The following is a 144,179-nucleotide window of genomic DNA, read 5'->3' as shown; positions in this document are numbered from 1 at the left end:
GTGATCAGAAGGAGAACACATGCGCATGCGCGCGCGCGTACACACACACACACACAGCCTAGACTGCTTAAATAAAGAGGGGAGTTGAACCAGGGCAATAAGAACAAGTCATCAAAAAAGAACAACTAAATAGCCCCACTAGATCAAAGGCCCATCTTGCCCAGCATTCTGTCTCCAACAGTGGGCAGCTGGATAACCTTGGCAAACGTACAAACTGGGCATGAAGGCCGTAACCTTGGCAAACGTACAAGCTGGGCATGAAGGCCGTACATCGATTTATCCTCTCAGTATAGACCTTGCTTGCATTTTTACTTGCATAGTAATTCTATAAACCTTCAGCTGAGCATTATTTATCTATTTTAACATTTATATCCCGCTCTTCCTCCAAGGAGCCCAAAGCCGTGTACATGGTTATGTTTATCCTCACAACAGCTCTGTGAGGTAGGTTTGGCTGAGAGAGAAGTGACTGGCCCAGAGTCACCCAGTGAGTTTCATGGCTGAATGGGGATTTGAATTTGGGACTCCCTAGTCCTAGTCCAATACTCTAACCACTGCAGCAGGCTGGCTCTCATAGCCTAATACATAAACCCGGATAGGCCTTTTAAAAATGTAAGAAACACCTTAAGAGCTCAGTCCAGCTCTCTGATAAAACTGGCATGCTGCCTCCAACAGTGTACAGTGCCTGGTGGTACAGAAACAGCATGGATAGAGTTAAGATCTCCGGGACCTGATGCAACAGGGAGGGAGGCAGACAAGTCAAGATGTTTAAGGGAAGCCCTTTGAGGTAGCCTAGAAAAAGGGATAAGCCCAAAGCCCTACACTGGACCCCGATCTCTTATGCGGAGGCAGCCCTTTCATGAGGCAAAGTGAGGCTACTGCCTCAGGCAGCAGTTTACTGAGGTCGCGAACTACCCCCTGCTCCTGTCATTGAAGTGCCTCTTTGGGACTGATACTTGCAAGCTTCACAAGGAGTGCCTCTCCTCATATTCTTGGCCCAGGAGGAGAGAAGAGGCGGCTGCTGGCAACCTCCCCTCCTCCCCACCCACTGCACCACTTTCAAAGCCTGCAGGGGTCAGTATTTAGTGCCTGCCGGAGTCGTGGGGGCAAGGCAGCATCGAGGGCCTACTCTGAGGCACCACAATAGCTCGGGCCACCCCTGATTTCATTGCCCAAAGGGAATACTCCACCCACCGCTGCAACATTATCTAGTGCAGCCGTCCCCCAGGAAGAACTCAGCCTCTGATGTGCCACTGCAATAAACACACTGATTAAATGACAACAGGCTTCTGTGGGGCCCCAGGCGTATCTCCTGCCAGTCAGCCTCTGAGGCGTGCAGGTAATTCTGTTGACCACACGATCCAATCAGACACAATGCAATGGAAGCGCCTCCCCTTCCGGAGGAAGTCACCTGCTGCGTGTCTGTGTGTGTCACTGTCCGCTTCCAGTCAGGGGAGATGTTCTCGGGTCCAGGGTATTTAAGAGAGCACCACCCTTTGTCATGAACTCTCCCGCCTATTAAGATCATCTGATCTGAGGAGGTCTGGTTATGGCTACCACCAACTCATTTGGTGGCTACCCGAGACCAGGCCTTCTCTATGGCTACCCCAGGGCTCTGGAATGCACTCCCTGTTAAAATCAGAGTTGCTCCATCTCTGGCTGTTTTAAAAAAGATCCGTACGATGCACCTGCTTTCTCAGGCTTTTAATTAATTTTAATTGATTTCATTTTATCCTTTTTAAATATTTGTTGTTTTTCTAACTTATGTACACTGCCTATGGATGCACGTCAGGTGGTATAGAAATATAATAGATACTTCAAGTGTCTAGGCAGACGCTTTTATTTACTTATTTGTATGCCTAGTTTTAATTTCAGAAAAATAATTCAGTTATCTGGAGTTCGGAAACATTATCTTAGGAGCCGCTTCACAGGTCCATGTACTGTACATCACTCAGTGCCACTTTAATCTGATGGCAGACCTAATGGCGCAGCGGGGAAGCAACTTGCCTAGGGAGCAAGAGGTTGCCAGTTCGAATCCCCGCTAGTATGTTTCCCAGACTATAGGAAACACCTATATTGGGCAGCAGCAATATAGGAAGATGCTGAAAGGCATCATCTCATACTGTGCGGGAGGTGGCAATGGTAATCCCCTCCTGTATTCTACCAAAGACAACCACATGACCCTGTAGTCGCCAGGAGTCGACACCGACACGATGGCACAACTTTACAAAATATCCCGCTGAATCCTCAAACTGCCTGCATTGAAAAAGATCGTGCATGAAGCTATATGAACATTCTGTCTTGACCTGTAGTGGCTCTTTTGACCATGCAAGGGTGGCAGCAAGGACATAACAATGCAGGAGAGAACCTTGTAGGACAGAGTGTCTTTCCTCTGGCTGATTCTTCGGATGCAAATGTGTGGCGACTCCTTACCCAGCAAACAACGTTGTGTAACCTGGAATTCAGCAGCTCTATATGGGTGATGGCTCTGGAGGGATCAGGGAATTCTTTCCTCAGGTTTGGACATGCTCCTTAGTTGTTTGACACCGTTAAAGAGCATGAGGCATGCATAGCAAATATAGATGTGCACGGAGCTCTACAGCTTTTCCTCTCTCCATCCAAGAAGGAAATCCTGTCCACTGAATGCCTGTTGAAGTTTGGCTGGGTAGAGAGCAAGCTGAGAGCTTTCAGAGAGTGGAGTTCTGGGTAATGGGAAAGATGAGCAACATGGGGGAAAGGTTGACCTCTCATAGTGCAAGGCAGGCTTTTGGAGGATGTGTGGGGGTTCTAAATTATTGCAGCTACCTGGTCTGCCATCCACCCATTCATCCATTTGCAGCCTTCGTATCTTTAGTCTCACCTGGTGAGGAGGGATGCAGAAAAAAGTAGGGGTTTGGGAAGGGAGATCCCTCTGGTAAGTTCTTTGTGTTTGATGACCTAGGAGAAACAAACCCACCATTTTGCTGAAGCCTCCCTGTAGCTGTCTCCAGTCAGTGACAGCACCAGAAAAATAAATTGAGGGGTGGGGCAAAGTGCATTTCTGGGTGAGCAAGCTGTGTCCCACATCTTCGATTTCCGAAACCAAATCTCACTTGTTCACTCATTCAAACCTCTCTCCCATCACCCCACAGACAAATGGCTCACCCAGCCAGTATATTCTGAGGGCACCCACACAAGATCCTCACCATCTGCATAGGAGGGATGCAGCGGATGAATGACAAAGTTACGGTAATGCTGAGGGCCACTCTTCCATTTTGCTTAGCAATCCACTGCCACATGTGAGAGAAGGTTTAAAAGGGTTCCACATGAAAATTCCACTACTGCACCTTTGAGGCCACTGTCCCACAAAGCTGTGGGCACACACCTGGGAGTATCATGCACACACCTGGCTTCTTTTAGATGACTGGCTTCTTTAAAGTCTCCACTGGAAACACTCACACAGCCAAGGAGGCAAGCTGCTTTGCATGGAAAAAACAGCTTGCCTCATCAGCATGTGACAGAAGAAACTTCAAAGAACATAGGAAGCTGCCATATCCTGAGTCAGACCACTGGTCTATCTAGCGCAGTATTGTCTTCACAGACTGGCAGCGGCTTCTCCAAGGTTGCAGGCAGGAATCCCTCTCAGCCCTATCTTGGAGATGCTGCCAGGGACGGAACTTGGAACCTTCTGCTCTTCCCAGAGCGGCTCCATCCCCTTAGGGGAAGATCTTATAGTGCTCACACTTCTAGTCTCCCATTCATATGCAACCAGGGTGGACCCTGCTTAGCTAAGGGAACAAGTCATGCTTGCTAACACAAAACCAGCTCTCCTCCTGCCTCCCATGAATTTTGTTGCAATGGACCAACGGGGCTGCCTCATTTTGACCTTTCTTTGGTTTGAAGTTGAGCAGTTTCTTAAGAGCATCATCAGTGTGTTACACATCATTTTTCAACCAAAGTTCTCAAAGCGGTTTAGACAGATAGATAGATAGATAGATAGATAGATAGATAGATAGAATGGCTCCCTGTCCCAAAAGGGCTCACAATCTAGGAGATAGATCTGATGTATATTTAACCTTCTGGAATAACTACCATTTCCTGTTGCATACTCACAACCACTACTACTACCACTACTATTAAAGATATGTATATACTGCTCTTCAGCCAAAGTTCTCAAAGTAGTTTACATAGAAGAAATAAATACATAAATAAGGTGGTCCTCTGTCCCCAAAGGGCTCACAATCTAAAAAGAACATAAAGGCAGATACCAGCAACAGCCACTGGAGGAATGCTGAGCTGGGGCTGGATACGGCCAGTTGCTCTCTCCCTGCTAAATATAAGAGAGTTAGCAGGGGTCTTGTTATTACAGACAGAAGGACCATTTTACTCACAGGCATACATTCACAGGCAATTTCCCCACCATCCTTTACTATCCTAGCAGTAAGTACATCAGGATTGTTAATTAATAAAATTTGTTTTTAATAATAATATTTTTCAGTTGGTAAACCTGGACCGCATCCATGGCCAGGCCAATGGGGCTTCCCCTCCTGCATGCAACACAATATCACTCTGGCTAAAGGTTTCTTGTTTTCTTTTTAAGGCTTGTAAATCTGTGACATGACAGCTCTGTTAGAATGAAAAAGAATGAGAACATTTTTAGAACGGGGTTGTTGCTTTTGTTTTTGGAAGTGGTGGCAGCTGGTGCCCGACAGGAGTGGCAATAGTGCTCCAAACCCACCCACCAGCTGGCCTGCCCAGCTCTGCCTATCCAATATTCCCCCCGGCTCAGGGTGGATTTTTGAAGATCACTCTCATCCTGATCCTGCTATGTCATCCTGGAAAAATCTCCTTTCAGTTACAATGGCATTAAGTGGGTATGGGATCACTGGTTTATCTTAAGATATCTCCACTTCCAGTTACTCCCAACTCCTTTTAAGCAAAACTCACGGTGAGTGAAAGTGTAAAAGGTGTCTTCCTTTTCTTCAAGTTCATTCAAGGGTGTTGGCAATCTCAGTCGTTATCACTATGATGCTTTTCCCATTTAAGTGATCTTTTAAAAATCCCTGTTAGCTCCTATAATCGTGAATAAGGCATGGTGCTTAAGAGGCAACTTAACATGATTCTGAAAAATATCTTTCACTTATGACATATCTTTCATGCAGCCCAATCTTCTGCATGTGTACCTGGAAGTAAGACCCGCAGCTGACATCCTGCCTAACACTGAGCTCATGCAAGGACATTAGGAAGCTGCCATATACTGAGTCAGGCCACTGGTCCATCTCACTCAGTATTGTCTACACAGACTGGCAGTGGCTTCTCCAAGGTTGCAGGCAGAAATCTCTCTCAGCCCTTTTTTGGAGATGCCAGAAAGGGAACTTGGAACCTTCTCCATGCAAGCATGCAGGTGCTCTTCCCAGAGCAGCTCCATCCCCAAAGCGGAATATCTTACAGTACTCATGCATGTAGTACCCCATTCAGTTGCAAACCAGGGTGGACCCTGCTTAGCAAAGTGACAAGTCATGCTTGCTACCATGTTTACGAGGCTGTTGCACTAAAGAGTTGTGCTAATTCTGGAGCCTGTGTTCCAGACTAGTGCTGTGCAAGTGCAAATATGTTTGTGTTTGCAGAACATGTTTTACAGGGAACTTTTGTGCAATAGTGCAATTTTGAGTATCCCCTTGACTTCACTCTGCTAGGTGTGAACTCTTGCAGTCACGCAGCTTTGTTCATTGCACATGTGAAGTTTTAGTCAGGATGTCAGCCTCTGTGTTCAGTGGGGCTCACGCCCAAATAAACATGCATAGGGTTTCAGCTTTAAGCACCATGCCACAACCACAGTCATACACCAGTGTGGTGTAGTGGTTAGAGTGCTGGACTAGGACCGGGGAGACCCGAGTTCAAATCCCCATTCAGCCATGAGACTAGCTGGGTGACTCTGGGCCAGTCACTTCTCTCTCAGCCTAACCTACTTCACAGGGTTGTTGTGAGGAGAAACTTAAGTATATAGTACACTGCTCTGGGATCCTTGGAGGAAGAACAGGATATAAAATGTAAATAATAATAATAATAATAATGGCTAAAAGGGTTACTTTCTCTCCTCCAGGATTATTTAAGGATGGTAAAAGTTTAACACACAACACATACAAAAACATTTTTAGAGCCCCCCCGCAAACATATAACCCCCTCCCAATATAGAAAAATCTACAATTTGTATTTGTTAGTGGCTGCCTTTTAGAGCTACAGTGGTTACAGACCAAACCTAGCCATCTGATCATCAGAAGGAGTTCAACATTCAGAGCAAGGAAATGCCTGTGCAGCAAGAAAGCAGCCTATGAGAACTTCTCAGCTAACTGTAAGGTTTGTCACTCCCCCCCTTTCCCAGGAAGCCCTCTGGGGGAATCCCTGGGGAAGGGGGAGGCATCAAAAACAGCCACTTCTCTGATGCTGCCACCAGGGCAGTTAGTTACGAAGTTCTGTTAGGCTGCTCTTTCACTGCACCAGTGCACCTTTGCTCTGAATGTCAGCCAGTGCCTTTATTTCTTTCAAGGTTAAAAGCCGGTAAAGGTTTCTGAACTTAATAACTTATTCAGTTCAGTCATTTATGACACTCAAAAGATATAGACACTTACGTACACATAATAACTACGGTAGTTGATCTTGGAGTCAGGGTTGGATGATTATAAATAATTATAATTAACCATATTTATAGAGTGCTGTTTCAAGGGGAAAATGTTCTCAAACCTAGCAAAAGACAATAGAAAATGGTTCCCTGTTCCAAAAGGGCTCACGATCTTAAAAACAAGCACATGCAAAGGAGACATCAGCAACAGCCCCTAGAAAGACTCTGTGCCGCTGAGCTGAATAGGAACTGTTGCTTCTCTCCCTAGTGTGGAGCAGTTCCTTTGGGTTGTGGGGAAATTACCACTTTCCCACTAATTTATGCCCCATAGAGGGAGAAAGGCCCTGCCCATGTAGCACAGCATTGCCTACTACAGTGGTTCCCATTGTGGCTGCAGATGCAGATTGTTGGACTACAATTCCCATCAATACCTGGGGACCCACGTTTCGGAACCTATGGCCTGCTAGAATTGGCAGTGAATTTCCTAAGCTGCAGGTGGAAGTGTTCCCATTTCTTGTGGCAAAACATATAAACATATTCTCTGCCTCTGAGTTATAGGTTGAAGGCAGATGCCTCTGAGTACCAGTTGCAGGGGAGTAACAGCAGGAAAGAGGGCATGCCCTCAACTCCTGTCTGTGGGCTTCCAGCGGCATCTGGTGGGCCGCTGTGTGAAATAGGATGCTGGACTCGATGGGCCTTGGGCCTGATCCAGCAGGGCTGTTCTTATGTTCTTATGTTTTTAATAAAGCGTGTGCTGTCATTGAGCTATGGGCCCTTTCCACTGGCACAGACAGACGTTTGACTTTAACTGCAACACATTGTATGGCTCATTTGCATTGACCAATTGACTCTATAAAATTGAGTTATTTGCTCTATAGCCAGGCTGCACAACTTCGGCCCTGCTGCGGATGTTGAACTTGGACTACAACTCCCACGATTCCCCACTACTGGCCACTGTGGCTGGGGATGATGGGAACTGTACTTCAAAAACAGCGGGGTGGGGCTGAAGCTGTGTCACCCTGCTCTATAGGCTGCTTTCTGCAGTACATCTGGTCATGGGTGGCACAGTGGTCTGGATTACACAGCTGGTTTGTTTGTTTGTTTGTTACATTTTCATACCACTGTTCTGCCTTGACAAAGCCACCCAAAGTGGTTTACAATATTAAAGAACAAAGAAATTATAGAAGACTAAAAGCCTTGTTGTCTCAGGCTGCTGGTCTTTTCCGGAGCTGAGGACAAGAGCTTGCTGGCCCGGGCGCCTCCTTTCTTGCCTTCCTCTCAGGGCACACGGGTCTTTCCGTACTCCTGAGAAGGTGGGGGAGGGCTGGTCTAAGAAGGGGGGCCGGTGGGTGGATGAGTCTGCTTTGCACGGGTTGCTGGACTAGGAGTTTGAACATGTGAAGCTGCCTTAAACTGGGACAGACCCTTGGTCGGTCTGGCTCAGTATTGTCTACTCTGACTGGCAGCGGCTATCTAGAGTTTCAGAGAGCAGTCTTTCCCACCTCAGCCTGGAGAGACCAGGGAGTGAACTTGGAACTTTCCACATGCATGGCACGTGCTCTAGCATGGAGCTGCAGGAACTCCCAAATTGGAAAGGACAATCTCAGGGTCCAAATGTGCTTGGCGGCTGCACCTTTCCATTGCAGTGGTTTGGGGAGGGGGAAGCCTTTCTCTTTCATATGAGAAGCATCCAGACCCCACTTCTCCATTGGCCTTCCCATCCCAGCTCCCCACCCTGGGATTCCTCAGCTCTGAGCTGGTTTCTTCTATATTTTGTTCAAAGCCTTGAATCAGCGGGTGTGTCTTCCAGCCTCACAGGCCCTGGCAGGAGAGTCTGTCTCACTGCTGCACAAGCAGCCTATGCCTGGCCTCGTGCCACACAAGCCCTGCCAGGTGCAGCAGCCAACTCTGAAGCACTGAGGCTTTGTTCCACCCATTTTGATAGCGGCCTTCCTTTTAATCCCCTTCCTGAGCCTCACAACTGCAGCCTTATTACCCACAACCAGCTGTAGAAGGGTGGGGAGGGGCCGAGAACTTTCAACGGCAGCGTCCCCCAGACCCCCATAAGGACTTGCCGCTTTGTTTTTCAGTCCCCAATAGACCTTCACAAAAGGGGCATGAAATGTTCCACTCATTCACATGGCTTACAAAAGAATAGGCCCACTGGTCTTATCTGAAGTTGACTGGCCTTATCTTATCTTATCTTATCTTGAGCCTTCATAGGCTCAGCTTTGGACTCTGGGTGCTTCAACACTAGCAGGTTTCTCTGGAATTGAAACCTTTCAGGCTCTTAGTGAGAATCCAGACCCTGTCGATGCCAAAGTGTTGCTCTCCAATATTTCCCCTGTTGTCAGGTGCAGCCAATGAGAATGGGGCTGGAGGCAGGGCAGGGCAGGGCAAGTGGGCGCAGAACCGACTGCAGCTGCATCTCTCTCTTTCTCCCTCTCTCTCTCTCTCGTTCTCTCTCTCTCTCTCCTCCACCCCCGCCTTGAATGGCTGCCTCTTCCTCTCCCTCTTCTCACCTTGGCTTTAACTTCAGCCATACGGGCTGGTCATTCACCAGGTGAACCAACCAGGTGAATGAGCGGCCCGTGTGGCTCAAGTTAAAGCCAGGGCAAGAAGAGAGAGAGGGAAAGGCAGCCATGGCAGAGCAGGAAGGGAGAGAGAGACAGCCCCCGCCAGTTCTGCGCCTGCCTGCTCTACCTTTCCCTCCACCCCTCACACCCTGCCTCACCGGCTGCACACCTGCCTGTTGTCCTCCCATCTTTTGAAAGACCTGGATTGTGTCCCCCGCCCCACCCCCTGCCAAGCTTTCAACCCAACTGCAGAACTAGCCCTTCACGGGTGGCTTGGCAACGTGCTTCCCAGACACTTGGTGGAGGAATGGTGTGTGAGGCAGTTGGGGTTGTGAGACAACTGACCTGAGTCCTGGTCTTCTGAATGGCTTGGCTTGCATTTCCTGGCTGCACTGCCACCACTTCCCAGTCCTGCATCCTGCAGCTGATTGGTGGGATGTTTACCTTTATTGGTTGCTTGCATTTCCCTTGAGATGAAATGGACACCATGTGACAAGGCCTTGTGCTTCCTCTTCTGTTGCTGTTTTGGAATGCTTAAAGTCACCAAAGCTCCATGAGGGCGTCCATGAGGCTGCAGCTTAGTGGGGAAAGTTTTGTCATACTCAGTAAAATACAGCTATTGTATACAGCTATACGCTTTTGAACTTTGGTGTTGGAGAAGACTTTTGAGGATATCATGGACAGCCAGGAAAACAAACAAATAGATCATCACCCCTGCTAACTGGGCAAAGAGGCTCCTTTTTAACGTGGTGATTTTCTTTATTTAGCAGGGGGAGAGTAACTGGCCCTATCCACCCCAGCACAGTACGCCTCCAGTGACTGTTGCTGGTGTCTATCTTATGTTTCTTTTTAGATTGTGAGCCCTTTGGGGACAGGGAGCCATCTTATTTATTTATTATTTCTCTGTGTAAACCGCCCTGAGCCATTTTTGGATGGGCAGTATAGAAATCGAATAAATGAATGAATGAATCATACAACAAATTAATCCAGAATTTCCTCTCAAGGCACAAATGACCAGGCTCAAACTATCATACTTTGGACACATTATGCGAATATCCAGCTCCCTTAAGAAGTCCATAATGCTGGGAAAAGTTGAAGGAAAGAGAAGAGGACGACCAGCTGCAAGGTGGATGGATTGAATTACGACAATGAATGCACCACTGAGAGACCTTAAAGGCCAAGTTGAAGACAGATCATCCTGGAGAGAATCCATCTATGTGGTCACTAAGAGTCAACACCAACTTGATGGCATTTAATCAACCAATCCTCTTTCCTTCAACTTTCCCCAGCATTATGATAGTTTGAGCCTGGTCATTTGTGCCTCGGGTGAAAATTCTGGATTGATTTGTTCTGTGATCCATTTGTATGTTTTCCTGGCTGTCCATGATATCCTCAACACTTATGTGTCAATACTTTTTCTGTCTTGCTTCTTCAAAGTCCAGGTTTCGCATCCATTGAGTGTCACAGAGAAAACCATTGTACAAACAATTCCAATCTGTGTAGGTGTAGACATGTCACGGCATCTAAATATACTTTCCAAGGCCTTCATTGCAACCCTACCAAGAGCTAGTCTGAGGTGTATTTCTTGACTGCTGGATCCTTTACTGTTAATGGTTGATCCTAAAAGGCAGAAGCTATTCACCACTTCAATGTCTTCATTATAGATTCTGAGGCAGGTTGCTGTACCTGTGGTCATTAGTTTAGTCTTTTTTACACTTAGTCATAATCCCATTTTTTTTACTGTGCTCCTTGACTTTCATTACTAGAGCTTGCAGATCATCCGCATTCTCAGCTATTAGAGTGGTGTCATCAGCGTAGCGCAGGTTATTGAAGTTTCTTCCTCCAACTTTAAAACCACACTCATTTTCTTCCAATCCAGGTTCCCTCAGTATATGTTCAGCATATAAATTGAATAAAAAGGAGAAAGTATACAGCCTTGTCTTACTCCTTTGCCGATCTGGAACCAGTCTGTTTCACCATGTTCTGTCTGGACTGTGGCTTCCTATCCTGTGTATAGGTTTATCATTAGAACAATGAGGTATTCTGGGATGCCCATTTTCCTAAGAATATTCCATAACTTGACATGGTCGATGCAATCAAAGGATTTTCTGAAGTCAATAAAGCACATATTAACTTCTTTTTGGTATTCTTTGGCTTTCTCAGTTATCCAGCATGCATCAGCAATAATGTACCTTGTTCCTCAACCTTTTCCAAAACCAGCTTGAATTTCCAGCATTTCTCTTTCCACGTAGGGCTCTAATTTGCATTGGATGATCCTGAGCATTATTTTGCTAGCATGTGAAATTAAGGATATTGCACAATGGTTTGCACAATCTGTTAAGTCTCCTTTCTTTGGTATGGGTATGTAGACTGACCTCTTCCAGTCTGTTGGCCACAGACTAATAAGTTGTTCTCCTGCTTTGTTTCTGTTTCCTAGGGCATCCAGTCTGACTGTGTTTTCCTCCTAACCTGTCATCAAACAAGTGGCCACTTGATGGTACTGTTGTTTCAATTCATCTCAAGCTTAGTGGAGTCTGTAAGCACAGGGTTTAAAAAAAAAAACCCTCCACCCTTGTGAGAACTGGTTGTCCAATCTTGTTTTGCTACTGCAGGGAAAGAAATGAAACTTAGTCACCTACAGAAGCACACCCGTAACTGTACTGGTGGAACTCTTTGATTAGTGAGAAACTAGTGAGCCTAAGGTGATGCAATGCAAAAAAATGAGGCCAGCAGGATACCTGTTCCTTTCATAGTCATGAGAATTTCAGAAGATGCAGCTAGAGATGCACCTAGGTAATTTTGGAGCCTGGACCAAAAGGCCTATGGAGCCCCGCTCTCCCACCCACCACCACTGCAACTTAAGGATCATCACTTAAAGGCCTTTGGATGCCGTTGTCTATCCTACATATTCCTATCCCACATATTTCTTTCTCCACTCCCCCCTCTGCCTCTAAAGCACCCAGCACAGGTCACAATCACAATCAGCTGCCCAGCACAGTGCGGGCCAGCAGTGACCACACCACCCAGGACAGACTAAAGAGGATTTGGGACCCCCGGGGGTGTGGAGGCCCTGGACTTCGGCCCCGAAGTCCAGGGATAAGAACACCCCTGAATCATGCAGCTTTTCTCCCCCCTGCATGACAAATTGCACTTGCTAAAATTCCTTCTTTGACACACCTATTAAAGGTGCAGAAACCTGTCCATTTTACACATGCTCACCTTAGGTGAGTCTGCAACCATTTTATACTGGCAGCAAAGGGGGGTTGTGGAAATCCATTGTGCATGAATTGGGACCAGTGTGTGTGTGTGTGTGTGTGTGAGAGAGAGAGAGAGAGAGAGAGAGAATGAGAGAGGCCTCTAGGAACATAGGAAGCTGCCATACACTGAGTCAAACCATTGGTCTGTCTAGCTCAGTATTGTCTTCACAGACTGGCAGCGGCTTCTCCAAGGAAGAGCAGTGGGTCCGATTTGAAGAAACAATCCTTCTTCCTTCCTTGCAAATAATAAAAAGAAAATAGTCCAGGGGGTGCTGAGAAGCCACCCCTGCTCTGAACTGCATTCTGAACTAACCAAAGTTTTCTTCAGGGATGATATGGATGAATCTTGGCAGTGCAACAAAGGATCGGAAGTGACTTGCTGCTCAGAAATTCCTAGTCATGTTCGTTCAGGATCATGACATGCACAGTCAAGGCTGGCTGGGTGCAGGTCTCTCGGCTACATATGTAGATTTGTCAGCTACATTCCCAAACTGGAAGGCAAGAGGACACATGTTACAATCCAGCCCAAAAGCAAGGCTGCCAGTAAGCAGAGCTGGCCTTGGATTTGGCAGACCCGGCTTCAGATCTTCTTTTGCCATAGACACATGGGGTGGGCTTGGGAAGCTGCTATGGTTCAGCCCCAGTTCTTTGTCTGGGGAGGGGGGAGACGGGACCCCAAAGGAAATAAAACGGATCAGCTGCTGATTAATTTTATCAGGGTGCTGTTGTGCTGATTTGCAGGAAGTGGGAGCAGCTACTGGCGTAGCGGATTGGTGCAGTCGTCCAGGGCTCTCAGAGATCGGGTTGATCAGGTTGGCTTAATTGCTGCTTTTGTTTCTCACTGGTCAGGACTGCGGAAGTTTGGAAAGTGGCACAGCTGGCCACTGTAACCCCAAAAGAACTGTATGCAGGGAAACCCTGGTGAAGATGGCAAGACTCGGCCAGTTAAAAATTACATAATAATATATGTGTTAAATGTGGGAATGGTGTTGTTTTTCACTTATCCCTGCCTTTAGTGAATTTTATTATTATTATTCTCCTCTTCCATAATTGTACTCCATAAATCTCCTGCAGAGAGTGCTTGGAGCATTTGAAAGAGATTAGATGCCAACTGCATACATTCCAGATCTCTTTTAGCAGGGTTAGGCAACGTGTGGCTTTCCAAATGTGGCTGAAAATACAATGCCCATCATCCCCAGCTATAACAAATTGTGGCTGGAGGTTACGGGCATGGTAGTTCAGCACCATCTGGAGAGCGGCATGTTGCCTATCCCTGCCTTTAGTATAGACCAGGCCTGCTCCACTTAGGGCCCCCCCAGCTGTTTCAGGGACTACAACTCCCATAATCCCCAGCCACAGTGGCCAATAGCCAGGGATTATGGGAGTTGTAGGCCAACATCTGCAGGAGGCCCAGAGTTGAGCAGCCCTGGTATAGACATACCAAAGGGCTTGTAGTGTATTGCTCCTGCTACCTCCCTGTCCACTGTGGGATCAATGTGGTATCAGCACAGACCATGTTGTGTGCATAATTAGATCTGCAATGTTGCTAGGAGGACATTCTTTGGCAGGTGTGGGGGGAAAGAGGCCCACTTTTTGCAGAGGAAGCCTCCCACCCTTCTTGATTAGCACTATACTACAAAGGCCGGCAGGGCTGTCTCTTAGCTTGTGCAGAGCCCAGGGCAAAAATAGTTTGTGGGATTCCACCATGATGATTCAATATTGTTCCTGCCCTGCTGGAATCAGAAGCTTCTGTTACTGTGCTGCGGCATGGGGGCCTTGTAAGTGTGGGGCCCTGGCTGACTGCCTCCTTCCGACAGGCCTGAGCACAGGATTCTGCCAACAGGGCACACTTCTAGTATGAATTCCCCCCATGTACAAGTTGTCTCGTGTTCCAGGGTCAATTAAAAGACTGATGTGGGTTTCCCCTTGTAATTCCTGCATGTTTACAAAATACATCCACAGGCGGCACTAGTTCCTATGGCCGTGTCCATCCCGCAGAACAGCAGCAGCCCATGACCTCTCCCCCGCCCCCAGCAAAAATTCAAACCACTTTCTCTAGTCACATTTCATTTCTCTACTTGCCTGCCCCTGTGGCAGTTTACTAGCCTTTCCTCCCACCTGGCAGGTGGATGTGACCTGCACTCCCTTACCTAAGTTTGATTGCCAGTCAATCAGCCTTCATTGCTAGTGGCCAAGCAAGCCACTAAGGAGACCTTCCAGCACTTGATGAGTGAAAACAGGTGCCCCTATATTCCAAAGAGAACAACTCGTGTGTTCTTCTTTTCCTGTATTATGGCCACTGCCCATGTGATGACTATCACATGGGAAGCACTTCACGGGATAGTAGCTAAGTTGCAGTGGAAGCTACCTTCTACCGAGTCAGACCACTGGCCCATCTAGCTCAGCATTATCTACTACATGGACTGGTAGTGGCTCCCAGCCCACCTGGAGATGGACTTGGAACATTCTACACGGAAGCATGCAGATGCTCTTCCACTGAACTATGGCCCATCCTCGGAGGCAGGGCAACACATATTTGGCTGTCCAACTGTTGGACTACAATGTCCATAAACCCTGTTAGCCGATGTGGCTGGAGATGATGGGAGCTGTAGTCCAACAACAGATGGAGGGCTGAAGTGGTGCACCCCTTCCCTCGGGGGAATATCTTACAGAGCTCACATTTAGTCTCCCATCCAAATGCAAACCAAGGCAGACCCTGCTTAGCAAAGGGGGCAATGCATGCTTGCTACCACAAGACTAGCTCTCCTTTCCATAAGGCCCATGTGATTTTTCTTCACTCCACCATACGTGACAAAAAAAGAGAGAGTAAAATCTGGAGCAGCATGGAGAAGACTGCCTAATCTGTGTGATGAGCTGTAGCTAATGAATAGCTTAGCATGTCATGGCCCACATGGAGGAAATAAATGCAGCCTCCCTATTGTAGGTGCCATGTGTTTACCAGCTCTTAGACATCTGGGCTATCATTTGCACTGGCCATCAGAGCAAGATGTACAGTTACTACACTGCCCAGAAAAATTCTGAACACGTAAAAATCCTGCTACACAAGAGGTGGTTTTGGTGGGACCTAAAAGGGAATTAATCCATATGATGGTCAGGGCTGAATCTCAGTCTTGCCTGAAAGCTAGAATAAGACCAAATGCTGAGCTTCTACAGGTAGAAATGGCTTTGGCTAGCAGTTCCCAACCCTGGGTCCCTAGATGCTGGATTCCAATGCCCATCATCTGCAGCTGGGACTGATAGGCGTTGTAGTCTGACAACATCTAGGGACCAAGCTGGGAAACCCTGGGCCAGTCTATCACCACTTCTCTGCCTGCACACTGCTGCCAATACACCTGGTGAATTAGGAAAAAAAATGCTGGCTGATGTTCCAAACCTCAGTAAAGGGTGGCTGGAATGACTGCATTCCTTTCCTGATAGGCCAGCCGATCAGAGAGAAGAGCGAGAGATGGCCTTATAAGGCAAAGGAGAAAGCTTGCCTTGCTTGCCACACCTAAGCAAGAGAATGAACTTGTCTGGAAAGATGCTGATTGTTTGCCCAGTTGGGTGTGGAGCTGCTTTCTCTGCCTCCCCTGAAATAGGCTTTCTTTCTTTCTTTCTTTCTTTCTTTCTTTCTTTCTTTCTTTCTTTGTAGAAAGAAGAAATAATATGTAGATGCAGGTTCACAAGATGATGGAAAACAGAAAACTACTTACCTGACAAAGAAATGCTAATCAAGGTAACAAGCATGCATGCAAAGTGTTGAAGTACACACGCATACCCCTGTCTGGGGCAGGTTTTCTAGACACACGTTCATAAGTTGTTTAAAGACATGCAGACACACCTACCTTACTCCCACCCTTTATGTCTTTTCTGCAGGAAGGACCACGGTAACCTTCCCACACAAACGGCATTTCACGCACAGGATTCCTGAAATGCTTACTTTGAAGTTGCTGATCTGTGTTGTCAGACTGTTTTTTTTATTGCAGGCAGCTTTGAAAAGCAGATTGCTTTTTTCCTAGGAACCCATTCTGCACTTTTATCTGGCCTGGTGCTACTAATAATAGATGTTAACATTTATATAGCATTTCAGTGTTCAAAGCACATGGGTCACATATACAAGGCTTGTTCACAGGGCCCTAAACAGGATCCGAGGAGGACCCAGCCGAGGTAGGAGACCCGTGTGCACTCCTGGTCTGCAGTCTTGTGAACTCAAAAAGCAAGGTCAGAGGAGGGGAGAGTGAACATGTGGCAGGCTGGAGCTGCATAGGATGGATACTCCCTGCCCAGATCCTGTCCCCAGCGTTTTAGTGAGAATGGATGAAAATCCATCCTACCCAGCTTCCACCTCCCACACGAGCACTCTCCCCTCCTCCTACTTTGATCTTTTGAGTCATATGGCCACCGCTTGGAAGGGTGCACAGCTCTCCTACCCTGGCTTGGAGCTCCACCCATTCTGTTTATGGTTGTGTAGATGAGCCTATCATCTCTGTCATCTCTCTTGGAGAAGCAGAGCCTGTAAGGTAGATAATTATTCTCCCCATCTTGCAGGTGGTGATGGGGGAAGGACTGAGGCTGGAAATGTAGTGGCTGGCCTACAATCATCTAGTGCAAGGATTCTCAAACTTGGGTCCTCAGGTGTTATTGGACTTCAACTCCCATAATCCCCAGCCTCAGTGGCCTTTGGTTGGGGATTATGGGAGTTGAAGTCCAATAACACCTGAGGACCCAAGTTTGAGAATCACTGATCTAGCGGATTGTAGGATGCAATTTGAACCAAGACTTCCAGATTTCTTTGGAGGGGGGGTGACCCTACGGCACCACACTCTCAGTGGCCCTATGTCCTCCTCACCATCTTTGCTACCAGCTACTGTTGCTTCTCTCCATTGCTGCAACCCACTAAGTTGCCAGCCAGAGAGCCAATGAGCAAGCAGGCAGTGGCATCTGATACTCTTCTTGCTGCTAGTGTTCACCAGCTCCACACACCCTCACCCACTGCCACAAGAACACATGAGAAAGCAGGTGCCTGTGGAGAAGAGGAGGAGCAGGTTCATGGGGTCTCCACAGTGGGCCTCCTGCTGCGATGTGAGCCTTGGCAGCTGCAAGTCAATGCCGATCCCTTATGCCCGCCCCACTTCCTAGTTCCTGGATCACCCTCTTAGCCAGACAAGGACACCATCTCCTTTGACTCCTGACGAAGGACCAACCCAATTCTGAAGGGGGCCAACCCTTGGGATACGATACCTCTCTCTTAAAAGGGTTCCCGGCCCTTTACTATTCAGCCCTGGACAGTTCAGCTTTTGTGTTCAGCTTCATTCAGGTGTGACCTGGGGTGGATTCTTGGGAAATGAAGAGCTTTCATAGCATTCTGATCACTCATCAAGGCCTTTGCCAAACCCAAAGCAGAGGAAGATCTTCTTCATGAACAAGTTCATTTGGCTGTGGGAGCTGATCAAGGGCTAACCACAACATTTCCAGTCACTAAAGGGCCAGTTGATACAATCAGCAGAATCAAATGTTTATGCTTTTCCTGGACTGTATTACCTCAAGCTGCTGGTGGGAGGGGAAGCTTTATGTTTCACAGTAAAAACGCTCTTGTGTGGCTAAAACTCTCTGCTTTTAGCAGTGAGTCAGAGAGAGAACTAGGTTATAGCCCATCTCTCTGACATTCTAGCCCCACTCAGAAATTATGATGTATGAGTGTTCATTTGTCTGTACACTCGTACATGTTTTTGTGCAAATGACTGTGTCCGTGCTAATTTTAGAAATGAATCTGGATACAGGACCCTCTGCATGGTACAGATGGGAAGTGCACTGCTGTACCTGTGTTCAACATAACAAGTGAATAACTGTACCTGTATATAGATCTGTACCTGTGTACACTGTACACTCGTTGCAGGAGTGTTGAACATAACATATGAATAAGGCTAGTATTTCTCCCAAAAGTAAGCTTCAGATACCTGCAGTCTGAAGTGAAACCATCTGGAAATATACCACCTTCTTCTGTGTAGCAGAGTGGCTTTTATTCTACTGAGGGTCTGTTCTGAGCTTGTTTGCGAGTTACAAGATGGCGGGGGAAGAGCAAGGGGGAAGAAAAATGAACAGCTTGCTCTCCCTCTTTTCATACATCTGTTTTAATATGCAAGGAGAGCAGGTGTCCCAAAGGGAGATGCCTGAGTGGTCCCCATTTCTTGACTATGCAGACCTCCCTATACAGCATTGGTACAAGCATTTCCTCGCCCTTACCAAGCAAGAGCAAACATGAAGACAGGAAGTAAACATGCCTCCTCTCCTTCTGTTCTTCCTTCATACACAGTACCATGAAAAGCAAACCTTTGTGGAAGCACTAGGTATGGTGGGATAATCTCTTTCTTTCTCTCTCTCCTCCCCCCCCACCCCGTATAATTCACATGAGGAACAGGTATAGAACTGGAAATGCCACATCCTCCCTGATACCTTCTCAACAGACTGTAACAGGCCACTCCACTAGAGGGCGTGCTAAACTCAACAAACATTTCATAGAATGTACTGCTTTTCAACTGGTCGCTTGGGACCCACAAGTGGACTGCATTTTGATCTAAACCTGATTGCAATAGAGCAGGGGCCAACCTGAGACACTCCTGCTGCTGTTGGACTTCAGCTTCCATCACCTGCAGATGGAAATGATGGAAGTTGTTGTCCAAACACAGTGAGAGAACCTCAGGTTGGCTATCCCTGCACTAGTGGCAGTATTGCCCTTTTCTTTTCTGTTTTGGATTAGCCTTTCTTTTCTTCAAAGAAAAAAGACTAGGGTGGGGATAGTGTAGAGAAAAAAGAGGGTTGGAGGAAAAAATAGAGATAAATGGGAAAGTTGGATATGTACAATACAAAATTAGATATGGGTCTCATGTTGCAGACAGGGATAGAAAATGGCAGAAGAAATTTCTTGAGATGTGCACAAAATGAATTTTTCGATTGGTTTCAAATTTGAATTGAATTCCAAAAATTCATTTCGAATTTGAATCAAATTCAAATCTGGTCCAAAAATGCAATTTGAATTCAAATCAGCTTTTAATCAGTTTGACCATGTTTTGGCACCTTTTTAACCAATCAGGGGGCCTAAATGGATTTTAAAAGGTACCAAACAGCTTTTGAATCAAATCTGAATCAAATTTTGAAAATCCAATTCAAACTCAGATTGAATTGCCCTTTTAAGGGGTGATTCTATTCAAATTTGGATCACTCGACTCACCCAGATTCGAATCGAATCGATTAGAATTTGAATCAGTTTGCACATTCCTGGAAAGTTCTCTTGCATCTTTCAGATAGATAGCTGAGTCTGCAGGGCAGGGGAACAGAGGAATCTTTTGTACATCTAGTGCTGAGAAAACCTGCACATGATGTATGCTTGTGCACAGCCATCTGGGCTTATGCTAAAGACTCGATGAAGTTTAGAGATTTCTATATTTCAGTGTGAATGATCTGTGCGCTTTCATGCAAGCCCTGCAATGGCTTTTGCTGGCTTTAGATGGAGCTGTAAGTACATGCTTAGAGGCACACAGCGGGGGCAGGGAAGAGAAAGGAGATATACATTGCTTGACTCAAGCAATTCAGGCACACAGGGTTTAAGCTGGAGTGTTGGCTCGCTCACCTGCACAGCTGAGAAAATGAAGTTTGACTCATTTCTCCAGACCACCGCATTTGTGAGCTCTTCATGCCAGGGGTTCCCAACCTTGGGTCCCCAGATGACTCCCCAGCTGCGATGACCTGGAGACCTCTGCTCTAGAGTATGTTTCTGGAGGTGTTGCTCTGTAAGGGTAATTCCTTTTGTGACTCCTAACTTGTATGAAGGGGTTAGCAAACATGTATGTTTGCATGGAAATGAAGCCCTAACTTTAGAGATATGCTGGTGCACAGTAGCATGAAAAATAAGGAAAGAGTCAAGAGTAACACAACTGATGAGACCACACACACAGGTCATTTCTCTTGTGAGAATTGTTCTGTTTGCAACAATTCAGTCAAATTAAAAAAAAAAAATCAAGAATCCTCAGAACCTTCAGAAATATACCACAGGATATTTTTTCAATTGCAACTCCAAGCGTGTGATATACATGATACAATGTCCTGTAGAGGGTTGCTGTATGTGGGTCAAACAACTAGGAACATTAGAACCCGGATAATTGAACATAAGAGCTGCATAAGAGCTGAATTATTTTATTATATTGTTTTAATTGTGTGTTTTAACTTTTAAATATTTTAAATTTTACAGTGGAATGTTTGTAGTTCCTTAGTGGGATTGTTAACTGGCAGTAGGTTTTTTTAATTGCTGACTTAAGATTGTGCGGAGAGAAGTTTTCATGTTATTAGTTTTTGCAGTAGTTTCTCCATATTGGTATGGAGTAGCTCCATTTTTCCTGGGGTAATAGTTGTTTTAAAGATAAAGTGTGCCATCGAGTCAATGTCAATTCCTGGTGACCACAGAGCCCTGCAATTGTCTTTGGTAGAAAACAGGAGGGGTTGACCATTGCCATCTCCTGTGCAGTGTGAGTTGATGCCTTTCAGCATCTTCCTATATTGTTGCTGCCCGATAGAGGTTTTTTCCCATAGTCTGGGAAACGTACCAGACATTTACCAGTTTTGGGGACTGGTAAATGTTGTGCTTTGATGCATTGTTTGGTGGCTGCTTTAGGGCCTACAGGTTTGATTTCGTAAATGTGTCACCAGTTTGGGTTGTATCCAGATTCAATAAAGTTCTTCCTTGCGGGTCTAAAGTTAAACTTTGATTTATTTAGGGAGTAACAATTATCAATTTGTTAGGCCTTCCACCTCTACTTCTAGATCATCTAACTCTTTTGCCATGGACAAGTTCATTCTGTTAATTGCCCTGAAGTAGCTTATGTAGTTGCAGGGGACAGACTAAAGTCCATTTTGTCTTTAGTTACTTGCTAAATCAAAAGGTTTCGCATGGTGCAAGAGGTACAAGGGATGATCTTTGCTTTTTGTTTTTTGTTTAAGTGATTTCATCGTGTTTTCCCCCCTGGTGGTGTTCTTTATCAAATTTTCCCCATTAAAAGGTTCTTTCTCAAATACTTTTTGGTTGTCAAATGGTTTGGTTTTGTGAAGTAGGAGATTAGTAGGGTTATTGGGGCTAGTTGGTGCAAAAAGATCAGATTTTGTTGACATTGTTCAATTTCAATTGTATGTTGAATGCTTTCTTTAAGCTACTTTTTGTAAATCCAAGCTCACTTTCCAGTATGTGATGAATTACCTCATCTAAAAATTAGTAGATTTATATTTAACTGAGGAGGAGGATGGGTGGTGTGTACATGGCTCAGGCCATGTTTAAAATGAGATCTCTTGCTTATTTTGCTGCTAAATCCACCTTCTATTACATCATCATCATCATCATCATCATCATCCAATTTCTATACTGCCCTTCCAAAAATGGCTCAGGGCGGTTCACACAGAGAAATAATAAATAAATAAGATGGAACCCTGTCCCCAAAGGGCTCACATTCTAAAAAGAAACACAAGAGAGGCACCAGCAACAGTCACTGGAGGTACTGTGCTGGGGGTGGATAGGGTCAATTACTCTCCCCCTGCTAAATAAGTTAGCAGTGGGATAGATGCTAAGTTAGCAGGGGATAGATGCGATACATAGCATCGCATACATATTTTCTGTTACAGAAAATGTAGCCTATCTTCTTAGCTCCACCTTGACCTGACATTTTAGTGCGGACTATTTTGCTTACTGCTTACCCTTCATAGGGTAGGCTGGTGATGGCAACATGTAGGCTGGAGTGGCCAAAGACAGTAAGGTTTAACATGAAGAAGACTCGATTTATATAGGACAGGCTTCTCTAGGCTGATAAGGGATACAACCAAGTCCTTTGCGTTTCAAGTGTTTTGCTTGTTCTCTAGTGGATAGTTGGTGTTTCTGCTATCTAAGTTTATGGCTAATAATAGTGGGGTATCTAATCCCCGTTTGTATCATAGCTTTCTTAGGGCTAAAGTGGCTTAAGATTTTAAATGTGAGTGTGTGTGTGTGTATGTGTGTGTGTTTTCTATGGCATTTATATAGCTAAGAAAAAATTTCCCTTAAGTTTAGTGTATTTCCCAACGACACTCTATGCTGGGGATGTTATTTTAGATCTTTCATATAACCACAGTGGCTGGCATGAAATGTACCAAACTTAGGATTAGTCACGGCTAAGTCAAGTTTTTGTCAAGTCTCATTGCCAAGCACTGCTGTATACCCATGGGGATGTGGCGAAGTAAGGCACCTTTGGCTGTGGAGGCATGCCTGATACTGGCTCCATTGGTCTAGTCGTGGAGGAAAGCTTGGGCATTTTCAGTGGGGTGTGGAGGCTTGTATGTGTAAAACTGACTAAAAACAATAGCAAGTTTAGAACCCGGACCATGTTTCTGGGATATTTTTAGCCTACGTATGCAATCAAACCTCTTCTGCAGAGGCTGCACCCACCGCACAGTTAGATTTTCCTGCTTAGTAGCTGGAGCCACTGACTTGCCAGCACTAGTGACAGCACTCAGCTTAGTGCTGCCAGCAGCGGCAGGTACCCCCGGGTGATGCTGCCACAGGTGCAACAGCAGACATAATGTTATGAAATGCTTAGGGCCCTTGCGGCCCCTGCTGCTCGCCTGTGCCCTGCAGTGGGTGCAGGGAGCATGGGTAGGATAACCAGGGCAAAGCTCATTGAACCCACTCCGGGCTGCCATGGGACTCTCCAGCAGCACAGGGCAGCTTTAGTGGGACTGCTGGTTCCTTCTGGAGCTGGCCTGGGAAGTTCTAGGGGTGGAAAGCACGATTACTTCTTCCTGGCCCTCCTCACACACAAGGGGACCTTGGGGAGGATGGTGAGATGGGTCTGGCTGGACTCCCTCCACGACCGGCACGGGATGAGCTTCTTCACTGACAGGGGTCGTCCTCCCCCAACTCCTGCCCAGCCACAGGCCATGGTACAGAACCAGGCAGACTGCGAAGTCGAACCTGCACACCAAAGCAAGGGTGGGGTGGGGGGAGACTCGGGAAGTAGGCCCCTGTTGCCTCCCCCCACCTGGCACTCTACCCCTACCACCTGCCCTCCCAGCCATCTCTTTTGGGGTTTTTGTAAAGCCTTAACTAAAAAGGGGTTGGGGGGAAATTAGGGGGCCAAAGTGGGGTTAGTGTCTCAGGAGCCACTCAGTGGTTTATTTAGAACTAGAATGGGTCAGCCGAGTGCACCAAGCAGTGCCAGTGGGCAAACAAAGCTACTGAAGGAGACTTAAAATGCAAAACAACAACAACAAAAAATATCCAACAACAAAAAACAACCCCCCCCAAAAAACCCCAACCAAACTCTGGGGAGGAAAACTAAACTAAAGTGCTAACCTTTCCCTTTCCTAAAAAAAATCCATAATGTGGGGACCCCTCCCACAGAACCTCTATTTAAAATATAAAAGTTTTAAAGATAAACAAACTTTTTCCTCTTCTAAAATGAAAACCTTTAGAATCACCAAGTGAATCCGTTACACAACCTGAATAAAGTACAATATAATTTACAATTACAAGATACTTTAATTTGTGACGCTGTGTGTAGTGTGCTGTGGTGGTGTGTGTGTGTGTGTGTGTGTGTGTGAAAAACCCCAAATGGCGGGGGGGGGTACTCGTTCAGTCCAGGTCTTTCCCCATGCTGAGTCCATTAGTCCTCCTCGGTCTGGTGGTTTCTCTCTCTTCCCCCCCCCCAACTGCAGATCCAACAGTGGGGGGGGGGCACAGGGCAGGCACAGTGCCGCCGCCCCCAAAAGCCAACCCAAAATGAAAATACCACATAAAAGGGATGGGGGAGATGGCCTGGGCTGGCACAAGCCCCCTTTCTCCTCAGCAAACCCCAAGCAGGCACAGGCACTAGTGTCTCAGTGATTTTAGGGTTGGGGAGGGGGGGGAGAGTCTAGATTAGATGACGTGATCTGATGATCTTCTTCCAGCATCAGTCCTGAGTTCTCTTCTTCAAGAAGAAACTCCTCCACATACAGCAAAAGCCAGGCAGCAGCAGAGGTCTCCTCCCTTCTCCCATGAGGCAGAAGCAAAGGCTGCCCAGGAGACTTCTGTCCCCATAAGTACACTTGGAAGTGCCTCCATCTGCCACCTCCTCCCCCCCACCCCCAGCCGATGCTTGCACAGTCCCCCCTGGCAACACAGGATTTGAATGACAACAAGCCAACCAAGCAGCCAGTCATTCTACCCTGCAAACTGACCAATCATAGTGGCAGAGAAGCTTGGAGGGCTGGACATTTTCAGACACACAAAACGAACACGCAGAAAAACAGGCACACAAAATGGCCTCTCGAATCGCTTAGTTGGTATATCAAAATTGGGAAATTTAGGAAATACATTCTGCTTGTGAACAAGGGATGTAGTTTTCATCCATCCTTCCTTCCCTTGGCAGCCCCCATATATTCTCCAAAAATAAGCCCCCGAGGGTCTTTCCCATCCTCAGGGGCTTATTTACCCGGGGGGGGGGGGCAGTAGAGCAGTGAAAATTATCCCTCCCTTTGCACAAGCAGAATGTACTTCCCTGAGTGGACCATTCCTCAGGTATTCTTGTTGTTTTTGTTATGTTCTCTCCCCCACCAACACCAACACACACACACAAATGGATCTATGCAAAGTTATATTCTGTATGTTTTATGTAAATAATTGGATGGGCATGGCAGCCAATCAGGTCAGAGAGAGGGAGGAGCTTTCCCCCCCAACTCTAGTTCCAGGGAAGGCTGCTGTCCAGTTCTGCATTCAGACATGATCGAGTCGGCCACAAAGCAGAGGCCTGAGCAGCAGCAAATAAAACCAAGGGTTCAAAATGGATTTTGGTGAGTGAACCCTCCGTCTGAGTTAGGATCCAAACTACAGTTTCACACATTTGGTCACACAGTTACACAAACCTCAGCCACATGTAACTCTGGTTTCATATGATATCTGAATGCAGCCAAATTATAACCAGAGGCCACTTCACCTCTGGTTTTATGCTATATGCAAATGCAGCCAAGGTAATCCTGCCTGACTGCATCTGAGCTCAGTTAAATGCCAGGCCTGCTGCTACAGGCGCAGGAGTTGTCTCAGAATAAGAGCCAGCAGGTCTCCTTTTGCACAGTGCAAGGCATTCATATAGGCTTGGAGGGCAGTTGGGATTTGGTGTGAGGAACCAGCCAGAGGAGAGCTGGTCTTGTGGTAGCAAGCATGACTTGTCCCCATAGCTAAGCAGGGTCTGCCCTGGTTGCATCTGAATGGGAGACTTGATGTGTGAACACTGCAAGATATTCTCTTCAGGGGATGAAGCCGATCTGGGAAGAGCAGAAGGTTCCACGTTCCCTCCCTGGCTTCTCCAAGATAGTGGGGTTGAGAGAGATTCCTGCCTGCAACCTTGGAGAAGCCGCTGCCAGTCTGTGAAGACAATAGTGAGCTAGATAGACCAATGGTCTGACTCAGTATATGGCAGCTTCCTATGTTCCTAACCCTGGAGTGCTGCCAGAAATGTGAGTCATAGTTCTGACCGATAATACCCGGCCCTCCTTGCCTTTGGTTTCAAATTGGCCTGGCCTACAATGCAGTTCAAATATTTAACTTGACTATCTGGTGCCGACTAAACTGTGTTCCCTTACCACCACCCCTACTCCTACCCAGCCAAAGAATTCACTTTGTTTGAGTCATGGACATACAGTGCTCCCTCCCTCCCCTCGGCTCCTCAGCCACACCCCACAGCCTACAGAGATGCTATTCAGAGCTAATCCTCTTAGTTGCTGCACCTTTTGTTTCAGGAAGCAGCACACAAGCCCGCCATTGTGTTCTGCTGGAAGGAAGTGCTGCTTCTCGCCGCTAGAGGGTGCTGCACTCATGCATCTATTTCCCTTGCCAAAGACTCAAGTATGGGGGGGGGGGGGTGGGGAAAGGTGTTGACTGCCACACCTTATATAATTCACAGTGTGCACCCCTAGAGATTAAAGAAGCCAATTGCTTGGAGGAGCAATTGGAGTCCTCCACTGCCACTCCCCCAGAAAACCCTTTGGCCTGCAAGCAAATGTGTCCAATTCTAAATAAGAACTAGAAACTGAAGGCCTTCCGATATCTCCCGGGTGGCACACGGTGCTACCACGTGACAGGAGCTCCACGGTCTGTCGTTCAGGAGTTTCACAAGGCAGCCTTGTTCCCAAACGGAATGCAGTCAGTCTCAGTGTGGGCTGCTCCTTTGCGCAGACCTTTCCTGCTGGCTGAATACCTGGAAGCGGGGAAGGCGATGTTGCCAGAGCAACCGCTCTTTTGTTTGGCTACAGTTTGAAACCCCACACCTAGGACACTGTCCGCTTGAGCAAGCAGCATAACAAGCCTTGAGGCGGTTCTCTGCTGAGTCATTTCTGGAGAGCCTCTTCTGACTGCCCTTTTGACACACACATTTGCCTCTCCTTTACCCCGAAGGCATTCTTTCCACTTGGAGATATTCCTATTGCAGTAGGCTTCTGTCGACAGTTTCCTCAGCTGCTTGTCCTGAAAAGGAGGGGAGTGTGTGTTTTACATGGCAACTAGGCTGCTGGCCATGCTCATTAAACTCATTGCATTGGAGTAACCAAAGCCATGAGTCAATGCTTGCTTTCTTAAGACAGCCAAAACTTCTGCTATCTTCTTTACCCCACTTTACACAGGATGAGTCATGCTTAGGGAGAATTTGTGGAGAACTGGATTAGACAGACAAAATTGGGAACCATTCTATTTTAATTTTATTTTTTGGGGGGGGGGGGAAACAACCATATGGACATTCTTCAGTATGTACACAGATCCTGTCCTGTTTCCTGATTAAGTGCTGTCAAGTCGATGTCGACTCTTAGCAACCACATAGTTTCCTAGGCTTTTGTTGAGCTAAATTCCTAGTAGGCCACTTGTCAGATTTCAAGCAGTTCAGGGCACTCTATACGGAGATTTATTGTTAGGTTTGCACTTGGAACCATATAGTTCACAAGAGAGATGATTTGTTTGTATGTGGGAGTCTGCATGTAGGAGTTAAGGACCTCCTTTAATTTAATATGTTATGGAGCTTTGTTTGTATGTACAGACGTTTGTAACTTGGGGAGTGCCTGTGCTTATCAGGGATGTGTACAAATTGATTTTTTTTATTCGATTTGTGCGCAAAATAAATCACCTCTGATTTGTTTTGTATCCAAATCACCCCAGATTCTATTTCTATTTGCTTTGCTTTGAATTCGGACCGATTCGGACCACTTAACAAGGTCCTAGGGGCACCAAATTTTGGTGGTGGGTAGGTCCCCATGGGTGCCACCCAACTTTCTTACCACCCAGATTTCAAGGCAGTGGGACACTTGGTTGATTTTTAATTTTTTTTTTTAGTTTTTACTTATTTTGAACATTTCCGCCATAGGAAACAATAGGGATTCGAAGCTGACATATCCTAACCCTAAACTTTAAGCTTCGCTTTATCCCTTGTAGAAGTGGAGTTATGGAGCAAAATGTGTAGTCATTATTTTTCAAGTGTTTGGATTTTTTGGTATATAATAACTTTTCCTCATAATAAATCCCTATGAGGATTCATTGCACACCTTCATTTCTTCTGTTCATTTTGACTGTCACTGGACAGTGCCGTCAACTGCCATGTGCCAACTACATCCTCCCCCCACCCCTGTGGTACTCAGTTTATTTTTTAGGTTTTTTTGAAGTGTTTAGATTTTTTGGTGACTTCATTACACACCTTCATTTCTTCTGTTCATTTTGACCCCACTGCTTTGCAGGTGATGGTGGTGAATTAGTGGCATCCCATGTTCCAACTACCCCACAAGCCACTGGGTACTCAGTTTATATTTTAAGAATTTTTGAGATGTTTGGACTTTTTGGGGTGTAATGAATCCTCATAGGGATTCATTATGAGGAAAGGTTATTAGATCCCAAAGAACCTAAACACTTGAAAAAAAATCCTAGACCATAAACTGAGTAGTACCCCACTGCCTTGCGGGTGGGAGTGGGGTGTAGTTGGCACATGGCAGTTGACAGTTAGCACTGTTGAAAAGACAGTCAAAATGAAAAGAAGAAATGAAGGTGTGTAATGAATCCTCATAGGGATTTATTATGAGGGAAAGTTATTATACATCAAAGAATCAAAACACTGGAAAAATAGTGACCACACATTTTGCTCCATAACTCCACTTCTACAAGGGTTAGAGCATAGCTATTTCTTTTAAAATGAAAGCTCGGAATCTGGGGGAATTAATAGAAGGGATCTGAATGTCGAATCGATTCGAATCAAATCAGGTGTGATTCGATTTGTACCTGAATCTAGCCAATGGACCACAGGGGTGATTTGTTTTGTCTCCAAATCATCCAAATCAGCTAGATTCAGGTACAAATCAATTTGTACCCAAATCAATTTGCATATCCCTAGTACTTATGCAATGATGTATAAGGCATATTGGCTGACATGTCACATTACTCAAGGTAATCCCACTGAAATGACTATTCAGATTATTCAGTGGTCCCACTGCAATTACTTACAATATAAAAATTTAATATAAATGGGCCTACTTTGAATAATTTTTCCTCATCATGTCAGCCATTATGTCCAAATGGTCCAGGGGTACTAGAGTGAGTACACTCCAAAGAGATAATTGGGCAACAATTAATTCCAAAAGGCCCAAACAAGAGTGCCACACAGCTGAAAAAGGGCAAGGCCAAAACAGGGTTTCTAGGAGGAAATTATTTCACAGCTCCAAATATAGATTAGACAGACCATAGCAAGAGCAGATACATTCAGAAAGCCATCTCAAAGGAAAGGTTAACAGGATACCTCTTCACGCCACTCAGCAGAACCCAGGATGGACTGGCTTACTTTGTAGTAGGATATTAATGTAGGTGTTATACCTGTTGTGGTTTAATTGATGTAGCTATTTATCTGCAAATAGGAAGCTGACTTGATGTGACCTTAGGATTCTTTAACATTAATATGAAAATTTGAAATCCTTAGAGACAGGTGATTGAATGAAAAGTGTGCACACATATCAGGAATGTTTAAGTGCCATTTTAAGAACAGTCTATATAAAAGTGCGGATAATGAGTCTGACCATCTGAAATTACTGTGATTATCCTTTGTACAATCTTATGTAAAAACACTGTACATCGTCTTTCTGTTGTATATACATATAACAGATAGCTATCTGCTTTTTCCTTTGTCCCTTATTATAGTCTTTGAAATAAATAACAGCTGGCACATCCCTATATGTGACAGTCTATTATTATAAGCAATGCTAAAGTGTTTTGTTAATGTGTGAGTTTACTTGCTTTGGGTCAAAAGAGGAGATTGAAGCCCTCTGTGCAGCAGTGTGTCTAAAAAGCAGATTTTGCTATTAAGCTAAAAGCAAATGTTTGAAATAGAAAGACAACTGCAGATGAATGAATGATACCAATAATCTTTTCTACTTATATAGCTAAGTACTTTATTAACAGAGCCATAACACTGAAGAGGAAAGCATCTTATAGTAGACCTATTTTGATACAATGCCATGGAAGTATACCAAGAAATCAGCTGTCAGTGCCACTATGGAATCTTATTGGGAACATATATATTTTTTTAAATTGGGCCACCCAGAGAACAATTTGTTATGGGGTGGCTAACAAAGTTTGATAAATAATAAAAATATTTTTGTGGTACTTTTGTTTTTTAAAATTAAGCTGAATAAGAATGATTATACACAGTCATAGGACTGAGCCTTCCTAAATGTTGTCGTCCTTTTATTGGGATGGTTCTCAACTGTTATGGGAATGAAGAGCCAGTTAAAAATATCTTGATGCCATTTAATATGACTAGTGAGAACCAAAAAGGATGAACACATTTCAGAGCATGTCCCAGTGGCTGTGGAATCTGATCTTACTGATCTCATTCAATAAAAGAAGGATTCAGTACACAAAATCTTGCCCCAATACATGGGTTATTGAAAGTGCTTTTTAAGACTGCCAAACACTGGGCCCACAACCTTTTTAGTAATCTGTTCCACACCCAACTATGCTAATAGCAGAAAAGACACATCACTTGTGTCATAGAAAAAAATCACTATTAATACAAGACTCCCCAACACCCTGAAATTTTCTAGTGGGGAAAAACATTCTTGTCTCATGGACATTCAGCAATATAGGTGCATTATAGGAATTGCAATTAGCCACAAAATCTACTAAAGCATCTTTATCTATAATACCAATAAGGTTCCATGAGTACAATGTAATGGCTAATATTTGATCCCAGCACACAGAAATGGTACCGTAAAGAGTATTTTTTAGCTGCAACAAAAGAGAAACTAAGCATTACATTAAAGGCCAAAATAAATTATGCAAAGATATATATGCAGTCTTTATAGCTTTATCTCAGCAAATACCAAAATATATCCCAAGAGAAATGGCAACCCACCTCATGGTGGATACTTGTCTTAACATTTGGCTTTCATGCTACTCCTGAAATCATCAGCTGAGAAACAGGGCAGCACACAAGTTAATGTCTTTAATCTGTGAATAGGAACTTCATGAAACTTCTCCTGTTGACAGTCTCTTTGGAGATGATCCTGACTGTGATAATTTCACATTCCATGGTCAGCCTCTCTCATCTTCTCTCTTCCCTTGTAACTTTCCACAATTGCCGTCTTTTTGCTTAGCACTGCATTCTAACGAGCATTTTAAAGACAATCACCACTTGCCTAAATGTTTGCTTCTCCTTGTACATACCTAAGTCAGATGCATGGGATTTTCATAGACCTCATTGCCCTTAAAGGCAGCACAGGAAGACCCAATTAGTTTGGGGTATTAAGAGTCAATGGAGGAGGAAAAAACACAGGCTAGTTCACATGATCACTAATTGAGTAGGACAAGCATCCTACCCAAGTTTGAGAGCAATGCGTGCAACTGTTTTGTGATTGTGTGACAGCAAAAAGCAAGGCAGGAGGCCGGGTCAAAGGATTGTGTGTGAGACTCATGCTGGGTAGGAGGGCTTTTCCTCCTACCTCATTAAATAGCTGGATACAGCTGCTGGGTAGGACAGAGCCATGCCCACAATCACTTCTTCAGCCTCCTACCTTGCTTTTTACTTGCACACTGTCACAAAAGAGGTGTGTACGCAGCTCCCAAACTTGGGTAGGATGCTTGCCCTACCCAGTTACTGAATGTGTGAACTAGCCTAGTATTTGCAGACAAGGTAATTGCTCACCTCATCCCCTTGTAGAGTTCTCCTGCTACAAATGGACTTTAAAAAGAATACCTAAAGCAGTTTGAGGACTGCCATTACATTTATTAACCACTTCTGAGAACACACAGGCTCCAATCCAGAGAAAGTTAGTTGCTCCTAGGGCTGAGCCAAAACTACTGGTATTTTTCTGGAAAAGAATTCAACAGTGTTGAAAAATCCCTCCCCTTTTCAATGATTTTTCAGCATCCTTTTGAAAATGTGTGAACATTTTATTGCATTGCTGACACTTCTTCTCTCAATTATCTTCACATGCTCTCAGCAACATCCCCACAGAACCAAATTTGACTTGCTACATAGTACTGACACACCATCCTGTTCACTGCATGATCCCTGATTGAGTGGAATCACCCAAGTGACTAATAAAGGAAGCATCAGCTTGGCTTGCCCTTCCTCTCAGTTATCTTTATTTGCCCTCAGTGACATCCTCACACACCAAATCTGATTATCAACATAGTGCTATTATATTAGCTTTTTCACTAGGAACATAGGAAGCTGCCATAAACAGAATAAGACCATAGGTCCATCTTGCTCAGTATTGTCTGCACAGACTGGCAGCAGCTTCTCCAAGGTTGCAGGCAGGAATCTCTCTCAGTCCTATCTTGGAGATGCCAGGAAGGGAACTTGGAACCTTCTGCTCTTCCCAGAGCAGCTCCATCCCCTAAGATGGAGCACCATATAGTGCTCACACTTCTACGGTAGTCTCCCTTTCATATGCAACCAGGGTGGACTCGGCTTAGCTAAGGGGACAAGCCATGCTTGCTACCACAAAATCAGCTCTCTTCTACATAATCACTAGGATCACTACATGATCCTTCTTTGACTTGGATCTTCTCTGTGACTAATAAGTGGAGAAAGAAACTCCAGCCGGGGAGGAAAGGGGATCAAAGCATCAACAGTGCTATTGAAATCAATGGAACCTAATTGTAATTAACTCTTCCAGATGATTTGAATTCAATAGGACTTAAATCTAACCTTCACTCGATTGGGGCTAAAGTGTGTTACAATTCTCATCTCATTAAATTTCACAACCATTCTTTGCATTAAATATTTAATATCAGAGATGGGAGGCTAAAAAGTTGTGACTTGTTCAAGCCCCTTTGTTTGTTTATTTAACATATTTGTATACCGCCCAAAATGCAAATCTCTGGGCAGTTTACAACAATCAATCATTTACCCAATCAATCCTGGAATTTCAACTCCTGATCAAAACTGAACTAACCACCAGGCAACAAAGACCTTGGATTTTTACAACATATGCTAAAACTTGGACTATAATTTGTTCACTTGGGAAATGACACAACACCAAGACTTTTCTAAGCCCATTTAAACATGTCAAGCTATACAGAGTACAGACACCCACTTACTGTACTGTTCTCTGATCTACAACATGCTAAGGTGAATGTAATGTGGCTGTGTTTGGGTAGACAGATCCAATCTAAACTAGGCTAAAATTAACCAAGGTTGGCTTCGGATGTGTACTTACTACGCTGAACTTCACTCTCTATCTTTTTTTAATGTATGCATACATGCATGCATAGTGCTGTCTCCACACATCCACGCAGGTAATTTCTACTCGTCTGCAGACATCAAGCCACTGAAAAGCAATCATAGGGCAGGAACTTCAGGATCTAAACTATGAACTTCATGAGATCTAACCTAGTGGACTACCTAAGAGTTCTCAGAGCCCTATTCAGGCACAAAGGGAATAACGATGTGGAACACTGGCCACAACTATTGATGGACAGTGTGAAGCCTCTGGATTGGCTACAGCAGATATGGATACTAGGAATCTGGTCTTCTCCCCTGATGTGATGAACAGAGCAGTACCTTCTGCCTGCTGCACTTCAAACCCTGTACCCCACTCCCTTTCTGGAGCAAGCCCCCAGCTTTAGCAACTGACCAGAGCATGCAAGAATTAAACTCTACGTCTGGTATAACAAGGTGAGGCCAATTACTAGAAATTAACCTTATGACATGTGCCTATACATATGGGTGGAGGAATAACACACATGTAAAAACTCATGGACAGCTGAAGTGTATGACTGAAGATATCCTATGAAACTGGCCTTAATGCATTTAAAAATATGGATTTATTATGGACTGGGGCCAGCCAAGAACCCGCTTGTGATATATGTTTAAGCTTGCTGGTACACCCTAAAAGCTCTTCAGAGTCTTCTGTGGAAATGAAAAACAAACCTTAGTGTCCAAGAACCAGCAGCTAAAACTCAGAATGCATATTAAAAGTTGGAGAAAGTAACATAAAATATAGAAAAAGGAAGGGAGGGGGAAAGGCACTGCTTATAATACTGGTCAAAAGACTATGGCTTATGGCTTCCTGTAGTTAATGCCTGTATTATTATAACTGTATGTCATATATATTACTTTCCCTCACCACAGATTATACTACCAGAAGGACTCTAGCTCCTCCATGAGCTTGACTCCACAAACCATAACAGACAAGAAAGGTTGCGTTGTCACCTCCGAGTCTGCAGAGTCCCATTCCCAACGGTGAGCCTTGGTAATGTAAGGCTTAATGTGGATCCCCATCTGTGGTCCATGAGCCAAGTGATGGGTTGGGACTTCTAGAAGAAGGTATCTGGATCTGCGTGTAGGACACCTACTCCATTGGACGGGACTCAACATAGTAGCATACTTCATCGATCGGAACATCATGATGGGGATCAGAGTAAACTTCATAGGCTAAGTAGACACCACTCTGGCTTCCATATGTTCCAGGTTGTGAAATCCCTCCACTTGCAGAGCTGTGGCTGCTATGCAGACCTTCTGGAACATCTTCAGTCTCAGCACTGTTGGTTCTAGACACATTAGGGTGTGATGCATCTGCACTGCCATAGCTGTAGCTTCTAGAAAGTTCACCCTCTGGGAAATGCTCATTTTCTTTGCTGCCACTTCTAGAAAGCACAGCCTCTGAAACACCTCTGCTTGCTTCACTAGAGCTTCTGTAAAAGTCAGCTGCTCTGAAACTCCCACTTCCTCCACTGTGGCTTCTGGAAAGGCTATATTCCATGGCATCTCGATTTCTGCTGTGGGGGCATATAGGAGTGGATGCATCCACAGGACCTCCACTCTCACCACTGTGACTTCTAGAAAGGTTGTCTTCTGAAGCATCTCTACTTCTGGAAAGGCGAGGTTCATCTTTACTCTCCCTACTGTAGAGTCTAGCATGTCCAGATTGTGAAAACCCTTCACTTCTAGAGCTTTGGCTTTCTGAAAGATTAGCTTCACTTATGCACACATTTTCATTGCTAATATTTCTAGAAAGACCAGCCTCTGGGACACTTTCCCTTGCCTCACTATGAATTCCTGAAAGCACTTCCTCATGAACATCTTCACCTGCGCTGCTGGGAGTTCTAATAAAGACACTGTTTGTCAAGGCTGCACTTCTAATGCTTGGGGTTCTAAAGCCACGATCCTGTGAGGTGCCTCTGCCTCCATAACTCGGGCTCCTAGAAACACCACTATCTGTAAAGACTGCATTAGTGCCACTGTGATACCTAGTAAGGCTGCCCTCTTGCCTCCCTTCACTGTGGGCTCTGGTAGAGACAATGTTTGCAAAGCCTCCACTTTGGTCTCTCTGGCTTCTGGAAAGGCTACCCTGTGAGCTATTCCTACTGGCCCCACTGTCACTTCTAGAAATACCACCCACTGGGACCCCACCATCTTCAGCACTGTTGGTTCTGGAAACAGTAGACTCAATATATTCTCCACTTCCATGGCTGCCACCACTCTGGCTTCTAGAAAGGTTACTCTCAGAGATGTTCCTGCCTGATTCACTGTAGCTTCTGGAAGCATCACCTACTGGGACCCCACCATCTTCAGCACTGTTGGTTCTGGAAACAGTAGGCTCAACGTATCCTTCACTTCCATGGCTGCCACCACTCTGGCTTCTAGAAAGGCTACCCTCCGAGATGTACCTATCTGATCCACTATAGCTTCTAGAAGCACCACTCACTGGGACCCCACCATCTTCAGCACTGTTGGTTCTGGAAACAGTAGGCTCAACGTATCCTTCACTTCCATGGCTGCCACCACTCCGGCTTCTAGAAAGGCTACCCTCCGAGATGTACCTATCTGACCCACTATAGCTTCTAGAAGCACTGCCCACTGGGACCCCACCATCTTCAGCACTGTTGGTTCTGGAAACAGTAGGCTCAACGTATCCTTCACTTCCATGGCTGCCACCACTCTGGCTTCTAGAGAGGCTACTCTCAGAGATGTTCCTACCTGATTCACTGTAGCTTCTGGAAGCATCACCTACTGGGACTCCACCATCTTCAGCACTGTTGGTTCTCAAAACAACAGGCTCAACAAATCCTCCACTTCCATGGCTGCCACCACTCTGGCTTCTAGAAAGGCTGCCCTGTGAGCTGTTTCTAACCCCGCTACTATAGCTTCTAGAAGCACCACCCACTGGGACCCCTCCATCTTCAGCACTGTTGGTTCTGGAAACAGTAGGCTCAACGTATCCTTCACTTCCATGGCTGCTACCACTCTGGCTTCTAGAAAGGCTACCCTTCGAGATGTAGCTATCTGACCCACCATGACTTCTAGAAATACCACCCACTGGGACCCCACCATCTTCAGCAGTGTTAGTTCTGTAAACACCAGGTTCAGCAAATTCTTCATTTTCATTGCTGTCACGGATTTCATTTGTATCACTCTTGCTTCTAGAAAGTCCACCTTCTACAAAAGATGCACTCGTGCCACTGTGGCTTCTAGAATAGCTGCTCTCTTGGATATCTTCACTCGCACCACTGTGGGATCTAGCAAATACACTGTCAGTTAAACCACAACTTCTGTTGCTTTGGCTTCTAGGAAGGCTACCTTCTGAGATGCCTCTGATTCCACTACTGGGACTTCTAGAAAGCCCCCTTTCTTGGTTATCTTCATTCCTGCTGCTGTGACTCCTATAACTATCATGTTGTGGAAAACTCCCACTCCCACGACCATGACTTTTAGAAATGCTGCTTTCCATGGTGTCTTCAATATCTGCAAAGTTTCCACTTCTACTGCTAGTGCTTCTAGAAGGACTACTCTCCAGGGTACCTCTGCGTGTACTGTGACTTCTAGCAAAGCTACCATCTGGAGTGCCTCCACTTCTATTGCTATGGCTTCTAGAGAAATCATCACTGGATACTCTCCCACTTTCATGACTCTGATTTCTAGAAAGTCCACTTTCCAAACTGCTTCTACTGTGGCTCATTTTATCTGTTGAATCTTCTCTTGTTTTGGTTGTCACGCTTGTGGTGGTTACAATGTTGGAATTTGATGAAGCTGCAAAGGGGGGAAACACAACGTACTTTGAGAGGGCTCTCCTATGTATGGTACTTTTAGTTTCTGTATCCATGCCGCAAATGTTCCTAAATTTGAAGGATATTCCTCATAAGTATTTCATTTCAAAAGGTATTTCCCACTTGTCCGATTAGCTTTGCCAGGTTCTACTGGCTCCCTCCTCTCAGCACTGAGAGAATAGTTGGGACCTTGTGAAATGTAGAATGTCCTTCAAAATGGTAGAAATTTTAGAGCATGCTTGGAGCTTTCATTAAACTGTTAAAAATATACTTACAATGTTTGGGGCTGGAGTAGATTCTGCTAATGACAGCAGGTGAAGGAGACTCCATGCTGTGAGGAAAACAAAACAAAGCACATGAACTGTCTTAAGGAGAAGGATGATTTAGCAGTTAGATAATAGCCTGAAATTTGGGACATCTTGGCCCACTTCAGACCTTCATTTAATCATGAGGACAGTCTTTTAGCTGTTTGGAACTCAGGGCTCCCATTCAAGAGCATTCTAAATAGTAGCTAGTGTGGTGTAGTGGTTAGAGTGCTGGACTAGTACCAGGAAGACCTGACCATTCAGCCAAATACTTGCTGGGTGACTCTGGGCCAGTCACTTCTCTCTCAACCTAACCTACTTCACAGGGTTGTTATGAGGAGAAACTTAAGTATGTAGTACACAGCTCTGGGCTCCTTGGAGGAAAAGTGGGATATAAAATGTAAAATAAAATAAAATAAAATAAAATAATAATAATAATAATAGTTGGGAAAATATATATTTACTTCTACATCCTCTCTGGGAGGAAAAAGGAAGAGGAATAACTCCCTGCCTTCCCCCCATTAACCCATCAGAACCCCATTAAGGTATCATAGCAGTGGGGTCTATTTTGTAAAGGAGCCATTTGTCGCTGGGTTCTCTTCCTCTCCCTGTTCCCTCTGTGAGAAGAAAACAAGGTGGGTTAGGGTTAGGGTTAGCAACTGGCAAATGCGCAAAACTTTCTTGCCCTGCTCATTGTTTGGAATGTGAGTGGATAGAAACCATCAGAATTTCAAATAATCTAGAGCCCTATTCACACATTATGTTCAACACACATACAATCTCTCTACTGTGGCCAACAGCCTGACCTACAAAGCACGCATGCAGCAAGGAAACATGCATGTACTTGCTGCATTTCCGAGTAAAGCAACATGGGCAGTCAGACAAAGTGGGGGTGATTCTTAGGGGCATATTTGCTTCAGAGGGGAAGGGAGATTGGTGAAAATTGTCCCCCCTTGCGTGACTATGCTTGCTGCATTATTCTGGAATGCAACAAGTGCTCGCATGCTTCCTTTGCTGCATGTGCACTTCATTAAGTCAGGATGTCAGCCATTGTACACAAGTACAGTTCTGTACACATGTTCAGTTCTTCACACAAGATGTCAAATGCATGTACAGCAGTATGCTCCCTATATGTACCATGCACTGGAGGGACCTGTACCAAGGTTCACTTTTAAAATGAAAGCATGTACAGCTAGTCACATAGACAAGATAGGTTTACTGCTACGTTCTTTCTGGGAGGAAAAAGGAAGAGGAGTTGCTGCCTGCCAGACACCTGAGTGCACATACAGTGTAATGTCTACTTAGGGCTAAAGATCTCCAATCTATACACTGGAATTAATGGGCAAATCAGGCCTTGAATTCAATTTCCTGTTCTACAACAGAGTTTCAGAACTGTGACTTTAGAGAATTATCATGTGATTTTTTTTAGATTGGGAGTCCTTTGGGGACAGGGAACAATCTTATTCTTATTCTTCATATTAATATCCTTTTTCTACCTAAACCGCTTTGTGAAGCTTTTATTGAAAAGCTGTATATAAATAGCAGCAGCAGTAAGTAATCCATCATCTTTGGATCTTCATGTCCCCCCTCTTATCAACTATCCCTGTTAGAATGGATGATGGATATACACTTATTTAATTAGCTGATCGCTGTGTATCTACAACACTTTATGTGGACAAATTTTGTGCGGCTGCATGTAAGATCAGGTCTGAGCTGATTTGAGTTATCGGTGTTTGGTATTACTGTATTATTTTCACTGTGTTTTGCATGGTTTCTGTGATGTTGGGTCAATGACTGTAATAATAAAGTATACTACTTGGATCTTCATATATTTGTAAGTAAGGCAGAACTTTCTAAAGGTTTTCTGGGGGAGCGGTTCATTACTGTTTAGTGGTAGCAGTGAGAGTCATCTTTCTTTTTTAAAAAGATGTAAAGCCATGTCTGTCTGGGCAGTAGTAGCAGCTGCACCAGAAGCACTGGAGCTCTTTGCAGCATGCCTGGAATTCCTTGCAAATTATGCTACATCATGATGTTCTGGCATAATTCTTGGGGCATTCCAGAAAAAAAAAGATGGGCAGACAAAGCTGGCTACTGGAAAGAGATCTGGTGCTGCTCTGCTGTTTCCATCATTGCCTGCAGAGGAATGGCATGAATTATTTTTAAAAGAACAAAAAAATTACACCCACTGCTGCAATTACTGCCGCTGCCGCCAAACAGAAGTATGTCACTCCCATCTCAAAAAGTTTCAGATCTTCTTGCATGCCATCTGAGACTGCCCTCTTTCATCCCTCTCCCTCACCAAATATCTTGAGCACTGTAGAATTTTGCTGAAACTGCTTTTAAGATAATGTTTGGATTAGCTCATTTCACACACACATGGGCCCAATTACTCACCTGATTTCTTCCCCTTCCATCAGCTTCCTATAGGTAAGAATCTCTATGTCTAAGGCTAGTTTGACATTCATCAGATCTTGGTATTCCCTAACCAGGTGAGCCAAGTTCTGCCTGGCACTGTGAAGGGCATCTTCCAGCTTAGCTAGTTTGCCTTTAGCATCATTGAGGGCAGTTTCACCCTGTCGTCCAACCTCTTTGATGTTTTCCTCTAAATGCAGACACTAGAGTAGACAAAAAACAAAAGCACGCATTGGTAGTCTGCTACCAAGTGTTGACTCAATGTGTCGACTCAACATGCGGCAGCTGTGAAAAAGGCCAATTCCATGCTAGGGATCATTAGGAAGGGGATTGAAAATAAAACTGCTAATGTTATAATGCCCTTATACAAAACTATGGTGAGGCCATACCTGGAGTACTGTGCACAATTCTGGTGGTCACCACATCTTAAAAAGGACATTGTAGAACTGGAAAAGGTGCAGAAGAGGGCAACCAAGATGATCAGGGGCCTAGAGCACCTTTCTTATGTGGCAAGACTACAACACCTGGGGCTTTTAAGTTTAGAAAAAAGACGACTGCGGGGAGACGTGATAGAGGTCTATAAAATCATGCATGGTGTGGAGAAAGTAGATAGAGAGAAATTCTTCTCCCTTTCAAATAACACTAGAACCAGGGGTCATCCCATGAAACTGATTGCCAGGAAATCTAGGACCAACAAATGGAAGTACTTTTTCACACAATGCATAATCCACTTGTGGAATTCTCTGCCACAAGGTGTGGTGACAGCCAACAACCTGGATGGCTTTAAGAGGGGTTTGGATAACTTCATGGAGGAGAGGTCTATCAATGGCTACTAGTCGGGCTATAGGCCACCTCCAGCCTCAAAGGCAGGATGCATTTGAGTACTAGTTGCAGGGGAGTAACAGCAGGAGAGGGCATGCCCTCAACTCCTGTCTGTGGGCTTCCAGCAGCATCTGATGGACCACTGTGCGAAATAAGATGCTGGACTAGATGGGCTTTGGGCCTGATCCAGCAGGGCTGTTCTTATGTACCTTAGGCTCTTGCCTAATGGTTCTCATTTGATTCAAGTAAAGAACTGAATGTGCCATAGGCATTTTATCCCTGAGCACTCCTTGGGCATATCAATACCCTTGAAGAACCAGGGTGTGAAGTAGTGTTCACTCTAAAAGGGATTCCCAGATGTTGTTGACTACAATTCCCATAATCTCCAGCCAAAGGCCATTGCAGCTAGGGATGCTGGGAGTTGTAGTCAACAACATCTGGTGCTTAAACTTTAGATCAAAAATAATTGGTATCAGATTGCCAGTGACAATGATTTAAAAACTTGTAAGTGTGTTACTTCCTGGGGTTCTTTTTTCTGCTGTTGTCTTAGTGCACTGCAGACAACTGAGTTTGAATTGTATGAAGCATAGAGGGCTGATAAGGAGGCAGCTTTGGGTGCGGAGGAAATAATTTTTGGAGCCTTGAATTAGACTGTAAAATGACCCCACTCTACTGGAACCTGGGCAGGGGCATAGCTAGGGGAGCGAGGGCCCATGTTCACCCCTCTTCCTAGCAGTCCCTCAAAGTGAGGGAGAAAATGAACAAAATAGGGAAGGGTGGAGCTGGGGGCCCTCAGGAGCTGTGGGGGGCCGGGTTCTTTGAACCCATCTACTCAGTTATAGCTACATCCCTGAACTGAGACATTCTTTTGTGAATGCAGTGTTGTAACTTTTAGCTGTTCATCACAGCGCTGATTTCACAATGAATGTTGACAGGCTGGGCACTGCAGCCCAATTTCTCTGTCCAAGATAACACATGGCATGAAACAGGCATTTGTCTACTAAATCACCAGGACCTATCCCTAAAAATGCCCAGTAATAATAGCAAAGGGCAAACATTGCCGTTTGTGTTGTATGGCTAAATGACACGTAGTGTTCACAAAAGCCTCTTTGCTCTGGGGGAAGGGAAGAGGGTGACAGGGAAAACAGAGCAGAGGGCAATTGTGAAATACTCTTCCTTGTGTGCTACAGTCCTGATCGAGACTGGGTCCACTACGTCTGCTTTTTGACAAAAAAGAGGCACTTTTCTGTTTTAAGCCTGTCTCTTAATGATGCCATCTCCCACGCAGTATGAGATGATGCCTTGATGCACTTAATGCAACATGTTGCTTGGTGGTCCTTTTTTGGGGGTGAGCAATTAAGCATCTGTGCAAATTCTTCTGGCATTTCTTCATAGTCCCCCCACCCCACCCCCAGTTTCCCACCAGTTATATCTTACCTGGCTTTTCAGAGACACAATGCAAGACCTCATTTTCTGGATCTGTATGTTCAACTCTGCAATCACCCTCCGGTCATCAAGGAGATGATCCCCATACTTTGCAGACAGTAACTCTCCTTCACTCAGCTGGAGGGAACAATTAAGAGGGGACAATTAACATTACACTCCTGTTAATAAAAGCAACGCATGGTACTGGGTAGGAAGGTTGAAAAAAGAAAGGATCAGGAGCAGACACAGCCCATGAGAAAAACAGGAGTCATGACTGTACTTATTAAAGCTGAGACTTGTAATACAAACTTCCTTTCTCTCTAAGAGATCGAGAGCCCCAAGGCTTAGCATACAAACCATACAGAGCTAGCTTTATGACCGACAGGGCACCATCTAGTCCTGTCCAATGCCGAATGTTGGCTTTGGACACTTACTGCCCCATCAGTCATCCTTATCTTCTCCCCCTTTCCTTTCATTTGGCTTCCTGTGAGAACTGCTGGGATCTGCAGGGATCTCAGTGGTGCTGCAATGCTAAACCCAGCCCAGAAGCCTGGCTCTTAGCCAAGGTTAAGGGCAAATGCGCCCTTAACCCGGCTGCCAGAACTGTGTTTAGTGCAAGCAGCTTGCAGCTTGTGCTGACACAGAGATGGGTGCCTAGAGTGTCCGTCCCCTGGGGGAATCCCCCAGTGCACTGTGTTCGGCACAAGGTACACTGTGGGATTCCCAGAGGCCGGGACAATGAGTCCTGGCCTCTGTTTACTGGCACTGTTCTCAGTAGAGCTGGCCGTGTGGGCACAAGGCTTGTGCGCCGCAGCAGCTCAGGGTGGTAATCTGGGGGAAGGTAGGTTGAACCCTGCCTCCCTCACCCGCCTGCTCAAGCGGTCGTGTGAATAGCCCCAGTTTTTGATTGTGTGGATGACCTCCTAGAGGGCCAAACAGCCCATTGTGAGAAATGGTGCCTTCAACAAGAATGTCTCATTGCCAAAAATAATTCTCACAACTGAAGTTAATACAAGCCGACTTTTTCAGTGGATCTGTACAATGCTGACCTGTGCAACCCAAATCCAGAGTGTAACTGAACACAGCCCTTTAATATGCGTAGCCCTGTGTTGAATAGGAACTGTTGAATTCAATACATAAATAAGCTTCTGCCTGCCTGTCTGTCCACTAATGTCCATTGGTCAAAACATCAAAACATTGTATGGTTGAGGTGTTTATCTCCCACAAATTTGGGTCAACTATACATCATTCAGCAAGTTCTCCCATGGAATTGTCCCAGCATTCTGAGGGGACAGGACCCATGCTTTATAAAAAATCTCATATTCATAAATCTCATATTCACATTTCATAAATTTCTTTATGAAAATCTCATACTGTGGTCAAACAGCTCCCTCCCTCCCTGTGTGCCATCCTTTCTGTATTCTCTCTCGTAGCTGCCATGGCATTTTAATTAGAAATCATCCTCCTTTAATATGCCACTCCATTAGAACTGATGTTCAAATACAAGGCTATGGGACAGTTTTCAGTGGCTAGTGGGTGCATACCTTACTTCTGGTGAGTGCTTCTAACTCCTCCCAGCTCCTGATGGCCAAGTCTTCATACTGAGCTCTCACATCCTCCACAATCCTGTGTAGGTCAGGGTTGAACCTGTTGTTGTCAATCCCCAGCTCAACGGAGACATCCTTGATTTGTGACATCGCCTCCTCAAGTTCCTAGGTCAGCAGGAAGAAGACTGGCTTGAATTCCCATGCAGGAAGCAAGGTTACAGTAATTACAGCCAGGAATTAAACACTGGTAGATCAGCTGTGCATGACAACAACATATGCACACACATATACGTACTGCACACACATACACACACACATGCGCACACGCATGTTCAAAAGCAACTTGCTTCAGGCCACCTTGGAGTGGGTGGTGGAACCTAAAGAATGGCTCTGAGATGGTATCATATGCGCATTTGCATCGTGTGCATGCATCCTAGAGTGGTTGCATGTACATACAGCAATGCACTGGAGAGAAGGTCAATGGGTTCTGTATTTGAGTGGTTATGTATACCACAGGAAGGTAACCTCAGCAGCTAGCCTCTGTCAACGGATGGTTTTTCTTCTTCTTAAAAGATTCTGAGGTCCATTTAAGAGAGTGCCTCATGAGCTCTGTTATCGATTGAGATAGCCTGGGGAGGTCTGTCTATTGTTGCCACCAGCTCATCTACGGGTGACCCAGGCCTAGGCCTTTGCTGTAGTTGCTGTGAAGCTTTGGAATATGCTCCCTGTCAGAATAAGAGTTTTGCCATACGTGCTAGTTTTGAAAAAACTCTCAGGACACATCTATTCAACCAGGCTTTTAGTTACATTTTAAATTGCATTAGCATTTTAACTGCTTTTTAATTTTGTGTTGTCATTCTGTAAACTGCCTAGAGATACGCATTTGTGGTGGTACACAAATGTGCTGAATGAATGAATAAAAATCGGTGTTGGAAAACAATCATCCTGTCTCTACATTTTTCTCTAGTCCATCACCCAGTTCCTTCAGCCTCATAGGACGTGTCTTATACCTCTAGATGTGCTCCCAAATGTCTGATAGGTTTCATTCTTTCTGAATTAAGAGTTTACTTTCAGAATATGTGAGGATAGAATAATGTGCCTTCAGAGGAGCCCCACCCACTGCATTTCTGTGAATGTTTCCGTCCTGGGCATATCTTCTGATTAGAATGAGACTTGTGCAGGCCAGGACACCATGGGGAGCCTCCTCTGAGAGTGGGGAGCCCTCCTGTGTCTCTGTATCAGGAGCGATCGGATGATCCAATCGTATTCAGTGCTGTAGTGTGGCAGGATGCATTTCCTTGCAGCAGAGGCTGATGAAGAAAAGGCAAGACTAGAGCAGCAAACTATGCAGTGATGCAGCGGGCAGCCTCTTCTGTGAGTGCGTACTCGGAGCCCGCAGGAGCCTTGAATCACCTTCTCTCCCAGGGAAGAGAAGAAGCGTGCTTTGGCACTAGATCTGCCGTAGAAACACTTTAGCCTTGTAAGTCCCCTGAGGCCTTTCTAAACCTACCTGCTCTGCTGCCTCACTCTACAGGAAAAATGTGCAACACTGGTCCACAGAGAGCTTGTTGCCATCTCTGTCTCTTGTCCTCTGCTTACAGAAGCACCGCTGCCAAGACGTAAGCAGAGCCTGGGTTTGCACCCTTTTTGTCCCCTGCCCCTTTGTCTTCTATCCTCATAGATCTTCTATTTGTTTTTATTTAGCATTCATTTTGGTAACAGGCAGCAGCTCCTGACCTCTGGCAGATACCCATGGGATGACGGATGCTGTCAAGATGCTGAGGAAGGGCTCTCTTTCGCTGTTCTAAAGGTGGCCTCAGCTCAATAACTCTCAAAGGGAATCATAATCCCAGTGAGCAAACCACATGCATACTCTCCTGCAGTTCAGGGGCAGGCAAGACCGAACCTGAAAGATTTAAGGCGCAGAACACCTTGGGGATTTGTCTGCCCTCATATATTCTTTAACCTATGCCTTTCTCCACTTGTACTTGATTTATGCCAGCTGCTTTCCAGTGGTTTCAGTGGAATTACTCTGCTGCTGGCAGAGGGGGAAGAATCGGGCTCTTGTATTGTTTCCTTCCTCTCATTCATCAGTGTCATTGTAAATTGTGCTTTTGTTTCATTCTCCCCCATCCGCCACCGCTGCCGTCTTATGGGAAGTTTAAAACTGTTTCCATAAGAAGCATTGCCAATCTTGTTTTTACTACCTCTCCCCTGACTGGGAAGGAACAAGGATCGGGGCTAGAATGCACTGTTTGCCCACCAGCAGTGAAAAGCCTCCTGCCACAGAGCATGACACTTAATTCCTGGGTAAACAGGGAACAGGGTGTGGGCGACTTCACTTGGAACTAACATCTTCAGGAATAAGTGCTGAGGACACGTGTTTAGCTTTCACAGGATATGGGTGACAGGGAGACAAGAAACCTGCTGGCATTTAGGGCTACCAACGTTTGATTTTGAAAATCCTGCCCACCCCCACCCACCCCCAGGAAGGGGTGGAACCTGGCAGGGCAGGGTCAGAATCTGAAAGAATGTGGTGGGTTCTGGAGTAGAGCCAGGGCAGAACTGGGCAGGGCATTGTTGCGGCATGGCACAATGTCTGACTGACTTTTCCAGTTGCAATCCCGGATTATCGGAGGGATCAGATCACCAGATGATGAGAGAGATATTGGTTGGCTGGCAACCCGCACAGCCGTTTACTATACAGTACCATCACTCCACTTACTAAAAGCAAGGGGAGAATAGTTTGGAAAAGATTCAGCTCCTGCTTTCACCTAACTCCAGTGCCAGTCAAGGATTATGCTGTTAAAGTTAACTGTCTATAGATATGGCTTTTTTCATACTCTACCAAAAAAAGAAAAGGAAAGTGACAGCCCTACATTATTCACAGCCCTATTCACAGCCCTTGATGTAACTTGCAAACCACACTGCTTCAAGCAATCCAGAACCACAGCTTTCAAATCTCTCCTCATTACCCCACAATCCAGTGCCCTTTTAGTGAAACCTTTACACTTACACACACACACACACACACACAGCAGGGTTCTATGTAACAATGATTCCTTGATGTGGTTGATTACAACTCTCATCATTCCCAGCTGCCTTTGGCTGGGGATTATGGGAGTTGTAGTTAACAACATCTTGGAATCCCTGTTACAGGGAACACTGGTGTTCAGTGCAGTGGCAAACCAAGATCTCCTTCCGCCTCAGGAAGGGTGCCAAATGCCACCCTCTTACTTTCTTCCAGTGCTTGATTCCATGCCTACACACAGACTAATCTCAGCTGACTCCTCTTTTTCCTTTGTGGATAGCCACCACTGCACAACCCAGAGTACATACGCCCTCCTCTGCCTCCTTCATCGATGGCTGCTGGCCTTCGAAGAAAAGGGGAAGGAAGCAGAAGAACATCTTCAGGACTCTAATGCCCTTTCTTCATGTCCTCACCTCTTCCTCCTCCTCCTCATTCTCAGGCCAGCAGCCATCAAGGGAAGAAGCAGGGGCAGCAAAATGAAGAGGAAGAGAAGAACAGTCCTTAGCCAAGTAATGACTGTGCTGCTTGAGGCAACTTTCTCGCCTTGTCTCATGGGACGACTGCCCTTGGTCCAGTGTTGTCTGCAAGTGCACAGGTCAGTGCTGAACATGTAAAGAGGTCCTCAACATGATCTGGAATCTGGTGCAGAGGAACATAGGAACATAGGAAACTGCCATATACTGAGTCAGACCATTGGTCCATCTAGCTCAGTATTGTCTTCACAGACTGGCAGCGGCTTCTCCTAGGTTGCAGGCAGGAATCTTTCTCAACCCCACTATCTTGGAGAAGCCAGGGAGGGAACTTGGAACCTTCTGCTCTTCCCAGAGCGGCTTCATCCCCTGAGGGGAATATCTTGCAGTGCTCACACATCAAGTCTCCCATTCAGATGCAACCAGGGCAGACCCTGCTTAGCTATGGGGACAAGCCATGCTTGATACCACCATGTGCGCACCACTCCCCTTTGCTGGACACCCAAGGGATGTGGCCAGCTGGCATGTCAGTGCAGGGTGTGTGGCTAGCCAATCTGCTTCCATTCTCCCCATATGCACCTGCTGAATGCATGGGCAGGGAGGGAGGGATGCTTGAATAGTCCTTGTACAGAGCACAAAGTGGCTCATGTTAGAAGAAAAGTTTTTGTAGAATTCTAAGGAAATCCTTAATGTGCCAAGCAGGTTTGTTCTGACCCAAATGCTGCAAAAGAGTGGTTTGGTTTGTTTTTTTTAAAGGATGGTAAACAATTTGATTTGGGATGAGTCAAATGAAAATGAATTGTTTTCCAGTAATGCTTAGAATATGTTTAAATTTGCCTCTCAGTCTGAATCAAGCCCCATTGCAAGGTCACCAGGAGGAGAATAATGGGGCTAGAAGGGTCTCCCCACCACAATCTTCCATGGCATACTTTCCTCACCACCTCTTTTTGCCTTTCTTGCCCCAAGTTACCTCACTGAGGAAAAAGGGCTGCAAGGAAGCCACATGAGGACAACCAAGGGCCTCCGGGTTGAGGCCAAGACACTACCACAAACTAACTCAGCAGCACAAGCCTGCTTGCCAGGATGCTGCCACCAGCATGCTCAACCCCATTTCCCAATGCTTTCAAGCATGAACCGGTGCTGCCACCCTCAGTCTTCCGGCTGCCCCTTCCTGACTTGGCTAAATGTGGGCGACAGTGTGAATGGTGGCAAAGGCTTGCTACCTTGGACAGCTGGCAGGGTTGGGGCGGGGGTGTGTGGACAAAACAAGTTCATTTCAAGTTGGCACATATTACAGAGGATTGTGTGCCCAGTTTGAAATGGGCTGCAGGGTTGTACTCATGAAATGTGATGTCTGAATTTTTCAATCCCCACCCCATCCCTATCTCTAGCCAGACTTATTCTGAGGAAAATATAAGGTGGAGAAGATTATAGCTTTGCACAAAGGGCAGATTAAAAATGCAGCACACAGTGCCAAAGTCAATCCTGGCAGGCTTATCACAAACCAGTTCAAAGAGGGGATGTGGGGGGGGGGGGGCATCTGCAGATAAGGAGCCAAAGCATGAAAGACAAGAACTGCCAGCTTCAAAGCTGGCACACCCTCACATTAGCAGCATTCATCCAGTTAAAGCACTGTTTCCCGAACTTAACTCTGACAGCTAAATCATGTTGCCCCCACTCCTACATTAAAAATTCCTGGAGGCACGCTTCATTGTTACACCCCAACAGACTGACTTTTACAGCATTACCTGCCTCCTGACTGAAAGAAGCTAAGGAAGAGTAGTGAATTATATTGAAACTAGCTGACCCCGCACAGAGCATCTGTGCACTCTTTGGGTCCGGCGGTTACCTCTCCCCCCACTTCTGCCCCAGTCTCTGCTTCCGGGCCCAGCCACCTCTCCTCCCCACTGCCACTTCTGCCTCCCCCTTCTTCCTGGGCCTTGCTTCCGCCGCGGCCAGGCCGGGCCCGCCACCTCTGGCCTCCACAGCTGAGCCGCGGTGGCGGCAACCAGTCCTCCTGGGTGTGCCTCTGCCAATCAGGCGCATCCGCCAACCAGCCAATCAGCTGGGCGCTGGGACGCACATTCCAAGGCACACCCAGGAGAATCTATATAGAGAGAGATACAATAGGCATCCTTCTCTAAGGGCAGATAATCTGCTATGCCTTTGTACTGAGGACTGAATGAACCAATCACATCAATGCAGAAACAGGACAGAGTTACCCATCAGTAGCAGAGGCTCTTCCGAAGCAAGCATGCTGCGTAGAGCACTGAATCAGACAGAGACACAGCAGACAGTCTCTTCTGTGCAAAGGAACTCTGAGCTTGCATAGGAAGTATAGGATAGATAAATTCATGGAGAACAAGAGGTCTAACACTGGCTATCACCTGTCACAATGGCTATCTGGAACCTCCCTGTTCAGAAGCACCATACCTCCGAATGCCAGATGTAACTATAAATAGTGACCAACATCCTAATGCAGCACTTACATGGCATGAAGAAGCACCGGTGCTGCTGAAGAGTTCCACATGAATACAATACCAGTGCTTGCCGGTGTGGGGGCAGAATTTCCATGATTCCCCCTTCCCCTGGAAGCAAACGGTGCCACCCAAAAATATGTCCCTGAGGGCTGCAGAAGGATGATGGGAGTGTAGTCCAACAGCATCTGGGAATCCAAGGCTGGCAACCCTTGGTATATAGGGGAGGGGGGCCGGCCTTGAGGTATAAGAAATTCTTAAATACAGGACACTGGGCACAGGGCTATCAGAAGCCACTTTCTTTTGGCCACTAACCCCTTTTGCAAAGTGGAAGCAACCATGCTAGACTGCATAATGGGGCTGCTGAATGCCACTCTCATGAAGCCACAGTCTACAGTATCTGGCAGAGAATGGGTGGAGATGGAGGCAGGAACCCTCTATTACTGGGGCTCAGCCCCGCTGCTCTGGGAACATGAGGCTCAACAGTGAAGAAGAGTGCCATTGAACATGCGCACACTACCTTTACCTCATTGCTACGCAACCACAACTGAGGGTGCACACACAAGCATGCACATACACACACACCCCACCAGATTTGAACTCTTTCAAACATTAAGGACTGCCCCCTCCAGCCAAGAGACACAGCGCTCTTCAGCTCTGACTGAGGGTTGGTGCTCTGCTTTGTCGTGCTGCTGCTGTGGCAAGATTACACTACTAGCCAAAAAGAGGAGGCCTGCAAGGCTGGAGCGGCCTGCTTTGCTTGAACTCGAAGTAGAAGTTCAACATCTGAACTGGAGCTGCCTGCTGGCTTGAAAATAGACAGAAAAGCAACCAATGAGAGAACTGTTTTCATCCTACTTGTTTCTAAGGGAGGGAGAGGTGGACAATAAGAAAGAGGAAGCTGGAGGAGGACCTGGGTGAATTAACCCTTTCTCTTCCTGCTGCCTGAGGTCAGCTGGGCAAACCACTCAGCTCTGCTGAGCACAAACCAAGAGGAGCAGGCAGCGAGCCGGGCCCTTGAAAGCCTGACCAGCCAGGTGCTGCTGGCCAGTACCTTACATGGCCAGTCTCTAAAGCCAGCCCTGGTGATGGAGGCTGGCTGCAACCCAGCATAACAGAGAAGCTCAAGTGGCTTCAAGTGAGCTTGAATTCTGAGACAGGGCAGGGCTGAGGAGCTATTCCTGACCCAGGTAAAGTAAGTGAGGGTGATTCCAGCAGGATTTGGTTTAAGAGGCAGACTTTGAAGAGCTACTTGGTGAAGGAGAGAGAATGGCTCAACAAACAGAAGTAGAGGGTGTCCTCAATAGAATGTTATTTCCAAAGCTGCTCACAGAGTGACCCCAAGTGCCATTCCAAAGGAAAGCAGGTATCTAGAGAACTGGCAAGGCTGGACATTAGTAACAGCAACCACCATGCTAGACTGAGCCATGAGTCTCTTTGACAACCGCATCGTTTGAATTCCCAAGGAAAGGTCGCCACCTGATTCTATCTCTAAACTGAACATAATGAGGGGAGAGCGAATGCTGGGGAATTCCTTCCTGCACCAACTGGAGGTGATTGTTGCTGGGCTGGAATTGCACCCTGGCTGCACATAATTGTCTGCTACTGGCTCAGATCGGTGGTCCTCCTTCTCAGATGGTGTTGTATTCAGTTCCATTTATGTTCCATAACAATACTTGCATGCATTTGTCTATCCAAGACCCTGCAGAGAGTCTTGGATGATACGGATTATCTAGACCATTTTCAATCTGGCTTCCGCCCCAGATTGAAACTGCCTTGGTCACTCTAGTGGATGACCTACGCCCGGAACTAGACGGGGAGTGCATCCCTGTTGGTTCTGCTGGACCTCTCAGCAGAATTCAATACCATCGACCATGGTATCCTTCTGGACCAACTTTTGAGTATTGAAATCGGAGGTACTGCTTTGGAGTGGCTCCAGCCCTTTCTTGGGGGGAGGGTCCAGAAGGTGGTGCTGGCGGACTATTGTTCGGCTCCGTGGCCATTGGCCTGTGGGGTCCCGAAGGGTTCGGTTTTATCCCCCATGCTGTTTAACATCTACATGAAACCGCTAGGAGAGGTCATCCGGGGACTTGGACTGAGTTGTCAGCAATATGTAGATGACACTCAGCTCTATCTCTCCTTGTTACCTGATCCTAGGGAGGCAGTGGATGTACTGAATTGGGGGCTGGGAGCTGTGATGGGTTGGATGTGGGCTAATAAACAGACTGAACCTGGACAAGACAAAGGTAATGTTGGTCAGCAGGAATGCCAATCGGGATGAGGAGATTTTACCAGTTCTGGATGGGGTTGCACTCCCCTTGAAGGAGCAAGAACGCAGCTTTGGGGTATTGCTGGACCCGGCACTGCTTTTGAAAGCTCAAGTGGAGGTGGTGGCCAGGGGTGCCTTTGCATGGCTTCGGCTAGTGTGCCAGCTGCCTCCCTTTCTCGAGAAGGCAGATCTGGCCACAGTTACCCATGCCTGAGTCATGTCACGGCTGGATTACTGTAACGCACTCTACGTGGGGCTGCCCTTGAAGAATATTCTGAAACTGCAGCTAGTGAAAAATGCGGCAGCTAGGATACTCCAACAGGAGGAAAAAATATATGGAGGATTGACAACCACAACATAGAAATGTTTTAAATATTTGGGGGTTGTATTTCAGGAATCTGGGATGAAGACCGCCCAAATCAGTTATGTTGCTGCTCAGGCACAGAGAAGTGTGTCAGCAATTCTCTGCTTCCACAGGCAGCAAGGAGGGATGTTTATGCTGGGTGCCATCAACTTATTTAAGGTAAAGTTGATGGCTCAAATGACATATGGGGCTCAGCTGGGACCCTATGCTAACTATTCCCTCCTAGAGTGGGTCCAAGCCAGGATTCGAAGAACATTATATCTGACCCCCAAATGTATCTCTAATGCCACTTTGAGATTGGAATTGGGTGTTATCGTGATAGAAGCCAGAGCTTGGCATCTAATACTAATAAATGGAGCAAGAATCAACTTATTGCCCTCTGGTCTCCTTCCCTTGTTACTATCGGATAGGCACCGCTCGAGCTGGTGGGAGAACTGTGTTAGGAAACTCCATACCTATGGTCTTTCACCTGAGGCAATCCTCTCTGTGGGTTTGGACAGGGCCCAAAGAACTTATTAAATGAAGGATCTGGGATATTGAGTTTCAGAAAGTCCTGTCGAGGACATCTAGGTAATTCCTCCTGCTCAGTGGTGGGATGAGAACTCGCCCAGCAGATTATCTACTTCTACTTACTTCCCCCAAACATAGATGGGCCTTTTCGAGGGCCCGTATGAATGCCCTCCCTTTGGAATTCTTGGCTGGTAGATACAGTAGAATTCCAATTGGGCAGAGATATTGCCCCTGTAACTCTGATGAGATTGAGTCAGTTGCACATGTGCTCCTGCAGTGTGTCTTTTATATAGACCTTAGGCAAAGGTTAATTGACCCTCTTTTACATATTCTGCAAGGCAGACTGGACAAATTCTACATCAAATATTTGCTTATAGATGTGAATTTGTCTATCACACGCACAGCTGCAAAATTCTGTTTTGCAATACAAGTTTGTCACACTCTGCTTGCTACTAGTTAGATCCAATGTTACTAATATGGCTATGTTTAAAATTTTATATTATTTTAGATGTGATTGAATGGCAGCTAGGATTTTATCTGGAGCTGCCTGCTGGGATCACATCACACCCATTTTGAAAGAGTTGCACTGGCTACCAGTTTGTTTCCGGGTCCAATTCAAGGTGCTGGTTTTGGCCTTTAAAGCCCTTAATGGTTTGGGCCCAGGATACCTGAGGGACCGCCTGCTCTCAAGGGTTGCTGCCCGCTTGACGAGATCATCTGAGGGGGCTCTGCTCTAGGTGCCGACAATGAGGGAGGTTCAGCTGTCATGCATGCAGGACAGGGCTTTCTCCGTTGCTGCCCCCAGATTCTGGAATGCTCTCCCAGTAGCTATTCACTCCTCAGTCCCCATCACAGTTTTTAGAAAGTGGGTGAAATCTTGGCTTTTTTCTCAGGCTTTTATACAATTGTCTCCACTGCTACTTCTTTGTTTATGGCTATCTTATGCTTGCATTTTAAATCTTTTTAGTCATATCTATGTTTGTATATTTTAGCTTAATATTTTAATTGTGTAATTTTATAGTCTTGTTTTAATTTTTGTGTGAACCACCTTGGGATTGTTTTAATGAAAAGTGGCATACAAATTTAACAATAAATAAACTACAAAAATAGTACTTTAAAAACAAATAGCCTATAATGTTATAGAAAAATGATAGGAAAATAATCATCCTGTAATTTACATTTCTAGGTTCGGAATCATTTGGCACAAGCGATCCTTAAAGGTAACATATGAACAACCCTACTGGATCAGGCCTAAGGCCTATCTAGTCCAGCATCCTGTTTCCCACAGGCAGAGGCGCTCTTACTACCGGACCTTGAGGCCCCAGCCCATGGCCACCAAGATCCAGGGGGCCTACTGCCGCCACCCCACGCCCATCCTGCCGCTGTCCAATATTTCTTATATTTTTAGCTTCCATGTGCGCAGCTGGGCGGTGATCAAAGCAGGCCTCCTCCTGCTCCTAGGGCAGCAGCAGCAGCAGGCAGCGTGGCCGCTGGGCCTGTCTGTTCAGCCTAGCGGCCCTTGAGAACTGCGAGGCACTCCAGTGCACCCTCACAGTTGGAAAAGATTGTTGCAAGCCCTTGACATCACGGGCTTGCAACAATCGATTCCAACTGCGTAGGCATGCTGGAGTGCCCCGCAGTACTCAAGGGCCGCTGGCCCGGATGGACAGGCCTAGCGGCCACTGACTCCACCTGCCGCTGCCGCCACGGGGGAGGAGGCTTGCTCAGATCACCCCCTCACCCCCGACCCAGCCGCACACATGGTGACTGCAAAAAGTGGCAAAAAGGGCAAGGAGCAGTGCAGTGGCCAGGGCAGCGGTGGGCACAGGCCGCAGCGGGCAGCAGGCCCCCCAGGACAGAGGGGGCCCCCCAGGTTTGCACTAAAAGGTTTTAAGGGGGTCCTTGCAGCAGCGGGGGCCCCCCCCTCTGAATTCCTTCAGGTCTGGACACCAGAATCACCTGGGTGCGCCCCTGCCCACAGGCAAAAGACAAAGGCATGCCCTCTCTCCTGCTGCTGCTCCCCTGCAACTGGTATCCAGAGGCATCTTGCCTCTGAGGCTGGAGGTGGCCTATAGCCACCAGACTAGTAGCTATTGGTAGACCTGCACCCCATGAAGCCTCTTTTAAAGCCATCCTAACTATTGGTCATCACCACATCCCGTGGCAGAGAATTCTATAGATTAAATTATGTGGTGTGAAAAAGTACTTCCTTCTGTTGGTCCTAAATATCCCAGCCTTCAGTTTCACGGGATGATCCCTGGTTTCATGCTGACCCCTGGCCATCATGCTGGTTCTAAAGAAAGCTTGGGCCTTATGTTGGAAGGGTTAGGGTTAGCTTGGATGCCAGTGGTAGCTTGCATATGCATGCACAACACACACCTGTGAGTTGCAACTCACTCCATGTACAAATTCATCACAAAGTGGTCATGGTTGCTATGTAATAATTAGCAATAATGAGCAATAATTTTTAATAATAATTAAGTCCCCAGTAATGATTACATAGCAGCCATGACCACTTAGAATGAGTTGCAACTCACAGGTATGTGTTGTGTGTGCACATGCAAACCCCTGCAGGCTACCACTGGCATGTGGCAGTCAGGAGGGAAGAGGAAGCTGGTTCCCTCTAGTCATGTGCACGGACCGGTTCGGAGGCCATTCTAAAGGCCTCCAGACCGGTCCGGGCACGGGTGGTTTTGGTTCGGGTGGGGGATTCCAAACCAGTTCGGGGGGGGCTTTACTTACCCCCTCAGGAATGCCTCCGTATTTCTTGAAGTAAGCGGGCAGCATACCTCCCTGCCGCCTGCTTCATTCCCCCTCCTCCGCGGCTGCTAGTGCTGCTAATCTTCGCTTTGAATCAATACTCAATCGGGCGGCAGGGTATCTCCCAGTCCCTGCCGCCCGGCTCTTCAATGCCCCCCAACTTAGGTTGAATAACCCTGCCGCCCCAGGACCCCTGCCGCCCCTTCCCTTCCCTTCCCTTCCCTTCCCTTCCCATGCTCAGGGGGTCGGCAGGAGAACTCCCCCGCCGACCCCGTCCCCTTCCCCGGGCGGCCGCGCTCTAAAGTTAGAGCGGGCGGCGGGAGAGCTCCCAGCCGCCCGCTCGCTTCCCCGGCTGCGGCGCTGCAAATGGCTTCTTGGAAGTGCGCCTGCGCAAAAGGCTTCCAAGAAGCCATTTGCAGCGCCACAGCCGGGGAAGCGAGCGGGCGGCTGGGAGCTCTCCCGCCGCCCGCTCTAACTTTAGAGCGCAGCCGCCCGGGGAAGGGGACGGGGTTGGCGGGGGAGTTCTCCTGCCGACCCCCTGAGCATGGGAAGGGAAGGGAAGGGAAGGGAAGGGGCGGCAGGGGTCCTGGGGCGGCAGGGTTATTCAACCTAAGTCGGGGGGCATTGAAGAGCCGGGCGGCAGGGACTGGGAGATACCCTGCCGCCCGATTGAGTATTGATTCAAAGCGAAGATTAGCAGCACTAGCAGCCGCGGAGGAGGGGGAATGAAGCGGGCGGCAGGGAGGTATGCCGCCCGCTTACTTCAAGAAATACGGAGGCATTCTTGAGGGGGTAAGTAAAGCCCCCCCCGAACTTGTTTGGAATCCCCAACCCCAGTGCCGGACCGCAACTCCGCGGTTCCGTGCACACCCCTAGTTCCCTCTGTGCACACTCCAAAACTCTGCACATGCCTGCTGCATCATATGCTTGTGCAAATGATTTCTACCCCATTTAATAAATGCATCTGGCTCAAAGAACACAGATTCATTCCTCATAACCTAAACCTTTCTGACTGCCAGTACAACAGGCTTCCTGTGCTTCTGATTTGGTGCCGCAGTGTTTAACCTGAAGCAAAGAAGCAGCACCTAGGGGGAAAGGTAAAATATGGCACAGGGAATCTAAGCACCTGCAGCACAATTTCCCCCGTGACCGGCACCATCACAGACAGCCTTGCATCTGCTAAGACAGATTGTCAGATTCATTCATTCAGTTTATATACTGCCCTTGCTGAAGTGGCTCAGGGACGTTTATATTAAAATTAAAAAAAAAACTAAACTAAAATCAAGAAACAATTAGACCAGATTAAATCTCATTAAAATTAAAGTTAAAACTAGATATCATTAAAAGCCAGGCTGAAGAGATGGGCTTTTAAGGCTCTCGTGAAAGCCTCCAAGGAAGACAGTCCTCTTGTACCCATGGGGAGTGTGTTGCACAGTCTAGGGGTGACAATACAAAAGGCCTGATCGCAGGTCACCACCAGATGAACTGGTGTTACCCAAAGATGGACCCCTCTTGATTATCTTAATGAGCAGTGGGGATCTTGTAGAGAAAGGCGCTCTTTCAGGTAACCCGGACCTCAGCCATTTAGGGCTTTAAAGGTAATAACCAGCACTTTGTACTCTGCCTGGAAACATATCGGCAGCCAGTGCAACTGTTTTAAGAACAGGGATAATGTGGTCACTGATTGAGTGCAAGCCTTCTGCATGACCACCCTGTGGCTTGCATGGATCAGGTCACTCAGTTGGCTGTTTCAGATGCAATGTGGATCCTTGGCTGAGTTTGAGAATCCTTGCTGTGATTTTCCATCCAAATGTGCCTTTCTAATTCACCTGAGGTTCAATTTGGCCAAACAAACCAAGCTTTGAAACCAAGGTGTGTAGTTGGCTTGTTTGTTTTAAGCATGGCTGAATTGGCCATCGTGTTATGTCCAAAACGACCCCCAGGCTTTTTTTCTCAGCTTGTTGCAAGAGGTTCAGCACAGAGCAGTTGAGAAACAGCTGTGGATTGACCGAATGGCAGAGAGAGGTCAAAGAAACTACCAAGAGTGAAACATGCCATATCGCTACCAGTTTGTCTATGGAGGGAGTTCTCTGCTTGTTTTTGAAAGCTTGGTTAGAAGCTTCCATGGCTCCGTGTTTCATCTGACAAGGCCCAGTGAGTTCACCAACTTTAACCACCTTTCAAAAAATGTATCCAGAAAAGCTTGAAGAGAGAACTTTCCCTAATTACATGGATATACAAGGTATCAACAAAAACGAGTGCTGTCCCCCAACAAAACACTAGTTTAGCCCATCTTTGTTTGCTTGTTTTACCTGGTCTTGGACATGCTTCATTAACTCCACCCAGTCATGAAGTCCATTCAGTTTTGCTTCCAGTTCTGTTTTGTGCAGGAAGCCGTTGTCCAGATCCTGTGAAGTGAAGCAAGAGAGTTGGTGCTTTTCACTTGAACTGGAACTTTTATCTCTTTGTATGCAAGCTTAAGGAGGGAACCTTGGCATTAACATTGCTATTTCCATTTTGAAACAGGTGGCATCACCAACAGATCAGATGGCTTTTGACTTTGCTGTGGGGGATGGGGGACACTCTGCCAACCAAATTCTTATATATCTGCTAGAAATTCCCACCAAAACGATTCCATTTTCCCCCAACCAGCCCAAAAGGACTCCATAATCACAGAGTTTAGATACAAAAGTGGTCTACTTGTTTGGGAGCCGTTTTGAAGTGAGTGCTACTTTAAAATGTATTTATGCCCCAAGTTATTGGTCCTCAGACTTTTTTCTACCCTCAAGGAACCTTTTCCACCCTGGCTTGTTTGCCAAGGAATCCTACACGCCTGCCATAGAATCCTCACTCACTGCAGAAGATTCCGGGGCATGTCCTAAGGTACAAACTCAGTTTATATCCCTATAAATAGGTCGTGCCTATTTTATGCCAGTGTAGCCTCACTAAACTTGAGTTGGCATTGGCTGACATCCTATCAAAGCATTGATGAAATGGCAGAAGTACCAGTGTAGTACTAATGCTTCTGAAGAGTTCCTTACTAATGCTGCAACAGTGTTAGTGTGTATGTGATTTCAACAAGTTCCCTTTTCCCCAGACACCCTCTGTGTCATCTGAAAATATATCCCTGAGGGCTGAACAGCCTCAGGGACATATTCCAGGGTGGCACAAAGTGCTTTCTGGGGAAGGGGAAGTCATTGAAATTTGCCCCCATTGCTGAGCCAGTAGTGCAGCTGAACTAGCAGGACTTTTCAGAAGCACTGGTGCTTTGTTAGTCTGGATGCTAGCCAGTGTGTCCAATAATTCACCCCACACTCTTGTAGCTGCATACTGCTGGGGGTGATTGGGAATGGCAGGCAAGCTTTCAGAAATGCTTGCCCATTATTACTTTACTTTTTGTTAAGAAATCCTTGAGAAGTTTCCAAAAAACCTGAGGATTCCCAGGAAAACAGCTGACAACTGCAGCCCTAGATTTGGGGAGTCTGTTTATTTCTAACCCTCTCCAGTCTAATGTCTGTGACCCACACTTCTATTTCCCTCCATTTTGCATAATGTACTGTATGTACAACTTCATCAATTAAATAAGTATGCTGGAAATATAGGTGGAGTGCAGGAGGAAGGAGGACGTGGGGCTGACCCACAGAGTTATCTTTTCATTGTAAGGAAAAGGAGACTGTAACCTAAATATGGCCAGCAGAATAAACAGAAAGGCACAGGCAAGTAGGCATTTTTCATTAATTATAGCAAACTAACATAAGAAATATTTCTAATCTTTAATGACACCCAGCCTGTTTCATCCTCAATAGTCTCCACAGCAATGACCTTCAGCTAACATTCAAGGCCCTCCCTCCAGAGGTGGAATGAGACAAGTTCAGATAGTGGCACAAGTGTGTCATTATAGCTTAAGAACAGGAAATGCAGGAAATTCTGTGTGCAGATGAACCATGACAGAAATCTTGAATGGGCTGATTATAATTATACAGGTTTGGCCAGACACTATAGCTGGAGTGCCAGATGATACCGAACAATTGTAGGTTTGTCTAGGTCCACACACACACACACACACCCATGTTTTTAAAATTCTCCTTTACAGAGGAATAATTATAACAAAGGTCTAAGGCCAGAAGTAGACATTATAGAGAATGCATGGCTTCTGCCAAATCAGCAGCCCTTGATTCTCCCCACTTCATGGCAATAAATGCAAATACTGAACCATGATGTGACATTATCACACTCAAAATTCCTCTTGCACTACAAGTGGCAGTGGGAATGGTGGGAAAATTAAAGGATTACCTGAGGAAGTACAAATACACTTTTAGATTTTGAAATTTTAAAAATCGAGTCAGATTTTGGAAATTCATTTACTGTTCAATTTTTCTCATTATTACGTTTATTCTCATCAAATGAGTTATCCTCATTTATTTCAGGAACTCTTTTCCGTTTATAAAGAGTATTTAATAATTCTAGCTCTAAAACTCCATGTCAGCTTTGGTGTATGCATTTTTTTAAAAAATTCCAGAAATTATTATCTATATATTTAATACTCTAAGGCATACCCATGGCTAATCCCATGTGTGGCAGCTCTTACGAGAGTTTGGAGAGCTGCCAGATAGCCACGGGATGGGTGGGAGGGAAGAAAATGGTGGCTGCAGTAGTGGCCGGCTGGCCAGAAAGTGGCAGCGGGCAGTGGGGGGGGGGGGGAGAAGAAGCAGGCTAGCCCACCAGCCAGCCAGAAAGGTATGAGGAGAGAAGAAGTGGGCCAGCCTGCCAGCCAGCCAGAAAGGTGTGGGGAGAGAAGAAGTGGGCCGTCCAGAAAGCAGCAGGGGCAGGGCCAAGCAGTGGGGGTGGGGTGGGGAGAGAAGAAGCGAGCTGGCTGGTCAGCCAGAAATCGGACTGCCAGTGGGTGGGGGAGGGGGAGAAAAAGGCAGCAACGGGTAGGTGGGCTGGCCGGAGGCACAGATGCTCTGTGCCCAGCCCAGCTAGTTTTCTTTAAAAGGCTATGTCACTGATACATGCATTCCAAACCTGAACATCTCACCAAGTCATAATTATGGGGTTCATGGCTTCAACTCTCCTCCTCCTATTACAGGCCTGCTTGACGTTACCCCCCCCCCACACACACACTGTTTGTGGACTACAACTCCCATAATCCCCAGCCATAATGGCCAATAGCCAGGGATTATGGGAGCTGTAGGTCAACATCTGCAGAAGGGCCCAAACTGAGCAGCTCTGTCCTATTACCTAAATCTGTTGGTGGCTGGTCCACCTGAGTGGGTACAGAATGGACCGCTATCCCATTGCATGGCTGTGAAGCCTACCTTTTTGAGTGCTGCGAAGCTGAATTCCATTCCAGTCCTCTTGTTTATTTCTTCCTCATATCTAAGGGAAAAGAGGAATTTATTATTGTTGTTGTTGCTGTTGTTGTTTACAGAGTCAGACAGGTGTTATTGACTAGTTTGTTTTATCCAGACATCGAGTCCTTCCCAAGGACCTGAGATGGCTGGATTGTACTGTATTATCAATGTTGTTGCTAGTATTATTATAGATATTGTCGCAGAATATAGGCTGTTCCCAGTAAAGTTGCTTTTTGTAATTGGCTGGTGGTGATTAATAATAATAATAATAATAATAATAATAATAATAATAAAAATAAAAATAAAAATAGAATAATAATATATTATTAATAATATAATAATTCAATTTCTATACTGCCCTTCCTAAAATGGCTCAGGGCGGTTTACCCAGAGAAATAATAAATAAATAAGATGGATCCCTGTCCCCAAAGGGCTCACAATCTAAAAGAAACGTAAGATAGACACCAGCAACAGTCACTGGAGGTACTGTGCTGAGGGTGGATAGGGCCAGTTACTCTCCCCCTGCTAAACAAAGAGAATTACCACGTTAAAAGGTGCCTCTTGCCAAGTTAGCAGGGGTTAATGACTGGTATGAATGAAATGGCACAAGATGTCATTTAAAGAGTGTATATAATTAGCCTCTTCGGTTTGTTTCTTTTATCCATTTAGGAAGTAAAGCTAGTGGTCCACCCCAGACACACCCCACAAAACAGCCACACCTGCCCATCTACTCCTGATTATGCTATTATCATAGCACCTAGAGACACCAGCTTGAATAATGGATCCACTGTGCTGGATGCTGTCCAGGTATGTAATAATCAGAGACCATCCCTTCCTGGAAGAGCCCACAGAGCTACTAGAAATTGTGTGGGAGGAGAGAGCAGAAGAAATAATACCACTGGAGAGTCATCAAAAGAGCTGGCAACAAACCTCACTTAGTGTAGTGGTTAATCCCTTCACTATACTGCTTCAAAGAACAAAATGCATTTCCTTCAAGTCCTCCGCCTTATTTCTTTCCTCTCATGCCTCATTCAAAAAGGTGTGTGGCATGGTGGCTGCATCTCCTCTGTGGGCACATCACATTGGTAACACCTGAAGTTCCATATCCCATCAAATGCACAGATCACATGGCAATCCTTCCCATGGCTGCATTCCTCAGCCCTCCTGCAATTGCAAGCTGTGGATGTGGGAAGTGCTCATATGATCTGAATGACCCCTGAGGTACAGAACAAAAAATGCTACTGGTGCAATTTGGGAACCAAGCCCAGAATACCAAGCACATATCATGTATACTTCCTGTGCCAGCATCCCTCTCTGTTGGGGCTGCTAAGGCTGTTGTGAGAAGTACACAAAAAATCAGAGCAGTGTTTTAAGTATGGGAGAAAGGATAGGCTGTTTCAGGTGGACCTTTGCTCTACCTTGCTATGCAAGGCGTGTCAATGCCTTTCAGTTATTGGAAGTGGTGACTGTGCCTTCACAACAGCAGTTCCCTCCAAAGGGGTCAAGTCCATCCTGCCCCCCCCCCCCCCCGGGAACTTCTAAGCCCTTTATAGTTCCCAGATTTTTTTGATCAGGGATTAAAGGAAGAATGGGTCACACCACCCAAGGCACATCTTGCCCATTGTTTAGCCAACAGGCTTTACACTTTGCCTTACACCATGCATTTCCTCAGAGCATCTGTACTGGATGCCACTGCCATGGCTGTCACATCCAACTGTGATCCCAGCAGATGGGGAAGGACCCATGCAACAAAAGGATAGAGGTGGCTTTCTGTGGGTCATTTGAGGTGCTGCCTTCAGGATAGCAATCACAAACTCCATTTCCCCCCCCCCAAGGCAGTGTACCTATGGGTGGAGTTGTTGGCATCGGGAACTTAGTCCCCAAGGTAGTTAAAGATGGCCTTAAAAAGATCACACTTTCTGCCACACTGTTGACAGATTCCTCCCTGGATGCAGTGCAATTCATCTCCAGGTCCGTGGCTACTGATATGGTGACCAGGCGGAATGTTTGGTTATGTGTTTGGGATGTAGATCCTAGATCCCAAGCCAGGCTTGCTAATTCTACCTTCTCAGGCTCAAGGTTCTTTGGAGAACCTCTAGAAGCTGTCCAGATAGAAAGTGAGGACAAAAGGAAAGCCTTACCAACTGTGAAGGAAGACTACAACTCTAAAGCCCAGCAGGCCTTTCATCTGGAGGAACTGCCCTCTGGGACATGTTCAGCAGGAGACTACAAAGCCCAATGGCTCTCAATCAAGCCTTATTCAAAAGGCACCTCACATACAATCTCTAACTTCATGGCCTTTTCCCAAGGGCCCAAAGAAACACTCTTTTTCCTGAAGCTTTCCTCAAACTTGGTTCCAAACAATGATGGACAAATGGGTACTGGAGACAATCACACAAAGCTACTCTCTAGAATTTTTTCACAACCACAGAAACATGATTGTGACATCCCAGTGAGCAAGGGACCCAACAAAACACCAGGCCTTCCTTACAGCAATTCAACATCTCTTAGACATCCAGGCAATAGAGCCAGTTCCTAAACAGTCCATCAACTCAGGGGTCTATCCATTTTTTTCTTAATACCCAAAATTGTCCTCATGTGTCCATTGGCACATGAGGGCAATTTTGGACCTCAAGTGGCTGCATAATTTCCTAAAGAAAAAGCACTTTAAGGTGGAAATCCTGAGATCCATCATGGCGTGCTTGCACTGAGACTTCCTAGTAGCATAGGAACATAAGAACAGCCCGGCTGGATCAGGCCCAAGGCTATCCAACATCCTGTTTCACAGAGTGGCCCACCAGATGCCTCTGGGAAGCCCACAGGCAAGAGGTGAGGGCATGTCCTCTCCTGCTGTTGCTCCCGTGCAACTGGTATTGAGAGGCATCTTGTCTCTGAGGCTGGTGGTGGTCTATAGCCATGGTATGGTGCCAACCTGGTATGCATTTCAGAGACCTGGCTGGGGGCCCAGTGTGGTCCCAGCTTCTTCCTTCAGGGTACTCTGTTGAGGAGCAGGTGAGGGACCATGGGCGGGGAGGTGGAGTGGCTGCATCTATAGGAATAACCTTTCCCTTACCAGGATCCCTGTTAGAGTGTCGGACCATATCAAATGTGTATACTTAAGTCTGGGGACCAGGGGTAGACTGGGACTTCTGTTGGTGTACCGATCGCCCCACTGCCCAACAGAGTCACTAACTGAGCTGACGGACTTGCTCTCGTGCTTGGTGTTGGAGTCCCCCAGGCTTGTGGTGCTCGGGGACTTCAATGTTCACTTTGGGACCAATTTGTCTGGGGAGGCTCAGGAGTTCATAGTGGCAATGACAACTATGGACCTATCTCAAGTGGTCTCGGGGCCGACACACATTGCTGGTCACACGTTTGATTTGGTCTTTCACTCTGATCAGGGTGGTGTTCTGTGGATGGGGAATCCTGTGATTTCGCCATTTTCATGGATGGACCACCATCTGGTCCTCTACGACCTGCTTCAAAACTGGCCCCTTGGTATACGGAAGAATACTGAGGCTGAAACAGTGAGGTAGACGACTGGAGTACAAGTGGAGAAAGACTTGGCTTGAATCTGACAGATTGCAACATAGAGCTCATTTGAAGACCTATGCTCAGGCGATATGTGCGGCAAAGAAGCTGCTATTTTCTGCCCGTATTGTGTCCTCAAGTTCACGTCCAGCAGAGTTGTTCAGGGTTGTGAGAGGGCTAGTATGTGCCCCTCCTCCCTTGAATCAGAATTTAGTACCATTGATTACCCGCTGTGATGTTTTTAACAAATTCTTTGTGGGGGGAAAGTCTCTCGTATTTGGGCCGACTTAGACTCCATTTCCACAATTACTTCAGTGTCTGATGTGGAGGTGTCCAGCGACTCCTCTTGTGTGATTAGGTTGGATCAGTTCCAGTTTGTGACTCCTGAGGATGTGGACAAGCTGATTGGAATGGTGCGGCCTACCACATATTCTCTTGACGCCCGACATGGCTTATATTATCTGGCAGGGGGGTTGCTGTAGAAGGCCTGGTAGAGATCATAAATGCGTCTCTGAGGGAGGATAGGATGCCTCCTTGTCTTAAGGAGGCAATTATTAGACCGCTTCTGAAGAGGCCTACCTTGGATCCCTCAGAGTTGAGCAACTACTACAGGCCTGTCTCCAACCTTCCATGGCTGGGCAAGGTAATTGAGAGGGTGGTGGCCTCCTAGCTCCAGACAGTCTTGGAGGAAACTGATTATCTCAACCCATTTCAAACTGGCTTTCAGGTGGGTTATGGGGTGGAGACTGCCTTGGTCAGCCTGATGGATGATCTCCAATTGGAAATGGACAGAGTGTGACTCTGTTGGTCCTTTTGGACCTCTCGACAGAATTTGATACTATCGACCATAGTATCCTTCTGGAACGTCTGAGGGGGTTGGGAGTTGGAGGCACTGCTTTGCAGTGGTTCCGCTCCTACCTCTCAGGCAGGTTCCAGATGGTGTCCCTTGGAGACTGATATTCTTCAAAATCTGAACTCTTGTATGGTGTGCCTCAGGGCTCCATATTGTCTCTGATGTTGTTTAACATCTACATGAAACCGCTGGGAGAGATCATCAGGAGATTTGGTGCAGGGTGCTATCAGTATGCTGATGACACCCAAATCTATTTCTCCACACCAGCATCATCAGGAGAGGGCATAACCTCCCTAAATACCTGCCTGGAGTCGGTGATGGGCTGGATGAGGGATAACAAGCTGAGACTGAATCCAGATAAGACGGAGGTACTCACTGTGTGGGGTCGGAACTCGAGAGACCATTTTGATCTGCCTGTTCTGGATGGGGTCACACTTCCCCAGAAGGAACAGGTACGCAGTCTAGGGGTGCTTCTGGATCCAAGCCTCTCCATGGTCTCCTAGGTTGAGGTGATGGCCAGAAGTGCCTTCTATCAGCTTCGGCTGATACACCAGCTGCGTCTGTTTCTTGAGATGAATGATCTCAAAACAGTGGTACATCTGCTGGTAACCTCCAGACTGGATTACTGCAATGCGCTCTTTGTGGGGCTGCCCTTGTATGTAATTCTGGAAACTACAGTTGGTCCAGAATGCAGCAGCCAGGGTGGTCTCTGGGTCATCTCAGAGAGACCATATAACTCCTGTATTGAAAGAGCTACACTGGCTGCCAATATGTTTCTGGGCAAAATACAAGGTTATAACCTATAAAGCCCTAAACAGCTTGGGCCCTGGGTATTTAAGAGAACATTTTCTTCGTCATGAACTCCACCGCCCACTGAGATAATCTGGAGAGGTCCATTCTGCATTTGCCACTGGCTCGTCTGGTGGCTACTCAGGGACGGGCCTTCTCCGTTGCTGCCCCGAGGCTTTGGAATGCGCTCCCTAGTGAAATAAGAGCCTCCCCATCTCTGACAGTTTTTTAAAAGTCTTTAAAGATGCATCTCTTCACCCCAGCTTTTAATTAATATTGTTTTAATGGTTTTAATGCTTTTTAAAAATATTGTTTTTTTAAAAAATTAATTGTTGCAATGTTTTAAACTTTTTTTTTAACCCACTAATGTTTTACTTTCTGTTTTTATTTTATTGTAAACCATCCAGAGACGTAAGTTGGGCGGTATAAAAATATGTTAAACAAATAAATAAATAAATAAGACTGGTAGACATTGATAGAGAGGTCTCCCTTTTAAAGCCATCCAAGCTAGTGGCCATCACCACATCCCATGGCAGAGAATTCCATAGATTGATTACGTTCTGTGTGAAAAAGCACTTCCTTTTGTTAGTCCTAAATTTCCTGGCCATCAGTTTCATGGGATGACCCCTGGTTCTAATGTGAGAGAGGGAGAAAAATTTATCTCTGTCCACTCTCTCTATTCAATACATAATTTTATACACCTCTATCATAGCTCCTTGTAGCCGCCTCTTTTCCAAACTAAAGAGCCCCAGATGCTGTAGCCTTGCCTCAAAAGGAAGGTGCTCCTGGCCCCTGATCATCTTGGCTGCCCTCTTCTGAACTTTTCCAGTTCTACAATATCCTTCTTAAGATACAGTGACCAGAATCATACACAATACTCCAACTGTGGCAGCACCATAGATTTGTATAATATTAGCATTTTAATGTTCAACCCCCATCCTTATGATCCCTAGCATGGAATTGGCCCTTTTCACAGCTCTGTCAACTGAGCTGTCCAAAGCTTAGATCAAATGGTTGTCACCTTTTCAGTTGTGGAGCCACCTCGAGAATCAGATAGCACAAGGCATCTCACCAGGGCTGTCTTTAGAGAGCCCTGGTGGGGTGTAGGGCCTGGGGCAATTTAGCCAGTGCAGGGCCCCGTTCTAGTTAATTTTAATGGGGGTTAAAAGAGTGGAGCCCATGGGTGCCGCCTTGTTTGTCCTGCCCTAAGGACAGCCCTACACCACACTATTCCAGGGGGAGGGACCACTCTGTCCTCCTGGACCAGACCTGAGGAGCACCCCTCAACCCCCACAACTCTGAAAAGAACAACTGCTGAGAAAAAGCAAGTCAATCAGCACCAAAAAGGTCCTTTGAGGAATGCAGTGAACAAAAGCCCTAACACTAATGTGTTTTTCAGCACCAGCGGAGATTTGTAAAGCTTCATGAAAGCACTACTGAATGCAAGACATTTAACAGTAGTTTTGCAGCACTTGGATCCAGTAATATAGACATACAGTATGTTGTTTTCAGGTAGTAACTACTTGTTACTAACTACAAAGTCATCTCACCAGCTCAGGCAAGACCAGGTCCAAAAGACAATGGGGCTATTCTCACGACCAACAAAAATCGGGCTAGCAGAGGCCCGATTTTTGTTGGTTGTCAGAACCACTGGGCTCACAGCCGAGCCCGGTGGTTCTGGAGCGGCTAAGCTGCTCGAGAACCCCTGGCAAAAAGCAGGTTTGCGGAGCGAGCACTCCTGCAAATCTGCTTTTTGCAATCGTGAGTAGCCACGGCACGCCTTCGTTCTGCGCTTACTTATGAGTAGACCCCCGGCCGGGAGGCTTAAAAGCAGCCTCCCGGCTCGGGGGTCTCCCCAGTATGCCCTGCGCACTCGCGCAGGGCATACCGGGGCTTGCGGGGGCTGAGTGGCCCCCGCTCCCCCCACCCCCAGCCAGCTCCATCTCGGAGCCGGACATCGTGTGGGTGGCCAATCTGGCCGCCCAGGGCTCCCTGCCCGCTCAGCGCCCTAAACCGGGTCTCACCAATCGTGAGACCCAGTCCAATATGAGATAAGTGTTGTTTTGTATTACACCAGTCTGAGTTTTTTCCTCCGAATTTTCCAGACACTTTGTAATAAATACATAGTTAGGAAGGAACATAGGAAGCTGCCATAGACTGAGTCAGACCATTGGTCCATCTAGTTCAGTATTGTCTTCACAGACTGTCAGCGCCTTCTCCAAGGTTGCAGGCAGGAATCTCTCTCAGCCCTGTCTTGGAGAAGCCAGAGAGGGAACTTGAAACCTTCTGCTCTCTTCCCAGAGTGGCTCCATCCCCTAAGAGGAATATCTTACAGTGCTTACACATAAAGTCTCCTATTCATATACAACCAGGGCAGATCCTGCTTACCGAAGGGGACAAGTCATGCTTGCTACCACAAGACTAGCTCCCCTCTACGAAGTTCTCTACAAAGTTCTCTGGAGTTCTTTATTAATAACTAGAGTATCCCAGATTGTTTCTGCTGTTCCTTGTAACTTGATGCTATAGGGCTCCTGTGCTGTTAAGAAGAATGAGTTTCAGTAGTTACAGCTTTTTTCATCATATGTGTAGTACTAGTACTGTGTGTGACATGAGAAGCAGCACCTGCCCTCTTCCAAACCACAATGACACTATCTCATAGGAATCCAAAAGTGGTAAAACATGGCAGCAGTTGTGGGAAACACAAAAAAGGTTACCCACATGATCCATATTGAACGGGGTGGGGGACCCTCATATGACCAGAAACCAATCAGGGCTCTGTCACCCATTCACCCACATGAATGGGGTGGTAGTGAACGAAGCAGTGAACAGGAGGCGAAGTAAGGCGGCTGGGCCACAAGGTACCGCATGAACATTGCAGTGCATTGGGGATGCCCCATGCTGCTGGCCACTCCTTCCCCCTTCAAGATGGCTGCTGGCAGCTGGACATCCCACATGACTGGCGAGTGAGGTTGGAGGCACGTGTTTGTCTTCCTACCTCACTTTAAGCCTGGGTTGCAAATCAGAGTTTCCCATGGGAGAAACAGTGGGATCAGGTGCAATCCTGGCACTTCACATGACCACCAGCCCTACCTAGGATAGCCCTATCCTACCCCAGTAGGGCTAGTCATTTGAACAACCCTAGTGTCTGGAATAGGAACTTAGGGCAGCAGTCATTATATATTTTTTGTTGTAAGAGCTGCACATTTCAAGTTCCATTGTTGCATAGATCCACTATCTCCATGGCATCTGCTCACCTTGCAAAGGTATGGCCAAAAAAAAAAAAAGTGTATCAGTCTTGTTAGAAGAAAACAATGTCTGCAATGCCAAAGCTAATAGAACTGGATGGGCAGGGTGGCATCCTATTGTACCTAAGTTCTTGGCAGAAGCTTGATCACTGCAAGTGTTTTAAAACAGGTTTTTTAAGGTGCTGAAGGCATGGAAACAAGGCAGCTCCATTTTGTGACACTGGCAGCCTACAGTCATAAAGACACTAGTGATCTAGTGTCTTCTCAAGAGGATGCAATGGGTGTAGCCTTGGGTTACATGTAGGGCCCAGAGGGGCCCTTGAGGCAAGTTTTGAACACAATGGATGGCATTAACTGCCTTGGTGAACACCCTAAATTGTATTTTTATCTGTAGTTCAAGACCTTTATGTTAGAGAGAAAGTGCAGAGGTGGGGTGTGTGTTGCTGAGGTCAAAAGAGGGTGATGCTATGGTATAGCTTTAGGGGTGTAGGTGTTATATATTGTACCATGATAATTTTCTTTTTGCATAAGTATTTACAGTATGAGTGTGATACTGCTTCTTCAGTCCCATTCACACCTGATGACCTCAGGTGTCAATTCTTTTGTTCCTTTCCAATGTGTCAGTGAGAAAAAAGCAAATGAAAATGTTCTTTAAATTATCTTAGGATCTGGTTGCTTTCAGTTAGAGCCTTCTGTCCTCTTGCAGTGCCTTGTGGTGGAGTTACTGGGCTTCAACCTGGACGCTTTCCAGATTAGCTGCCCAACAGCAGCAAAATGCTTCCATTCAGGCCAATTGCATTTGAAACGTAAACAGCAGGGGGAGCAGTATCGCCGAAACTATCCACCCGGGGGGAAAGCAACTTCTTTACGCCGGATATACAATGTCATAGCACTATATTGCAGCGATTAAATTTGAAACAAGGCATCGGAAATGTGAATGGCACCTTGCTGTCAGCGGAGGGACTGCAGTGTCACAACACAGGAAGTGTAGAAGCACACTTCCGAGATCCACCATGACCCCATTTCAGGGTGTAATCTGGAAAGCACCCTGGATAACTTCTAAATGCACCAGAAAAGTGGGAAACAAAGTAGAAGTGGCTGCATGTGACCTGCCCCTTCCTTCACCAGCTCTTCTCTCTTCCCTCCTTCCCCACCTGTAGCAGCAAACAGGATTCCACATTTGGCCTGGGGACAAGGGCGTATAGAAGAAGGCATCTAGAGGAGGGCAAATAGGAGAGGGCATATAGAGGCAGGGGAGGATGGTGTGTAGAAGAAGCCCAATAAAGGACAAGCAGGAGCAGCCACTGCAACTATCTCATCTTATGCTCTTTCAGTGCACGTCAAGGTAAACCCTCATTCTCTGGGCTGCAACTTGACAACTCTTGTTTGTAAACACGGATGCTTTAAAAGAGAGATAGCCCACAACAGCTCTTATGGGAGTTTTCCCCCTTACATTTTTCTCTCAGAAGTTAGTGGCAGGAGGTTCCTTTCAAAAAGAGTTTCCCCCCTCATTCTCATTCAAAGTTTGGTGAACTTTGGTGATGTTTTTAGCAACCACATTTTTGGTGATATGTTTCTATTTTAAACTGCTTTTTAAAAAATGCAAACTCCCTGAAGTCTCATAAGGAAGGCTCATGCAAAGAGGTTAAAGGAACTATAATTTATGTAGTGAGTAGTACTGAAGTAAACTGCAGAGCATTCTGGCAAGAAATGAAAGAGTATTATAGCAGTCTGGCTCACTCTTGTACTGAACATATCATTCCATTTTTTTTCCTGCTGAAATTCCACAATTCTGTATGTAATTCAAAGCGAGGGAACATTTGGTGCAGCCCCAGATTAAGACTGTGAGATTGAGACAATCTCAAACAAATACTATACATCAGTTTGACTCTCACTGTTATCACATTTAGATGAGAAAACATCCTACATCTGTTCACTTCTGCTATTGTAAGCCAACTCTCATTACCAATTAAATTTTTCACCAGATTTGGTTGGAGAGGGGGAGAATTCCATGGGTCTTAAAGCCCCCAAAGTACCATGGAGGTCAGGTCAACCTCCTCTACTTGTTATAATATGCGATTTCCTATACTTGTTATATACTCTACTAGTTATAATGTGACCGGTAGTCCAGAATTAAACAGTTTTGACCCACTTGCTAAGGTTAGGCTGCTACTCTCACAAGTTTCTGTTTGCATCTAAAGCTGTACAACTAAAGCTCTGTTGCAAGCTTAGTCCAATGTATCCATAGCTATGTATACATAGCTTAAAATGTACCCATTCTGGTTATTTTTTATGGGCTGTGTTTTGAGAACAGAAGTCATCCAGAAATGTTTCCCTGTTGTAGGGCAGGGGTTGCTTCACTTCTGAGTTCTATAAGAGGGAAATCAATCACTCTTATTTTTTATTTTTTTAAAGGTACTGCTTTCCCCACAATGAGTCTCATGCATCTAGGAAGCCATAGTGAGGAAAGTTGTTCTTGCAAGCTTGCTGCTTAAAATGGAGGCCCTTACACACAGGGTAGATCTACAAGTAGGCAGGACCTCCATACTCCAATGTGCTGTTTCAAGTCGCAAACTGGATTGCCCACAAATTAGGCAGCCTACTGTGGCACGTAAATACCCCAATCCTTTTGAAATGGGATGCTTTGGCACCTACTGTGACTAGCAGATCTGCTGAAGGATAAATGTACAAGTCAGGTGCTTGCTTATAAATATTTTTCTCTTTGGGTGTGTGGACCATAAATCCAGAGGCTTTTTACGGCCTGTTGATAGTAGCAGCTGATGTGGCAAACCCCTGCTCCCTTTTGTGATTGCTCTGGGAACTGAACATGCACAGCCCTAGGGGGCCCAGTCGGCTAGATCCTATCAGGAAGGTCCCACTTGAAGCCCTGAAGCTGGTGACAAAGCTTGTTGCTGATTTGCCTCAGTGGTCATAAATGAACAAGCATCAGCCAACAGAAAGAGCCTGCGGCTCCAGGAAGAGGCTGTTCTTCCGAACACAGAACAGGTGGTGACAGAGCCTCCTCCCCACCCTGGGAGCTACCTATTTCATAAGCTCCATTAAAAGGAACATGGCAGAAATGTTGGTTCTTCTGGTTTTTCTGCCCTTTAGCTGGAATGCTTGACTTGTAGCCAGGGCACACCAGTTAATGCTTAATTACAGCCTGCCTCATCCATACAGCCATGATCCTTCTCCATCCTCTCCATCCTCTTCAGTACCTTGTTCTGATACCTCCTGGCCTTGTCCCAGCTAAAGAGAGGACATCTAGGTACTGCAAGGTTCTAACTTAATTTACCTGAGGGGCAGCAGTAAAGAAGAGCAAACATCAGGCCTATCAAAATTAGAGAGCTCTCTGAGCAAAATATGCCAACCCACTCACCTACTTCTGACAAGGGATGGTTGCAGAAGAGTCTCTGGTATCAAGGAGTTGCATTTAGGAAGTGACTCACATGGAACATGAATGTTCCTTCCAAACTACAACTACATTAGACCTCATTATCAGGAACTGTGTGTGCAGTTTAGGAATGAGCAACTTGAGGGGAGGGATGGAAACATGTCAGCATGTGCCGGTGGGCAGCAGCCAGTTTGCAGAGCTTATTTTTAAATCATACGTTTTGATGTGTACACAAATGTGATGACATGACTAGCTGAGTGGATTTTCCTGTTTTATCTAACTCAGGCCCTCCAATCTCACCCACAACCAGAGAGCTGGGGAAGTGAGGCTTACACAGCCATTCTCAGTGTGGGCCTGCGTCTGTTGTCACAAGAGGTGCTAAGAACATCTCAAAGTTGTTTCAAAAAGAAACAAACAGAACTAGTGAATATGGTCAATGAAACATGTAAGAAACAGCTATTTTTAATTTCAAGTTGGTGGTTTTCAAATTGTGGGGACATTATCAGGGGTTCCTTAATGATGGATGTCAACTCACGTGCTTTTACCACTCATTCCTTGCAGTGCTCGGTCTTGGCAGTGCTGAGCACTTTCTGCAGCAGGTCCTCAATTCCTGTGAGCAACGATTAGGCCCGATAGGCCCAGTTGATGCCCCACACAAAGTGAAGAGCACACCCTGCAACATGCTTTCAAGTCTTTTGCAGTGTGTGATTCCCCCACCACAGACACCCGATGGTCAGATGAATGTAGAAATGTTTCCCAGAGAGTAGAATGTTTGAAGTCCATTGATCCAAATTGCAGTTCCCAGAAATGTGGATATGAAATTCAAATGATCTGGTGGGACAGGTTGTCCTTGAACAGATGCAGTCATGAAGATTCACATTATTACCAATTGCAAGTTTTACCAAAAGAAACATGGTGAACAACCTGACTGGGTACATAGTATCATTATGTCCTTGCATTAACTGCATGATCCCTGATAGCCTGGGATCATTTCTGTGACTGATCTCAGAAGTCTCCTCTCTCGGTTGTCTTTTCTGGCCCTTAGTGCAAGAAAAGAATGAGCACATATCCAAAACTGATTTGCTACATAGAGTTGTTGTTATTATTATTATTACTACATTAATATCCCACTCTTCCTCCAAGGAGCCCAGAGCGGTGTACTACACACTTCAGTTTCTCTTTCACAACAACCCTGTGAAGTAGGCTAGGCTGAGAGAGAAATGACTGGCCCAGAGTCACCCAGCTAGTATTATGGCTGAATGGGGATTTGAACTCGGGTCTCCCTGGTCCTAGTCCAGCACTCTAACCACTACACCACACTGGCTCTCATTTGTAGTGTTACGTTTGCTACATGATATGCAACAAGCTGAGATTACCCACATATCTACTCAGGTAGTTACCTGAAGGGAAAAGAGACGTACAAGTAGCAGTGGACAAGGGAAATAGCAAACAAGATTTAAAGAAGTGGGGGCAGTGTCAAATTTAAATCCATGAAAAATGGGAGGCTAAAGGAGGAGTTTTGGGGGATGAATTTATTTATTTTTTTGAAACTCCATTGCTTATTTTTCATGTGTGCTATTCACCACCACAGTTACTTCTTTCCCTGATCTGAAGCCTAGATGTCAATTTCTTTTTAAAGTGTTTCTTCCAGAGGTGATCCCAGACAGTCAATGATGTTGGTATTTTATTTTATTTTATTTTATTTATTAAATTTATATACCACCCTTCTTAAAGCAGCTCAGAGCAGTTTACATTAAAATCAAACACACATAATAATACAATTAAAATAAAAAACCATGTTGTCAGCCAGTTCAATTTGGTAACTGTGTCACAAAGCCAAATCAGAGTGAGGGCAGTATGCATTGCCCTCACTCTGGGTTGGCTTCCTGATGGCACTAAATAGCTAATAAAATTTGACTATGTGATGAAATCATGAAGCCAAATCAGAGTTAGGGCAATACTTTCTGCCCTCACCCTGAATGGCTGAAATCTGAATTGGTGAGCAGCTTTTGAACTTATGGCAAAATGGGGCTGTGCATTTCAGAGGTTTTTCAAAAATGCACCCTCTATTTTGTCCCAACCCTTTAAAAATAAAGGTGAAGAGTTATTTCCAAAATATTTCAAACTCCTGAAAGAATGGGGTGTTTTGTTTTGGTTTTGGTTTTTTTACCAAAATCAAAATGGTAAATATCTGTTCAGCCCTAGGGACCAAACTATATGTGACATCAAATGCCTCATCATGTAGTCAGATGCTTTCATTTTCTCCACGTAGCAGCTGCATGAGGCCATGATCTGGATCAAGACTGTGGTGCAAAGGTAGCGAGTATTTAACCCTTAACTTCTGTGTAATTTTCCTGCCAGCCCGCATGATTCCACTATTTTACTGTGCCAATTGTAGAAATAGCAGCTTGGGGTTAATTAGTTGCTTAGAGCAGGGAGTATCCATGGGTGGGGGAAATGGCACCCTGATCTCTGCATTGCAGTCCCGATCTGAATTGCTGCCTTGTACAGTTCCTAGTCAAAGAATGGGAGAAACCTGTGCCATTTTAACAAATTGGCTTGGAGAATAATGTTTATGTGTGGGCAAAATCAGGTTAAAGCCACAGGTACATTTAATTAACCCAGAGATTTTGTGATAAAAGGAAAAGAACAATGAATTGAAATAAGGATGTTTCATGTTTTAACTCTACCGTTAAATTTGCTGTTGACACCTTGGGCTTTTGCTTCTGGCATGTTTTATTTTATTTCTTTCCCTTGGGAAAATTCATCATTGTGTAATTAATCATGAAAGCCCCATTACTTTGCTTGATGACTGAAGATGTCAAGGGATATCTTTCTAAGTGTTTTTGCATTGTATCTTGGCATGTTTCCCTAAACTAAGTAATTTTAATGAACTTAAAGCCCTGGCAGACCAAGGGATTGTCCAGGTGATTCTAGTTTTAGAGACTGGGAACGCGTTCTGTTCTCTATACTCCAGATGTTTAATGTGTTTTAGCCTGCAACGTTATTTTTATTTATTTGTTATAGTAGTTATACCCCACCGTTCAGCCTAACAGTCCTCCAGGCAACTTACATAGACAGAACTAACGCATACACACAGGCACAGTTTAGCAGCATGTCCCTTTGGCTGATGGCAGAGACCAATGGGTTCTCCCTTTGCTTCTGCTGTCTCTAGGCAACTGGACATCAAAACAGAAAGATATTTTCTGGCCAGGAGGGGAGAAGCATGCTCCTTGAAGGTGCTCCTTCCCAGACCAATAGATGAGGCCTGACTGGTTGTCCACTTGCCATGATGTTCTTCCTGGGAGGCAGAAGTGACCCTTACTTACGAACATAAGAACAACACTGTTGGATCAGGCCCAGGGCCTATCTAGTCCAGCATGCTGTTTCACACAGTGGCCCACCAGATGCCTTTGGGAAGCCCACAGGCAAGAGCTGAGTGCATGTCCTCTCTCCTGCTGTTGCTCCCCTGCAACTGGTATTGAGAGGCATCTTGCCTCTTAAGCAGGAGATGGCCTATAGCCTTCAGACTAGTAGCCATTGATAGACTTGTCCTCCTTAGCCCTCTGGCTAGTGGCAGTGGCCAGAGTTACTTCCCTTTGCTTCTGTTGAGCCCAGGCAATGGGTACTTGGGTGCTACCACTTCAAAATGGATGTTTGGATCCATAGGCTAAACATCCATGCCATTTGGATGTTTAGCCTGTGTGGCTAATTTTCTATGCAAGCTGCAGATATGCCCCTAGGAGAAGAGATACCTGCCTTTTCTTATGACTAGAATTGCCACACACACAAAAAAAATGTAATCTAAAGAAAAATGGTTTCTGGAAGCAACTCCTAAGGTAAAATATCTGAGGAATTTCAAGGTAAACCAAAGACATTTCAAGAAGACTAGCAAGATTTCTCAGAAAGTTTTTGTATATCCCTGGCTCTATGCTCATGGATGTTCTCTGTTGCTGTATGGTAGAAAACCCTTGTCCGGTGAAACCATCCAGGAACAGAGGGCACAGGACCATATGAGCCTGGCAGAATTCTTGGGGGAGGGGAGTAGGCAGGAATGTGGTGTGGGGAGTGATAGCTTTAAAAAAATCTCATAAGGAGTCAATTAGTCTCCAGCACCACAGGTGAAAGTATGTAAGAACACATATATAGAGTATTGGCAAAGTGTTTTGAGAGCTCCAGTAAAACATATAACCCACTTCCATGATTCTACAGGAGTGCTATGTGGACTCCTTTGACCCAGTCAACATGCATTAAAACTGAGCTGGGAGAAGGCTGAGCTGTCATTTCCCCTGGCTATCACATAGACATTTTATAAGGTGCCTTCTTCACCTTTCTGTGACCTTGGATCTAATGGATGCTTGGTATATTGGCCAAATTAAGTGGGAATCCAATTTCGGTCAGTTGCAGAAAGGAACATTTCTATACTGTTCTGAGCCAACCACATGCAAGGCAAATAACTACCCACCTATGGATGTGCAACTATTTTGATTATACATTCCCCACCCCAAAAATATGTGAGTGTCAAGAACAACCTAGCAGCAGATGAGAGGTTTTATTTGTGCAACCATCCTAGTTCAGTCGCAATCCACATGCACATTTTAATTTTCACCTAAGACAGGAAACCAGCTTGGGAAGGGGGAATAGGAGAGTAAAATGAATACATACTGGGGCTGTTCTCATCAGCAGCCTAGTCTAAGGCTGCCCCTAACAACTGGGCTAGGCTGCTTCTGTGGAGCACCGGGATCTGTGCGGATCCCAGCGTCCAGCTTAAGCCCGGTTCCAAGGCCGACTCTTAGCCGAGGTTAAGGGAACAAATGCTCCCTTAACCCAGCTGTCAGGATCAAGCTGCATACTGCCTGAGGAGACACAGAGAGGGATGCCTAGAGCGCCCATCTGATGGGGCATCCCACCAATGCCTTTTGCTTGTGGCATGGTGCATCGTGGGATATCTGCAGCCCAGGATGCTTCATCTCAGCCTCCAGAGCTCCTCTGCAGTGCAGATCATATGGGAGTGCAGTCCGCACTCCCAGTAGCATTTTTGCTTGTCTAGGGGGGAGGAGGAGAGTTTGAGCAGCCTTCCCCCACCCACCCACCCACCCAGTTGTGTGAATGGCCCCATTTACTACTATTTGGTTTTTAAAAAAACAACAGAAATATACATGCCAGATATTATGCTGGAATTAACTAGAGCTGGGTCAAACCATCTCTGAGGAAAACTTTGGCCTGAACTGGAGGATGAAAGGGATGGTTGAAATATTTACCCCTGTTTGCAGCTGCCTGTGTCTCACCATAGTAGTGGAAGCTGCTGATCAATGATTGCCACTTATTTTCTTGGAATGCCCCTCGGAAAAATGTTGCATGATGAAGCAACACTAGGAGGGGGTTCTGGGGAGAAATTGCAGCCTTCAGGGGATCTCTGTGCTACTTGGAGGAGCATCCAAACCTCAAAATTTGTGTGGGGACAATGTTTAATTTTTGTTTTAAAATGTTTTAAAATTGTTTGTTGTTTTATTGCTTTTAATTTGTTTTAGCTTTTCATTGTTTTATAAGTTGTTTTAATTGTAAACCGCCCTGAGCCATTTTGGAAGGGCGGTATATAAATCAAATAAATACAAATAATAAATACAAATAATAAATAATAAAAATTTACCCCACCCCCCAAAATCACCCCAAGCCTCCACCTTTTGCCACCCATGAATGGGGAAGAGAGAACGGGGGGGGGGGGGGAATCAGCTGAGCTCGTTCCTGGAATTCACCATCTGTTCTCAGAACAGCCAAAAGATATAACTAAGGGACACATAAGAATATTTGCTATGAAACTGAGTGAGGTTGAAAAACCTGCATGCCAGAAGCAGAGAGGGTCAATGGGGAAAAAAAAAAAATCTCTATCTCCCTCTCCATTCTTAGGTCACTGACTAGTGCTGCCTGGTAAACAACCAACCAACCATTCCTCTTTTATTTAGGTTGTGACCGCAATTACCCTTACTTGCAAATAGTGTTGTGACTGAGATGGCTGCCACTTCCCTGTCTCTGTATTTCTGTTAGTGAGGCTTCTTATAGCCAGACATTATTATTTATAAAGCACCTACAACTGCTAGGTGCTGTACAGAGTTGAAAAACAAGACAGGCCCTGCCTCCAGGCTTATAATCTAATTAAAAGAAGACACATTTGGAGGGGAAGGGAAGGAAAAGAATCGAGGGGGTCTGTCAGGATAAGCCAGAGTGAAAAGCTATGTTAAGAAGTCACTTGGAGGTGTTAACGTGGATGTGTTAATATAGGAGAGAAACTGGATGGAAAGGTGTTCCAGTGCCAGGAATCTGCCAAGGAAGAGGAGTGTAGGTGGAGAATAGAGATGGTAATCTTAGACTTAACTAGGAGATTTGTATTAGAAGAGTGATGGATCCAGATAGGAAGACAAAGAAGGAACAGAAGACATACACAGAGGAGAGACTGGGGAGGCATGCATATTAAATTTACACATAATTACACATTAGGTTCTCTTGCTTCTTATTTTTCTTTTCCATTTGACTGAACTGGCTTTTCAACCAACAATATCCACTGATCAAGCCAACAAACCAATATGACATCAAAACATTATTAACCAACATAGTCTCAAATCAGGGTTTTGTTTTTTGTTGTTTCTCAATTAGAACGAAGCTTTTCATGCAGCCACCATAATGTCAAGAATGCACTTACTTGCAATCTGATCTTGCGTTCTGCTCTGCTGTGCATTGGAGTTAACAAAGGAATCTCAGCAGTGGCTCAAGGGAAGAGCTTGTGCTCTTGCTTTGGTTTTGGTACCAAACTGTCCATCCCCAAATTGGCACAATCACCACTACTTCTTTTAACACTCTCTGCCATGCAACTATAAGAGAAGTTTTTTAGGGAATAAAGAAAGGGACAGACTCGGAAGAGATTGTTGCTCGTGTCTTATATGGCAAGTAACCAAAGGTCCACAGGAGAATTATTGTCTCCCCAGCATAGAACAGAGTAGTGGCTGCCGATCATTTTATCAATTCGCTGCAGTAGAAGCAAAACTCTTTATCTCAAGATTCATGCACAACAGAGGATCATCTGGGGTGGACATGAATACAGAGTGTGTAGATACCATCCTGGAGGGTGGAAGGCATATCCAGAAAGAAATGGCGTTGAGACTTCCAATTAGAGACATTGAGGCTGTTCTCATGCGCAGCCTAGTCTGGGCTAGGCTGCTCGTGTGGAGCACTGGGATCTGCATGGATTCTGGTGCTCCTGCCCAGCCTAACCTCATCCTGAGTCCCCTTAATCACTCCCTTAGCCTGACTGCCAGGCTTGTGTGTCTCCTCGGAGCCGTGGAGACACAAAGACAGGCACCTAGAGTGCCCGCCTGATGGCGGAATCCCCCAAGGTACTGCAAAAGTCATGTGGTGCCTTGTGCAATATGCGGAGGCTAGAATGAGTCCCAGCCTCTGTTTACTCATGCAGCTGGAAGCAGCGCAGATAGTCATCCACACTGCTCCTGGCAGCGCAGTTGTGTGGGTGCACAGCTTGTGCACTGTAGGGGCTTCATACAATCATCTGGGAGAAGGTAGGTTGAACCCTGCCTTCCAAGCACAGTTGTGTGAATAGCCCCATTGTGTAAATATGTCCACCAAGCCCCAAAAGAGCTAGAAGAGAGACTTACTTGCTCCGAAAGCTGTCCATGGCATCCAGCACTTCGTCAAGCTCTGTGTCCAGCTGTTCTTTCTCCGCATCAATCGACCGGATCTCTTGCCTTAGTTTGTTCATGTACTGGTCATAGAGGAGTTTGATGTCGAAGTCATAAAGACTGCTGTCTTGTTCTCTCAAAAAGCTCCACCTTGTGAGCAGGACTTGGTTGTGCTGCTCCAGGCTCTGGACCTGTGGGTTGTTAGAATGCAGATAAAGTTGGAGGAGATGGAGACCTCAAGGATCCTTTTGCCTTGATGTAGGCTGGATCTAAAATATGCGTGCCAAATGCTTAGCCTGCATCTTCATTTAAAGAAAACGAAGAAGCCCTCAACACATAAATATGATTAGGCTATCAACAAACGACATGTCTGAACTGCTACATTTCTGAAGTTCCAGCAACTGTGCAGAGCCCTTCAATGTCATATAGCAAACTGCTTTTGAAACCGAGGTTTCCAAAAACAGTAGGTGATATAACATGGGAGCCTGCTGTCCGGACATAGGGTGGAGAGCAAAATAATTCTGGTTGGGAATTAGTAACCTACCATAAGCTAGATATTACTATTATTAACATTTGATTGACATTTAATTTACCATTTATGGGTATTTTTAATTGATAAAGTTGTTCCCATTGGCTGACATCCTGACTAACAAAGCGCACGTGCAGCAAAGGAAGTGTCCATGCACATGCTGCATTCCAGACTAAAGCCGTGCGGGTGCTTGCTAAGGAGGGTGTGTGATTTTGCTTATCTCCCCTTCTCTCCGAAGCACTCTGATCACACAGGCCTCAGGGACTATTTACGCAACTAGAAAGTTTTCTTGCAGTGAGAGGAGAGACGTGAAACTGCTCCCTGTTGCCCTCTGTGTTTTCTTGGTTGTGCGAGAAGCCTTCGCTGCAGGGACACCAAAGGCTTTTTGCAAAAATGCAGCCCTTCTTCTGCCCATAGACTGCTGTGTAGCACGTGGGCCAATAAGAGTAGAAGTTAAAAGACAGCAACTGGCCCCACACTGCCAACTGAAGAGGTCACTCAGGCCCCAAATAATCATGCACACAGTCTGTCAGGCCATACTGGATCAATCTTTTATCATCTTAGTAAAGATTTATCATGCCAAGTAACATTTCATCCTTGTACATATTTTCTAAAACCTTCACCGTACTTATTAGAATTTGTATAAGCCTCTCCAATTTGATAGGTGTAAGTGGGGGGCAAGCAGAAGTGAGTTATTCACATGGCTATTTTCACTTGTAGACAATACACATAATTATGACATACGATTGCTAATTATTTGTGTATCATGCTTGAAGTCCAACCCCATGCATGTTTACTAAGAAGCAAGTCCCACTGATTCCAATAGACGGTTATTTAAAATATCTATATCCCTTCCAAGCTTAAGCAGGATATGTAAACATGTTAGAAACTCAAACTTTGAATTAAAAACAATGGCTGACATCCTGAGCAATGAAGTGCGTGTGCAGCAAAAGAATCATGTGTGCACTGTGCTGTGTTCCAGACTAAAGCAGCACAGGCACTCACATGCTTATGAGTGTGTGTGTGTGTGTGTGTGTGTGTGTGTGTTGTTTTTCACTGATCTCTCCTTCCCTCTGAAGTGCTCTGTGCCACTTAAAAATATGCCCCTGAGGATCACACAGCCTTCAGAGACATGTTTGCAAGTGGAACAGAGGGCTTCAGAAGGAAGCGAAGATCAGTGAAAATTGCTCTCCTGCACTCTAGCATGCATGCTTCAGAAGCAGCCCCACAGCCACGGCATTTTTGTGTTTTGTGGTTCCACATGCACCACATTAGTCTGTATGTCAACCAGTGTGTGAAACTGAACTTAATGTATAGTCTTCCCATTTACATTTATTATTAACTCAATCAAATTAATTAATTTCCTTCCCTCTGCTTCTTACAAAGAGAAGAGATCTGTTTTCATATTGCTATTTGGGGGGCCATACACAGTGATGGAGCTGTAAATAATAATTAGGGAATGTTCAGATGCCACAGAAATTGGTTAACCAGTTCACAGAGTGCAATGGAGAACCTGACTTTCAGTGTTAGGGCTGCTATGCTGACATTGGGTGTGTCATCTGGACCCGTATTCTGCTCTGCTTGAAGTCCAAACCCAACATCTGTAACCATAGTTACAGATGTTGGGTTCGTTGGAACCACAAGGATGGAATATGCCAACACTGGTGGGTTCAGGTGACATGCCCAATGTTGGCTTAGCAGTCCTGACAGCAAACTTTGGGCTCACTCTGGGAAGAACCTGTGATTCGTTATTTTCCATGTCCTCCTCACCTACCCATATAATGATAAGGTTAGCATGAAATATATGTCTATTTCAGGTTTTTTTTGTTTTTGTTTTTAAACCCATTACACCTCTAACTGATAGAGTTTCCTTTTTTCTACAAGTCCTACTGAGATAAAAGGAACCTCTTGCCAAACAAGGGCATAGAGCAGGGTTTCTCAACGTGTGGGTCCCCAGATGTTATTGGACTTCAGCTCCCATAATCCCCAGCCCCAGTGGCCTTTGGTTGGGAATTATGGGAGCTGAAGTCCGGTTACATCTGGGGACCCACACATTGAGAACCCCTGGCATAGAGGATTGCAACCACACAGGGCAGGTGCTGTGAATGAGACTTTGCAGAGAATGGGATCCTGCTGTGTTAAGAAAAGAAATAATAAGCAACCATCTCTCCACATCAACCACTCACAGCTTTAAACCAAGATAGATAAAACATGGGAGAGGCAAAAAGGAGGTAATTGCTCTTCTCTATTTGTATCATGAGTTTTGTAATTTCATGTCTTTTCTCAAGCTTAAAACAGATAGGCTTGATAAGATCTTTGCAGCTTTAAATAAACAAGCAGCAGTTCCAATGGTGTTAACTCAAATCCCACTGAGAGTTGCTTGCGAAGAGATAGAACTAGTTGCCAGAAGAGTCCTTGGAAACTGATGATATACATGGGGGTCCTCATAAAATTGGGCACAGGGGCAATGCAGAGGATAAAAGACAGCATTTATCATTCAATAATAAATGTTATTATTATTTCTACAGCAAGTTCAGCAAATCTTTAAAACCCTAAACAGTTTGGGACCTAGATATCGGAAAGGTTGCTCTCTCCTGCCTGAAACAGCCTACCTACACACACTTCACTGTTTGAGCCAATCCATCATAATCGGTTGGAATGATGAACAAGGCTGCCAGCCTCAGTGGTGGTATCCAGCCTATGGAATTCCTTGCCGCAGCAAGGGAAGAGGGCGTTTAGAAGAAGGCATCTAGAGGATGGCGTATAAAAGAAAAACTGTTCAGAAAAACATTTCAGTCAGATGCTCTCTGGTAATTTGATATTTGTTTTGTGATTGCTGTTGCAGTTTGTGTTTTTATTAGTATTCTTTCATGGTGATTATTGGCCATGTTGAGGATCCCTTTTCTGGGATGAGAAGGTGGAACACAAATCTCTTAAATAAATGCTTAGAATTCTATACTTATGAAACCCTTTTAAAAAAAACCTTTAAAACTTTTCCAGACTTCTAAAAAGCCTTATGCTTCTTCCTTCAGTAACAAAATCATTAATTGTTATGTTAATTCTTCAGAACAATTGAATAATCTGTTCTTCCATAATAAGGACAAATTTCCATATCCTAATCCCATGATTGCAACTGGCTTCTGGTCTCCAACTGTGAAGCAGCTAAGAGTGGCCATAATAGTAATACTTAGCATTTGTTCTTGTGCTTTTTGAGCGCATAAAACGCTCCATGTTTACATGTATTTCCATGTAAAACGCTCCATGTATTTTCTGGATATTATCCTTACGACGACAATGAAGGGAGGTATTATTATCTCCATATTGCAGCTACAGAGCCGAGACTGAGAAGGAGCACTTCTTTGCCTAAGGTCACCTAATGAGTTCATGGCAGAGGTACGATTTTTTAAAACCAAGCAGAGAACACCTGATTCACAGCTCACTCTCTTAACCGCTTACACACTAGCTCTTTCCAACAACCATCATGAAACAATATTAACCAGCTGAGCCAGACACAGAGCATCTGCACCTCTAGTTCTCCCCCCGCCTTCCCCCCCACTCTCAGTTTTCCCTCTGTTCTCAGCCCCCCCTCCGCCATTTTAATTCCCTGCTTGCCCACCGCTGCTGTTTTCTTTCCCCACCAGCTGCCATTCCCCCCCCCGGCGCCCGCTGTTTTCTTTCCCCCCTCGCCCGCCAGCACCGGTGCTTTCCTCTCCCCCTGCTGGCAGCTTGCTCACAGACTCTCGCAAGAGCTGCCACGTATGGGATTAGCAACGGGTACATCTTAGAGAAATAGATAGATATAGATATAGATAGATACAGCCAGGAAATGCAATACAGATGAAGCAACAAAACAATTTTCAACAGAAATCAACAAATACCGAGTTGTTAGAGAGTGCTCTACAGAAATGTGCTTCCAAAGCCACTGAAGTTTCATGAGATGCTGTGAGCATCTTTCCCAAGAGGGCAATAATAGAAGCCTCTGTGCAAGTTTCTGGACCAGTCTATTGTGCAAGTGTGGGAATTCTTTTCCCCACAGGTGTAGAAGTTGTGCCAATAGACCCTGAGGCTGTTCTAGCCTAACACCGCCTAACCAAGGCTAGGGACGTCCAGCTTGGGTTAGGCTGCACATGAGAACAACCGGAATCAGGCCTAATCCCGGTGGGCCAGCACCACCTAGCCCAGCTTTCTAGCCCAGCTTTTAGCCCAGTTAGCACTCCCTTAACTTGGGCTTGCTGCTCGTGTGCGAACTGGGCTGCCTCCAGCCCAGCCACACACAGAGACAGGAGCCTAGAGCACCTGTCTCTTAGAGGTATCCCCCAATCCATCGCACATGTCGCACGGTGAATTGTGGGATTCCCGGAGGCCAGGACATGTCATCCTGACCCCTGGAGCTGTGGGCTGCAGCAATGCTTATCTGGGAGCACAGTTCGTGTTCCCCAAACAAGAGCTCACTGGTCTGGGGAGGGGGGAGGCGAGTTTATCCAGCCTGCCACCCCCACCCACCTGCCACCCCACCCATGTGAATGACCACCCTTTCTCTTAATAGTGTTTAATTAATCTTATCATAGAATTGTAAAGACCAGAAAGGAAACAGGAATGAGTAACGACAATTTACTCTTGGAACCAAAAAAGGTTGATTCAGACAATCATCCGTGGGTGAGAATCAGTCAGCTGGGCTCCAGCCATGCGGTGATGTCAACATTACTGCACCCTGCAGCCAAACAGCAATCTGTAATAATTGTGGCAAAGCATGCCTCACTGTGTGGCTGGCTATTATAGGTGACAGTAGTCAACCTGTAATGAGTTTATAAGTGGCTTTTATACTACCAATGGCCACCTATATCCATTCAGGGATGCACAACGATAAGGAATAAATTGCTTCCCGGGTACTAAAATAGTAGTTAGTTCAATGTGAAAGGAAAACTTCCCATCCTGTGAACCTCATCTGACAAGAGAATAAAGCAGGGGGGTAAGCGTGGATATCTGAGTAACAGCTAGTGATCCACAGGATGAGAACAGCAGTCAAATGGGAAACACATAATTGCTGAACTACGGCATATAAAACAGTGAACTGATATGCATTTGTGTGCATCATAGAAAAGGATAAGGATGTTCTTATAACTGCCCCCATGTTCAGAGGCATGATGCCTCTGAATGTGAGTTGCAGAAGAGCAGCGGTAGGAGAGGGGACCTGCCTTCATCTCCTGGTGGTGTGGCTCCCCTGAAGCATCTGGTGGGCCATGGTGGGAAACAAGCTGCTGGACTAGAGAGTCCTTAGGTCTGATCCAGCAAGGCTGTTCTTATGCACTACCTCATTGCTGCAGTTTTGCTATTTTCAATAATCCCATGCTGACTTCCAGCTGCATCAGCCCAGGTGGAGAGGGTTGTGAAAAACTGCTCTCATACACCGAAGATAGCCTGGGCTTGGCTTCTGGATCCCATCACAACACACTCTAAATGTGGGCTAGTGGTAGCATGAGAAAAGCGGAACCCATGCTGAATTCAGAACACCCGTGACTTCTCATCACAAACGGAAGCAAACGGAAATCTGCATAGCCTGCTTGAAAATAGCAATGCCACAGGCTGAATGGTCACAAGGACTGGGTTTTAGTCTATGTGGCTGAATCAAGGACTGTCTACCAAATCTTTCCAAAGGAAAATTTATTGAGGTACAGTTTTATTCCACCTGCCCATCTTTTGTCTAGTTCACCTGATGCTCCAGATGTGTGGGAATAAATTGGTGGGTTGCAGACATATATTTATAACATATCAAGGCATTATTCAGAACTCTGAAATCATCCTCACTAACGGTGCAGAGGCGCTGTGTGCAATTCTCGCCAATCTCTCCTTCCCTCAGAGGCTCTCTTTAACATGTAAAAATATGTCCCTGAGGGCTGCATGAACTCAGTGAGAATGAGCTCTAATTAGAGAGAATTGCTTCCCCTATGTGACCAGTGCTTCCCCCCACTTGTGCAGTGGGACTTGAGATCTGCACCACCGGCGAGGATGCTGGCCAGTGGCGAGAATCAAACTGATTGCAAAACAGGTGAGGATTGTGCTCCAAACTTGCAGATTCAACAAGTAATGACCGAAATTGGCAAACACCGATGCATTTCAGTACAAAGCTCATATGAAGATTTTCATTAAAATGCATCACATTTCTCAAACCTAGTCAATCCAGCTTGATTATTATTGATTTTAACACAAGCTGCCATGATAAGAAGCCTACTAACCTTTGTTTAGACCAAGCTTTTCCTTTCTAAAGAGTGGGGCCAGGCATGGGGAGAGCTGCTCCAATTCACCTTCCCCCCCAGACAATCACAGAAATGCTGCTGGGAGCACTTCCAGACAATCTGCGCTGCGCTGCACAGTTCAGAACTCCGGAAGCCAGGACAATATTCCCTGCTAACTTGGCATGGAGGCACCTTTACGTGGTGATTCTCTTTATTGAGCAGGGGGAGAATAACAGGCCCTATCCACCCCCAGCACAGTACCTCCAGTGACTGTTGCTGGTGTCTATCTTGTGTTTCTTTTTAGATTGTGAGCTCTTCGTGGACAGGGATCCATCATATTTATTTATTTATTTATTTATTATTTCTCTGTGTAAACCTCTCTGAGCCATTTTTGGAAGGGTGGTATAGAAATTGAAATCGAATTAATAATAATATGTCCCAGCCTCTGGATATCTCACAATGCGCCACGCCATGAGCACGGTGCATTGATGGGATTCCCTTTCATATGGGAGCTCTAGGTGCCCGTCTCTGTGACACACGATCCTGGCACTCAGCTAAGAGCTGGGCTTAGGAGCAGGGTTAGGCTTGGAGGGAGCGCAGGGATCTGCACGGATCCTGATGCGCTGCACAAGCAGCCTAGCCCAGGCGAGAGCTAGGCTGCTTGTGAGAACAGCCTCAGCACATACTTTATCCAGAGATTACTGCACGTGATGGAGAAAACACCCTCATATTTGGGCAACCTCTTACTAAGCTTAATTGCCATCATTAGTTCTTGCTTCCAATGTTTGTTTCGCAATGGAGTTTGGCTATAAACTCCAGGCAGAGCTCTTCTATAGGCTCCTTCCTATTAATCCTATTAGACCTAGAGGCTTCGAGCAATATCATTAATGTACTAGGTAAGCCTTGCTGAAGCACAGGAATAACACATGAAAAAACATTATGTGCTCTGGCTGATCACAGATATAAGCTGCAGCTCCTGACCCCACACCCCCAACCCCTGCACGCACATGCACACACAGGTTGTCAACTCTGGCTGAAGCTATTCCTGCAATTGCTTTCCAACCTTTTTTTTTTTTTTAAGGGGGGCACTATTTTTCATAATATTAAAGATCGTTTTTAACAGTGACCTGGAGGATGATGCTAATTCCTAAAAACTCCAGGCTAGTCTTGAAGGACTGGCAACCCGAAACACACACACACACCCCACACTGAAGTTGTGGTTCCAGAAATTGCTGTTAACCATATTAGTGACTGCCTTATTCAGCCAATGTGTCTCCTTTCCCCATGTGATTATATATACCCAATAAATTTTTGTGTGAATTGGCCTCCAGGAAATAAGCTGAACTGAAATTTGAACCTAAGGCTCAGGCTATGCAGTGTGAGAAATGTTTGCTTCCAAAAGCAGCAACTGCACGTCTCCTCTTTTTATCTCGCCACTAACAATTATGTTTGAAAGGGAGCGAGATTTGACATCATCTGTGTTCTGAGTTTCCCTGCCTACTACAAGTGACTCCAATGAAGTCACAATGAAGTAGGGGCAGGGAAACTGAGAGCTAGTTGATATATTAGGCATTTTCTTTAACAAAGCCTTACTGCAGATACCCTGGGGAAAGACATAGGTTGGCGGCAGCCTCACAGTCCTTGTTAACATGTCGTTTGGGCCCAAGATTTCCAGACCTACATCCAGCACTGTATTAACTACTAGACCAATGTTTTCTAAACTTTCTAGCTGCCACAAATACTCTACTTTGTCTGCTAAGGGATACCTGTATGTTTGCTATAAAACCATTGCATGTTGCAGAGGATTCTGGGGAGGATTTTCTTCGAGCATGTAAGCAGCGGGGCAGTGATCAGGTTTGTTTGTCTTCACTGCCCTTAGTGAAGGAAGAGTGCACCCTAATACACACACAACATTCCTATGTAATTCCACATTGCAGGTGAAGAACGGTAATTGTGGGCATTCTGACTTTCAGGGAAGTTGGTCCACCATGATTTGTCTTATTGAGGACCCCTGATAAGTGATGGACAGAGGTGCACTTAGGTAATTTTGGAGCCTGGACCTAAAGGCTTTTGGAGGCCCCTCCCCACCCCCAACTGCAAGTTAAGCATCATTCCCCTACACACACACACACACACACACACACACACCATGATGCACGCAGTGTTTTTAACGTGTGGGTTCTTGCGGGCATAAACAGCAACTGAACTCACAACTGTAAGAATACAAAACAGATATGTTTATGTCAATATGCATTAGCAGAAACATTCCAACACACAACTTAACATATTCCCATCCCACATATTTCTTTCCCCACTCCCCCTGCCCAGTCTCTAAAATAGTGGTCTCGCTCAGTGTCTAGCGCAGGTCACAGTCACACTTGGCTGCCTGGAGCGGCAACCACACTACCCAGAACAGACTAAAGAGGATTGGGGGGGGGCAGGGGGTGAGGAGGCCCTGGAACCTGGCCCAGAGGTCCAGAAGTAAGAGCGCCTCTGGTTATGGAATCTGTGACCATTTGGTTCAGATGGAACAGAGTTTGAAAGTCACCCAAAAAAATGACACTGGCTCCCAATGTGCCTCCCATTTAGACAGGACATGAATTTGAAATATGTACCATCACATTCCTAAGACTGACATTTCAAGACAGGAACAAATATTCACATTCAGCAGCCTTTTTATCCAATATCCCACAGTTTAATGCACACAACAAATAGCATGCCTGAGAACTTATTCATGTCATAAACACTGAGGATAGTATTCACATAGCAGAGGAATAAGCAGGCTTTCAACATAAAACCACATAGATACCAACATGTGTATGTGTAATTAAAAAAAAAAAGATTGACATTTGCTGCCTACTTCAAGTACTTAAGACACTTCAGTGACGCAATCCTTTGGAAGATTACCATCTGTTTACAGAGCATGAGGGCTTTGTAGGAACCTGCCTTGGGTAGTCAAACTGTTTTGCTTTGAAAACAATATTCTGCTTTCCCCATAGGTTTTTACTACACTAAAGGCCTCCTCACAGGAGAGAATGTGTGTGTGTGTGTGTGGGGGGATTATTTACTAGTGCAATGACATTTTTCTTTGAACTTTTAAATGCTTTCACTCCAACAGACTCTAAAGAGGTTGCCACTATCAATCTATGCCATCAATTCATTCAGATTGTTTGTTTTTAAAGTACTAAATATAGCAAGAATACAACTGGTCTGTGCCCATCTATGGAAGATCATGCATGCCCACCAGCTTGGACAACAACTCCCCATATCTCAAACCACAATTTATCATGGCTGGGGAAGATGGGAGTTGTAGTTCAACATCCCCCCCACCCCTGGTTAGGGCATAACTATACTACAGACCGCAAAACTTATTTTGGTTCATTCCTTTCCCAAGGGAACCTGGGAATCTGTAACTTTGTGAGGGGAAAGGCTAGGATTTCTAAAAGAGAGTTCTCAGCATACTTATCAAATGAAAATCTCCAGAAATCATTGGGGGAAACCCTGACAATTAAGCTGGTATAAAATTGATATAATATGCAGCATTGATATAGCCTTAAAAGCAATGGTCAGCTATCACACAAAGGGCCTTGGAAATGCATTTTATTTATTTTTGATTTGATTTTATCAAATAACATGATTCATCAAATGATGTGATTTATTCTGATTTTCTCAGTCTGGGGCCTTTTGCCATAACCATTTTTAAAAATACAATAAATGTATTGTTATCATTTGTCACACAACACTCAGATGTTTTGAATTAAGGAAAACCTCTGCTGTAAGGATATCACATTTTCTCTGTGTTTAAATCGAAATATTTGGTCATTGGGAAGATGCGATTCTTCCTTCAGCTAGTGTGCCCATTGATTTTGTGAGTAGTATGTGGCATGTGATTGTATGAATGAGTGACCTGATCATGATTTAGACAGACCCATAATATTACCTATGATGAGTGAAGAGTTACCCCTTCTCCCCATGGCTGCAACTTTGTAAGTTAGTTTTATTTTGTTTTTACTTTTTAAACTCCACTACTCTGCTGCACCACTCCAGGTATATGTGTTCATGTAGCCCTTAAAAATGGTAAATACCAGCAAGATTATTCCTACCATTTCACAACCTTCTCACTTTATTCTTTTGAGGCCATCCTTTTCCTCCCCAGTTCTGGAGTGCACAGATGTTCTCATTTATTTTCTTTCTTTAAGTGGCGGATAGCTAGCACCTTGCTCCCCGTACACACACAGAACAAGGCTATCCCCCCCACCCCCAGGGCAAGGGTTCCCAACCTGTGGTACTCCAGATGGTGCTGAACTACAAATCCCATTACCCCCAGCTACAATTTATTGTGGCTGAGGATGATGGAAGTTGTAGTTCAGCAACATCTGGAGTGCCACAGATTGGGAACCTCTGACCTAGGGAGAGGATAGTACTCTATTTTCATGAGCTCGGAATTAGTAAGAAATCAATAAAATGCAGGCTTTTATATTATCTGGGAAGGTATTGTGCTGACAGGTTTCGGCCGGCAATGGGGCTGATTCGAGATATTTTGGTGCCTGGAACAGAAAATCCAAGTAGCACACTCATCCCAATCAATGTTTTTTTAAAAATAGATAATTTGCCCCTGTAATGGTGCCCCAAATTTGCCACCTGAGGTGACTGCCTTGCACTTCCTTATTGATAGAGTAGGCCCTGGCCTGCACACTGGTCAACATAAAGAGAGCCTTCATCTTACCTTCCCAATTAAGGCAGCAAACTGATCATTGAGTGTCTTGATCTCCTCTTTCTCCTTGGTCCTTATCTCCTGGAAGGAGGGATCAATGTCCAGGTGTAGTGGCGTCAAGAGCCGCTTGTTGATGGAAACCTTTGGGTAAGAGGCATGGCCATATCCAGTGACGCTTGAAGAGCTGAAGTTATTCCTGCTGCTGGTTGCATCAGTAGTAGGGCTGCTGCAGGCCCCAGACCTTGAAGAAGGAGAGCACGAACGCCCTCTTCTTCTCATGTTGAGAGAAGCTCCTGGGGGAGTGGGAGAGCGGCGGCTGAGGCTCCTGAAGTCCCTGGAGAGGCTAGACATTTTGGCTATCAGGGAACCAGAGGAAGCACTAGGCCAGCTGGCTGCGACGGAGTCAGACAAGAAGTACGTCAGGGAGCAGCGTGGATTTTAATTCCTGTCTGTTCTGTGCTCGGGTTAGCTAATGAATTACAAACACCTGTTCTGCTATGTTCATAAAGTAAGGAGGGTGTGACTGTTGATGTAATCCTGATCAACCTGTTGGCTGTCTCTCTCTCTTCCTCTTTCCCTCCTGCCTTTTGTAGTTTGTTTCTGAGGCAGACGCACATGCACAGGCACTTGAAGCAGGGGGAGGGGAACACCCAAGCCAAAAATTACTTACTTGCATCCCGCTACATGCACGGGAGGGGGGTGGGGGGGAGGAAGGCTTCCTCAGCCTCAAATGTCAAAGGTTTGAAAGGCATAAAGAGCCAACACATTCACTGAACACAAGATCACACAGAAGCAGCCAGTCTAAGATAGAACATGTTGGGACATTTAGGCCCTGTTTCTTCAGAAGTGCCCAGTGCAATGCGATTCAAAGGAAGTATATGACAAAACTGGAAGGCAACAAATAAGAACTGATTCTACATTGCCACCTCATTCCGTTTCAGGAAGTGTGATCAGTTGGGAACACTTCAAAAACCTTCTGATTACCTTCTCTTTATCTTCAACTTAACAAGTTGATTGTAGGCTAATGACTGAAGCAGAAGAGTGAACGATGAGGAACCTTGCCATGCATCCTAGGGGATGAAGTTGAAACTCTAGCATCCTTAGCTCATGGTTAGTCAACCTGTGGCATAAGTAGAAGGGGTTTGTGGCACTCCAGGGCAGGGCTAGTGTCAGGTTTCAAGCCCTGCCCACCCCCAAGGTGAGTTGGCTACCCCTCCATGACCTACCAGATGGGTGAAGAGGCATTTCAACAACCTTTGGCAGTGTCTACTCCCCACTACTACCTGGAGTGGCCCTTCCACAAGGCAGGGTGAAATGGCTGCCTCAGGTGTGGGTGCAAGAAGGGGCACAATGGTGGCAAGCGTTAGCCCCCACCCCCACCCCCACCCCACCCTGGATGCTGCTTGACAGACCTCTCTGCTGCCTGCTGCCACTGCTACTCCTCATCCCACTGGGGCATGCCTCTTCTTTCCCCTCTTCCTCTCCTAACACAAGCTAGAAATGCCTCTTGCACCACTGCCTGGCTTGATGGCATTGTCTGAGAATGCTCGTGTGCTGCTGCCACTGTCTTGGCAGTATGCCTGAGAATGGTGAGCAACCCCCTACAGATGGTGGGCGTTATCATATTGTCCTTTGCTTCAGGCAGAGAAATGCCCTTGGACTGCTCCTGGCTGCTGCCTTCTGGAGGCTTGGGAGGGAAGGTACTGGCAAAGGCCTCAGAGGGTGAGAGCAAAGATGAAGCACTGCTGAGGCCTTTGGTAGCACCTCCACCCTGATCCAGCTCCCACTGGCAAATTGGCTTTCTCTTGGGCCCCTGCATTGACTTCCATTGGCCAATGAAGGGAATCCAGTAGCAAAGATGTCAGTGCATCAGCTGACTGACACCTCTGCTGCCTTCGCAAAGATGTTCAGCTGGGTTGAACATGAGTGCTCTAGTAATTGGGGGCAGACTTAGACCATTGGCTTGCCCAATTTGACCCCACTCCTAACTCCAGCCATGTTCCTGGGCATAGATGGGAGAGCCTGCACTCAAAGAAACCACAACAAGTAATGTGTATGCACTATTGTTGTGTAGCCTGCAATGGCACTAATACTTTGGTCTTGGTTTGTGTGGCACCATTAACCAAAATATTGGCCACCACTGCTTTAGTCAACACATATAAAGAACCAGAGTGTGTTGGCTTTTCCAAATGAAAGATGTGGAGTTGTATCTGTAACACTAGTGGGGCACACAAGAGTGCACAGTTATGTGCACATGAACACTATTACTATAACTAAACCTAAGTTATATCTTCCCTTCCTCTGCTTTATCCTTTATCTATGTTTGGATTGTAAACTCCCTGAGGCAGGGACCTGTCCTCTTCTCTTCTATGTAAAGTACCAAATATAGAGATGGCACATAATAATAATGGCTGACATTCTGCCCATGGGCACTTGCTTCTCCCTACTTCCACTGGAAACTGTGGAAGCACCAAGAAGCAAGTGTCTGCACACTGTTTTAAGGAGATTCGCAACAGATCTCCTCCACAACAGCCCCGTGGCTGCCTCTTATGTGTGCAGGAGGAGGAGGTTACACTGCACACAGAATGTCAGCCAATAATCCTTCCTTTTGAAGTAAATCTTTGGATACAACCCATTGAAACTGGCATAACTCCCTGCTGGATTATCCAATGCTTTAAAGAGTGGAGACAGTAAATGCTGGATACCATGGAAAGAGAAATGCCTGAGGATTATTGAGGGGGACACCTGAAAACATGAAGGAAGTGGGATCAGGGCTGTATGTTATGAGGAAAACTAATTTCATTTCTGCCTGGTCCTTTGTAGTAAAAGTGGGACGCGGGGTGGGGGGAGATAATTATCTGTTTACATTCACTCCACTGCCATGTGAATATTTAGAGGAGAATGTCTGCCTAGGCGTCTGAAATGGTGAACAAATATTTGAAAGGAAAACAACAATTAGGCATGTTGTTGTTGTTGAGGAATATGAGTCAATCGCCTGGCTGGACTTTGATCAGTGCTTAAAAAGACCTTTGTAAAGGTCCCTGTCTGGTATTCACGGCTTTCTGGAAAAATAAAATAAAATGAATAAAAGTACTTCAATTTATGCGGTCCCATTCAGTCATTGTTTTGGTAAACTGTGACATTGGACAAGTCTTCACACTTCTTTCCCCCCAATTTCTCAACTGCAAATTGGGGGTCACATTTTCTGCCTTGCCTGCTTGATCTTACAGAGAAATCAGGAAAAGGAATTATCTCTCTTTTTTTAAAAAAAAAGTATGACCCAAAACTGTTCTGAACTTATCACAAGTAATAAACGATAATCATCGTGAAGATCTGAATTAAGATTGTCTCTGGCAGACTAATGGCTCGTCAAAGAAAAGACATGGTTAGCCATTGTTCACTGATTTGTGGCTTGGCACCAACAGAAGCATCACACAGCAGCACTTTGAAATGAGGCTACTAGGTCACATTGGTCAGATCTCTTGCCTCACCATGGCTCCTTCAAACAAATACAGTAGTTGCAAGGATATGTATACAAACAAAGCTACATTTTAGTTTCTTAATGGATCACCATATTGAGGTTTGATCTGAATTGGAATCGGAAGATTTTAATGTTGTGCAATGGAGGTTCTCTGTCACTCTGACAGAGAAGATTTACCATGGATCCCTAGTTGAGAAGGACATTGCTCTGAATGCCTTCACTGTGGAGTTCACAGTGATAAGAGTCCTATTGTGTTGATTGTGTTGATTCCTCAGGTTTCCCCCCCCTGAGGAAACAGAAGTACTTCTATCACCACACTTTACCTCCACTGACCTTTGCTATGAGGGATCTGTGGAACTGAAGATGAGGTGTAATGAGTGAGGAAGATAATGCTATGGACCAGGGGCGTAGCAAGGTTGGAGTGGGCCCAGAGACAAGATTTTAAAATGGGCCTCCCCCCACTGAAGCTCAACTCATGAGACAATGCAAGTCATTTAATGGTACTGGAGAAAGATGTGCTGTTCTGGTCTTAACATTCACATCAGTTTCGGAGGATGAATACAACTGAAGGAAGCCCGGGCGGGTGCGCAGCTGGGGGAGTCAGTCCTGTGACTTGCCTCTGGGGGGGGGCCCAAGGCAGTGGGCCCCCAGATAACTGTCTCCCCTTGCCCTATTATAGTTACGCCCCTGCTATGGACCCCAAACATAATACACAATGCTTCCAGCCCATCACTAGTTTCTGACCAGTGGTAAAATTAGGAAAAGAGATAATCCAGTCCAGTACTAATACTTAGCATGTGCACAGAACTTTTGGGCATTCAAAGCACCATATCTATTATTTTGTTGTAATCCATGCAACAATGCTTGACATAAGCATTATTAGTATTCCTATATTGCAGATGTAGGGTGGCTACAGCAAAGAGAGAGCAATTTGTCTAAGGATACTAGTGAGTTTGTAGCAGAAGGATATTTGAACCAGGGACTTCCTGATTTGTAGCTTAAGTCTTTTAGCCACAATGATATACCATCTCTGTCCAACCCTTCCTCCTGAACTAAGAGGCCCTATTTGTCATTAATCCTCCTGATCAGTTAATGTTTTTGTATTTGGGGGCCAGGGTGTATTGTGATTTGATGTGTTGCATGTGTTTTTATTGGATTGGATGTTTTACTGTTGTGTTGTGAGCCACGCAGAGAACAATTTGTTATGAGGTGGCTAACAAAAAGTTGTTTATTGTTATTAATAATAATAATAATAATAATAATAATAATAATTGTCCGTGTTTAGGGAGGAAGAATTCTCTAATTAACCCTCCCACCCTCTCGCACTAAATTATAGGCATGGGCATTGCCTCAGAGTTTGGGGAGGAGGGAAGTATAGTCACTCCACTCCTTCGCCTATCAGCAGGAGCAAAGGTCTGAGCTCCTCTCTGGGAGTCCACCAGACCAACAAACTCCATCCCTACTGATCGTTCCATCTTTGGCAGCCCCTGCCTTAAATAAAGCCCTACATTTAGGACACACTTCTCCCCTTCCAGCTTGCTCCTTCTTCCCTGGCAAATGGATTGGCCACCCAATCCCTGGCCTCCCAAGGGGACTTGTTCTCCAACTCCACCCCCTTCATTAGCATTTCTACAAATGTCTGCAGCTGTGGAGTGGATAGCAGCTGTTGCCAGCCTCTCTGAGCCCTTCCTGACTTCTGAAAGGTAATTACTGGGGTTGTCCTGGCATCTGGAGCCCGAGCTTCTCTCGGCACACTGCCATTTGGTTGGTTAAACAACCCTGTCTCATGGAGAAGGGTAGGGATAGGGAATCTTGACGACAACAACAACAACAACAACAATGTTGTTGTTGAGGTGCTCTTCAAGTTGTGCAATTCCAAAACAACTTGAAGAGCACCTCAACACCATAGGGGCCACAGAAATCACCATCAACCAATTACAAAAAGCAACTTTACTGGGAACAGCCTATATTCTATGACGATATCTATAATAACAGCAACAACACTGATAATAAAATTCAGCCATCCCAGGTCCTTGGGAAGGACTCAATGTCTGGATAAAACAAACCAGTCAATAACACCTGTCTGACTGTGTAAATAAATAAATAAATAAATAATAAATAATAATGTAAAACATTTTGGGAACTTCTGTTGAAAAGTTGTATATAAATATTCTTTGCATCATCATCATCATCATCATCATCATCATCATCATCATTATGCCATTTAATTGCAAGCCCATTGGAGAAGTCACTCTTCTGGCGCTAATCGGGCCCTTTTTGAAATAACCACTCTTCCAGTCTTGCAATTAGGCCTCAGTTTCTCTCAGATTTGTACCATGAAGTGCCAGTTTATTCATTGGCTGCAGCCAGGCCCCCTGTCCAGTCAAGTCCAGGGCTACACATCAAGCTGCTGAAGGCTTTAACTGGATGAAGGCAGGTATGGTTAAAGGACACTGTGGTCCCTTTCACTGTCACTTCTTAAAGTTCATTCCTCTTTTACAAGCTCTTTCTCCTTTTTCTTAATTTACTTCCCCCTTTTTCTTCTCACTTTTCACTCTTCTCTTTCTCTCAGGTTTTCCACTGGAACAATAAGGACAGCTCTGTATAGAACCACATGACTCTGTATACAACCTCATCTTCTGAGCCACTGCCACAAATTCATATTTCTCTCTGACTGATACTCTTTGAGTAGGGGCAGTAAAAATACTTTCATGCTCCTTATTTGTCTCAGCTTACATTTGATGCTTGGGCATTATGATCAGGGTGAAGTATGGTATCTTGAACAGGGATGTGCATGGAACTGTTCAGCACTCCATAATAGGAGCGCCGAACCGGTTCCGCCAACTGGTATTCGAGTCGATTCAGAGGGCAGTGGAGGTGCTGCCTACCTGCCAGCCCCTGCCCTACTGCTTTCCCCCTGCCGGCACTCTCGCAAAACATGGGTGCACGGGGCTGCAGCTTGCCTCCCTGAAGCCCCAGTCAGCGTCACGATGCAAATGGCCGACGCACAACTGCATGCATGCTGGCAGGCACACGCGGGGACAGGCAGGTAGACAGCACATTCCCAGCCCCTTAAATAACCCCCGCCCTCCCAGGATTGCACGGAATTGGTTCCGTGCACATTCCTAATCCTGAATTCAGTAGTGGCTAGTGAGACTGCTCCGGGGGTGGTGAGGGTGGGAAAATATCACTTTAAACGGCAGCAAACATATCCACCACCAGAATCCAGAATGCTGTGCAAGGTGGAGATATCCAACCCAGCATCCCACAGAGAGGATGTCCCACTCACCCCTCGCTGCTCTGCAAGCACAGAGGCACAGAATAGTGGGGGTAGGACAGCCTCCTTGCAGGACACTTGGTCACTCGCTTCCACCCTGCACAACATTCTGGGCACTGGTGGCAGGTAGGTTTGCTGCCATTTAAAGTGATATTTTACCACCCTTACTACCCCACCCCCGGAGTGGTGCTCACTGACCGCAACTGCCTGAATAGGCATGCCTTCATCTCTTGCCTGTGGGCTTCCCAAGGGCATCTGGTGGGCCACTGTATGAAACAAGACGCTGGGTTAGATGGGCCTTGGGCCTGATCCAGCAGGGCTGTTCTAAAGGTTCTCACCTATCCGCTATTTAGAATGGATTTATTTAGAAACTCAAAAGGCTCATAGGCAAGAGATGAAGGCATGCCCTGTCTCCTGGTGTTGCTCCCTTGCAACTGGTATTCAGAGGCACCCTGCCTTTGAGCCTGGACGTAGTGGCTCCCATCTTGGTAAACATGTTAGGATACTAGAATAAAAAGCCTATCTGGATATTATATATTCAGGAAGTAGCATTCAGTGAGCACCACTCCGGGGGTGGGGTAGTAAGGGTGGGGAAATATCACTTTAAAGATATCAAAATGGCGACTGGCACCAGCTGGCCATTGGGAATTTTGCAGAAGCTGCTGCAACAGCAAAAAATGGTTTATTTTTTTTAATCCTCCAAATTCCCGGTCGCCAGTGATGGCTAAGCAAGTGAATAGATAGGGACAAGACTGAAGAATGTCATCCTTCCCAGTTCCCCCCAACAAAATCAGTTAAGTTTCAATGTTGAGGTAGTGAACTTGTTTAAACTAGCTTGTTTAAAACCACCACTGCCAAAGTTTTAATCTAACAAACCAACAAAAGGAGTTCACAAAACCAACATTTTATCAGAGCCAACAGCTGAGCCCGAGCCTTTACCTTGTCACCATCTTGACTCTCCCCCAAGTGAACTTGACTTTCCTCTGCTCTCCCACAATTGGTTGTATTTTTTTAGACTCAGCAATTCAGAAGGACATTTTTATTTCACTGCGTAATTTAAGCATCAAAATAAGCAACACCTGAGCATGTGCCAACAGACCAGACATTTCCAGTCCACTAACAAACAACACCTGAGCATGTGCCAACACAGTGAAACCTGACAGAGTTTCTCTGAACTTACTCATGCCACCCATGCAGACCACGAAGGAGCAATTAGTCCCACTTTAATTACCAAAAATGGTACAAATTTCAGTGCATTGAAGTCAAGGCACATTATACAAAAAGGGATTAAGAGCAGCATATAATTAGATAATGAACTGGCTGCTTATGAGATTCAGCACCACCACTGGTTTCTCAGTCCTGTTCTCAAATTTATCTTTAGATTGTATGATTTTTCTTTCATATTTAGTCATACAAAATTGCCACTCAACTTCCTTGATTTCATTATCAGTCTTCCTACCCTCTCTCCAAGGTCTTAGGACCCTACTGAAGCTAAAACTTCTTTTGTTGACAGGAAGATATTGACTCACATTTTTGGATGAGTCTAGTGTGTTCCTTGCCTTAGCAAGGTATTTTGTGGGAGGGGAAAAAGGCGGATTACGTGATAGAGGCATAGTATTTGCTGCTGTTTGGGGCTCCCTTAGGCCCTAATAGCGTGGGAGTGATAAATTCTTAGATGGGTGTTTTCCCACCTTTCCTGTTTACATTGCCACCCCTCTCTACCTATGCCAAATATTTAATGTAATTTGGGAAGGTATGAATCTCCTGGCCCTAATTGGCTATATCTGGTAAAAGTATGAAGGAGCCAGAGGCCAGTAAGACACTGAGGAAGAAAACTGGTCCTATTGTGTTGAAATTCAAGTCTTCAAAACACTAAAGTGCTCTAATAGACTGGCTAAACTCAGCCCTATGATGCTAAATATCTTCTACTTCCAAAGATTAGGCAGGTTCACCTTGCTCAAAGTAGTGATCCACTGATCACTACAGCATTATAATAGAAACAGTGAAGTCTTTCTTTAAGTTTAGTTTTCCCAGATCTTTCCCAAAATCTTCAGTTCCTTTCAATGGAACTGAATCCAAGCATGTTAATGATCGAGAAGTAAAAGAGGAAAGGGGGATCAGGATTAGCTGTAGCTGATATAATCTGGAAGGGATAACCCAAATTAAATATGGCAGTGGATATTCAACATTTAAACTTCTAGTGATAAATGTTAGGAAGACATTTCCTTTTATCTTTAGTAATATTTTTTTAAATATTTCATAGAAGCATGGAGACAATCAACATTTAGAATATAATACAAAAGAAATACCAATAATATAAGCCTACTACTATGACTACAACTACTACAAATATTTATATGCCGCTTTTCAACAAAATTTCTCATTTTTTTTTGTTTACATAGAAAAATAATGAACAAACAAATAAACAAGATGGCTCCCTGTCCAAAAAGACACTCAAATCCATTCCATTCCATCTCACATTCTGTCATGACGCCACGTTATACAACCTTGGTAAACCTGTCAATCCCCTCTCATTTACCCTTGGCTTTCAAATATGTGTGGAATGTGATACTGCTCACTGATTACACCAAACATTCTTCCAACAAAGGCACATATGATGGTGCTGGAACAATGGTGTGTGCATAGGCAGAAAACATTCTAATCTAAAGTCAGAGGTAGAGAATGCTTCTGAAATCCTCTTCAACCAAATTTCTGCCCATAATTTGGAGATCCAGATTAACTAGTCCTATTTTTAGCTGCATTGCCATTCCACTAGAAATCCTCCTCTGTTATGTTATTTATTTCTAATCTTGTTCAGAACATTATGCATGCATAGTTCACTGCAACTTTCAGATCTTTAAGATCAATTGTGTCTCCCTCCCACACACTTTAAAAATAGGCAGAAACAGCACAGATAAAACAGCAAAAAAGTAGTCTTGATGAGTTTGTATATGTGACAGCAGTTTGACAGATGTGCGTATGTAGTTGTGCATAGTGATATAACACCGCACAGAGAATAGTCTTGATAAGATGGTGTGGTAGTTGGTATCAACTTCAAGATTCACTTTTCATGGTGTTTTCCCCATGCAGGATTGTCATGCACTGCTAAAACAGGCACAGAAATAATACAGACGCAGTCATTCTTAATGTGGGGAAAGGGTTGTATGTGTGCAATACAGCTCCTTAAAGCCCAGGGGTGGCCCAAGATATTGCAGTGCCTGAGGTGAGGGACCAAAATGCTGTCTTGCCCCCAAACTCTGGTGGGCCAACTTCCTTTCAAAACCAATCTTTGCAAGCTTTGAAAGTGGTGCAGGGTGTAGAGCGGTGGGAAGGATGGCAGCAACGCCCTCTTCTTTCCTCATGCTTCTTGCAAACTTTCCAAGGAGTGTGAGGAGAGGCTCTCCTTAATGCTTACAAGGGTCAGATTAGTCTCAAAATGGCAGCATCAGGGGGCATCTTGCTACCCTGCTGGTGCCCCAATAATCTGTTGCCTAAGGTGGCCACTTCACTGTGCCTCATAAAAAGGCCGCCCGTGTTAAAGCCACCACCTGCCCCTTCCCCGTGTACTTCTTCTGGCTTGGTCTACTGCCACCTCCTCCTCCTCTTTTCTAGGACACAGTTAGCAATATTGGCGTCACCTTGGGAATCAGCTTCTCCTATCTGTTTCTGCCTTTGGGTGCCCAGAGAATAGAGTGCTGGAGTGGTAACCCTATGGGAATTCCTCAGAGTGCTCAGTCACCAACAGCTCACTGTGACTGAACAACTGGAACACCTTTATTTAAACAGCAGGAACATAGAATTCATATTTGAGAGGAAAAGTACAAGCATGAAAAAAGCAATAAAAACTGTTTCAGCTAACTCCTGGTACTGTTGTTCTAGACTAGAGGGTTACTCACACTACTTAGTCTTCAGAGAGCATCTGCATTAGGATCAGCCCCAGAAGAACTTGTGTCCCTCTACCTTCAGGGTCAGAATTAGGAGTGTGCACGGTTCGGTCCGGGCACAATTTAAAAGACGGCCGGACCGGTTCGGAGGTCCAGTGGTTCGGGATGGCGGGGGCATGTAGCTTTAAGGGGGTGGTGGTAGTACTCCCCCTCCCCCCGCCGCTCTTCCCCCTCCGGCACTGGTCCTTTGAAAAATCTTCTTGGGGTGGCAGAGTTCCTCCCTGCCGCCCCTGCCCCGGTCATTGTTCCTAAAGGGTTAAAGAGACGAGCATTAGCGGCGTGCATGCGCCCTGAGCAGTGCGCGCTCGTCTCTGATGCTGCCGCGCGCCGCATATGTATGATGTATGCGGCGCGCGCGCGCAGCAGCATCAGAGACGAGCGTGTGTGCCGCGCAGGGCGCATGCGCGCTGCTAGCGCTCATCTCTTTAACCCTTTAGGAACAACAACGGGGGCAGGGGCGACAGGGAGGAACTCTGCCTCCCCAAGAAGATTTTTCAAAGGACCAGCGCCGGAGGGGGAAGAGCGGCGGGGGGGGGGGGAAGTAATACCACCCCCCCTTAAAGTAACAGTCCCCCCATGCCGGACCGGGGGGGACTCCAGACCATGCACACCCCTAGTCAGAATTCTACTTAATCAATAGCCTTGGATGATTGCAATGAGTTGGACGTGGGGCTGCCTTTGAAAATGGTCTGGAAACTGCAGCTGGTATAAAACAGGGCTGCAAGACTGTTAACTGAGACTGGACATTCTGATCATATCATGCCAGTGCTTTGTCAGTTGCACTGGCTCCCAGTCCACTTCTGGGCCCAATTCAAGGTACTGGTTTTAACCTTTAAAACTCTAAATGGCTTGGGACTGAGTTACCAAATTATGGGCAGAAATTTGGTTGAAGAGGATTTCATCTTGCCAGGGGCGTAGCAAGGTTGGAGTGGGCCCAGAGACAAGATTTTAAAATGCCCCCCCTCACCTCACTGAAGCTCAGCTCATGAAGTAAAGAAATCTTAAATGAGGCTGATGCATTTAATGGTACTAGAGAAAGACATGCTGTTCTGGTAGCTCCAGGTCTCAACACTACATCAATTTTGGAGGATGAATACAACTGAGGGAAGCCCAGGTGGTGGCGGGTGCGTGGCTTGGGGAGTCAGTCATGTGACTTGCCTCTGGAGGGCCTCCCAAGGCATTGGGCCCCCAGACAACTGTCTCCCTTTGCCCTATGATAGTTACACCCCTGCATCTTGCCCCATTAAGGTCTCAACCAGGGTCTTAAGATCTTCTTCAGAGGCCCTCCTCCGGGTGCCCCTGCCAAACGAGGTGAGGTGGGTGGCTAACAGGGAGAGAGACTTTTCAGTGGTTGCACCCCGTTTATGGAATAGCCTCCCCATAAAGTTCACCTGGCTTCATCACTTTGCTTTTTTAGGTGCCATGTAAAGACGTTTGTATTGTATTCTGTATTTTATTTCCTTCTTCTTTGTCTGTTATGGTTTAATGTGTTATGTGTTTTTATTGTATGCTTTAATCCTCTGTTGTGAGCTGCCCAGAGAACAATTTGTTATGTGGTGGCTAACAAATACATGTTGTTGTTGTTGTTGTTGTCACATAATTTTGCCAAGGAGAACTGGGTGCAGCCTAGACATTAAGAATACCAATGGCTGCCTGTGAATAATTGTATCAGAACATAAAAGAAATGTTGAAATAAAAGTTCACATAAACCTAAATTCAATATTTTTTTAACATTTAAATTCAACATTTTCAAATTTCAAATTCATGCTCAAGGGACATTTTTCATATCCTCAATCCTAAATCTTGCTGGTAAGTTAATCACAAACATAATAACAAACATAACATTTCACATGTGTTTGTACTCTAAAACCTCTAAACCCAAAGCCTTCACATTTGGGAATGTTAAAAATATGGGAACTGGAGAAAAAGAGAGAACTCAAAGCCAGTGATGTCAGTTTTCAGGAATGTGGGGAAATTGTCTTTAAAGACAGGACTAGATGATGGGCCTGTGTCTGTAGCATCAGGTTTCATACTCAGAGAGGATTTCCGTGTGTTTGTGGCTGTCTCACTCACATAATCTCCAGGAAATTTCAGGCATTAGAGAAAAGCAATAATAATACTAATTAGACAGGGATGAAATAATTCATCTAAGCTCTTTCTGTTCTCCAGTTTACCTTTCCTTCAGACACCAGTTGTGTTTCCACAGACCTGTGATACATATCCCCTAGGGAATATTCATTTTTCCAAAAAAAATCTCTGTTCCTCAGAACATCAAGGTTCTTCTTTATTGCCAAACACCTGGAGGCTATTCACACGATGGGACGAAATCAGGCTAGCCTCCACTAGCCCGATTTCCTGAGCAGGGAACCCGCTCAAGTAGCCCGCCCCTTAAACCGGGTTTGCGGAGCAAGAGCTCCGCAAACCCAGTTTTGGGGATCATGAGTAGCTCTGCGGTGCGGCTACTCATGAGTAGACCCCGGCGGGAGGCTGAAAAGCAACCTCTTGGCTCGGAGGTCTTTCCAGTATGCCCTGCATGCTCGCGCAGCACATATTGGAGCTTCCAGGGGACCGCGTGGCCCCCGAACTCCCCAGCCCCTGCCGGTTCCATCATGGAGCCGGCAGTTGTGTGGGCAGCCGATCCAGCTGCCTGGGCAGGTCTGCCTGATCGTCTGTGGGGAAAGCGGGCTTAGCCCGCTCTCCTCGCAAACCCAGACAAAGCGGGTGTCACTGATCATGAGACCCACCTCTTGGACTAATTTATACTGCAGTCTCCTGCACTCTCACTTGGGAGTAAATCTCATGGAATTCAGCAGGACTTCCTTCCAAAAAACCATGGACAGAGTTGAACTGCATGGTGACTTTTAACTCTGTTGCTCTTCACTTTGACTGAACTGCAGACATGAAGCTACCACCAAAACAGTAACCCTGTGGGCAACTTTGCACAACCGCTGGAAAGTAAGGAGGAAAATAAGGAGTTAACCTGCGGTTCCCAGTATATGCATGCTCCTGGGATTCACTGACATCTATGCCCTGTTCCGTGTTGTCTGAACCCACCAAAGTTAGGTGGAAAATGTCAGTTACCCACCGCCACCCAACATTTATATTCATCAATTGTAATTGGGTAGACAATGTTGGGTGGTGGAGGGAAACCGACATTCTCCAGCTGACATTGGTGGGTTTGGACAAGACAGAATAGGGCAGATGTACTGGTGAGCACCAGGAGCATGCACTCACCAGGAACCATTGGTCCCCTCCTATGTACTTTCCAGAAGTCGTGCAAAAGCTGCCTGTGACTCCTTCTTTCTCCCTTTCTCATATGTTGTAAAACAAAACCCATGACATTACATCATTGTATGCCAAGTTTCTATGCTCTGCTTCCTTGGCTGCTGCTTGTGGGGGCAAGAAAATCTCGAAGCAGGATGATGTCATGTCACATGGTTTGTTTTATGAAACTTTATTGCAGAGAGAGGAGGCGGCAGCAACCCCTTAGTTCCCAACATGTCTAGTTCTGGCCTTTTCCCCACTGGATACAGTGGAACTTACTGTATATTGAGTGTGTACTGGATCAGATCGTATGGCATCTTTTGATTCCATTCCTCTTCTCTCTCTTAAACTGCTGGAACATCTACCTGAACTGTGCACACTGACTCATGCACAGCTCATGAATCACAGTTCTTCCCCTCACGCCCCACCTGAGATGGAATGGGGCAGAAGTATTGACGAGCTCCATCACCTTGTTTGGCATGCTGGGCAAATCTGATTAAACCCAGAATGTCTTCACTCCCCAACACTTGCCGGTTTTGCAAGCTGTAACTGAGCGTAGGATTCATTATGCCAACATTCCATCATCGTCTGTGCTAATGATTCATTTTATCTTGGTCTTCAATGTCATTGTTTCACAGTTTATAGTGCTTATAATGAAAGGTTGTGTTCTGTTACATGGGATAGCATTCTGAAAAACGGACTGCTTTATGAGAGTACGTGGATATTTATGAGACTATATGTGTGCCTGCTTGCAAACCATGTGTTTCAGGACCCTGAACACACACAGCAGGCATTCACACACACGGACATGTCACTGAATAGCCCACAGAGCATAGATTTAGATATTCCCTCTTAATTTGGTGAGCATTGAGCATGATGGTGATCTAGCAGTTTCCCTGAAAAGTCAGTGGACAGCATCTGTATGCTATGGTGAACAGCTGACTTATTTGAATTTCCTTTGCACTTGCTTATAGATTTAAAGGCTAATTTGTATAGGAGTTTCTGGCTGTGGCAGGCCAATAACGGAAGTATCAGCATAAGTTAAACAGCAGACATCTGCAAATAAGGTCTAATATTGTTTAGTTAAAATTATTTAATTGATTAAATAAGATGTTTCATTTTTTTTAGAGCAATGAGACTTTTGGAAAGGACCCTTTCTGTATTCTGTCTAAATGTTTCTATATTTTGTTATGTTTTAATTTTTGTTTTAATTCATGTTTTATTGTAAACCGCCCAGAGACATAGGTTTTGGGTGGTATACAAATATGCTAAATAAAACAAACAAACAAACATTTGTCTTCTGTAATGAGTTCTGAATTGGGGGGGGAAGACTGGCTGTACACGTTTGAAGCACAAACCACTTATGCATGGATGGTGGTGATTTGCTAGCTCTGATGCTGTCACCAAGAAACCTCCCTCCAGTCCCCAGTTTACTTTTTTAGTTAATAAGGCGATTAACTTACTTACTTACTTACTTTATTTATTTATTTAAAATATTTATACCCCGCCCCTCCAATACACTACTGCTCGGGCTGGCTCACAACATTAATAAAATTGATACAGTGTAAAACAAAAGACTAATGAAGTTAAACAAGTTAACCAGGCTAAATCAACATTTAAAATTACAATTTTTAAAAAGTTTCAAATCAAAAGTGATTAATAAAAAGCTAAATAGTGAGAACTATAACAACTAAAGAGTGTATGGATTGTAAAGATTTATTTATTTATTTATTATTTTATTGATTTCTATCCTTGCCTTCCCACAAGGAGCTCTGGGTGGCCTACCAGGTGGTCCCTTCCCCCATTTCATCCTTCCAAAAGTCCTATGAGCTGTGAATGGCCGAATAGTGACTGACTCAACGCTACCCAGCCCTACCTGGCTGAGAAAGTCATCTGAGCATCAGCTGACCTGATAAACATGTGAACATTCATGCAGTGCTGCTGCTGATAAAAAAAATAAAAGTCGTCAGCCCGCCTGAAGTGTGGTAGAAGGGGCAAGAGTGACAGCTGCACTAGGATGATTTGCACTCGCTGATCTATGTCGTGTTTTTACAAAGTTGCAAAATATACATAGCTCTGATTTCTTTTCTTTTCTCCATGCGAAATTAAGCAAATTTCAAGTAATAGAACATATTACAGGATATCCAAGGTTACTTTCCCATTACTAAAGGAACCTGTGTTTATTGCCTGGGCTCAGATCCCCACTCTGTCCTGAAGTGCACTTGGTGACCTTAGAACAGTCATTCTCATCCTAAGCTGTCTCGCAAGGTTTTTGTGTGATGATAGAATGCATAACCCTATGTATCTTGTCTTGAGCTCACGGATGGAAGGAGAGGGGAGATATGAATGTGATGTCTCCAGTGCTGAACTGAAATCCGTATACACACTGGTGGTACAATTCACAGCAACCACATCTAGTGCCACCTGCTGTCCTTGTCTGTCAGGCACTGGGTTGGCTTGCGTGCCTGCTTAAAAAGGCCTTGAGACGGCCGTGCTCTTTACATATATTGTTCAGGCTCATGAAGCAGAACTACCATTCCTGATGAGTCTGCAGAGGGGCCAAGATTTGTCCAGTTATAAAAGTGTATAGGTCAAGATAGTTTCGATCTAGATTGACACAAGTCATTCATGAACGGGGCGGGGGGGGGAGGTCTAGTTTTCTCTTTGCCGTTCTTTGCTCTTACAAAACTAAATACTCCGTTATGCAAATTGAGCATATTGTCATAGTTTTACATACTTTGTCCTACTTAAACAAACCGCCTTTTCTCAAATAAGTCAGAATGTGGGTGCAGGGATGTCAGGAAACAGTGGAGGGAAGTGGAAGGCTTGGAGTCTGCTACTGGAAACGGAACGGAGGGGAGCACAATCTCTAGGGTGGTTGTTGCTTGTGCTGACTGAAGTCTTTCTTCCCCACGCATGAGGAGACAGGAAGCATGACTAAAGTCTTTTCTGCTGAGGAGAGATCTACAGCCTCCAGACTGCCCTGCCTCCATCAAAACCTGCCAAAGCTCCCCCTCCATCCCTTCTCAAAGGTATTCAGACCTCCAGTTTCATTGGATTGGATTACTGACTTTCCCAAGCACCAGTGAGCACACCACACCCTGAGTCCAGGAGGTACTGATAACCCCGGCCTTTGTCTGTGTACACTGGTGTGTTGACATCAATAGGGACCTCCCTGCAAACATCCCAGCCTGAAGGAGTATCATGGCCTCAGTAACCTGGTTGTTGTACCATTTCCATCCCAGAACTAACTCTAAATGTCCATTTTGGCTCTGGCAGTCATTGTGTCCTCTAGCCATTGAATGCACAACCATTTCCACCTCCCTCTTTCCAATTATTGCTATAATTATTCTTTGGATAGTTAGTTAGGGAGGAACCAGTAAAGTATCTGTAAGATGGAAGTGGCTAGGGCAGAGTCATTTCCTTGGCTGGGAACTAGGAGAGTATCTAGCCAGAATGCATGGAATCTGTTACACCTAGTGTGATAAAGATAATTTATAGCCACACACCCTGTCTGAAAAACCTGTCACCCACCAGTCTATGAACCATGTACTGTGGCCTACTAGACACTTGACAACTCTCTCATTTTTGCAGTCCCAAGCGGCTCATTGAGTCCCTGGTGGGCTGAATGTCACAGCTAGTGGTTTGCTGGGTCACAACACAAATTCTACAGGCTTGCTATACATAGAGCCCATTCTCATGACATGAGCTACTTGGGTAGGAAAGAGTTAACCCAGGCAGTTTGTGTAGTCTGGGCCACTGGGAGGCCTCCCAACCAAGCTGCTCCAGAGTGGGTAGCCCAGATCTGCTACCCAGGTACACAGTGAGGTAGGAGGAAAATGGAGCTACCTCTCCATGTGCTCATCTGGAGCACCACTGGAGTTAAAATGGCTGTGGGGACTGGTGGCCATAAAGTCCAGAGTACAGTGAGGCCAGGGAAAGGAGCACAGCTGCACTGCCACGGGCTGCTTCTCCGCTGCTTGGGCAGTGCATTGTGAGATACGGGAGGACTTCCTCTTCACGATTCTATGTTGGGAGTCTTCCGCCATGTTGGTCATGTGGGTGTGCAAACAGCAGAGCCCTGAGAAGGCTCTGATCATCTGGGGGAAGGTAGGTAGGGTCCTGCCTTCCCCACAGCCCACCCCACTTTGTTCTTGAGAACAACCTCCTTGTGATGTAAACAGAAATTAGAGAGATGGGTAAACATGACAACATATTTGTCACTTCCACATCTTAAGAAGATATATGCTGTAGTCAGCATCCAAACATTGACTATAAAAGTTCTGAAGGATAGTGCAAAGGATGGCAGGATATTCATAAGTACCTGTGGGCAACAGTACAAATGAGTCTCAAAGTCAGCATATATTCTGGCATTGCCACAGAAATTAAAAATGCTCATGATGACACTCCCTAAAGCAGAATTTGAAATTAATTTGATGCTTCCTCTTGAGGCACGAGCATCTGAGGGTTTTTGAAAAAGGACAGAAACATTTGGATAAAACTAGTAAATTTCCCATGATGGCAGGGGATAATTTTACATATCCTTACTTTGCATATCACTGGTTTTCACCTCAAGATAAATTACTGATAAATTTGGATGTTCGTCCATGGGTTAAATATCTGAGGACTTCTGAGCGAAGCCAAATGTTGTGTGTGAAATTTCCCAGGGTGGGAGGGGGAGGAATTGTGTGTCCCTAATGAGCAGATCCTCAAATGTTTTGTGATTATACATATCCCATGCAAAAATGCTTTTCATGGGTAAACACCTTTAAGGATTTCAGTATGAATCTTGTTTAGTCACAGTCTACCTATATCGGGCAGCAGTGATATAGGAAGATGCTGAAAGGCATCACCTCATACTGAGTGGGAGATGGCAATGGTCAACCCCTCCTGTTTTCTACCAAAGAAAACCACGGGGCTCTGTGGTTGCCAGGAGTCGACACTGACTCGACGGCATGCTTTACCTTTATGTGTGCACTAAAACAGTTGCAGAAAAATCTCTATACAATTATCTAATCCATTTTGATTCATTTTACATAATCTGATTCATGATCTTCAGGCATTTTTTCACCCCTTGAGGCCAGATTAGTTCTACATTGCCAATTTATGCCTTGAGCAACTCCACTGAATACAAAGGCCTGTCTACTCTCAAGGGCACCATTTCAGATTTCACTGGCGGGGCTGAGGAGCAAAGAGATTTAAGTAAAAGGAGATTTCCATCAAGGTGTATAGATCCGCTCTTGAATATATTCAGGATTAAATTGCAAAAACCAAACAGCAGTACAATTTTAAAGAGCATTTTTGGTGGCTACACTGTTTTATCCCTCAGAATAATTATAACCACCACACAGCTAAAACAGATACTTTAATAAAAGATAATTTGCACCTTTGGCATGCATATGTAGTATATAGACCCATATAATCATTTATCATAATAACTACTCAGTGAAGCAATCCTCACGATTGCTGCAGGAGGCTACCGCCTTCTGCAGGGAGGAAGCCCGAAAGCGCTTACCGCCCTGCAGATGATCGCTACTTCCTCTCTCGGCAACCGGATTGGCCACCCACACAGCTGCCGGCTCCATCATGGAGCTGGTGGGGGCTGTAGGGATCGGGGTCAGCATGGCCCCTGGAAGTTCCAGGGGCCGACACATGAGCCGTAGCACAAAAACAAGGTTAACGGAGCGATTGCGCGGTTACCCTCATTTAAGGGGAGGGGGATTTAATGAGGCTAGCTGCCGGCAGCCACACGGATCCCGTTGCAGCACACAATTGCCCCCCAAGTGGGCTGGGCTCCCTTAGCCTGATTTTGGGCGATGGTGGGAATAGCCTCACTGTGTAGTACCAGTAGGGTTGTCACACATCCAGGATTGGCCTGGATAGTTCAGAAGCTGGGTGTCCTTTCCAGGATGTAGGGAAAGTGTTGACCAAGATACAGAATGCCCAGGAATTTGAGCCGGTTGATTGCTTTAATGAACTGTATGCATTTTTCTGGTGCTTCTTCCCAGGTATTGTATCTATATCGTGTCAATGTTTAAAAGCCACAGAGGAGACAATCTGAAGTGGAAGCCTGGAGTGAAGAGTTCAGAAACCTCTTTCCCTCACATTTTTTCTTGCTCAAAGGTCAATTTTACTCTCTTTCTGGGGGAAAGAAGTGAGCACCTATTAGGGATGTGCATGGAACCAGTTTGGAGGTCCTTTATGGGCCTCCAAATTGGTCCGAACGGCGAGTGGTTCTGCCGGTTCAATGGTGGGGAGGTGCATCTGTAAGGGTGGAGGAGGGTGCACCTACCCCTCCCACCACATTTCCCCCGCTGGCACTCTGTTTTGCTAAAGCCCCTCTGGGCGGCAGCATATCTCCCTGCCACCCTGTTGCCACATGTCCAGGAAAAAACTGGAAGTATCAGAGGTGCCTGCTCACACTGGGCACGGGCGGGTACGTGCACACACATGCACACACACACACGTGCACACACAGCGGGTGTGTGTGTGTGATGGGTGAGATGGGCACATGCCCGGCGCACGCAGGCATGTCTAATACTTCCGGTTACTTCTGGGTGACGCAGCAACGGGGTGGCAGGGAGGTACACTGCCGTCCTGAGGGGCTTTAGCAAAACAGAGCACTGGTGGGGGAAATGCTGCGGAAGGGGTAAGTGCACCCTTCCCTGCCTTTAAAGATGCACTGCCCCACCATTGAACCACCCCCGCCCAGTTCCGTGAACATCCCTAGCACCTATATTTTTTCTTCAGTAAAGAAAATGGTAGTGGGGGGTGATTTTTTTTGAGGAGGGGAAACAGCTTGAGGAAAAAGAAGCCCTTCTCTCCCTGCTGTTGGCTTTCATCTGAAATTTCATTCTCAGCAGCTATACTGAATAAAGGAAGGAGAGTTTCTAAAAAAATATAATGGGGCTACGTGCAACATGTAGTTCTGCCTTCAGGCTCAACCTTGGGTGGGTCTAGAAAGAGCTCAGAAAGAGAGAGAAAAAGAATTTTCACAGCTGTGGGCCAGTCACAAAGAACACCTTTATCTATGTATATTTTTGCAATTGATCGATTGGATGTATTATGTAGGAGAAGCACATTACCCTGAACAATCTTTCTATTCTGATGTGGTAGATTATGGGGAAGATGGCCTTGGTACCTCAGGGCATAGGGAACGGCCATCTCCCACACACCTCAGTGCCCACATGGAAATGTCCAGCTTCTCCTTTACACATCCAACATTCGGATATATGCTTGTGGTGTGGGCCCTTGCTAGACACCCATATACAGGGGCCTCGTTCACACAGTCATTTGAATTTAGGCTTAATGTCCAACAGACTTTACACATGCCTGCTTAGAACTAATAGTGCCCTCTTCATAAATATGAGGAAATCAGTCATAGAGGGAGAGCTGGCCTTGTGGTAGCATTCATTAATTGTCCCCTTGGCTAAGCAGGGTCGACTCTGATTTGCATTTGAATGGGAGACTACATTTGTGAGCCCTGTAAGAGATCCCCCTGACGCCTTTCTGGGAAGAGCAGCTGCAGGCTTGCATGCAGAAGGTTCCAAGTTCCCTCCCTGGCATCTCAAGATAGGGCTGAGAGGCCTGAATGGGAGACTACATGTGTGAGCCCTGTGAGATATTCCCCTGAGGGGAATGGGGCTGCTCTGGGAAGAGCACCTTTAAGGGCAAATCAGTCTCTACCGGTATGATTTTTTTTTCATAGCAGTCCATGGCTCATTCTTCTGTGTGTGTGTTTGTGCAGAGTATGTCACCTTGCATTCTTCTCCCAGGTGTCATGGATGTACAATTAGATGCTGGATTAGCCAGGTGGGAACAGGGGAAGGGAGGAGGCTGCTTTTCCTGTTTTTAATTCGTTCCCCTGTAGCTAGAGTTGCTCTGCTCAGTCCTAAGTGCTGGCTGGGGGGAATGAGCCTGGTTGCCTTCTCGCACATGACTGCTGCCTCTTCAGGGTGCTGCTACTCATGTGCCCGCATAACCAGCACGGTCGTGGACTCCCGAAGGGAGACTGGAAGTCCTCCAGCATCCCACAGTGCAACGAACAAGGAGTGGAGAGGCTGCTTCCAGCACTCTGCTCTGCCTGACCTCTCTTTCCCCTCAAAATCCTGCTTAACATGGCGCCCGGCCAGCTGACCGACAGCTCTGGAGTTCAGAGCAATTGTGCACATGATAACCCGCTGAGGTAGGACAAGAAGAGGTTTCTGACCTGCCTCGGTTAAAGCCTGGGCTCCAAAGCTGGCCTATCCGGTTTGGCAGATGCTGGGCAGGAGCAGGCCCCGTGGCTCCACACAAGCCTCCGTACCCTGGTTTCCCCACTCCTACCCAGCTTTGGCTGGTTGTAAGAATGACTTGCTGGGTCTGACCCAAAGGGTCCAGTTTTCTGTCTGCCAACAATGGAGAGCTAGATTCCTCAGGCAGGTCCTCAAACAGGACATATTGCCCTTCCTCTTTGCTAAACACCAGCATCAGGGTGTCAGTGGTATATGGTCTGTCTCTGAATGCAGAAGTGGTTCTTTTGGCTATCGTTCTTGAACGTTCGGAGGGCATGTATTCACCTAATCGCCTTTGACGGTATTTTCATACCAGTCTCTCGCATCTTGATACAACTGGCTCATTATGTCTTGACATAATGAGCCAATTCACGTGAACACAGGTTTCTTCATGTGATGAGGCTAGGGATGCCTGAATGCTGGTGCATGGTCATGCTGGTGCACTGTCAGCACATCCTTTGCTTGCATGAGAGCACTGTTCAGCTGCATCGCCCCTCTACACACACTCCACAGCCCTGTCTGCCAGTGACATTGGGGCACACATGCTCTCAGGGCATCCCCAGCTCGTTACATGAAGAAGCTGGTGTTCATCTGAACCAGCTCAATGTCTAGTAGTGTGGAGGTGGATCATCTGAATAGTGTTGAGAGATGCTACAAGTTCCCTGCTAACTGAGCAAAGAGGCACCTTTTAAAGTGGAGATTCTCTTACTGTATATTTAGCAGGGGGAGAGCAACTTAGGGAGGAGAGCGGATCTTGTGGTAGCAAGCATTAATTGTCCCCTTTGCTAAGCAGGGTCCACTCTGATTTGCATTTGAATGTGAGCCCTGTAAGATATTCCATGAGGGGATGGGGCCCTTCTGGGAAGAGCAGCTGCAGGCTTGCATGCAGAAAGTTCCAAGTTCCCTCCCTGGCATCTCCAAGATAGGGCTGAGAGGCCCGCAACCTTGGAGAAGCCGCTGCCTGTCTGTGTAGACAATACTGAGCTAGATTGACCAATGGTCTGACTCAGTATGTGGCAGCCTCCTGTGTTCCTAACTGTGTTCCTGTGTTCCTAACTTGTTGTAAACCTCCCTGAGCCATTTGGGAAGGGTGGAATATCAATCAATCAAACAAACAAACAAACAAACAAAAAACCAAACAAAATCCAACTCCAGCACAGTGTTTTCCTAGCAGCTGTTGCTGATGTCTGCCTTATGCTTCTTTTAGACTGTGAGCCCTTCAGAGACAGGGAACCATCTTATTTATTTTTCTGCGTAAACCGCTTTGAGAACCTTTGTTGCAAAGTGGTATATAAATATTTGTAGTTGCAGTCATATAAGCGCCAATAAGGCTAGAGAAGTTACTTGTTGCAGGAGTGGGGAGCATCCTGACATTCTGCACATCTCTAAGTATGTTGTCCCCAGATAGCACCAATAGTCTAAAGCTGGGCTGCACCTAAGAACAGCCCTGATGGATCAGGCCCAAGGCTGATCTAGTCCAGCATCTTCTTTCACACAGTGGCCCACCAGTTGCCCCTGAGAAGCCCACAGGCAAGAGGTGAGGGCATGCCCTTTCTCTTGCTGTGGTTCTCCTGCAACTGGTATTTAGGGACATCTTGCCTCTGAGATTGGAGGTGGCCTGTAGCCACCAACTGGTAGCGATTGATAAATCTGTCCTCCATGGATTTGTCCAAGTCCCTCTTAAAGCCATCCAAGCTAGAGGCCATCACCACATCCTGTGGCAGAGAATTCTATAGATTTATTATGCGCTGTGTGCAAAAGTATTTCGTTTTGTCAGTCCTTCATTTCCTGGCCTCCAGTTTCAAAGGATGATCCCTGGTTCTCGTGTTGTGAGAGAGTAAGAAAATTTTCTCTCTGTCCATTCTCTCTACTCTATCATGTCTTGCCATAGTCACTTCTTTTCCAAACTAAAAAGCCCCAGATGCTTTAGCCTCAACTCATGAAGAAGGTGCTCCAGGCCCCTGATCATCTTGGATGCCCTCTTCTGCACCTTTCGAAGTTTTACAATGTCCTTCTTATGATATGGTGACCAGAACTTGTACACAGTACTCCAAATGTGGCCGCAACACAGATTTGTATAAGGGCATTATAATATTAGCATTTTATGTTCAACCCCATTCTTCATGATCACACTTGGACCCTCCTGCAAATGTTGGACTACAAATCCCATCATCCACAGCCACAGTGGCCAATAGTCAGGGATTATGAGAGTTGTAGCCCAACGTCTGCGAATGAAGTTGTGGAGCCCTGGTCTAAAGGTTTATTCAATTGTTCTTGGCCTTTAATTGGATGTTTAGAGGTGCACAAGAAACAGGAAATGTGGGAAAACAGGAAACACAAGTACTTCCGATTTCCTGGTTTATACCCACCCTTCTCTGTACTGTCCAAACTGGAACTTCTGTGGCTTTGGAAAATGAAGAGTGGTTGTGTTATTTTGTGACTAGCACAGCTTGCTGTGTGCTTGCTTCTGCAATCCTCAGTTGTACATTTAACACATAATTATAAACCTAATTATTAAAACACCATAAGTCTTCAGTGCTTTTCTTCTGTCAAAGGAAACTGAATCCATAAAGACTAGGGAGGTGTGGACTGGTCCGGCGGTCTGGGGGTTCGTGGTCGAACCAAACTACCACCACCCCCAGTTCCATCGGGCTGGAACTGACTGCCGGGTCCGATCCGGCAGGTCCGCGAACTTAATTTTTTTAAAAAGTCAATTAAGTATCTGTAGCCCCTTCGGGGGGCTTGCTGAGGCCGTAGTGGGGGGGTGGGTGTCTGCGCAGGTTCCCTCTCCCCCTGCCGGCCTTTGTCACCACCGCTGTGGCCAGGTAAGTAATGCCTTTTCGGCCCTTTTGGGCCTCCGTAAAATCGAGCGGCTGCCATTTTGGCGACCGCCACACATGCGCAAATGCCCTCTGCAAGTGCAACACAGTCTGAGTCTCACCAAATCAGTCTTTGCAAGTCACAGTCCTCTGCAATTATGGGACTTGCAGGTATGTATGGAGTTGTGTACAGGATGGCAGCAATGAAAGGTCTGAGCTGTGAGAACAGCCCTGCTGGATCAGGCTCAAGGCTTATCTAGTCCAGTATCCTGTTTCACACAGTGGCCCACCAGATGCCTCTAGGAAGCCCACAGGCAAGAAATGGTGCAGGCATGCCCTCTCTCCTGCTGCTGTTGCTCCCCTGCAACTGGTATTTAGAGGCATCTTGCCTCTGAGGCTGGAGGTGGCCTGTGCTCTGTCCAACGTGGATTTATAGACCACATGCAATGGACAAAGTACGGCTATAGCAGAAGGGAGAACAGGTTCCAGTGTGAATCAGTAGCAGGGGTCTGAATAACCAGGTGGTAGTGTAGTGCCCTTGCTTTCTACTTATAGGTACACTGATAGGGGTTGTATATGTTGGTCTGTCAACAGTAGTGACAGAGGCACTACTCTTCCTGAGACATGGCAAAGCCTCTGTGGTAGGAACATGAATAAACATGGCATTTCCAGAGGTGGCACAGCAGTGCTAGCATGTCCTGCCAACTCCCGTATAAGGAGGAAAGATGCTGGCAGACAGGGAGAGAGACTCAAGGAGGAGGAACAAAGAGGGTGCTGTGGGACCCACAGAGTTTATCTTCCTTTGCAATACTCTGAAACCGCGGTGCCATGGTTGGCACCAAGGCAGGACTGTCAAGGCAAAGGAGACCCTCCCCCAAACTCTTGTCCTGCTGCGAGGGTGGGATGATGTAGATGAGGCAAACAGGAAATGAAGTGTTGGTGGACATGAAACATCATTTGGCTTCCCTCCCATTAGGTGGCAAATTAAAACAAATATGCAGGACTCATGCTATGGGAGGCTGTATGCTAATTAAGGGATGGATGATACAGAGCACTGGGGAGCAAGCATGAAAGGCAGCAGGAATTGCTTTCTTGATCAGGCAAATGTGGGGAAAAAACCAGGATGTTGCAATTCCTGGCCATAAGGAAAAGTGTGCCATCAAGTCGATTTCAACTCTTGGCGCCCACAGAGCCCTAGAATAGAGGAGGGGTTTACCATTGCCTCCTCCTACACAGTATGAGATGATGCCTTTCAGCAGCTTCCTATACCGCAGCTGCCCGATATAGGTGTTTCCCCATAGTCTGGGAAACACTGCCTGCCAAATATAGGGGTGACAGAGCAAACTCCTGTTTCCTAAAGAAGACACCGAGGTTTGAACCCACACAGTCGCAGATTATCCATTTTTTAGCCTACTTTCCTTAAGGAAAAGTAAGCCTATGAGATCACCAGGCACTCTGTGTATGTTTGTGTGTGTTCCCCCCATCAACTTTGCAATCCCTGGGCCAATATGAACCAAATTGGGTACAGTTGTAGGTACACATAAGGGTACCTCAACAGCATAGTTTGTGATGATGTCATCCACCCCGATTCAAGATGATGGACGTGTGGACATATGAGGTGCAAGTGGGCTACCTTATGGACTGTCTAACTGATCTGAACCAAATTTAGAACAGTTGTAGTGAGTGGCACACAGGGACACCTTAACACCATAGTTTGTTATTATGTCATCCAACCCAATTCAAGATGGAGGATGCATGAACATTTGAGGCACAAGTGGGATAACTTGTGAACCCTTTAACTGATTTGAACCAAATTTGGAACAGTTGTAGGGACACATAGGGACACCTCAACAGCATAGGTTGTGATGACATCACCCACCCCATTCAAGATGGAGGACATGTGAAGTTTTGAGGCACAAGTGGACAACTTATGGATTGTCTAACTGATTTGAAGCAAGTTTGGTGGAGTTGTAGTGAGTAATACATAGGGATACCTCAACGGCATAATTTGTGATGAAGTCACCCACCCTGATTAAAGATGGTGGATGCATGAACATTTGAGGTGCAAGTGGACTCACTTGTGGAATGCCTAGCCAATTTGTAGTGAGTGACACATAAGGACACCTCAACAGCATAGTTTGTGATGATATCCACCCCAATTCAAAATGGCGGACACATGAACATTTGGGCACAACAGTGCTAACTTGTGAACCGCCTAACCGATTTGAATCAAATTTGCTACAACTGTAGGGACACCTCAGTGGTGTAGTTTGTGATGATGTCATCCACCCCAAAGCAAGATGGAAGATGCGTAAACATTTGACGTGCAAGATTTGGGAACTGATTTGAACCAAATATGATACAGTTGTAGGGACATATAGGGACACCTCAAAGGCATCATTTGTGATGATGTCATTCATCCCCAGGGGCGTATCTAGGGTAGGGCAGGCAGGGCACGTGCCCCGGGCGCCACCTGAAGGGGGGCGCCATTTTTTAAAATTAATTTTTAAAATAAAAAATGGCCTCCAAAAACAAAATGGCCACCGTGCATGCTCAAATGGCCTCTGTGAGGCCCTAGGCCATGCCAGGCCTCACAGAGGCCAATTGAGCATGGGTGGTGGCCATTTTGTTTTTGGTGGCCATTTTTTTTAAAAAAAATCATTTTTTAAAATGGCCACCGCACATGCTCAAATGGTCCCTGCGAGGCCCTCAGCCTGGGACCGGCTGCAGCGGTGAATTAAGAGGCCATCAGGAGGAGGGGAAACCTTTGCAGACCCCACCCCCATGGCCTTTAGGGAGCCCCCTGAAGGGGCTACAGGTATTTTTTTAAATTTAATATAATATAAGTCACTGTACACATATTCAGTTTGGCACTATGTACAGAGAATCAGGGCTTGTGAATACTGAGCTGAAGCTTATGAGCTAGGATTGTATTGATTTGCTCTTACTTTGCTTCTTGTGATAAGTGAGTTAAATGTGATGTCTTAATAATATGGCTATTAATGGTGCGTTTGTCTCTGAATCAGTGTTAAATCCTTAGTATTAAGGTCCACGGGGAGGTTCTTGCTCTCTTTCTCTCATTTTAACTGTCTTTCTGAAATACTAGAATATATTCCAAGCAGTGATACAGTTTACTCTGTATATCCTTTAATTATTTTCAGAGTATCTGGGAAAAGTCAAATTCTCCATTTATTTTTAAAACTTATGCAATAGTGATGCTACAATGCATAGTAGGGAATTAGACAGGCACTTCCGTTTAGTTTTCCAAGTACACCTCCACATAGTATTTGGGTATTTCATGAGCCCCAGCATACTGAAATTTGTAGTTTTCCAGCATTTTTTGGTCTGGCTACGTCCACTGCTAAATAGTTATTGAAATATTAAAAGATTAACGAGCTTGACTTGTATTTTTGAGCTGATATTATGGTAACGTTATCTGAAAGATGGGTGTCAGATATTTGGACGGGGGCGCAATTTCAGTGCTTGCCCTAGGCGCTATTTTCCCTAGATACGCCTCTGTTCATCCCAATTCAAGATGGCCGACGCGTGAACATTTGAGGCACAAATGGGCTAACTTGTGGACTGCCTATCTGATTTGGACCAAATTTATTCCACTTGTAGGCAGATTCGTTCTTAACACAACTACTTGTTTGCAGATGGAAGTGTGGGGTACACTTAGAGAGGTGTGGACTTTCTAGCAAGACATTCATAGAGACTGTTTCTGGCCTGTCAAGTGGAAAAACTGGAGACTTTTCCCTGTGGAAAAACTGGAGACCTTTCCCTGTGGAAAAACTGGAGACTTTTTAGAGGAACCCTGGATCACACAGGCACAAGCCAGCTGAAGTGCTCTTGCCCTTCTTCCCTTCATAGGAAGTAGTAGCTGCCATCTCACCAGTTTTCTTCTCAGCAAGCAACAAGTATGGGTTTACAATCGCTATCAGAGGAATATGCAGCTGAGTGTGGACTTTCTAACTGAACTATAACAGAGAAGCTACTGAACTGCAGGGTTCTAGGCAGGTGTGGATACACTCCTAAGATGAAGAGATGTGGGCATTACCACCTCAGCTATTGCTACAGACAGCCAAGGAGACTGGTGATCATTGGCCTAATGAAAACAAAATATGTTTCGGTTCTCATTCTACAGGGAAGGAAAACAACTGATCCCAGGTCAAATGGTAAAAATGGAGCAGACAGCAGAGCTGTAAACAGAACCCAGATCTTCTGGTTTCCCACATTCCACAGCCTCTCCCTCTGTACCACACACTGTGTTTGTTATGTCACCATGAGAGTTGGGAAAACATCCTGATATCCAAACATCCCTACATCCACCCATTTGCACAGGAAATTAACCGTGTAAATTTGCAGCACCTTAGAGCCTGTTCTTCCAACTCCCAAGGAAATGAAAACAACATACACATCATGAGAACATGTCCCTACACCACAAAACAAAAAATAATACGAGACCAAAAAAGCAGTGTGGAGAGGGTTATGGAGAATGGAGCAGCATGGGAAGATGTTCTGTTCTTGTATCTGGTGTTTATTTTGGAGGAGAGGGCAGTGTAGTTTTGTGATATTGCCATAATAATCAGCTTATCTATAAATATGCAGGCTGATCATATTTAATACAGGCATTAAGAGGGATGCAGAAATAAGCAGCACACAGGCAAGACCAAAATACACAAAATACAAAAGTTCTATGCAGAAAGCAAAGAAGGTGGGTTTTGTAGGCAATTCCATTTTGGGGTGAGTTTTCATCAATACGCGGATGATACTCAGCTGTATATTGCCATCCCAGACCATTCTGGAGATGCTGTTTCTGCGCTTACTCGATGCCTGGAAGCTATTAAGGTCTGGATTAATCAAAATAAGCTCAGACTGAATCCCACCAAGACTGAACTACTCTTACTCAGCCCTCGTACCGGCCAACAGCTGGATGTGAACCTTGTTTTAGATGAGGTGGTGCTGCCCCCGAAGGAGCTTGTACGTGACTTGGGGGTCCTTTTGGATTCGCACCTCCTGCTTGATCCAATTACACCCTTACCTTGATCAGCAAGCATTAATGACAGTGACCCATGCCCTTGTTATCTCCCACCTAGATTATTGTAACGCCCTCTAGCTAGCGTTACCTTTGAGGACAATCAGAAAGCTACAACAGGTCCAGAATGCAGCGGCCCATTTACTTATGGGTGCCAGAAAATATGACAGGGTAACACCTCTCCTGCAGTCAGTGCACTGGTTGCCTATTCGCGACTGAGTTCAATTTAAGGTCCTGGTTTTGACCTCCAAAGCCTTGCAGGGTTTGGCACCTGTTTACCTACAGACCCGCCTCTCTCATCCAGTTGCATCCCGTCCGGTCAGATCTGCTCAGATGGCCCTTTTGTCGGGCCTCGATTTCCGAGAGGTTCGGGGCGCTAGGACCTGTGAAAGGGGCTTCTCGGTTGCTGCCCCACTTCTCTGGAATTCCCTTCCCCTGCAGATTTGTTTAGCTCCTTCCTTGTCAATTTTTAAATCTTTATTGAAGACTTTTCTTTTTCGCCAGGCTTTTACCCTGTAGTTTATCTACCCCACCCCTGTTAGTTACTTTAGTTTTATTTAGAATGTAATTTTAATGCTGTCTTGTTTTGCATGTTTTTGTACACCGCCCAGAGTCTTTGGAGTGGGTGGTATATCAAATGTTTCAAATAAATAAATAAATTTTGTTCTGTTTACCTATTCTGCTGAAATAATAACCGTGGTGTAGTGCCTCCAGCCAGAGTAGGTCTGGATTCAAGTTCTGGATTCAAGTCCCGTGGTCCCATATACCAAGCAGGGGCTTCTGTGTTAAAACACTGTTTTCTAGTTTCCTTCTGAAAACACACATATTGGGTGGATTCACACAATCAGTCTAATGTCAGCTGCATGGGAATCTAGACATTCCTGTGGCATTATACGCTTCCCATAGAGCAATTGCGTAAACCCAGAAATTTTCCCTGATCTCCATCAGGCAACACACCAACCCAAAATGATGCTGACATTGTAAAGCTGAGTTCAAATCTAAAATCACGGATCTTGGCTATCTGTATTATGCCAGCACGACCTAATGATGTCACTGAGCCAGTGGCATGCCAGCTCAGTTGGGTTAGGCTGCACAGATGCCAGTGAGAGTAGGCCTTCTCTAAAGGGGCTCCCTGTTCTCGCTATCTGGGCAGCTCTGCCTCAGAACTGCTACGACTGCACAGCTCAGTGGGAGAGCGCCTGGCAGAGCACCAGTGCAAAGTGGGGTGGTGGTGGTGGTGGTGCATGGAGGAGGTGACCGGTGGCCCCTGGAGACCTGTGGTCCCAGGCATTTGCCTCCTTCTGCTTCATTGTGGCTAGGCTATGCATCTGGCCTGCAGCTTTTTGTTTTACTGACCTGTTTACTCGCTGGCTTTGCTTGCTCACTCACCAATTCTAATCACATGCTTTGGTTGCTGTTCTGATTTTACTCACTCACTTTCTCATCTCTCTCATACATTAGTTTCTATTCTGTATTATTTATTTAAAATATTTATATCCATCTCCTCCAGTGCAATATTGCTCGGGTCGGCTTGCAACAACAGCAGAATAATAAAAAAAGATAAAATAAAAACAAGATCCAGTTAAAAAAATGTGTCCGATAAAACATTACAGAGTATAAAATTAATAAATCAACTAAAACAGACCCAGTTAAAAGTGGAGTTTAAAAAATTAAAAAACCCATAGATATAAGCTGCAGTAAAAGACAGTAAAAGGCCTCTTGAAACAGATGCATCTGAAGATATTTTTGAAAAACCCTGAGGGAGTGAGTACGATGAGGCTCTTCTACATTGCTGTTTAGCCCAGGGAAGCAGGAAAAAATGTTGAAAGGCTCAGGTTTTCAATAGAGATGCTTACAAAATCATTTCCAACTCAAATTCTCTGTGGATTTGTGGATTCTGAATTACCCAGTCTTGCTGACGGAGTGGCATTGATGGCATTAGTAGTTTGCCATTCTTGCGTTTTTTATTTGCATTTTTGATTTGCAAACACGTAGTTTGACACAGTTTCCAGTTTTGTTTTTTGCACTGATTCAGTTAGGGATGGATTGACCACCCACTGCCTGCCATTTTCATTGCTGCTTTTGTGGACAGTGAAACGGTGGTGGTGGGGTTTGAAGCAAAATGGTGGTGGTGGGATTCGACTCTTCTGTGGGTCAAAATTCCAAGGGTGCGATGGGGAGCTGATCCGCAGCATGGTGTGTTCTTGATTTGAACTTTTAAAAGCTGGCATCTTTGCGTGCAGTGGCAGAAGTGTTAGAAGCACCCCTCAACACTTTGCCGCTTGCTCCTCAGACAACATTTTCCTCCCTGGAATGCAATGAGGAAGGATGCCACATCATGATGCAACACCTCACCCTGCATCATTGAAGGGCCACCCCTGAGTGTTTGCAAGTGCTGCTGCCCCTGCATGCAGAGGCAATGACTTTTTCAAGTTTATAAGCAATGATACCTTGGGCAGCAGCATTAGGTTAGCCCTGAACCCCATCCTCAAACTTCAGAAGGAAAACTGTCCTGCTCCCAAGTGTGATGGGGAAAGGTAGTTAGGAACCTCCATCAAGGATTTTAAGAAGCCGGAATTCTAGTTAAATGCTGTGGTCAAATTCTTTGACCACAGACCTAAATTCAGTAAATTTTTGCATATGTACTGAAGTGGATCAGTAGCCTGTAAGATAAAGATGCTAACTGAAAACTGCCGCAAACAGCACGTGTCACATGTGCTAATATTGAAATTAACTTTGGGAATTTTACTCAAGTTGAACCAAAAGGCAGGTGAACTTGTGAATCAGTTAATGAAGTAGAATGTGGAAAATCCACTTACCTCTCAGTTCTGGGGACAAGCAAATGTGGGGGGACGGGACTGTATGCATGTCCCCCAAAATGCATCTTATCGATTCACTAACTTGCATTACTCATTTGCTTTTACTCACTCTCCCACTCTGCTCCTTGCTTTCATGTTTGTGGCCTTGGGGTTTGGCTACTGGAAAAAATATTGTTTTTAAGATTTCCTTTCTACAGGACAGGCAGTGGAAAAGATGGAATGGAAACAGAAAATCTTGGTATCAGGGCTTGGTTTAAAGGAAGCCCTGAGGCAGGGGGGCATAGCAAGGTTGGAGTGGGCCTGGGGACAAAAGTGAAGATGGGCCCTCTTTTGTGTCTTTGCTGCAGAAGAAGTGTCAGGGCATGATGAAAAACAAAATATCCTTTCTCTCATTCCTATGCAGATAATGTCACAGACTCCCAATGCACACAGACATCTTCACACATGCACTTGCATATGTGCATTCTCCTGGCTCAGAAATATTTTAACATATATACCTACTACCTCTATAGCTATGCCTCCGGGAGAGGGCTCATCTTCTTTGACGCTATGATCAGTCTTCCAGTCAGGAGCCCACAATATGTCAGTGAGTTGGGGAGGTGGGAGGGGGAGGGGGAGAGTGAAGAGTAAGCTGTCACTCAGCCAGTGGGACCCCCTCCCTCAGGAGCCCCTGACCATGCATTCAGTAAGTTCAGTAAGTAAGCCAGCATGGTGTAGTGGCTAGAGTGCTGGAATAGGACCGGGAAGACCCGAGTTCAAATCCCCATTCAGCCATGATGCTAGCTGGGTGACTCGGGGCCAGTCACTTCTCTCTCAGCCTGACCTACTTCACAGGGTTGTTGTGAGGAGAAACTCAAGTATGTAGTACACCGCTCTGGGCTCCTTGGAGGAAGAGCGGGATATGAAATGTAAATAAAATAAAATAAAATAAATAAATAAGTTATAGGCTACACCCCTGCCCTGAGAACTAGCCTTCTTCCCCTGCAGGTAAGATGGTGAAATCTTTTCACAGTTGTTCAGAGCAGAATGACACCACACCACACTTATTCTTGTCTAACCAGATTTCTCCCCTGAGCCCATCCGTGGTTCCCTTCCAGGCAAAAAAAAGACTCCCTCCTACTTTGTTGCCCATGTCTAGGTTGTTTATTATATGCTGGAGGAGAACGTGCTTGTAGAGCTTCTCTTGTAGACTTCTTTGAGGGTGTCATTAGCGCCTGTTTTCAGACAACTATATAGATAATGATAGTTTATATCCTGGTTTTAGTTAAGGCACGTGATTTTAGTTTAGGCATCTTTTTAAAAAAGCAAGCTACTATTTTGCAACCGGTTCCTTCTACAGTCATTTTGCAACTGCCTCTGTTTATGGCTCCTTCCATCTCCACAAGCCACCATTTCACACTGGTAGTAGGGTTGTGTGCTTTGATTTTTTTTTTCTATTTTTTTTTGGCCCAAATCTGAAACACCCCCATTTTGTTCTTTGTTCAAAATTGCAAAATCCAAATCTGAAACATTTTGGATTTTAAAAAATGGCCCCGGGGCATAACTAGTGGGTGGAGGTAGTAGTGCCCAATAGGTGGAAGCTGCCATCCACATTTCAGAAGAATTGGGCAAAGGGCTGATTTTGGGTGGATTTTTGAAGTTTAAGATTTTTCCCATAGGGAAAAATGGAGGTTTCCGCAAAAGTATAGCTTCACGTCGGGGGGAAAGAGGTGGCCCAGAGCAGAGTAGGTTGGATGGTAGTGCCCAGTGGGGGCAAGGAAGCTGCCAGAATTATTTCAAAGGAATTGGGCAGAGGACTGATTTTTAAAGATTTAATGGAGTTTACATGTCTTTAAAGTTCTTCCCCATAGGGAATGATGGAGGTTTCAGCAGCCCCATAACTGCACTTGCGGGGCACCGGGGTGGCCCAGAGCGAGTGGTGGTCTTCCGTTGTTTCTGAGATGTTTTGAGTGTAGATTCTCTGGTAGCATATGAGAGTGGATTCATGGTTTGTCATTGAAAATCTCATATGCTACCAGAGAATCTACACTCAGAACACCTCAGAAACAACAGAACCCAGCACCCTGTGGGTTAGCAACCCCTGGGGATGGTTGGCACCCTAGATGCACTACACCACCACTTGCTCCTGGCCACCCCAGTGCCCCCCAGGTGTAGTTATGGGTCTGTTGACACCTCCATTGTTCCTTAGGGGGTGAAACCTTAAGGCGCGTAAACTTCAACAATTCCTAAGAAATCAGCCCTTTGCCCTATTCCTTTGGAATCTGGGTTGTGGCAGGCACCCCTTGGGGCACTGCCACCCAACCCACTGTTTTGCCCCTCAGGCCCCCTTTCTGCCCCAAAGACATGTAAACTTCAGAAATTCTTTAAAAATCAGCCCTTTCCCCAATTCCTTTGGAATCAGGGTGGCAGCAGGCACCCATTGGGGCACTACCACCTGACTCACCCTTCTGCCCCCAAAGCCCCCTTTCTGCCTCGAATCCACTCCAAATAACATCAACATCACACATCAACAACAGCAGAGCCTTGCAAAGAAACAGGCAATTTCCAAAGGTCATGCACATCCACATCCCCCTGAGAAATGCAATTGATCTACACACAACAGTGTGAAACAACAACAGTGAAATGCACACTGCCCCCACACAGTGTGCACACTGCCCCACTGGCCAACGAGGGTAAATTTTACCCTTTAATTTCCTTAAAAGGAATAAGGAGGCAATTGCCAGCAGATCAGCCCATGCTTTCACTGGCCAATCTGCAGGCTGGAAGGGCCAGAAATTCAAACAGATGTCAAAACTCAGAATGGAGACTGAAGGAGAAAGACTTTTTGCAATTGCAAAATGGAGTTCAAAAACAGCCAAAACAACAAAATGTTTTGTATCCGAAACAGGGACGTTTTGTTTCGGCTACAAATTTTTCTGTTTTGAGCATTGGGTGTTTTGTTTCGGCTACAAAACAGCCAAAATGGCCTGTTTGGGGCACAAAACGTTTTGTATCCGAAACGAAATGCACAACCCTAACTGGTAGCTCCCAAGGTCCTGCCTTTCCCAAGGAAGTATCTCCTAAAAGCCTTATATCTTTCTCCTCATGCTGTAGGTCATCTAGTGTGCATCCTGCATGATGCAGAACACCCAGTGCTAAACAGCTAACAGAGGGCTGTCCAGCATCTGCTTGAAGACCTTCAGTTAAGAAAAGCCCCTCCCTCCTAGGTAAATGGTCCCATTGTTGAACTGTTCTTACTGTTAAGTTTCTCCTAATATTCACCCAAGATCTGCCCTCCTGTAACTGATGCTCATTATATCTGGTCCAGCTAAGTTTTTGCCTTGTTCTGTTTGACAGCATTTCGAGTATTTCTGCTATCCTGTTCCCCCTCAGTCTTCCCTCCCCCAGGCTAAAACATAACCAATTCCTTCAACCTTTCCTTGTACGACTTGTTTTTGATACCCCTCCTGACTACGTCCGTTGCTCTCCTCTGAACCCATTCTAGGATGTCCACATCCATCTTAAACTGTGGTACCCAAAACTTGATCCAGTACTCTAGATGAGGTCTGACAAGGGTGGGATGAAGTGAAACTATTACTTCGCATGACCTGGAAGCTATCATTCTATTAACGCAACCTACAATCACATTCACCCACTCTTTTTGCAAACTCACTTGGGAAATTGTATTGAAATGAAAGATCAACCTTGTAGGGATGCACCCATGTGCCCTCAGAGATTGCCTTGGATACCAGACCAAAGTGTCCACACAATACATAACTGGCATATAGAATTCACAAAAGCCCAATCAGACATTATGCTGTATATGTATTCAGGTGTCCATATATATTTGATGCACATGTGTTTTTTTGTGAATGACTGTACATGCATTCATTTTTAGATTGTAACTAGGTACAGACCCCCTCAAATGCAGGATACAGACAGGAACTGTACTGATGTATACACATTCAACATAATGTATTGTATGTACGTACATACACTGTACAGAGATAATACATACATGTGTTGCTCAAAGTGTATGAATAGGGCCCATCACAAGAGGTAATGATATCCACTAGCTCCGGTGACCTTAAAAGTGTTAGACAAATTCATGGAGGCAAAGTCTGTTAATGATTATTAGCCAGGTTGGTCAAATGGAACCTCCATATTAAGAGGCAGTATACCACTGAATACCAGATGCTGGGGACAAAAACAGGAGAAGGTCAGCTCTTTCATGACCTGCTCATGAGCCTTCCCAGAAACCTCTAGTTGTCCATTGCTGGAAACAAAACATTGTACTTCACTGCTCTTTGGTCCAATCCACCTAACTGGGCCAGTCCTTTAATTGACTCCTGGGTGATACACCATCAGTTTAGTAAAATCATTGTGTACATTTAGAACAGTGCTGCAGTGTATGAATCCCTCTAGTTGGGCTCTGCTGTCATTCTCCATAGTAACACCATCCATCCTTGCCTGCAAGCTCTACCTACCTGCAACGAGGCCATGACATCACAGCCATTCAGTTTCACTTACTAGTTTCACAACACTTCAAGGTGAAGTCTGCCACCAAGCATGGGAAATGTTACAATAGATTTGGCAATCAAAGCTTCACATCTGCCTTATAAATTGAATGGATGGATGGCCTCATTCACTGGGATACAGAAATTGTTTTTGGTATTTGCATACGGACTAGTTTGGCACACATGTACTGTAGTTCAAGAAAATCTGATTACTAAAGAAATCTGAAAAGAGGACATTTGTGCATCTCTCTCTCAAAATGGAGATATTCAACATGCACCCCATAATGGTTAAGGTACTTCCAGGCAATCAAGAAAACCAGAAAAGCTCTGCTCAGGCAGGTACAATATTACAGGCTAAATACAGGCTAAATAATCTTTTCCTCATTCTTTCCCTTCCTATCCCCCTCCCCTTTCCTTATTCTAAAATCTATACGTAAGAAAAAGAAAACAATATTAGAAAGGATTAGCAGAGACTATAAATGGGAGCAAGAAAGGAATTGACTGGCTGCTACCCATTTCTACTTATCTAACACCTACTAGTTTCCCTATCTACTTTCCACAACACTCTGGGGTCACAGATCAACCAGTTGTTGGCGTTTAGGCTCATGTACCTGAGACCTTGGGTTAGGGCGGTATAAAAATGTGCTAAATAATAATAAATAAATAAATAATGTACCAGTGCTGAGAATGTTGGCTTTAATTTCAAAATCAAAGAATTTATTATTATGGATGTGGAGAAACACTTAAAAATAGAGACGCAGCATGCCTTAGCATTTCTGGTCATGTCTTTCTTTGTTCACTTCTAAGATATATAATTGTTTACTTCCCCTGCCAGTTAGACAAAGATGCACCTTTTTAACATGGTTATTCTCTGTTTAGCAGAGGAGAGTAACTGGCCCTATCCACCTCCAGCACAGTACTTTCAGTGACTGTTGCTGGTGTCTGTCTTATGTTTCTGTTTCTGTTGTGAGCCCTTTAGGGACAGGGATTCATCTTATTTTTTATTATTTCTCTATGTAAACTGCTTTGGAAACTTTTGTTGAAAAGCAGTATATAAATATTTGTTGTTTGTCTGACTTCTTGTGGGTTTTATTCTTGTTTGAATAAACATCCTGCAGAGATTTTTGCAGGTGTTAGAATTACAGATTGTGACTGAATTTTGCCAGAAGTGAAATTTCTGGTGTAGGGGTGTGCAAGGAACCACTAAGAGAGGTTCAGTTCAAGTTCCAACTGGCCGCCTTCAGATGCCACAGGAAATGAGGCAAACTCACCTCTGGTTCACACCCCACCCCTCTGTGACGTCTAAATTATCAGAACCATGGTTCCCAGGCCCAACCAGTTCTTCCCACAAACCTCAGAATGAACCTTGGTTGGAAGTAAAGTTCCTTCCTTCCTTCCTTCCTTCCTTCCTTCCTTCCTTCCTTCCTTCCTTCCTTAAATTATTTCTATACCGACCAAAACTTGCGTCTCTGGGCGGTTTACAACTAAAATAATGTAAAACATCAAATCAATTAACAATTAATATAATTTAAAACATTGAAAACATTCAAAACCCAATATTAAAAATATTAAAACTATGAATCTAATTAAAAGCCTGAGTGAATAAATGTGTCTTCAGTGCCTTTTAAAAAGTTGCCAGAGATGGAGAGGCTCTAATGTCAATAGGGAGCGCATCCCAAAGTCCAGGAGCAGCAACGGAGAAGGCCCGTTCCCAAGTAGCCGCCAACGAGTAGGCGGGAACTGCAGACGAAGCTCTCCAGATGATCTTAGCAGGCGGTGGAGCACATGGCGAAGAAGACGCTCTCTTAAATACCCAGGTCCTAAGCTGTTAGTGCTTTATAGGTAAAAACCAGCACCTTGTATTTTGCCCAGAAACATATCGGCATCCAGTGTAGTTCCTTCACTACAGGAGTAATATGGTCTCTCCAAGATGACCCAGAGACCAACCTGACTGCTGCATTCTGAACCAACTGTAGTTTCTGGACTACGTACAAAGGCAGCCCCACAAAGAGCACATTGCAGTAATCCAGTCTAGAGGTTAGCATCATATGTACCACTGTTTTGAGGTTGTTCATCTCAAGAAATGGACGCAGCTGGCATATCAGCCGAAGCTGATAAAAAGCACCTCTGGCCACCACCTCAACCTGGGACACCAGAGAGAGGTTCGGATCCAGAAGCATCTCCAGACTGCATACCTGTTCCTTCTGGGGGAGCGTGACCACATCCAGAACTGGCAGATCAAACTCATCTCCTGAGTTTCGACCCCACACAATAAGTACCTCCGTCTTATCTGGATTCAGCCTCAGTATATTATCCCTCATCCAGCCCATTACTGCCTCCAGGTAGGCATTTAGGGAGGTTATGCCTTCTCCCAATGATGTTGACATGGAGGAATAGATTTACTTATCAGACCGAGAGTCCATAGGCTCCAATGTGACATCTGGTTTGTAAATGTTGCACAAACTGGAGTTAAGGGGAGGAAGCTCCTCATTGTCCCCAATGCAATTAGCTGCCACAGCTGTCCTTCCTGCATCAGAGGAAGCCCGTGCAGCCAGTTTCTCCCCCTTTACAATCTCCCAGACTGTGGATTGTTGTAATCTGGAAATACATGGGGCAGGGGGGGCCTGGATGCAAACCCATTTGACCTGCAGTTTCAAGTTACGTCCGAAGGCAGCCATTTCATTCTCATGGTTCTCGATGTTTCAGGAAGGGGCATCAAGAGCTATGGAAACCACTTTTTCCATGCTTCCCGATACCTGAAACACTGCTGTAGCCTAATGAAAAGCCCGCTGTGAGGACCTAAGACAGGAGTGGGCAAACAATTGTGACTGGGAAGGATGGGAGTTGTAGTTCAACAAGAGCTGGAGGGACAGGTTTGCCCACGTCTGACTTGTTGCTAGGCCCCACCATGAGCCTCTGCTATTGTCAGAGAATAAAAGAGATAGGGAAGAACTGGAAGGGACTCGTGGGTGGGGGCCAAGATGAGATTATCAGGTGCATGCGCATGCATGCATGTGCAGAGGCCCAAAATTGCCTGCTCTGTGTCATTTGCAAGTAAGCTGGGCTTGAGGGAGGACTTCTTTCGCCGCCATCTTCTAGTGCCCGACCTCATATCCTGTGATGGTAGGAGGCAGGCAGACACAGCAGCGTTTTTCAAGGTAAAAAACAGTTAAGCTTCCCTCCCCAACAAGCCCCTTTAGTCTTGTCCGTCAGGTGGCAAATCTTTGGCTGCCTATGGGCGGCCAAAAAATTAATCCGCCCCTGTATGCGTATGCTGCTTCAGTTTGTGTTCCTGCTGATCCACATACTTGCAATTTCCTGTGTTGGCCAATCCTTTTCCTTTCAGGAAGTCTAAAGCCACTCCTTCATTCCTGGATAACTGTCCTTCACGCCCTTGCCCTCTATGTGGGAGGATGCCGTGGAATCTGGGTCATGTCCATATTTTTTAGGGCTGATGCTGGGGAAAGTGTGGAACCCAAGATGGCAACAACTCACCTATGGGAAACAGAGATGTCATAGTGCTAATTTCTAGCGAAGGCCAGGATAAAGCTACAAACAGGAACATCCGAACTTGTGGTTAATTTCTAAAAGGATTTATGTTGGTCCTTCAACCTGTCTGGAAGCCACACTTTGTATCCTGGAACCTTTCCAGCCTCATTCCAAATGTGTGGGAACTAGCTATGAATCATTAGTGCAGTGTACCCCAAACATTTTTCATCCCAAGGCACACTTTTAGGGTGGAGGCACACTGCCCCGCAACACAGACATGACTGAAGGCTCAATTTTTATTTATTTTTGCTTTCTTCCTCCCCTTTATTCTTCTATAACCCTTATTCTTATTTATAGCTGTCCCTCACATCATTCCTGAAGTAGCTGACTTGCCCCATAATGCATCAGGAAGGTCACATCAGAGCAAGTCGGTGTGTGGCACACCGACTGGGAAACACGGATTCCATGGACATAATGGGCCAGTTCAGATGATACTTTTAAATGCATGTTCAGTTTATCTGTGGCTTTTTATATCCATTTGGAAAACTGATTCAGATGAACAGACCAATGTGGGTAGAGTGTATTCTTCCAATCACGTGTTTAGAATATTACTCTACCTTCCTTTCAGAGATACAGGCCCATCACGCCGCTCTCTCTATGGTTCCCAGGTTTCCTTTGTCGTGTTTTCTGCTTCAAACAAAGCACCTTCCCATAGATATAAGTTCATAAAATGATAAGAGTCATGCACAGTGATCAGCTGTTGAGATGCATTTCCATTCCAAGGCAGAAGTGAGCGCTTTGGCACCTTTGTCTTCTGTGGAGACATGCTGAACTGTGTTGTATTCTATCTAGTAATATTTTATTTTGTGTTGCTGAGACATTTGTCCCAGTGGGGATCCTGTAACGTGTGGGGCAGGGGTGGTGTCAGAAAGGAAAAGGGAGGGAAAGGAGAATAAAATGGAGTTGTTTCTGAATAGAGTTGCCATAACCCCAGAATTCTGGGTTTCACCAGGATTTCAAGCATCTCACCCTGGTTGCTTAGCCCGCCCAGATTCGACTGGATTTCAGCTTTCATTTTTTTTAAAAAAAAAAAAAGCTGAGCTCTAGCCCTTGTAGAAGTGGAGTTAAGGAGCAAAACGTGCAGTCACTATTCTGCGCAGCCGCTGGACTTGGATTAAAAGAGGAAGAGCACAGGAGGCTAGCTGGGAGGGTTTCACTTGCACAAGCACAATAATCCCCTGAGCCTTGTTTGTTATCAGCAGGGAATCTCTTTCTGAGGATAGCTTGCTTTTAATGTGAATTACTACCTGCCTACCAGGCTGTATTTGTGGTGTTTAAGAACTTTCTTGGCTTTACATTCAGTGCATGCCTACTTAGAAGCAAGCACCACTGGTTTCAATCAGATCTTCTCTCAAATAAGTGTGTAGAGAATTGCAGCCTTAATTAAAAACCTGTGCTTTTTGTTGTTGTTGTTGCTGTTGTTCTGTTGCTGCTGTTAATATGTCAAGGTAAATGGCCAGGCAAAGCTATCGTCCCCAACTATTGTTGGTAGAGATCCAGAGCAAATACAAGCCAACTGGAAAGTGCAGCTGCTAACTTGCATATGCAAAAGTATTTTCAAGCCAATTTACATAATATGCAAATTAGGCACCCTGGTTTGGAAAGCCAGCATATGGCAATCTACATAAGATTTCCTTGTGTGTACGGCTCTGTGGTCGCCAGGAGTTGACACCAACTCAAGGGCACAACTTTATCTTTTATGAAGAAGCAGCTATAACAACCTGCCTGCTGGCTTAAAGTACACAGATTAAATGGGCACGCGGTTTGGAGATCTCAGGACATACCCCAAGACCCTTGCCTTCTTTCTACCACTTTCCAACCGCCACTTACACAGCCATAGGAACATAAGAGCAGCCCTGCTGGCTCAGGCCCAAAGCCCATCTAGTCCAGCATCCTGTTTCACACAGTGAGTGGCCCAGCCTCTTCACATCACTCTCCTTTCTAGGATCTGACCAAGCTGTGAGGTCAGGAGTGAAGGAACAAAACGGAGAGGCTGCAAGAAGTGAGATCCAAAGGTCTGAGAGAGCTGTGGGGAAGCCAGACCACCAGGCAGTTCTCTTAGGGCATGGGAGGCATTCCTAGTCTTCCCTTCCCCAATGTCCAACACCACACTTACAGCCTCCTTAAAGCCCTCAATATTTCCCTCCTAGGAACAGAGTGTTTTGATGAGGAAGATCTTTCCTAGTCCGGTTAGGGGTGAAGGATTGAAACCATAAAGGGGGCAGGGGGTGGGTGGACAGACCATGAAACAGCTTCCTTAAGTGGATCTGCCTGGTCCCTTGCCAGCACTCCTGCACCTTCCATAGTCCCACTTGCAACCTCTTCAGTCACTTCCATTGCACACACACACACATACACACACCCGCCAGTTTCTCTCTGCTGGGATCTGGCAGAGCATTTTGCCCAGGAAGATCCCAGTCAGGTTGGGGAGAGGTGAAGGAGTGAAGCAGAGAGAATGCAAGAGAAAGAGATCCCAAGAAAGGGTTGCACTGGGGCGGGGGGGGGGGATGAAAATAGCTCTCAGGCAACTGCAATCCTTTGTATGCTTACATAGGAGTTTAGTCCACTAACATATTGAAACTTACTTCTCATTAAACATGCATAAGATCACTCTGGAAACCTACCAGATGAGAGCAGGATAAAATTGTTCAGTTCAGTTTATTTATTTATTTTTAAGGAGAAGGGGAAATAGTTTCCTCCGATGAATTCATCTGATTGAAACCATGAAGCAGTCCTTGTTTAGAATTTCTGTATGCAATCATACTGAAATTTTTTTTGTCTCCTAAAATGTCTTGCAGAATCTGCCTTAATAACTTTGTCATGATGAGATGCTGTAATACATGGCAGTTCTTCCCCCATTTCAGCAAATTGGTATTTGAATTGGAGACTACATGTGTGAGCACTGTAAGATAATCCCCTTAGGGGATCAGGTCTAGCTTAGTGGAAGAACATCTTCATGCTTGCATGCAAAAGTCCTAGATTCAGTCCCTGCCATCTCATTGGAACATAGGAAGATGCCTTATACCAAATCAGACCACTGCTCAGACTGGCAGTGGCTTCTCCAAGCTTGCAGGTGGGAGTCTCTCTCAGCCCTATTTTGGAGATGCCAGAGAGGGAACTTGGAACCTTCTGCATGCAAGCATGCAGGTGCTCTTCTCAAAGTGGCCCCGTCTCCTAAGGGGAATATCTTGCAGAGCTCATGCATGTAGATTCCCATTCAAATGCAAACCAGAGCAGACCTTGCTTAGCAAAGAGGACAATTAATGCAAGCTATCATAAGACCAGGTAGGACTGGGAGAGACTCCTGCCTGCAACCTTGGAGAAGACTCTGCAAGTCAGTGTAGACAATTCTGAGCTAGATGAACGACTGCTCTGACTTGGTATAAGGCAGCTTCCTATGTTCCTAAAATATAGTGAGCTCCTATATGTATGTGTGTATGTTTGGGATTTTGGGGGGAGACTGGACAAGATGTGGAATCTGCCTGCAAAAGCAGCATGTTTCTGTCTTTTGTGGTTTGGTCTGGGACTTTCATGTCAGTGAGTGACAGAGGCCCAAGCAGCTTTAGAAAGAAAAGAAAGAAAGAAAGAAAGAAAGAAAGAAAGAAAGAAAGAAAGAAAGAAAGAAAGAAAATAGTGAGTAATATAGTGAGCTCCAAATACTTGAGGGTGGGGGGGAAAGTGACTGAAGAGGCTACAAGTGGGGCACTGGGAATTGGTTAGAGAAGATAAGGGACCAGGGGTGGCCCCTATGCCTTAAGGGACCTGCCTGGTGGTCTGGCTAACCCCCTCACAAATACACTTTGAGCTCTCTGCTCTAACAACTTGACTAGTGTGGATCAGGAAAGGGACTGAGCTGGCCCATTACCCAATACCGGCAACACCCCCTCCATCAATGTCAGATGCAGGGAGGCGTGGCCAGAGCAGCTCCACCCTTTTCCACAGCAAGCAAATGCGAATGAAGTGCTGACTGACAGAGGATTGGGAGGGGGTGGAACTCTCCCCAGTGCAGGCCAAGCCTCCCTGCATCTGGCATTGATGCAGGGAGCATGGTTAAGGTGTATATGCACTTGCATACACACACCCATTTGCAAGAATGCTATAGGAAAGAATGTGCCAAACAGTGCCAAGCTTCACTAGTCCTCTTCAGATATTTTGAATTGTGAGCGGAGCTCATACATACAGTGGGGGAAAGGAGAAGGAAGCCCTGGCCCCTGCTGTCATTCACTCCCGCACCCTAATGACCACAGGACCCTGTTTGTCTGAAGGGGTGGGTGTTCACAGGCAAATCTGTGAGCTGCAGCTTTGATTGATCGCGGTTGCAGCTCATGGAATCGCCGGTAAACTTACATATGGTGCTGCAGCCTTCAGACAAAAACAGCACTGTAAGCGTGTTTGTCCGGGCAAGGGGGGGAATGACAGCAGCGATGGGCCTTCCTCCCTCTTTTACCAGCTGTAAGTGTGAGCGCTGTTCATGATTTATAATGCCTAAAGAGGGCTCCTGTTGAACATTATTTTCAATCCTGGTGAAAAAAATGGAGTTTTAACATTTGTGTCAGCCACCCTCCATGTTTGTGCCCAAGAATTCTCTCTGACAAAAGTGGCAACCCTACCTAGAACACACCCAGCAGTCCCCTGTATCTGCAAATTTTGGGGGAAATTTGATAGGGGGAGGCAAACTGGGTTTCAGAGACATTCATCTACCCTTACCGGCTTTCCCATTGAGGATAGGGATGTGCGAACCAGTTCGAATTAGAACCAGTTCGAATTTGAACCAGGGTGGTTTGAAGGTTCAAATTCGAACCGAACCAGCCATCAGGTTCGAGCTGCAGGTTCGAATTCGAACCGAACCAGGGGGTGGTTCGATTCAAACCAGTTTGAACTGGTTCAAACTGGTTCAGACATCCAAAAATTGGTAGGATGGTAGCTGGCACCCAGGGGTACCTGCCACCCAAACCCTCTTTGCACTAGACCACCACTCACTCTGGGCCACCCCAGCACCCCACAAGTGGCTTTAAGGTTTTTCTCCATAGGGAAGAATGCAGATTTCAGCAGCCCCATAACTGCACTTGGAGGGTGCTGGGGTGGCCCAGAGCGAGGGTGCCAACCACCTCCATGGGTTGCTAACCCATGGGGTACTGGGTTTTGTTGTTTCTGAAGTGTTCTGAGTGTAGATTCTTTGGTAGCATATAAGATTTTCAATGAGAAACCATGAATCCACTCTCATCTGCTAACCTTAGACACATAAACTTCAAAAATCACTTAAAAATCAGCCCTTTGCCCAATTCCTTTCAAATAATTCTGATAGCTTCCTGGCCCCCCTTGGGCACTACCACCCACCACACTCTGCTCTTGGACACCCCTTTGCCCCCAACGTGAAGCTATACATTTGCTGACACCTCCATGCTTCTTTATGGAGAAAAACCTTAAAGTCGCGTAAACTTCAAAAATCACTTTAATACCAGCCTTTTGCCCAATTCCTTTCAAATAATTCTGATAGCTTCCTTGCCCATCTTAGGAACTACCACCCACCACACTCCACTCTAGGACACCCCTTTCTCCCTGACGTGAAGCTATACATTTGCTGCAATCCTCATTATTCTCTAGGAGGAATTCCAAAATAATTTTAAAATTCACCAATAATCAGAGGAGTCTCTGATTGCCTTGGAACTTTGTGGATAGTAGGCACCCCTGGTTGTCTACCACCCACCCCACCTTTGTGCCCTTAGATGCTCCACAATAGGTGATATGGGCTGGTTTGGGTCCCATTATACCCTATGAGAAAAATAATTAAAAATATTTCAAATATTCATTAAAAAATCATAGGGGTGTCCAATTGCTTCGGGGTTTACGTGGTTGTTGGCACCCATGGGTGCTCCACAATAGGGAATAATGGGCTGGTTCGAGTCCCATTATACCCTATGAGAAAAAAAATAGAAATAATTTTCAAAAATTCATTAAAAAATCGTATGAGTGCCCAGTTGCTTTGGGGTTTGGGTGGCAGGTACCCCTGGATACCAGCTACCATCCTACCAATTTTTGGATGTCTGAACTGGTCCAAACCAGTTCGAACTGGTTCGAAACGGCTTGAATTCGAACCGAACCAGGGGGAGGTTCAAGCAAAACCAAAACTGAACCACCCCCTCCTGGTTCTAACCTGGTTCGAATTCAAACCAAACTGGGCAAACTGGTTTTGTGCACATCCCTAATTGAGGAACCTTTGATCACCATCTCCAGAACCTCAGAATTCCCCAGCACGCAGTCTGATAAACTTGCAAGAATCCTCTGAGGAATGGGTGTGATTCATAGGAATAAGGGACTTTGTTCATTTGTTCCTGATCACAGGTATGCACTGCATTGTTTGCTCTTTTATGGGCAATTGCTACTTCTAGTGTCTTTCCTCTATCAGAGATCCAACATTCTTCCATAGGGAACCACTACGCAATCTTCTATATATTTATTTCTCCTAGGCATACCCGTCGTTAATCCCATGCGTGGCAGCTCTTGCGAGAGTACACGAGCAACTGCCGGACTAGCGACGGGGAGGAAAATAGGGATGAGGAGGAGGTGGTGGGCCATCTGGCCCATCAGAATCAGGAGGTGGTGCCGGGTCAGGCCGGCCGCTAGAAATTGGCAGGCAGGCAGGAGGAGGTGGTGGGCCAGCTTTCTCGTTGGCCCACCAGCCAGAAAGTGCCGGCGGGGGTGGGGAGGAGAAGCAGGCTGCTCCTGCCAGCGGGCAGGCGGCTGGTGGGAGCAGGTGGAATTGGTGGCGGGCCAGCCTGCCGCTGGGAATTGGTGGGTGGGCCGGAGGTGGCGGGCCGGCTTTCTGGCTGAGAGCGGGAGGGGGAAGCGGACTGCTCCAGAAACCTTGGGTGGGCAGGCTAGGGGGTGGGGAGAAGCGGTGGGGGGTGGGGAGAAGAAGCCGGTGGCTGGAGGGAGAGGCGGGCCAGTGGAGGAGCAGATGCTCTACACCCGGCCCAGCTAGTATACTTTGTTCTCACAAGCCTGTTACTTTAAGAATTTCTAAGGATCAACACCTGACTATTTCACTGTTATTTGATACTGATGTGCTGCCAACACTTTCTGCCCAGACATCGTCCTTTCTTTGCTCTCCCCTCCCTGTCACTCTTCCTCTCTCTTTTTAATATTCAAAGAAAACTCCAGTTAATCAGAACAGGTAAGAACATAAGAACAGCCCTGCTAGATCAGGCCCAAGGCCTTTCTAGTCCAGCATCCTGTTTCGCACAGTGGCTCAACAGATGCCGCTGGAAGCCACAGGCAGGAGTTGAAGGCATGCCCTCTCTCCTGCTGTCACTCCCCTGCAACTGGCACTCTGAGGCATCCTGCCCTTGAGGCTGGAGGTGGCCCACAGCCCTCCGACTGGTAGCCATTGATAGACCTCTCCTCCATGAAGTTATCCAAACCCCTCTTAAAGCCATCCAGGTTGTTGGCTGTCACCACATCCTGTGGAAGAGAGTTCCACAAGTGGATCACGCATTGTGTGAAAAAGTACTTCCGTTTGTTGGTCCTAAACCTCCTGGCAATCAATTTCATGGGGTGACCCCTGTTTTTAATGTTGTGTGGGAGGGAGAAGAATCTCTCTCTATCCACTTTCTCCACACTTTCTCCTAGACGTCCTGACAATCAATTTCATGGGGTGACCCCTGGTTTTAATGTTGTGTGGGAGGGAGAAGAATCTCTCTCTATCCACTTTCTCCACACCATGCATGATTTTATAGACCTCTATCATGTCTCTTCGCAGTCATCTTTTTTCTAAACGAAATAGCCCCAGGTGTTGTAGTTTTGCCTCATAAGGAAGGTGTTCTAGGCCCCTGATCATCTTGGTTGCCTTCTGTACCTTCTCCAGTTCAACAATGTCCTTTTTAAGATGTGGTGACCAGAATTGTACACAGTACTCCAAGTGTGGTTGCACCACAGTTTTGTATAAGGGCATTATAATATTAGCCGTTTTATTTTCAATCCCTTTCCTAATGATCCCTAGCATGGAATTGGCCTTTTCCGCAGCTACCGCACATTGAGTCGACACTTTCATCAAGCTGTCCACCATGATCCCAAGATCCCTCTCCTGGTCAGTCATCGACAGCTCAGATCCCATCAACATATACTTGAAGTTGGGGTTTTTCCTCCCAATGTCCATCACTTTACACTTGCCAACATTCAACCACATTTGCCATTTTGTCACCCACTCCCGCAGTTTGGAGAGATCCTTTTGGAACTCCTCACAATCTGTTTTGTATTTCACTACCTGAAAGGGTTTGGTATCATCTGCAAATTTGGCCACCTCGCTGCTTACCCCTACTTCTAGATCATTTCTGAATAAATTAAAAAGCACCGGTCCCAGTACAGATCCCTGGGGGACCCCACTTCTTACTTCCCTCCATTGTGAAAACTCTCTATTTATCCCTACCCTCTGTTTCCTGTCCTTCAACCAGTTAGCAATCCACACATGTACTTGTCCCCTTATCCCATGACTGCTAAGTTTCCTCAGAAGTCTTTGATGAGGAACTTTTTCAAAAGCTTTTTGGAAGTCCAGGTATACTATGTCAACTGGATTACCTTGATCCACACACTTGTTGACACAGGTGTGCAAAGGACTAGGTGCATGCCAAGGGCTGCACCTACCAGCTTAATTGATTTTGCCCCCAGATAAAAGTCCCCTTTTTTGGCCTTCCTTGTACTTGTGTGACATTATATCCAAAGCTTTGTAAGGCAAAGCCTTACATGCAGTGTCTAGGTGCTTGTTTCAGCCAGGCCTTTGTTGTTTGAGGGGCGCTTCCCATTTTCTTCTCTTCCCCACCAGCTCTCCTCCTGTGCAAAGAGGGAATTGGGACTACCCTTAGGTATGTGTGATGATGCCACAGAGATGGAGCTGTCTCTGCAGCTCCCCTGTGCTTTTTGATGTCTTATCAAAGAAAACACTCTCTCTCTCTCTCTCTCTCTCTCTCTCTCTCTCGGCAGGGCTGGCCACCGCCAGGGTTAAAGCCAGAGGCGGGAAGGTTCTCTATCTACTCACTCAGCTATATAGCGGTTACCATGGTGTCCAAAACAAACACACAGTCAGAAACTTTGTTTTTGATAACAGGATTGGCTCAAAACATCTGAGGGCAATTTCCTGTCCACTTTCTATCTGAATGGCATGGTTTAATTCTGCTAGAAATGAATTGCCCGCATATTATGCCTCAAGCAGACCTGCACAATGTGTGATCCATGCAGCTGAATGTAACCCACGAGCCATGTATTGTGGACTGACTAGTGCTTGTAGTGTTGTCAACTGACCAGAAAAATATGACTTGACCCGCTCCTGTGCCTTGAGCTGCAAAAATGGTACATAATGTGACACATTTCACAGCATGGAGATCAGTGTTAATGTACACTTTAATTTCTGCACATCAAGCAGCTGTTCAAGGCACAGGAGCAGGGGGTGGTGAAAAATGTTGGCAACTCTAGCACAGACAACACCTCCCCCTGCAGTTTTATAGTTCCAAGCAGACCACAAAAACAGGTTTACCAGGCTCCCATTCTGGCCTAGTGGCCTGCACTGATGGCTTCCAAGCTTTATGAGTGGATTGCAAGATGGATTGCATATTTGTTGAATGTATTTTCATTGTTGAACACTTCCTTTTGGAACTGGAGAGGCAAAATTAAAATTCTCAAATAAATAGAAATACCAAAAAAAAAAAAAAAAGTTGCAGGTTGGTCCTGGTCTGAAGTTACGTATTTGGAGGATCCTCTTTCGGTAAAACATCTGCAAGGACTGGGGTTGGGTGGGGGGTCAAGAGCATTGGGTCAAGTGCATTCCTTTTGCCCATGCATAATAATTCTATGTCATGACTCTTGTCTTGCCATAGAAATTCAGGAGCAATGAGCCTGCAGCCCCAACCCAAGACCCAGCATGGTGTGGTGTGGTAAGCTGATGTCCTTTACCCCAGCAACACACATTGCACTGTCTTGTACTCTCTACCTCCTACAGTGGGTGCACCAATGTCCCCCCATCACATTTTCCCCAACCCCACCACTTCATTCCAATTTTCATCGACCCCATCTTCCCTCACTTGGTGGTGATGCCTTTCCCACCACACCTCTTTTTGCTCTTTGAGGAAGCAGGAAACAGAATGGAAAGACGTGTGGAGGAGCCCACACTTCCTTGCATTCTGTCCCCTGACTTTTAGGGAATTGGGAAGAACAGGAGGAGCAAGTGAGGTTCAACAGCAGAAGCACTACAGCTGCTGGTATATGGAAGAAGCCGATATATGGACAAGGAGAGAGACAGGAGTGGGGTCAGGAAGCCAGAGTGTGGTATATAAGGATAGCAGAGGCAATGATGAGGCTTCTGTAACCATACTGTGGAGTAAGCTTGGGAGGCAAACAGGGAGAGGTGGAAGGAGATAATGAACAAAACAGGGAGAGGTGGCACTGGGGACCCTTCAGGAGCTAGGAGGCCCGGGTTCATTGAACCCATCCGCTCAATTATAGCTACCCCCCTGCAGGGGCGTAACTACCATTAGGCAATGGGAGGCGGCTGCCTGGAGGCCCCCACGCCTCGAGGCCCCCCCCCAGAGGCAAGTCACATGTGAAGTGAGTGTGTGTGTATCAGCGAGGGGCCCATTTTGAAATTTTGTCTCTGGACCCACTCCAGCCTCGTTACGCCCCTGCCCCACTGTGCCTTCTCTCCTCCCAAGCTCTATTCCAATCCAACAGGTAGACATTCGTGGTTATGTGGGAGTGTAGTATGCACACATGGAGATGTGCTCTGGCCTAGAGGACAGGGAAAAGGATTCCTCTTTCATGGTTTGTGAATGGAAGTAGCAGACTAGCCCAGGAGCCTGTCCTTTCCTCTCAAACAAAGTAGGCGAAGCCTGGAGCAAGATTCTCTAGAGAGACAAAACTGACTTCTATTTATTCAGTCAGGCCATGTCTATACTGCCAAAGAGATAAGTCTTGTGGCGGTTTATCTATTTGGCCACCTGCAGCCTGAGTTGAAGCACTGTTTACCCAGAAATAAAATCCACTGAGGTCAGTTGGGCTAAGGCTGCAATCCTCAATGCTTTTACCAAGGAGTAGTAACTGGAGGCAGGGGGACTCACTTATGAGTAAACAGCCATAGGACCGCACTGTACTACTGAATCCACATGCACAGCCAAATGAAATGAGGTGATAAGGTCCTGTGGTGGTAGAGTGGATTGTTTCATGGCAGATTGTAGGTAAGAGTTTGCATTTCTGAGCGCACACACACACACACACACCCTCTGTAAACAAACAAAATGAACAAAACTCCCTGCAAGGAGAAAACTAGCACATCAGGGAGTGGGTCAGGCTAAAACCTTTCTACCTTTCTTGCGAGTGTTCCACCTGCAGAGAGTGGCCTACATATTGTGCAGTACTGCACAGCCCTTGGGGACATTTACGGAAGCAAAAGGGCTTTTGCAGGGAGAAGAGAGAAGCAAACATCACTGACTTCCACATCACCCTCTGTGCACATTGAGCTGCAG

The 144,179-nt window shown here is 45.6% G+C and overlaps 1 protein-coding gene across 1 annotated transcript; it reads right to left on the bottom strand.

The window, feature by feature from the left end:
* Nucleotides 1-29,875: 29,875 nt before the first annotated feature.
* On the bottom strand, nucleotides 29,876-92,066 carry LOC128344054 (neurofilament medium polypeptide-like). The gene is made up of 9 exons (XM_053293487.1): nucleotides 91,728-92,066; nucleotides 80,216-80,430; nucleotides 60,704-60,764; nucleotides 57,698-57,793; nucleotides 43,502-43,669; nucleotides 41,970-42,095; nucleotides 39,693-39,913; nucleotides 37,269-37,324; nucleotides 29,876-36,976 (listed from the first exon to the last, which is right to left on the bottom strand). The coding sequence occupies exons 1-9, from the start codon at nucleotides 92,064-92,066 to the stop codon at nucleotides 34,299-34,301; spliced, it is 3,960 nt and encodes a 1,319-aa protein (XP_053149462.1). The 3' UTR covers nucleotides 29,876-34,298.
* Nucleotides 92,067-144,179: the final 52,113 nt, after the last annotated feature.

This window comes from Hemicordylus capensis, chromosome 2 (genome assembly GCF_027244095.1).
Source record: "Hemicordylus capensis ecotype Gifberg chromosome 2, rHemCap1.1.pri, whole genome shotgun sequence".
In the NCBI taxonomy this organism is placed as follows: domain Eukaryota; kingdom Metazoa; phylum Chordata; class Lepidosauria; order Squamata; family Cordylidae; genus Hemicordylus; species Hemicordylus capensis.
The sequence above is the reverse complement of the archived record's forward strand: the minus strand, read 5'-3'. Positions and strand labels throughout refer to the sequence as shown.

What these genes read in the sequence shown, in the direction of transcription:
- LOC128344054 (XM_053293487.1), bottom strand. Translation starts at nt 92,066, where the DNA reads ATGTCTAGCCTCTCCAGGGACTTCAGGAGCCTCAGCCGCCGCTCTCCC. An exon ending in TTGCTGCCTTAATTGGGAAG is followed by an intron (nt 80,431 to 91,727) that starts GTAAGATGAAGG and finishes AACAACCCACAG; the next exon opens with GTCCAGAGCCTGGAGCAGCA. An exon ending in GCTTCGCAGCACTCAAAAAG is followed by an intron (nt 57,794 to 60,703) that starts GTAGGCTTCACA and finishes TTCACTTCACAG; the next exon opens with GATCTGGACAACGGCTTCCT.